This window comes from Patella vulgata, chromosome 8, assembly GCF_932274485.2.
Source record: "Patella vulgata chromosome 8, xgPatVulg1.2, whole genome shotgun sequence".
Classification (NCBI taxonomy): Eukaryota; Metazoa; Mollusca; class Gastropoda; family Patellidae; genus Patella; species Patella vulgata.
In genome coordinates this window covers 26,689,175-26,830,900 of record NC_065886.2, presented here as the reverse complement: position 1 = coordinate 26,830,900, position 141,726 = coordinate 26,689,175, and the positions used below count along the sequence as shown (strand labels likewise).

Below are 141,726 nucleotides of genomic sequence, written 5' to 3'. Positions count from 1 at the left end.
AATTTTTGCAATATCTTCAAAATTTATCCGGTTTACAAGTTATCTAAATGGTTTATTATCAGATGAATAAACATTGAAATGTTAAACTACAGAACAATGAAAGTACCAATAATTACCTTGTAATGACCTGAATGTTATCTGTTTCAAAAGAAAGAATGCATTTCAAACTAGATGTCTGAATAGTTGAGACAATACTCTATTATTATGTCTTGTGTTATTTGTGACCTAAAGTAAAGTTTTTCACTAGAGTATGTTATCTCCATTATCTAGATTGTAGAATCACATCCATACTTACAAGATGGTCCCCTTCAATAATAAAGGACAGTCATTGTTCTGAAGATTGAGCACCATCAGATTCAGGCACATGAATCTCTATCGCGGATAGTTTTTGTTCAAGCCCCTTACAGTTGAAAACCACTCCTCATAATGTCCATATTTTATTTTTTCATCATTGATAAATGTTCAAATGTCACTGTGTAATGTAGAATATAGTCCTGGCTATAAAGTGTACATCCTAATTCTTGTAATCAAAGCACCTCTCCTTATTTACAAAATCCCTTATCTTGTACAAACTGTGTGAGCTTTTTTAGTAGTGTGATTCTGACTTTTACAAATTAACAAGAGCTTGTTTCTGCTTACCAGCAAAATATAGAAAATAATAACTGAAAGGATTAGATAAATGCAAACACACCAGCTTTTAACTGAATAATCAATAAATTAGATGGTTAAACAAATCACTGGTTTGTTATGTCTTATTTCTTAAATGTATACTAGAAAGATTATGTATTAATATTAATTTCTATCATTACAGTACCTCCTGAAATGCCAGAAATAATTGGTTACACTAATGGTTCTGTTGTTGAATTACCCAATACACAAGATTTATTACGTCTCATCTGTGTCGCTAGAAATGGTCGTCCAGCAGCAAGTATCAAATGGTATAGAAATGGTGAACCAGTCCTTCAAAATATCAATTACTTAACAGAAGACAGCGATCAAGACAGTAAATATAGAACAGCTAAAAGTACAATTACGATTAGACCAAGACAGTTTTCAGATGAGAATAATGCTTTCTATACATGTCAAGCTACTAACAGTGCTATTGTAGGAGGACCATTAAAAACAGTTGTTCAAATAAGTATATTGAGTAAGTATAAAGAAATCTGATAGAAAAATTAGTACAAAGAACACAATGTCTCTATACATAATTCAGACAACCAGAAGCAGAGTTATAACTCTATATATATATACTGAGGGTCACAGTGGCTAAGTAGGTAAGACACTGGCTTGCTATCCTGGAGGTCTGGTGTTCGATCCCGGCATTGGCAGAGAAAGTTCATCCAGATTTTCCGGCGGGGTTCCCACTTGTCCATGATGCAGGACGGAGGGCCTGACAAGGACAGCTGTCTAGTCGTTCGGATGGGATATAAAACCGAGGTCCCGTGGACATATTGGCATGCACATTAAAGATCCCTTGACAGTTGGAATTCGATATAAGAGCAGGCCATAGTGCCGCTGTCTGGGCAAAATTTCCCTCATAGCACACTGTATGGCGTATGCCCGCCTTCATTAGCCCAGTTTGGAGCAGAACAGTAGGATGTTAAATCCCATTTCATTTCATTTATATACATCCTTGCTTCTCCATATTGGACTGTCTATAAAAGTAACTGTGCTGAGACTATTATATAGCCTTCCTTTTTGTTCCCGCCTTTTGGAGAACGCTGGGGACTATTAAGATGGGTTTGTCCACTTGACTGTTTTCTCATGTTAAGCAGAGTAATATTAATAAGCAGTTTAGTTGCTTAATGCTTTATAAAAAGACAAATGTGTAATTTATTAATGAGTGTTTTCTATTATTTTTGGATTTACTGTTGAATTGTTTCTTCAATAGAAAGTCTATGTCTTATCTTATTTCTTTCAAACCCAGAATACACAATGTTTCTTCAAGTAGGATTATCCAGTTTGTTTTTATGTGTTACCTGTATGATGTATTGTATTGTGGTCATACGATAGGTGGTATGATAAAGAACTATTTCTTCCTCAAAAAGTCCAGATTTAAAGGGAGATATTTTAATCGTATTAAGAGAGTACATTTTGATTTCATGATAAACTTTCGATAGATGTGTGAAAATATGAAAGCCCCCTTGAAAGTATACTGTTTTAGGAATGAAATGTTTATTTCTAATTCATGGTTAAAGTCAAATTCGAAACAAAAGTTGTTATTTTTGCGTGTACAAGAGAAAAAACATATAGATGTCTCTTTAAAAAAATAATTCTTGGCTTATTAGTATTATTGTTGCAGGCTGTAAAATGGATTGCTTATTGATATAAATAAATAATAAGTATTCATCTATTTTACAGAACCACCAGGAAGTCCAGAAATAACAGGTTATACTAATGGTCAAGTGGTAAAAACAAACGATACTTTACAATTACGCTGTACATCTAGGGGAGGTAATCCTCTAGGTCAAGTTGTGTGGTATAGAAATGATCAACAGATAGATTTCTCCTATGTTAGCGATGGTAATAAGGCTGTCAATGAATATACATTCACTGTCCAATCATCAGATAATAATGCTGTATATAGATGTGATGTTTCGAATGTTGTTACATCCCGACCAATCACAGCTGAATTTAGATTAACAGTACACTGTAAGTGTAAAATACTATTATATTAATGTCAATTATCAGCTCTTAAAAAGATTTGTATCCAGTAATTTCCATCTTAAGTAACAAGGTTTGGTTGTAGGCCAATTTACTGATGTATCGATGCAGGTATAGATGTTTGCATGGGATAGATACATAAAACCTGGGTTCTTAATCTGTTTTGAAATGAACCGGCCAGAATTGGGTCAAATGAGGTCCCAGTAGGAAATAGGGTAATTATAAGCTTCTATTCCCTTTCATCTAACCATATTTCCATCAAAAATTATTTTTGGTACCCGTACGTTGTTTTGAAGAATGTCCTATTCTAATGTATATGAAAACCACACAAATAGGTACACCTTTCGAAACATTTTCCATATTTAATTCACGTACCGGCTTGAAGTTCACATCAGTAATATTCCTGTATTGTTCATCAGTCGATTGAAATTAGGATTTTTCTACTACTGCCAGTATCAGAAAATGCCATAGCCAAAATAAAATTACACTGCTTATGAGGTGTTTTCGATTTTTTTTTAGTTCCACCAAAAGAAGTTACCATTACTGGTGATAAATTGGCTAAAGCTGGTGAAACAGTTACCTTGACTTGTGTATCATCCAATAGTAATCCTGCTGCTGTTATCACATGGTTTGCTAAAGGTCAATCATTACCAGTTGCTTCATCTAATGTTGAAGATTCACCAGAAGGAGGTTTTATAACTCGATCAACAGTAACAGTGTCTCTAACCAATCAAGATCATAATGTTATTTATACATGTCAAGCAACTAATAATGCTCTTGGTCAGACTGTAGCTACAACCATCACATTAAGTGTTTTATGTAAGTATAGGTATTTTTCAGTCCATTAAATGGTACATTCCTTGTCCGTAGAGGTTGATATTAAAATGTTCAATTTATGTGAATTGTAATTATTTGTTTTTAATGGTTATGATGCTGGTGTAGGGTATCTAGAATTATAACCATTGTTATTACTATTATAGATCCACCAGACCCACATATTATAACTGGTTATAGTGCTGGTATAGAATATCTGGAATTATAATCATTATATATTGACCAGACCCACATATTATAACTGGTTATAGTGCTGGTATAGCATATCTAGAATTATAACCATTGTTATTACTATTATAGATCCACCAGACCCACCTATTATAACTGGTTATAGTGCTGGTACACCAGTTATAGCTGGTCAAGTACAGAGAATGAGATGTGTTTCGTCAGGTGGAAATCCTGTAGCTACACTTAAATGGTATAAAGGTTAGTGTTATTATTTATTTATTCATTGTCTATAAGATATTGGTATAGACCAAGAGATAAATGGTATAAAGGCTAGTATTAGTATTTATTTAGTGTCTATAAGATATTGGTTTAAACCAACAAATCAATAGAATAATTAGTGTCATCTGGATTAAGACAGAAGACATCAACCTCACTGTATCATGTCATTGACTATTGTATATTATCTTTGTTTCATTTACAGAATCTAATCTACTAGAAGCTGAGAATAAAGTAACAGGGAATATAGTATCATCACAATTATCTATTATAACAAAGAAAAATGATAATGGTGCTACATATAAATGTACCGCTAGTAATGAAGCTACAAGTTCACCTTTAGATGTCAGTGTTACCATAACTGTTTATTGTAAGTAATTTATTGCACATAAACAGCTAATCATGTTCATGTACTAGATGTTTGAAATTGCATCTGAGGGACAAAATGTCGTTTTAAATCTGGGAATTGTCTCGATGTAGATCATTGGGTCTGTCATCTATGCAAATTTTAAAACCACTTTGGTACTTTTCTTACCACTGCTAAATAACCCTTAATGCAAGCAATTTATTGAAATATAACATAGGTTTGTACTGAACTGACCTAGGGCCTAATTAATAAAATTTTGTAAGAATTCAGAATTTTGATTAGCTGAGAGTTTAAACCTTAACACATATTTTAGTTCTTAGCAAAGCTAATGAAAAACCTGAATTATCTTGCTCTTTTAAGTGCAAATATAGAAATTTTATATTTTGTGGGCATTGAAATTAATTTTAGACATTTTTAAATTGGATCATTTCTTTCACTAGAAAATATCCCAATGTATCATGAATTACACAGGAAATAAAGTAAATTGCTTGTATATTAACAAGTAACTTGTTTTTCTAGTTCCACCATCAACTGTAACTATCGTAGCTCAGCCTAGTGTTATACGTGCTGGAAATACTATGAACTTAACTTGTACCACAGCTTCTAGTAATCCACATGCTGATATTGTCTGGATTAAAAGTGGCCGACGTATAGCTGGCAGAAGTCAAGGTTTAAGAGATGATGAATTTGGTGGAAAGTCTGCGGTTAATGTACTGGAGTTGGTACCAACTTGGTTAGATCATGGAGCTCTGTATGGATGTCGTGCTACTAATACATTAATTAGTCAATCAGTCAATGATGGTATTACATTAAATGTATTATGTAAGTATTTACACGACAATCTTATAATGTTTACTCTTGAAATCAGGATTTTGAAATATTTCCTCTTTTTATCTGTAATTTTTGTACATTCTGAGTTGTTTAGAACCAATAATTCTACAAATTTCATTCTCAAAAACGGTTTGTTTGAAACAATACCTCTGATATAATGATTTCACTCAAGACTTCAGACGTTTTATCAACCACTGGTTAGACAAAGTGATTTGCACTCAATCGAATTTTCATCTTTAACGTCCATCTAATTCAAATTGATTACCCTAATCAGTGAATTTATCAACGCTGATTTCTGAAGCTATTACACCAAATTGCCAAATCACCTCCTGGTGGGGTTTGTCGATTTAATCAGGTGGTCACATGTTTTCTTCATCTATGTCCAGCCACAAGAATTGTTTACAGCTAATCCGCACATTTAACGAACTCGCCAAAGTACTTTGAAATCAACTATACTATCACATGACATCTCCACTAAATTGAAATCGATTTAGCATGTCGATAAAAACGCCTTTCATTTTACTAGTGTCAAGGCAAAAGACTTTGTGTTGAATTTGAGTTATTGATCAGAAGTGAAATTTAAAAAATCTAATCAACGATCTAGAGGCTAAAGTTATCATCCGATTGGTTTGAAATTTAAACACAAAGACAAAGATTCCTATTGTTTTCCGATAGTTACTGTAAGAATTACTGTAACAATTTATCAGTATGTTGTGTTTTGTTTTTATTTCAGTTAAACCAGTGTTTAGTTCTTCATCATTAGAACAAGTTGATATAATAGAAGATCAGAGTAAAAGTTTAAACTATACTGTTAATGCTAACCCTACAGAAGTTACCTATACTTTATATAGAGAGGGTATTAAACTTAATATAGCCAGTGTATCTAGATTTAATCTAGCTCTTGGTGTACTTAATATTACTACCATTAAAAAAGCTGATAAAGGCAACTACAGTATGGAAGCTAAAAACAGTGAAGGAACAACCACTTTAAATTTTACTATTAATGTTAGATGTAAGTAAATAAACTATTTTTTTTTGAAGATACTTTTATCCATAAAATACTTTGGGTCAGCACAGAATAGAGTTTCAAAACAACAGTTATGTATCAAATATCAAATTTTTAAAAAAAAAAAATAAACTAAATTCAGAACATTTTGTTTCCCTTTACATTTTAATTTTTATGGCTCATAAACTCTACACAGGACAGAATTCTCTATCAGATTTCTAAAAATTTAGTTTTTTGGTTTATTGACGTTGATTTTGGAGCCAGCTTAGAATAGTTTGCTGGTGGTGGGAATATTTCGAGGATGATAAACCCCTTTATATATTTGAAATATATTTTTCAGATCCTCCAACCATTACTAGAATAACAGATACAGTAATGGAAGATGAAGGCGGCACAGCATTCTTTGAATGTATAGCTGATGCCAATCCTTTAGTACCAAATATGGTAAGATGGACAAGAGAGAACTTTGATATGTCTAAAACCAAGGTGACGTATGAGAATGGTAAAGGTTATTTAACAGTGTATAATCTAGATAAAGCTGATACCGGGGAGTTTACATGTACTGCTGATAATAGAATTGGAAGTGAAGTAACAAAAACTGCTCAACTTACTGTTAAATGTAAGTATTAATAATAGAAACAGGTTTTACATTGGAACAATACGTACAAATGTCATTGTTATGTCAATAATTGAAGTAAACAACTAGCCGTGTTTATAGATGGCCACTTCCAATGTTCTGTGCATTATTGATAAGACGATTCTCAACACAAGATTGTCAGATTTTCTATGGATGATCTGCAAAGACTTGGCTGATCATTTCCAGAACATTTATTAGCATATAAATGGATCCTATAGCATTAAAATCATTTGTTTAAACATCTCTTGCATCTTTATGTTTCTTAGATAAAAGGAGTGGTGGATAACTTCAAAACAATTCATATTTAATGTTTAAATTCTATTTATATTTAGATGCACCTGAAATAGATAAGTCACGTGAACTTTCTAAAGCAGCTAGTAATAAAGGTTTAACAGGTCAATTAGTATGTAAAGCTGAGGGAGCACCTAAAGTCACATTTCAATGGAAAAAGGTATATAAAGTTTACATCATTGATTCAACAAATAATCTTTGCACTATGGAGAACTAGGATAAAATGTCTTGTGTACCATACAATGAGTTTCAACATTCACTTCGAGGTTCAAAGATACAAATGTGTGGTTATATATTCAGCTTGCTACTTTCTGTGCTAGTTTACCACATCTGATGCGAAAACCTTGAGCTTTGAATATTAAAAGTGTCTTTCTACTGTGATCTTGCTAAGACTTATGTAGTATTGTTCTCTTATATCAACTTATTATTGATGGTATATTTAAAAAAAAACTTATCAGTGATCAAGACTTTATCTATTTTCAGAATGGTGTTGTTTTGGACACATCAAATAATAAATATTCTATCACCACAACAAAAATTGACAATGTTCATTATAAGAATATATTACAAATTAAAGATGTACGTAAGGTAGACTATGGTCCATATCAGTGTATAGCTATCAATGAAAAAGGAACTGATAATTTTGAAATCAAATTGGATGGCACAAGTAAGTATCTGTGTACTTATTAGTAAAGATTATTCAACAAAATTTGAATTTTTTAAGAAAGAAAAACCAGTTGCAAATATGTCACTATCTGATTGTGAAAACAAATGTATAATGTATATGATAAACCCTTGACTCCGGAAGAGTTGAGTTGAGTATATTTATTCAGTTAAAGTTACAACTGTTTTGTATTTCAGGTTCACCAGATGCACCATATGATATAGAGTTTGTTAATGCTACACATAATTCTATAACATTAAAATGGAAGGCAGGATTTGATGGTGGATTACCAACATCATTTCGTGTAAAATATAGACAAGTAGATAGTCGAGGTTTTATTTATGTTGATGTACAACCTCCAGCAGCTACAACATTTACACTTACAGGTACGATCTCTACTTCATCTTGTTAGTTTAAACCAATGTTGTTATTTCAGAATTTTTCTTGTCAGACATTTTTACTGAAAATAAAGGAGCGAGACTCATATCGTTATTTAAGCAGACAGTTTCAGATTACAATTAAAATACATGTGTCAACAAAATATTCAAATTCGTACATATTAAAAATAGGTGTACCTCGCTAATTTTCATATTTAATTCTCGTATGGTATTCAGATTTATGTCAGTAGTATTCCTACAAAATTACGTGTTTTCATAATATGACAGAAATAAACTTGCTGACCTGTACATGCTTCTAATTCACACCCTTAATATTCCCTCAAAATTACCTGCTTTCGTTTATACGACAGCAAATGAAATCATAACGTCCGAAATAAGAATAGTATGTGATGCCACAATGGATTTCTATTTACACCATGTGGGCTTGAATGACAACACAAACTGACCGGAAATAAAACTACTTTATTATAAGAACCACATATGATATTGGCACAGATATGGCAAGGATACAACAATTATCATGTTTGTTATTGGCCTACGTGACCGGTAACATATATTACGCGACATAAATCAACCCTATTAAAAGTTTCGTAGTAAGCAATGCATGATATGCGATGATTTCCGTGTAACATCAAGATCGCAGGAACATGCCACTGTAGATAAGAATTTCTATATGGAGTCTTGAAAGATGTAGTTTTATTACGGAAAATAAGTATGGATATGTACAAAATATTTTGTTTTCGTTCAATGGAAAATGGTGTGTAATGGCAAGTGTGTTGCCAGGTGGGACTATGTAGCATCGTCACATTTTCTTGGTCTAATAGTAGGCAGTAGATAAGAATCGAAGCATTTTGAAAGTTATAATGACTGTCCATTGATTTAGGGTGTTATATACTATTAGGATATGTGACATCTATGACTAGTTTCTATATGCTGCTGGCAATGTCTGACATTGGAGAAATCACAAGGTAATTACCCAGGTTAAGCTTATAATCCTTTTATTGGATTGATAATTAGTCCGACAAAGGAGAAGCAATGACTTTTGTTCAAGATTGGATTAAGTCAGCCAATCAAGGCAAATTAAGTAGGTGCATAGACGGTATCTTGATGTCCGATTGGGCATATTCCTGGTCGAACGTTTGGAAAAGAACATAGGACATGTCCAGAATATACAGGCGAAACAGCATCAATGATTTAAACATAAATTTAGTCTGTGATTAGTCTGAAAATTTGATCAGAATGAGTTTGGCCCATCACTAGTTTAAATGACAAATATTATCTCCATTCTACACTTTATTTTCACTTAGATGAAAGAAGTTTAGTCTATTTAAAGTTGTTGGTTTCCCTCTTTTGATGTGAATTTAGTAGTTAAAATCTTAACAGTTGCTCACGGACAATAAAGAAAAGATACTGTTCTAGACACCTTGCTTATCACTTTACTAAAGTTCAACAAAATCTGATAAATAATTTTTCAAATTAAATTGTGTTCTGTGATAAACAAGATGCTTTGAATAGAATTATATTTACTGGTGCTCATGGGATTTCAATAAGTACAAGTATAGATAAATTTGTAGAATAATTTGTCAAATGTAAATTAAGTAAATTTCCCACAAGAGTGTTTTATATATAATTAATTATTTCAGGACTTGAACTAGGTCATCAATATCAGCTAACTGTATCAGCTTTTAATAGTCTTGGTGAAACATACCAATATAGTAGTATTACTGCTAAAACTTCTAGTAAGTATATTTACATTGGTAGATTATCAACAGATATTAAGTGAAATATGAAATATTTGTCCAAATAATTTGATGTCTGTCGTGTTATGTCTACAGGAATGGACTGATAGCATCGTTTAATTTTAGGCAGATTGTCATTCTGAATTGACATAAATGGCACAATAAATAGGGTCACCTGTCCAACCTCGGGTTTTCTTTCAGTCATCATCCAGTTTCCTCCCACTGCTAAAGATACTTACGGGCAATAACCTAGTTTGGTTTCTGTTGAGTGGATGTTAAACCCCATATGTATCTCTGTCTCTCGCTTTGTCACTCTCTTGTAAGCATATCCAGCCTTATGCATGAGTCGAGTTGCTACTAGTACTATAGCTAAATAAGATTGTTTTGTTTGGTTATGGTATATATTTTATTTCTAGGTGTAGCACCACCAGAAGATATATCAACATCAACATTACAGAATGCTGAAGAAGTACCTATTATTATCATATTAGTTGTATGTATTGTTGGAGTATTTCTACTAACATTAAATGTTGGTCTTATTCTCTTCTTTGTTAGAAGACGAAGAAAGAGATTAGAAGGTTAGTTTATTTATTTATGTATATCTTATACATAAGGTCTGTCATTCAGTTTGGTTTTTATCCCTGGCTTATATGTGACAAGGAGTAGGTTGTCTGCCTAACCACATGGCATGGGTGTTCACTGGGTCCTCCAATTTCTTCTCCTGCACGCAATTGAACTATTGTATATTGTAAGATATAGTTTTTTGAATACTATAAAGGCTGATTTTATAATCCAAGTGTGACAACCAGCATTGACGATTTAACTGTTATCAACAAGTGTTGCCTGGCAAACTATTGTTTGCATTGGCCTTGGGATCAAATAATTTTTTAACCAATTTTGTTTTGGTGGGTGAGTGGTGGGTAGAGTATCATATACAATCTACATTTGTCTTTTATTGTGGCTTGTTGCCTGTTGAAGTAGTATTGTTATACAAGTTATATTGTTATATTTTAGATGGTAGTGATACTACAAGTCATACTAATACATTAGAGTTATATGGTATGAATAAAATAGATAATGTAACCTATCCACCATCAGCTAGTGATGATGTTCGGAGTTGTGGTACATGTGATAAAAACATAGAAGATTTTTATGATGATTATCCTCCTAATTATGATGTAAGTGCTATCATACTTTATTCATTATAACTAGAAATATTCAACGTCTGAGTTCAGGGAGATTGGTTCTAATATAAGGTCTGTTACCTATGCCAATCACATGTTCAATCTTGTATTTGTACGTGACAAAGAAGTAGTGTTGTCTGTCTTACTCAGTGAGATTTCTCCATTTTTCTCCCAATTCTAAATACCATTATTGAAATAAAAAAAATATTAATCCTAAAATGCAGAGGTTGTTAAACCCTATTTTCCTCTCTCCGAATGAATTCTACTAAACACTGAAATAGTCAATTTGTGGAGTACTAGCCAATTATAAAATATTTGAAACAGTGAAAAGTTTCATTCAAATTAGTAGTCTTAAAGATAATGTGTTATATGATACTGTGTTAATATTTTTAGATGGGTCCTGATTATAAGAATGACTATATATCAACAAACCTGGATAATCGAGGCTCTACATATATGAGTCGAGCCCAGGATTATATGAGAGTTAGTCCACGACCTCATACAATGGAGGATGAAGATGATGATGGTCATCCTCAACAGTGGACAGAAGGTAGCTTTATTTCTTTATAACTGCCTTATTAAACATGTTAATATATTGATTCAATAATACTGTTTGTTTATATTGTCATATTTTATTACAGTATAATAGTTATGTTTAATTATTAAACATACATTATGCAAGAGCTAAATCTGTCTATTGTGCAGGTCTTTCTTTAGGCCTGAAATGTTATCTAAATTATTAATTAGACATTAATTAAATTATCCAGACCATAATCAACTCTAGATGGCATCGCTAGCCAATGATCTTTAGTGGATTATGAGCTGATATACTGCATAACTTTCCTTCACGATTTAACGATTAAATGGATAATCGAGACAATGCTATTTATCGTACTGACTTTAGTAATGATGATCGAGGCTAGGTGGAAATTTCAATCGCTTAGTTCTCGGTTCATAGTGGATCAATTTGAATGAAATTTTCAGCAAATTGCCTTTACATTATCTAGTTTTTACCTATTATAGTGAGAACTGCCAACTCGTTATCGAATCTCCCATAATGTATCTTTAAGTTTAATAGCAGATTGACAAATAATGTTTTTGTAAAATATTAAGTCATTATAATTGAGAAATTCAACCTCACCAATTACAAGCGGTATATAACAGCCATAGTTCTATTCAGTATAATACAGGAAATTATTCTTACAGATCCTTATCAGGTAGCATTACCACATAAAGGTAGCATGCAGGATGCTTATTACCGTCCAGGTACAGATACAAGACCAAAGGTAGCTTATTTTACATACAGTACAACCACATTCTAAATTGAACTTTTTTTTATTAAAAATCATAATAGTAGTCTTTGGAGTGAAAAATACATTAATTTATATTGTTGAGGAAATCTTAATCTTGTTACAGTGTTTTAAATATTTTGTGGTTTAGATGTAAAATTACGGCTAATAATTTTACTGTAGTAAGAAGTAGTATATATCTATTAATATATTTACAGAGTGTAACAGATATGTTTGATCGACCAGCCAGCCGTCCTAGTAGTAGATGTGAGCGAACACCTCCCCCTCCTCCAGTACGTACTTCCAGTACCAGACTAGGAGATAACTTACCCCCTCTTCCTGCCAGAAATTATGGTCCTCAGGATCTACCTCCACGCTATGCACCTCCACCAGGTAAATATACATAGTCATAAAGCAGGGAAACAAGTTTGAAGTCTTTGTAAGCTATAGGCAATATGCCTGAATAGATTGCACATAAACATGGTTGCATTGACCATTGCCATGTAGCATTCAGTTACCATGGACAGTCCTTTTATGGATCAAAAATTATATTCTCTATAAAATATTAATATTTTTTCAGATTTTTCTTCTTGTGGTGCATCATACATAAGGTTTCATTGAACGCCTGGTTAAAACATGTTTATTATTGGTGGTCTGAGATTGTTGCCAATGTTGGGTTCTGAACTCAGAATCAGTATTTTAGCTAGAAAAACTCTACTCAATTACAAGTCTCTTTCTAATGTCTTAAATGTTTGATTTTGTATCTTACAGGCACAGTTGATGCATTATCACCAAACATTGTCTCAAATCCTCATTATAATGGCCCACCAACTTTGTCAGATGCCCAGCAAGCAGCACAACGAGTTCATACTGAACCTCGTATGAGGGGTCATTTAGTGTAAATAAAAACTCAACTATGCATAATACAACATTACAAACATATTTATATTGGTGCTAATCCATGTGATACAAGCTGATTCATTCAAAATTACAACATTTTAAATATTAGTTTAAACATAGTAGCTTGAAACTATAGTAAAAGTTGTTATTACAGATAATAAAAGGTTGTGAACGTGATAGTGAACCCTGTATCACACCTATTTAAATCAAACTTGTATTTTTTACTTTATATTTATTTTTGTGTTTCTTTGGTTGTATTGTATTGTGAATAGGAAGAAAACATTGATTGAGGTTAACTTTAGTGATACTGTATGCTCATAGGTACTTTTTTCATGAACTTTTCTTGTCTTGTAATTTTGATTAGTTAGAAAGCAAATTTGGTAGACTAATGAAAATAATCGACAGGCTGATGTAGCAGTGGTTGATGAGCTGGTAATGCTTGTGACAATTGCTTCAGGAATATGCTTTCTGCTAGTGAGTAGAATTTGTATTTTAAAATGCTCAAAAGTTTTGAAATATTGGGTATTTTTTTTAGCATCAGTGTAATATGAGATGTTGTTGGGCACATATCACTAACAAACCCATAACACCTAGCCTCACCCAATTTATATTATCTAGAACTATTGTAGCCATTATAAATTATGGCAAGACATGTAAAAATACTCATTATTTGATTGGAAAATAAATACACAAGCGAGTTGATATTTTTCAGTTAATAATTCTTATAATCAAAATGTTTTTCTCAATCAAATAAAAAGTGTGCACTTGCATTATCAAAGAAAAATGAGCTGGATGTAATTTGGAATTATTGCTCACACTGTTCAAATGAAACAAAAACCAACATGGTAACCACATTACATTTTATACTCATTCATTCAGGAACTTTTGTCTTATTTTTTTCTTAATTTAAATTTTCATAGTACCACATATTTGCAAATAAGTTTTATACTTAAGGCAGGTGCATAAATACTGTTATGTAGTATTTAGTTGTTAAAATAGATTTTGAAACAGTAATAATATCCAACGAATGAATTGTCATATCAGTTATATGTTTAACCCTTATATGGGAATGGTGATGTTTTTGTCACCCATGTTTTACAGGGACAGGTATCTTAATATAGTTTTAAACACACAGAGTGTGGAATTATTATTCCAAAAAATATCATACTTAACACACACAAATTGAAATGGTTAAAACATACTAAACAAAAATATAGCTAATTGTATATTCATGTAATAGATATATTTTACCTGGTAGTTTGGATGTGTGTTCAATTCGATAGTCGATAGTTATTTAGGTAATATATCACTATCTAAAGCTGAGTTAAAACTTTGTTAAATTTGTTGGTTATAGATTACAGTATTGATATTTTTCCCTCACTCTGTCTCAAGTGGTAATAGTTTAGTTGAAGTTGATTTATATTCAATTCTCAGCTAAACTTAGAAGTTAGTGCTTAAAGGTAGTATATAACACATATCTCAATAAATCATCTACTTTAAATATATCATTTAGTATCAATCATTTGGTTGTAATCAATTAAATTTACCAATAATTAATTCCAGATTCAGAACTTTAATGTTAAGCTTTATTAACACCAATTACTTATTGGATTATAACTCTGATTTTGTGCTTGAAATTCCAAGGGGAAAATTTATGAATCCGCAAATGTTTTCAACATTTGCTTGGAATCAAATTTACCAAAAGGATCAATTCCAACTGGTCCTTTCCAATCTTTTAGGAGATGTGGGGTGGGAAGGGATGGATATCAAATATTAACATAAAATTCATGTCCAGGTGGCTAACATCCCACTGGGACATTTGAAATTCCATTCAAATTTGTCCTTTAACTTTGGAGACAAATAAGGCCCATGCCATAGATTTTGATTTCTGTTAGTATGTATTTCTGTCAGTCAAACTATCTGAATCTCCAAAGTGCTAAATCAACATTTCAAAATATTAATTGTGAATATTATATCTGATCATCACTAATTATACATATGTAATATATATATATATAAATATATTGTAATGATTATATACTTTAATGTGTGTTTTCAACAAGTGTATGTATATAGATTTTTTTTTCAATATATATATTTAACAGAAATGTTACAGTATTATTTTCAACATAAAAAAAGATTATTGCATTTTATAGTTTTATATTTAGAATAGAGATAGTTTATTATAGATTGAGAAAATCATGTCTCTGGTGAAAACAGTTCATATATTAATCCTTGACTTATCCAAATATATTTATTATGAACTGTGCCAAAACTGTTGTGTGCCAAATATGTTATTTTATCTCACAAATCTAAAAGATCAAAAAAATTGCAACTTTTTATTTCCAATATTCTAATTTCATGTCATGTTATTAATGTTTCATCTTTTTATGAAAAGAAGCAAAAATATTCTAATGAATTGTAGATTTTGATTTATTACAATAATAGCACTTTACAATTATATTACAATTTATTTATTTATTTCCACCAAACATTTATTTATCATATTCATAAAGAGCAATAATAAAACAATCAATTTGGAATGTGTGTTTTGTTATTTCACAAGGAGCTGACATTTGTGGGTTTATCCCAACATCCATGTTCCTGAAGCAACGACTGCAAGTTTTACAACATCTAGAAGTTGCTAAACTGGTCTGCAATTCCCGAACCTATAGCTACGTTATCTCCCTTTAATGCAGACATGTGAACAATAGTGACCAATTAGATGCTGTGACACAAACACACTCAAATCAACCGCAGAAACCTTAAACATACATTATGCAAGAGCAAAATTTAGGCTTCAGATGTTATAGAAATCATAAATTAGATCTTTATATAAACAACAAGCCCAAAATCAACTCTCTAGACCCACGGATGGCTCGGCTACAGCTCGGATTTAAATAGGATTACACTTATTGATAAATTCAAATATGGCGCACCCTGATGAGAATACGTCAGTTAGATCGAGGCTAATTGATAGAGTGTACTTAGCGAGGCCGCTGTAGAGCGTTTCCGCATGCCATTGAAAACTTTACTTGATAATCGATATATGTAGGTGGAGTTAACGCCTGTCAATCAAACGTTCGGCAAAGGGGAAGGCACATTTCACTACCATTTCTAGTCAAATATTACAACGATGATAACTATGTTCAGAATAAAGTAATTTGACTGAAATTTTCAGTATATTCTTCTTTCATCATCTACTTTTGAACTGTTATAGCAAGAATGGCCAACTCTCTATAAAAATCTCCCATAATGTATCTTTAACTTTGAATGAACCTTGAACTTTGCAACTGGATTATCACAGGTAGATATTTTAGCTAGACTTGGTATTGTACAGAGTTGAAGCGACATCAAGCCTTCTATTGAAGATGTCCATCTTTTAGAACTAGAGCAGTCACCTCTGACATTAAAAAAAAATAATCAAAATCATGCAAATCTTTAATTTTTAATAAAAAAGATAAATACAATGTACATTGTCCGTCAAAATAGCTGTTCATTTATTACACATTTTTAAATAGTTTGTCTATTTATAAAAATTCTCACCTACCCCCCACTTTGAATGGCAATTTCTGTTGACATTTTGGTCTAGAATCAAAGAAAAATGTTCGAATTTACATTATCTATACGATTTGGTTAATATTCATGATATTGAGGATAAAGGATCAGGAATCGAACAGTTAGGTTTGGCGGGAAATCTCCAATAAACATATGGTCACAGCTTAAACCAGATTTAACAATCAACCCCCTTCAATATAGTTATCAGATCATTGTGGGCTGTTTATGGTTATAAAGATTAAGATGATCAGAATGTTCAAAACAAATATCATCGATTATTTAACATTGAAGTCCATGGAGTGAGAATTACAAGTCTTCAACCGTATGTAAGCTAAGAGTTTGTTACCTCCCTTGAATTAAGCCGGTCGAATAGCATAAATTTCTTTTAACTACTGTCTTGGCGTACAGTAAACAGAGGTAACATACAACAACGAAACAAATTAAAATTAAAGTTGCATTCCTACAATAGTATTTATCGGGTGATTAATTATTTCCATTAAAAGTATGGCAATTTTGGTAAAGACGCCCAATCTTAATAGAAAAATACTGGATTCCCTGAAAAACATCCATGGGGCACGCACGCACAGGACAAAAATGAGAGAGAGTCACTAATCGTCAAACCGACGATTAGAGCCGTCTGCTCGATTGGCGTCAAAGGTTGCACGCGCAGATTGTCTGACCTCTTTGCATTAAACTGCGAAAAAAGAGCTGGACAGGGAATAATTCCAGAATTTACTTAGGCTTCGATATTTATGGTAAATGGACACCGATTAAAGACAACATCGTCTTATATTATATGCAATGTATTCTCCCCTGACTTGGCTGGTTTCCGCGACCGCCAAGCCACGTGACAAACATGACTTCTTGAAATAGATTTTTTTAAAGCTTGGGATAGTTCCTCGCTTATAGTATACAATGTTTTGAGAGGGATTTAAAGCAAATTTTCGATAGATTAATTAGTTTGAATATGATTTTAGTCCAAATATACCATCAAATCACAGTTTGTACACGAAAAGGCATCTTGAATGAAAACTGATGTTGGAAAGTCATAAATAATAATTTTTAAATTGAAAATTTAAGGAAATATTAGAAATGGCATTAAGTGGATTGTTAAATACATTTATTTTCTCTCGTAGAAATAAATATGATGTAAACTGGAAACCAGATCTTCTGTTTTTTACAGTTAACAATTTAAAGTATATTTATTGTAAGAAAAGTTATTTATAAATCCAAATATATATAGATAATAGTAGACTAGAGACTGTAATGTATTGAATTTTTGTGGTTTTGTTTCTTTTTAAATCCGAACCCAACACATGATAAAACAAAAGCACAGATGTTGAAACTAGATATAACTAGTTATAATTTTGACACATTTCTTAACACCAGACCGGTTTAAACCCCCATGGAATCTATACATATATTCCTTATGACACAAAAATATGATAATGGTACTCGGTTTGGTCATAGAACTAGAATGGTGCTGAGGATGAGCTGGGCTAACCCTACAACACTAATTCTGCGCCATTGGAGTATCAAACTGAAGGGAATTCGACATCTTGTATTAACCTATCTGGCAGTGTTAGTAAGATATGGAAAGTCTATCTTGGAGAGAAACATTTCAATGAACTGTTTTGGGTGTATGTAGATATTAAGCACAGTTAAATAAACTATTCTAATGACCCCACAACCTCCCCCACATCTGCAATTAATGATCAGAAAGCGATAGAAAAAATACATTGAATCACGCGTTTAAGCTGAGTACAGTGTTTTCAATGATTGCTATGAAATGTTAAAAAGCATAAACATGACCCCTGTGGGCAGGTGCATGAAATTCTAGCACTGTTAATCAGGGGTAGGCGAGGCTCGGATTTCACTGGAGTAAGAATAAGTAAACATGACGGCAGTGAAAGTAACGATAGTTTAACTGTAACAGAAATAAACATATTCTATAACTGATGGCACAGTATTGACAGAATCGTATCAAAATTTACAACAGGTTTTCCAACAAAATACTTTAAGTCTTGGTAAATAGTTTTAGTACCGTGTGTTATAAGGTTTTTAACCTATATACTTATTTATATAAGTGAAATTCTTAAAAATGAGCGTTTTAGTATTTCTGGAGTCTGGAATTTAAAGTATTGAACGAGTTGGCTGCGTCCAATCGGTTAACAAAGGCACAGCAGATATCTCAGGTATGCAAACTCTCTAAATAAATCATAAATGTTATCAAGTGTTCCAGTGCAGTATGGTCTAACTATATCCTGCCTCGTACACGACAGCACTAACTGCTTATAATAACTAAGGCGCCTTGTTTTATGCATTGTTCAGACTAACCCGTTCCAAACTACACATTCACACTGTACAATATTGTAATAACTATAGGCACATCCACAAACAGGATACACTGACCCTAAAACATTTACACACAGGATTAACAACGTATAATTATTAAAGCAAAGCTATATAATTTGACTAAGAGTTGGAAAAGATTTGTTTTGTCCTAGAAAGAAATTCAACAGTGGTTGATTATGTCAGCGATCAATATTTTTTTCTATATCAATTATGCAAATATATCTCGTTGTTCCCGGTAAAATCATCAATGATGGTGATTGTTAATACAGATATCTGGGAGGTCTTTATCTTAATCTTTAACTGAATATTTGATCTGTAAATATTTCAAACGTAAATGAAGTCGAATGAAACAAATAGTTGTTTTTTTATATATATAAAATATTACACTGTAATTACAAAACCATTGATGGAAAGTTTAATGGGGGGTTTTATCCGACGAGAGATGTACATACATAACGGTGTCGTGTTTTTAGTCGAACTCTATTTAATTTGTTTTTGTGGGGTCGGAAAGACCCCGGTGAAACCGTATCTGTCGATTATGAAACATGACATATAATTCTACAAATAAAATTTCTTCGTGTCGATTGATCAATGAATAACCCCTGACAACTAAAATTTATTAAAGGATAAACAGTAACGCCCCTGCCTTGTCAAAACTCTCTCCGGCATTTCGTACGTTAGTTACCATGAACAATAACTTTTTATATACAAATTGTTTCAGCAATACTTTCACGTTTATGTTAGTCTCACTTGACATTTTCTTATTTCTCTTTGATTGTACTAAGAATTTCACTATCAATTTGTTGAAAAGTAATTTTGATATAAGTTGAGTATAATCAGAATAATGACATTTTACTTACCATACTTATAACACTTTGTTATCTATCTTATTATATAGACTATATATATATATAGGTGTTCTTAGTATTATACAATTGTTGGCGAGCATTATGAGATATCAATATTACTTATCTCAAACTGACAGACGCTAAACAACGGTGCCATAGTTATCACGTGAATACTGATACGACAGCTCGTCTTCACCTTGTGATTTTATCGCTAATTTAAAGATAAACCAATAGATATTTAGCTGGCTTCTCAAATATTCCTGACATAACGGCACGGTCTGTTAGAATAAATATTTTTATTTATTTGTTTATCTTTGACTAGCATTTTTTCGTCAAAGATCAGAAATAACTTCTTCAAATACTTACTCAACTATAACATAAATATAAGCTGATGAAGTATTTTGCCAGGGCACAAGAGTTTTGTTACAATAATTCTAACTGTCCTCTTTTGTTTCAATAGAATAAAATTGAACTGGTAAAGAGATGAAGATTATAGGTGAAGTGTTATTAAGTGTTACCAGTACAATCAACTGTCATGTACCCTCGAAGATTACCGAATGTTTTGAAAAATGTATATTCATAAGAAATTGCAAGGGCTTAACCTTAAAATAGACGAACATGGGTCTAAAGCCACATATGTAATTTGAATTATATCAAGTACGTACATTCAATTTTTAAAAAAGATATAATTGTAATTTCTAATCGATTATGTTCGGTGAAATACGTGAAGTGTCCAAATTGAACGTAGGCCGTTTACACCTGCTTAGCCTGCTTAGACACGTTTTTCTTTAATTCTTTTTTTGTCGTTTGTGAATCATCCAAAACTAATTACTTCTGCATTGTCTTGTAGTATATGTTTTCCTTTGTTCATTACAAATGGTACCAATCAAACATAGAGTAGTGATTTCAAAATATTCACTGTGTCTTAAAGGGACTATCCCGATTTGAACAGAGTCTCAAAAATAAAAGTCCGAGTTCGTATGAAATTTAAGCGCCAAAATATAGAGGAATGGTGTATTTACCTTGTCTCAAAATTTCACCTCAAAATATTGAGTTGTTTGGACGTGAACGTCAAAAATGCTTATCCGGACACGTAACCCTTTTAAGATTTCTGGTCAATTTTTTCGTTGGGTGACTTGATAATCTATCCCCGTTCCTTTAGAGGTTTATACAGTGAATGACCCATGTGCCGTACTGGATAACGAAAGGTAAATTTCACCTACACATTGTTTTTATAAAATAAAAGTCTGGTTTTATCCAGACACCGCATAATACAGCTTGGGACACCAGTCTCCATTTGCAGATGAAGACTGACGGGTGTAAATTGTTTGGAAACATATCACAAATGTTGAATTAGTTGCTCGGCCCTTGGGTACGGGATTTTAACACAAAATTAAGCAGTTTTATTCTCCAAAATATTATCGGGATTGGCCCTTTAAATGTTGGATATTAGGATCCCATATTTTCACAAGATACCTACCTCAATATTGATTGAAATGGACCACTATTGAATTCTTATTCGTGTTTTTAATTTCGAATATAGTGGATAATATTAAGTGCGGTGGTGGTTTCAAGAAAGTACAGATGCAGAAGAAGTAGCAGCAGCGATTTTAGAGAGTATGGGTTTAACAATGCATTGGGTTTAAGAAAGTGCGGGGGTTCATCAAGTCTTTAAGAAATACATAGGTTTAGTAAAGTACAGGGGTTGAAGAAAGACCGGGGGGGGGGGGTAAGCAGTTTCTGGGGTTGCATGGGTTTAAGAAGGTGCCTAGTTTAACAAATTGTAGGGGTTTAAGAAGTTGTTGTTGCGACAAGGGTTCAAAACAACCAATTAGTATTGTTTCTATATGTATATTTTTCTAAAATCTTCATATATGTATATTTTTCTAATGTCTTTATTAATGTCACGAATGGCTTATTCATTAACTTCGAACCTCGTCGAAATTCAGAATCATGTATGGTTTATTTACCGAGTTAATACCCCTGTCATTAAGTTATTGTTTATAAACTAGGTTGGGTGGTTAGACAATAAGACTGAACCCCATTATATTACAGAGCCGCTAATTGTTTATTATTTATACCACTATACCACTAATACCCTAGAGTCTGTTGGGGTTCATTTTGAAAAATGAATGAGATTATTCAAAAACACATGACAAAAATGCCATTGAAATTCATTTCTCATCAGTCATGTAATTTTCAACAGGCAGAAGGTTCGGGAAAATTATGTTTAAAACTTCAAATCTAGACAATTTATGAAAAGAAACGCGTGATTTTAGATGTTGGTGTGTGTATGTGCACAACCATCATATTCAAATTATCTACAATTTATCAAAATTAGCTTGTACATCCCTTCAAAACCCTGTTAACCATTTGAACTTATCAAATACATGTTAGCATCGATTCTTTGTATTTTAACGTATCATATATTATTATCTATATTATATCATCTATTTACACAAATAAATAACTTGTGGCTAATAAATGGAGGCTTCATTACTTATTGATTATGACAGCTAAATACAAGAGCGCAGACCGTATGAAAAGAGTGAGATGACTACGTCGTTCCCTTGATAAAAACCTGGTTCTATATCTCGTGCCTCGTTAGATACCATTAAAAGAAGATTGTTAGTGAATTGTAAAAGTGCTATAGCTATTTTCACTGCGATTATAACATCACTAGACAGCTATATTGTCAGAATATATTTGTTGCATGAAAAACTGTTAACTTTATACATCTCTTTTATGAAATCAATCATAAGGATATGTTTTTGCTAAGTAGTTTGTCCTTTCAAACTGTTTTTTTTCATCAGTCTACATTAACGATATGAATAACTTGGCCTACAAAAATATATCAATATGGCACAAAACGAAGGACATGGGCTTATATCCAGTCCCATCATTTTCAATCAATTTTTGGGAGTCTTTAAAGGGACAATAACACTCTTTTGAAAAGGTTTACGTTAGGCTTTTCAAATATATTAGTTGAATTTTTCCAATTTTTTAAATTAGGTGTGTTAAGATGAAATTTGTATCACCAATTAATTGGAATATTGTAAAATAGTACAATTTATTGACCAGAATAAAGATTGGGACATATTATTCAGTTACAACAAGAGTGGTATTGAGAATTTAAGCATATTTTCTAAGAGGAGAGCTAAAGAAGAATTTACCCCATCGCCGGCTAATAAAGAGTTGACGGATTATCCAACAAACTAAGAGAGACCCACAAAAAGTGAAATGAAATGGGGTTTAACGCCCTACTGTCCTACGCAATAAATGACAAAAACATGTAGGTCTATATGCATATTATATACATAAATACTATTACAATATTAAAGAGGTTAATAATATGTATTAAACTTGGGAATACAACAAAATTAGAATCTGGCAAAGGTCTACGTGTAAGTTTTTGTTTAATTTCGAAAGATAATTTATTTTTTGGGTGTCGTCTACGAGGCAGGGTATGCTTAATCTTTCAGGGACATCTTGATGGATCTGTGAGAGGTATGCTATATGACAAGTTCACATCTAACAGTTCTGTCTTCATCAGACATTTGGTTTATTCTGGTGAATGATTTTTTATGTCGCTTGTTGGACAGTTAGTGCTGCATTGTCTAGCCATTAGACTATACCCATGCTACAAGTTGAAAGATGTATTTATGATAACCGATCTACCAATGAGAAGCCACCAGGGACAATCTATAATTTTTACCTTGTTAAAGTACTAAAAGAAAACAGTAGATGTTATAAATATTTAATTAACATGTTGATATAGTCAATAAGAAGTTGTTTAAATTCATACAATAATATCAATACCGTTAAACCCTCTAGATATTTGTACCTTTAATAATATAATATCGATCTCTATAACAATGAGCTTCAAACATTTTATTGTTTTTATATCTGTTTGTGTGTAGCACATCATCGTTATGCATTTTCAATAGCCTGTCTTTATTTTATTTATTTCATCTCAGTTATTTGTTGAATTCATGTTATTCACTCACTCTATGACATCATCGATCTTTATACATTCATTAAATCTATAATAATTCACGACTCAATTAATGTATTCCTAAACAATTAACAATTGTTCCAGAGTTATTTTACACCATCCAAACGACTAGACATACTCTCAATGTTAAACAACAGTTGTTACTGCTGAGAATCAGGCTAAAAAAAATTCAGTTGTGTCGTTTTATTAGGTTTACGGTTTAATATTGATAGCCACGAATTAGATGGCCATCAATATTTTAACGAGATTGGTGGTGACCTTTGCCGATAACTATGAACTAAATTTCAATTTGCCGCGATATGACTGTACATATACATCTTCAAAATCTGCAAAATCTGAGACAAACCTGCAGTTAAAACTCGTCGAGAACATAATGTAACGATAAATTAAAGATGCATTATGGAAGACTTAGATAAAGACAGTTCTCGCTATTATAGTTCAAACAAAGATAATGAAACAGGAATAATATATTGAAAATTTTAGTCAAGTTACTTTATTATTTATTCTGAATGAAGTTTTGATAAGAATAGCGTAGTCTCTTTTTTCATTGCTACCATTGTTACGTTATCCATTTTTAAATATTATTAAATGAAAAGCGTGTTTCAATCCATTAAAAATCACAACCAGTTGATTATGGACTTGTCATGTGAATAAATGTCTAATTAATAATCTGTATAGAGTCCAAAGAGAAAAATGTATTAGCTCTTGTACATGTATAATTGCATCTTGCATGACGTGTTTATTAATGCGCGGGACTAGCGATGGCTCAATAAGTGCATAAGACGTTGGCTCGCTAACCTAGAGGTCCCGTGTTCGATCCCTTTGTCTAAATGGGGAGAAATCTTGTCTCAGAGTTTCTGATTTTATAAAATTCTCGGGTAATCCCCCAGACCTCACGCCAAATGTGACGTTGTCACTACTGGACCCCCCCCCCCCCCCCCGCTGTTCAAAATGCCGTCACGAAATGAAATGGAATAGGGAACACGGGTCCAGGTTTTTTCACTCCTAACGAACAATTACCCGTCCTGCACCACTGACAATATGATACCACTCTGAAAAAACCCCAAAAAACCCGAGGAATATCTCGACCAATAGCCTACTGGGATCGAACCCAGAGGCTACTGGTTAGTGAGCCAGTGTCTTACTTGGTCACTGTGGCTATCCTCGCCATCATGCCAGTCTGTCTAAATCACGTATACATGTAAATCCCTGTTTTGGTTATTTAACACCGTTGCTACCCATGGAGGCTGTGTAGCTTAGTCCTAAAGCAATGACGATTTTCATTAGAGCGAGAGAGAGAGAAATGTGGTTGAACGTCCACTGACACAAATTAGGTTATTTCGGGAATAACATATGGTTAAATTTTATTTCAAAAATTCGTTTGCGCGTAGGGGTCTTTAGCAGTGGGAGGAAACCAGAGGTACCCGAAAAAACCCACGGGGTTGGACAGGCGATCCTACTCCTTATCACGTATAACCAGGGAATCGAAACCACGCCAGCTGACTCAATGACACCCCCCCACTACCTGGATTTTCATTAGCCATTACTCTACTTACCATTGTTCGTGATGATTCAGATGGTAAATTAAACTTGAAACGGGTTTTCTCAAGGAACAGAACCACTGTGATTACATCTCACCATTCTCTGTTAGTAACATTCGGACTGTAATGAACTATAATCACCCTGATGGGTTCAACTTCGAACGGGATTCCTCAATTAGTTATTGCTATTCACTTAGTCAAAATAGGTTGTGACGGTATTATAGGCAATTGTTGCCTGAGCTGTCGCTCATTGGATCCCACTGCGAGGAGTATGATTGGATCCGAACTACACATTTTTATACAATATTGTTGTTTTTAAAGCAGTTTTATTTTCGAAATTCACGTGGACATTATTTCAGCCGAGGAGCTTATTACTGACAGTAGCTGGTAGACAATTATATGGAGTTTAAAGCTTGCCAGAGCCAAAGATGCCATGGATCCCACCGAATCAACCTATACACAGAACCTCCAGCTGTGGTTTGTCCAGTGGGATTCGTATTACTGGATGCTCAATGGTTTTCCCTAAACATCAAATTATTCAGAGAAAACAAACAACCAAATATTATTCCTAGAGCTTTATTATAACAAATTGTAAAATCTCAACAACTGTATAACAGATAATTAAAGAAATAAGTGATATTGTTCCCTAGCCATTACGAAGCTTAACATTTGCCTAAAGTTCCAAGGAAAGGTTTCAATTTCAGTTTCTACCATTAAATTAAATTCAAGAATTACATATAATCTAGCATAGCGGTAAAGTTACCTTTCCCGGCTAGTAAATCGGAATACATGTAGTTACTGTTCCTTACGAAGCGCGGTACCCATCGGGACGCGGTATCGAGCTGTGTTCGGTATATACACCGAGTCAAGGTACTGGTTTCAAACACGATTTGGAATAGTTACTATTCCGGTACACATTGATGCCGGTGGTGCACGGTATGGACTAAGTAACGGTAGGCGTTTCAAATCTAGCCGTTTAACATCCCATACCTGCGAAACGTACGTGCGACCAGCGCTGAATGCCGGGTATCCAAGAGCCTATATCATTGGTCGTTCACAGCCAATCCGAGCGCAAGTAGCGATAGCTCAAGGCGTAAATCAAGTATGGTTGACGACTGAAAGATAAATAATGGAAACAGTTCTTTACTAATACTAATAGCACTAATAGTAATAGACTAACATTAAAGATTCAAGTAAACCCGAATACGAACGTTTTCAGTGTTTCCGATGTGTTACAAATTGTTATAAAGCAAGTCATTTTATGATAAAAAGGGTTTTGAAAAATGATAACAGAATAGTTTTGCTAACAATACTATTTCAGGTTTCGGCTATTAAAGGGACAATAACACTCTTGCTGGCTTGACAGTTCCAGAAAATAAAAAATAGCCTTATTCTAAGTACTAGAAGTTTTAGTGTCCTACCTGTTGTGTAAATTATCCATTAAATCCTATTTTACTTGTCCAGAGGGTTCAAAAATATTTTTAAATCCAAGTCACATTTTAAAAGCTTTACGTCAGGCTTTTCAAATCATTTAGTTGAATTTTTCCAATTTTTTAAATTAGGTGTGTTAAGATGAAATTTGTATCATCAATTAATTGGAATATTGTAAAATAGTACAATTTGTTGACCAGAATAAAGATTGGGACATATTATTCAGTTACAACATGAGTGGTATTGAGCCTTTAATAATATGCTATCACTGAATTGCAGTTTATGGGTTGAATACTTTTTCAAGAAGTTTAAGAGACCATTATTATAAACTGTTTTTCTTCTTCAGTTTCACGCTTCGGTGATGTTTAGGAGTTTAAAGTGATAGGCTACATTGAATCGATCGAACCTGATATTCGACATATGGATGACCAAGATGTATTTAAAATAGACGCCAAACCAAACTCCCAATAAAGGGATATTGCTGCTATGGTATTTTCTTTTATGTTATTCATCTTTATTCCGAACTTTTCAACTTTAGCATCTTCAAGCACTTGAATAACTGAGGTAAATTCACTAATGCGTTCGCCACTCGTCTCAACGCGGGTAGTTATCCCAAACTCAACGGAAATAAAAATATCCGTTTGCCTACAGGAAGCTCCCAATGGTCTCTCCAGCGCTCCGTTTTCCTAAGTTTTCTAGCTAGGCCAACAGCCTCCTAATCGGGCGATTTTTGCGCGAATTGTCACTTTTTAATGGAGAACTTGAAATTTCTGCCCCCACCCCCCACTAAAAAAACCCTTTTCGCCCCAGTAAATATAGCCTGGATTAATCAGTAAATATTTATATTTAAACTCGGTAGGTGGAATTTACACCAAGTTTACACCAATTAATTTGCTACATGTATTTTAATTGCACTGTCGCGAGATATATATGCAGGACTACTGCTAACACTAACCCTAACCCAAGACCTAACCCGTACCCTAATCCTAACCCACAATTCCCGGCATCAATCTTGTACCCAAACCCTGTTTACATCTCGTGACTTTGACGAAATCTGCAGGTGGCCTTAATATTTAAATCTTACTATAAAAAATGGTCTATTACCGTATCACGCCATCCTTTTCCTCTTAGAATGTATAGCTAATAGGATGTTTTTTTACTATGAGAAGATAAAGTGTTTAGTGTCAAGTATATCATTTGTGAAAATGTACATTTATTCTTGAACACCTGATAATTCGACATTCCGCTTGGATAATGACAGTAATATATCTCGTCAATCTAAATAAACCTAGATCTTATTTTCGTTCTGTTTTTTGGTTGGTCACTCTATTAACAACCATCTAAGGGTATGTTATGAGAAAAGGGTCACTGCATAGGCCTACTAATCCCGTTGAACCTTTTTTTTTGTATCAGGTGTTTTTATTGGTAGGTTGATCGGAGATCGTCCTATCACAATCTGGGTATTACTGAACGTATCCATTCTAGAAATAAAGAGTTGCGAACAACCACAAAATAAAACGACACAAAATGTTGGTAAAATTTAATTACACTGCAGTCTCTCAAATGGAAATTTGAAATAATCAATAAGCGAAAAGTGTCGTATGTTGCATTATTCAGTTATAGGTAAAACGTGAGTTCAATGCGCAAATTATCAGTACAGTTTTATTACAAAACTAATATTTTCTTTTTTCTCTGGTTTACCTGTATTTGTTTACGTCATATAGTACAGCCATGAATGAACGAAGTTTAACACGTCTAGAAATAATTATTCTTCTACTTTGTACAGTTGGCATTTTTGGCAACCTTTTTTCTTTCTTTCAACATCCGACATTTCTGTCTTACGCACACGGGTACACTTATTGGCCCCAGGTTGCCTAATTTTAATTTGCACGTGCATTAAGTAATCAAACAACGATAACAAAGGATGTTTACATTTTTCAGGATTTAACTAAACAGCTCGGCACCACTTAGAAGATGTGTAAATGTGGTGCCTTTGTCTTGAACATGTTTTGTTTTATTGTGTTGATGAGTAGAATGGTAAACATATGTAAGATCTAGAGAGAGTATAGGAAAAGGAATTCTCCAGTGTTTATTATATTACAGCTAGTAGTGTAAGATGGTACCTATAGTTCCTGATTATATACATGTAGCAAATCGTTGGTCACCGACTCACCGTTATTTCTTACACTCTTAAAATACAATTATTTGCTATCTTATGTCGAACACAGAAACCGCCAATGAATTCTATATTCCCAAAGCAATGATAACCAGCAGTATCAGCTCATTAACCATTGCTACACTTTTGTTGGTAGGTTCGCTGGCAACACAACAGTGGCGGCGTGAGCCGCCGGTGGTTGGAAGGGCAACGCTGGGGCAAGCTTCAAGGTTAAAGGGACTATCCCGAATTGAACAGCGTCCCAAAAAAAAAAGTCCGAGTACATATGAAATTTAAGCACCAAAATATAAAGGAATGGTGTATTTACCCTGTCTCAAAATTTCAGCTCAAAATATTGAGGCATTTTGACGTGAACGTCAAAACTGCTTATCCGGACACGTAACCCTTTTAAGATTTTGGGTCAATTCTTTCGTCGGGTGACCTGATAATCGATTCCCGTTCCTTTAGAGGTTTATATAGTGAATGCCCCATGTGCTGTACTTGATAAATCTCACCTACACATTATTCTTGTAAAATAAAAGTCTGGTTTTATACAGTCACCGCATAATACAGCTTGGGGCACCGGTCCCCACTTCCAGATTAAAACTGACGGGTTTAAGTTGTTTGAAAACGTATCAAATATATTGAGTTAGTTGCTCGGCCCTAAGGTAGAAGATTTTAAGGGATTTTAACACAAAAGTAACCAGTTTTATTCTCCAAAATATTATCGGGATTGGCCCTTTAAGTGGGCAGAGGTGCCGAAGTATTGAGCCCTTACGAAGTGTATAGGGGAACCTCCCCCAGAATGTTTTCAAAAACAGACTACCGGAAATGCATTCTCGCAGTATTCCAGGCACTGATCGTCGAGATGAATAGATCTGACCAGATACCGCCAGTCGCCTGACCACTAGTGCCCCCAAAAATTTGAAAAATAGACTGCCGAAAAGTGTCAAACGAATATTTTCGCCACGATAATCTGAGAAATAGACTGCCGGAAATGCAGCCCGGTAGTATTTCAGACACTTGTCGTCAAGATACATAGAGCTGACCAGATACCGTTTATCGTCAAATCATTAGCTTATCCGAACAGAGAGGGGTGTCCCAAACGAACGGAGTGTGTGAATCAAATTGAATGAATATTCTTGCCGCGTCGAATCTATGCCCAAAAACTGTGAGGATCGTAAAAAGCACTTCTCAAGTGGTTCACGTGTTGTTGTTTATAGTTACGGCAGGATGGGTTCGGTAAGAAATTTCACTCGGACTCTTGTAAGTCTATGACTTGAGTGGAAATGTGGCAATTAATCATCGTAGTCTCGTAGAAGGTATTGATTACCAAAAAATATATCACAGATATTTTTTTATATTTCTTAAAATTATTGGGTGGTGGGGGCAAACCGAGGGCAGACTAGATTTTTGGCCCCCTTACCCCCCCACCCCCATTGGAGCCGCCACGGCGATACAACCCCGCTCTTCTATTTAACCAAAACTGTTAAGCATCACAACACAAAAATGGGAATCGATTAAGCGTTTCGAAAATTTATAGCTCATTTCATTTCGAGCGGAGAATATCACTCCTGAAATATCGAGTCTTTACAAATGAGTAGATTACCTGAGAAATCCCCCTTCCGCCTTTAACATATATGTACATAATGTACGTCGACGTAGATCCTCGTCAAATTCATGGGTAACTAAAACGACACTATTATATATAAATAGTTAAAGATAATACTTAAAGATCTGACAATGTGATAATGCTTCAGGAATGGGTTGCCTTTTTGAGTTTTTGTCCTTGGCCAAGACGGTTGTTCCCAGACAGCGGTTATATTAAAAAAACTGTTTATTTTACTACACCTTATTCTTAACAATTTATGTTTTCTGAGTTAGTCTTTGATATGGTGGAAGCTAAAGGCAATTCGTCATTGGCTACCTTTACTTTTTGTGCTATTGTTTGAAAATCCATTTGGTGGTTCTCTAGATAGACCGAAGAATCGACCCCGAGTTTCTCAAATTGTTTTGTTTGAAACACCTTGTGTAGCGTTCACAGAACAATAAAACTCCCTACAATTACTAATCACCTTTTTTGAGCTAGTTGTACATAAAGTTATAAACGATTTGCCCAAAATTCTCATTGCCATCAATGTTTTCATTAGAATATCTGGCACCAAATAAAGCATGTATAAATGTTGGAATACTCCGATTGTCGTTCCTGTGGATCTTTTCCGTGTGTAAATATCCAAATTAATGTACAAATATAGATTACCAGTGATGCACTGTATATATTTAACGCCATAATAAGGCAAATCGTTAACATACATAAACCCAAAAGTAAAACAATATGAAATATTTTAATGTTTATGCATTTTTAATCTTATTATATAATTAAGTACATTCGAACATAAAAAACCTACACATGTCTGGTTTTCCATTCATGTAACACTGTAGTGAGTAGTCTAAATCCAAGAAAAACCGTCAAATAAATTTAAAAATAGGAAAACGTTTGTTATTCCATTTACAAACACATATATCTATAGCTTTATATTTGTACAACCTAATAATACATTATATTCGTGGCCTACTAGATTAATTCCATCACTGGCATAACAACAATGTGTTTTACAGTGTTAGGCCGAATTTCACCATCACTTGGTGTCCTGAGAATTTATCATTCGTCTTTACCTCGTTCATCTAACCATTCCATCACGATTCCTTCGTGAGATAAATATTTTATTTCTCTTGCATTGATTTTTCTTTTAAAAAAACCCAAATCTTATATAGCTCAGACAAATGTAATTCGGCTACACTCATGTCTATAGTTAGATTATCAACATTATCATCCGGGTTTGAAATTTAATCATACCGTTAAGATGCTTATCTGAAATTGAGATTAACAACCCGATAATAATGATTTAATACATGCATCAATTTTCACAATTTTTAATTATCTAAAGTGAGCCATTTCCATGTCTTGGAGATACGGGACACGGGGATGGAATTTGAATCGACCAGCTCATTCTCCGTGACAAATTTCAAGCAGACAGTATCAAGATATCTAGATCAAAACGTATGTCCGTGGGGAAAGCAAGACAATAGTTTGTTCTGTTCCCTTTCAACAGGGATTCAGAACAACAGGGGCGTAGAAAAAGACGTAGTGAAATATTTGATGAAATAAAACATGCTTGTATTGCGCGTACTTTTCATTCTTTCAATAAATCTGTCGCCATTTTGTCATTTCAGACAGGCGGCCACCGGCCACATCTGTTTCTTTTCTTTTTTTTTTAATGTCGTCTCTTCTTCAACTTTCAAAACCTAAACTGTCAACTTTTACTTGACGCAAATGTTTACCGTTCAAATAACATAGAACTGCCTTGTTGACATGGAGTTAAAAAGGCAACAGTGAAGAACAAAGGGTGTGATGTCTAATTTCTGGCTGTCCGTATTGTTTTACTTCCAGATCTTCTATTGTGGACGCGCTAGATTCGTCTGTTATGTTATAATATTTGCACAGTGTGCTTTACCAGTACACATCCAGTCAGCCCCTCTAATAAAGATGTGTGTCGTTTCAATCACTTCAGTTGACCTTTGACATTGATTTTTTATTCGAAAATTTGTAAAAACGTGAACCAACAAAAGTTGTGTGTACTCAATTCCAAAAATACGAACGACTTTATCGTTGCAACATGGAGGGCGTTCTTTTTAAACATTGATTGAATCGCCATGTACTCTGGGTTGTATTTTTCTACAACTACGACCGTCTGCAACTTATTGTTAAAATTAGGTCCCAGTGAGTGTTCTAGGACGATATTTACTAGAGTTTTCTGGAGTATATTTCAGTAAAAAATATGTTTTTGCCTATAGGGGTCGTGCCGGACATACGTCTAATGTTTCCGCGTCTCTTGGGATAACCTGACATTTGAAAACAGCAGACGGCAAAAGGTAAGTGATAAATATGATATAGACTTTTACCACCCACTGAACAGTTTTGTGTAAAAAGTTGTGAAATCTTAGACACTAGTCGTGTGTTTCTCTGTTTGCATTGTTGCACTTTCTTTTGTTTTCTTTCCATCTGTGAAATATGTTTATAATTGGTTGATGCCTGCGTAGTCATTATCTAGCTTTATTATCTTTGTTCATCAGCTATCAACATCATTTACTATGCCACACCCATGTTTATCGTTATCGTCATCATCATCATAAACAACAGCGTAATATTGAATATCATAATCTGAACAGCTATTTTTTATCATCGTCGACATCAGTCTGGGTTATGGCAGTTTTGAAAGACTGGAAACTTGGATCATAAACATAATTACTAAAATATCACTAACCTGAAGGCAATGGGCTCGTCCATACTTTATAGGTTATTTCAGTTTAAATTCGGTATATACTGGCACCATGTGGTGGGGGTGGGGGTCGAGGTTATGTCGTTGTAAAGGTATTTGCCACTCGCTTTACAATCCCAATTTGTTGTATTATATTCGTGTACTGTTTTTTTGTGATGGGTGGTTACTATTCGGTACTGATATACAAAAGTACAATATCTGTAGTTCTACAAAGAGCAGATCTGCTCTGCCGATTGCACGACACCCGTCACTATTTACAGCTACATTTAGAGATAGAATGTAGGAAAGGAAATTGTGTGTGCCTATGAAAGAATCTTTAATGTGCACTACCACCTACGGTACCTCGGTTTATCATACCGACCAAAGATTAGACACATGCCCTTACTAGACCTGCAGGTGCTACTCTCTTTGACTAAGGATAACCTGCTTGCTGCAACAGTCCTTTCGACCCACTCACTATCATAAACTAAAATAATAAAATGCACGTATCTTTATGAATACAATATCTTATTTTTACCATTGTTCCTTATTTTTCCAACAGTACTTATTATTATTTTTACCAGTTGTTATATTAGATGCTGTATTACATATAAATAATATATTGTTTTACAAAACTCTAATCAGTACATAATACGTGCGTCAAGACTTGGTAAACTGGGGTTAAGGCAACAAGTATATCGGTTGGGTGTAAAAATTGGCTGGTATTGATACCTCGGTGCTACCATGGAAATAAAGGTGTATTATGGTCTGTAACAGACACATACCGCTGTATATTTATTTATCAGAGATATTCGGTTACCATCTCAAGAAATACTTTTTATACCGATTCTTAAGAGGATACTTAAAGCAGTATACACAGACCTTGGTAAAATATTCCCATTTCGTTATGAGTCTCACATTCAAGACTCAAGATCTATAACAGAATATTATTGATATAAAAACTATCAATCTGTCGTGTTGTTTTCTATAAATGTATTTATTATTATATTATTTATGTGTCATATTTTACTTATATCTATACACGTGCTACTGATTTATACCTATATACATACTGGCGCAAGGTAAATACGATGATATTTCTGTTTGCAATATCGTTCTTCAAGGAGTGGACAACTCTAGAAAAATCAAATGTTAAAACGATGGTGGTGGTGGTGGTGTGGGGAAATCACGCTCAAAAATTTGGTGGTGGTGGAGGAGGGGGCATCAAAACTTGGCCCCATGATACGATGTTACCGTTGTTGTTCCTCTGATACCTTATACCACCTATGTATTTGTTAGATAGTAGGGTCACATTAATAGCAGCTTTTGAATATATTTGACGGTTTAGCCACTCTTACAGTTTAAAGAAATCAAATTGTTATTGTTGTTAAATGACATGCATAATTCTTTCAATTATACACATGCCAATTTATATTCCTTTATAAAAATATAACTTAAAGGATATGGTCCACCTATTTCTACTTTCTAACAATAGACAGATAACGAGCTACTAGAATCAACTTTTAAGACTGTCAACGCATGTCCATTTCAACGACACATTAACGTAATGATTTAACTGACGTAACCAGAATTCGCAATTGTCGGTTGGAAACGGTACCGACACGGCTAACAGATGGTTTCGACATACATAGTAAACACATTTTACCGTTGTACAACAAGTATCGGGGTTTTTAAGTTTAAAAAGTGTTGATCTTTGACAGATAAGATAGAATGCCACATTTGCCCCAGCAACAAATCTAAACATTGAACAATATTTCGGCATGTTTTGATATGTAACAGTAAATAGTTTGTTTAATATAATACTTATGTTTTATATTTATGTAAGCGTTTTACTTACAGTTAAGAAAACAATTTCATTATGTCATTGACATTACATCAGTGGTTTACATTATACAGGAAATCTATTACATCTTTATGCAAATAGTATGAATTGTTATATAATATTTATCATATTAGTCTACTACCTTTGTGTATTGCTATGGCACCAAAGGGGCATCACTCTACGCTTTGATTCATGGCAACAAAATTCTCAAAGATACAATATTCCTGTTATAACTTGATCTTTGCGTATAATATAATCTCAAGATTGGTAACATAAAATCATAACAATACTTTATGAATTTCTACCCTTTTTTAAAGCAAAGAAACCGTCTTCGGCTCGAGCTAATAGAAGAAGGGTGATCTAATCGACATATATTGCACGACATTCTACAAGCCAGATCTGACTTTCTTTACCAGTACTTATATAGCAATCTCAATCTTCCCTACATGACAGGGGCGGATACCCATCCGGTTTTTTTAATGACAATAATTATTACTTCATTTAATAGGAACGCCTCTCGGGATTACCACTTACTATATTATAATTATGTTGCTCTCATAAATTTATTTGTAATTCTGTAAAAACTTGCATTATCCAATTTCAATATTTATTTATCCGCCTTAACAAACAATTCTTGACCGTTGGAACAGTGAGATTTTTGTTTTCGCGTTTAGGGGATTAAGTAAGGCGCAAGTAGGGGTCATTCGGGCGAGGAGAAAACACGAAGGCAGCCATCCAACACATTGGCGTGCACGTAAAAGAGCCCTCAACTGTTGGAATTCGATGAAAAATAGGCTGAAAAGCCGCTGTTCGCTAAAATAGGGAAGTTAAAAACCGGTTTCCGATTATCGAGCATCGGGGTTTTGATTCAGTCAGTTTGGGTGGACCGATTTGAACATATTTAGATACAATTATATTTATAAATATTGTTTTGCAGTACTAATGTATATTTTCATTTTGCCTTGTTGTTCCTTTAACTGGAATTTTTTGACGCATAATATGGAGGTTTGGTTTTTGGAATGTAAATACAATGCATTATACCTTTAATCATATTGTCTATACACCTACTTATAGACCTGTCTACTGACTAGCCACCTTAATACTCAGTCATGAATCTGACCAATTCACCCCCTGGTATGACTATATACTTATTTATACATGCTGAGTGAATTCTTAGCGATAAGAAAAACAAAAACCTTGGAAAGATCTGAAAGAAGCCGAAATAGATTACAGACTAATACAGATATGGCGGACAGTCTATAATTCTATTCTATTTATAATATATTCTGTTAACTACAGAGTTACTAAACTGAACAAGTTCTAAAACATTAAATTAAAATCGGCAATTACATATGAATAATTGAATTGTGAGTGGAGTTTTGAATTTGTGTTTCATGCAATATGCACCCAATGAGGTAACATCAATGTCTGTCCACTGAAACTTTCATATTTAACTCCTCAGAATCATTCTTGTGATCTCTGTGATGATCATATTATGATCTTCATCTAGTTTATGGAGATGAACGTGCCTCTTCTGTATCTTCTTGTATAACGATCCTTTCTGATCTTGGTAGTGATCATATTGTCTCTCATATCCTTTTCTGGTGATTATCATTTCTGATGTTAGTAGTGATCATAATATTCGCTTCCATATCCTTTCTGGTGATGAACATTTCTTATTCTGGTGGTGATCATAATTGTCCTCCATACCCTTTTCTGGGGATGATCATTTCTTTTTCTGTGGTGATCATATTGTCTTCCATACCCTTTTCTGGTAACGATCATTTCTTACCCTGGAGGTGATCATATTGTCTTCCATTTTTTCTTTCTGATTTGTTTCATTTAACTTATTCTTGTGGTAATCACATCCTCGTCCAATATCATTCTTGTGACGATCATAAATTCATTCAACCTTAAATTCGTGTCTTTATCCGATCTGGTGATGGGTTTTTTACTTCTTCATTTTCTAGCTATTTAAGTTCGGTAAAGTTCAACCCATCGGCCATTCGTTTCTCATCCCTTTACGTTCTTCTACTTTTTAGCCTATTTGCTATCGTCAGATTCATATATATCTTTCTTTACAAACAGTTTATTGATGTAAATCAGCTGCTTTATAAAAAATACGATCTGCTATCTGAATGGAGGAAACCCTGTTTTTGTCTTCATTGTCTTCACTGAGTTTTTAAGATGTTAGTATTATTGTTCTACTTGCATCCGCTTTTTTGCAAGTTTATCCCAAATGAATGCAAAGACGTATGCATGTAAATATATTATTGTAGAAATAACATCACAGAAGGCAATCTGCACATAGCATATGTTTACCGGATGTTCCTGCACCATCCCATTTGACTTTCTATTCCATTCTTTTTTTCAAAGAGAAAAGATAGAATTTAGTTACCCGCCCTAATGTTTCTACTTTGTTCAGATTTCTTTCTTCTGTGTATAAATATGTTACGTCTGTCATGGCGTGTGTAAGTCTGAGTCACGGTTCCTCAGGTCACAGGTCAAGAACATCGCGAGCTTTTTTTTATTTACATAGCTTGTCTATGATACCTCTTCTTGTCATCAAACATCAGTATTTAACAAAGGCTCGATACTTCTTAAAACTATCGTTTATCTGTCCATTTTATTATTTGGTCCCGTCAATTCTACCTCTGCATGTGATGTTTTAGGTTTTTTACTGTCTTATATGTGTGGTCAATATTGACTATAACAGTTAGTTGGTGAAGACTTTTGTTAGAATAAACTTCTAAGAGGACTATTGATTCACGTTTTACACAGGAAAATCAATTTTATACTCATTTTTTTATTGAGGAATATAAAGACAATTTAATACAATAGCTTCTGTTAAGGGGGTCATTTTGAAGATACCCATACCATTCTTATTATAGATCTGTTCAGATGTTTAATGGCGGATGTTATGCACGGGGAAGTACTCATGCTCCTGATATGGATATTGTTTTAAAAATGCCCAGATCTCTTAGATTTGGGTAAGAAAAATGTCGATTCAATGAAGTTTAATTGCTGAGTAATTGCTTGCTATCTTTCTACGTTTATAAATTTGTCAGCCGAGAGAGCCAGGATTGATAAATAGTTTGTTTGTATTTCGCTGTCGAAACTAAGTAAACCAACTGACTTCCACTTAATATTTCTGAAGGCGGAAATGAAATCATACAGATCTTGTCCCATCAATACTCAGACTAACACTACACCTGACACCGATTGTATTCTTTATTCCTAGAAATTCACATTCTTAAAAAGAAATGATTGTACTTTATATGCATGGCTACATCGAATTAGTGTGTGTTTTTCACTTCCTTTCCGCTTCCATCAAGAATTTAGAGATTGAAAAATTGGTTCCAGACACACCTGCTAGTCTTCAGAATCATTAAACCCGCCTTGAAGACAATAAATTTCTTTCGTTTTATCTATTCGAGAGAGGCGTGGTGTAGTTTTTCTTGTCGTCTGCTCTTGTAAGTGTAGACTATTTAATTTGTTAACATAAAGACCGAATGATTTGTAACGTCTTTTCCCATATTGCTCTAATTGATTGTCTAGAGTGTAGTTTCTCGTATTGTTTAGCAACCATAATAGATCTATTAGATAGAAACTATTAACACTTCTCTCTACCCTTAAATAATTAATAGGATAATTTATAGGCTAGATTGATTTATATCTTAAAACATAATATACCAACTTAATATAGGATGTGTAATGTTTAGTCACATTGATCGTGTACTAGCGATAAATGATGTAGTCATTAATTTATGGTTATCTTGTTCAGCTATTCTTACTATCGGAAGTACTTGTTTGTGGTAAGTAAACTTAACGCTCTGTTAGTATTATTATAAAAAAGATTTTCTAATGCTGTAATTTTAAATCCCGAATTTGGTAAAAATTTAATTTTATGAACGTTTTGGTGAGTTTAAAATTCTTCTTGTTCGGGTCTGTGAGATCGGGACTTCTGACTTCTTAGAAGTCATCCTTAAAAGCACTCCAAAACATGTCGTTCACTTACGTTTCAAAAGTAAAAAAAATATATATATTTTGATTTTGTGATAGGTTTGTTGGAAATGCAGACTGCTTTCTTTCTTAAAGATGTATTATGTATTATGTAACAGCTAAATCTGTCTATTGTAGGTCTTTCTTTTGGCTTAAAATGTTATATAAATTATTATTTAGACATTTATTAACATGACAAGCCTGTAATCAACTCCCTATGACCAAGATTTAAATGGATTTAAACATCCGCGCCATTTTTATGGATTTAAAAATCCGTGACCGTGAGGTTTAAAAATTTAACGATTAAATGGATAATCGAGGCTAGGTCTTGGTTGTCAAGTACCGTTGCTACGATCTATGCTAAATCTTCAAACTATCATAACTTCTCTCATAATAAAGAAATTTGAACGAAATTTTCAATTTAATATATTCATTTTTCAATATCTATTTTTGAACTAGTATAGCAAGAACGCCCAACTCTTAAATCATACTTAATGCATCTATAGGACACAAAAATGTCGCCAAATTTGCTACTTTCCCGTTTATAGATACGGCAATGTCCGTCAAAGTACTGCTTTGATTAAACTCTATATGTTTCTGTATCAACTAAATACTGTAGATAATGAAAAGGCGATGTTTTTGTTACTTAATTGGATGTGGGATTGTGTGTTTTTTTTATATATCAACAAATCATGATGGCGTAGTATTATAGGACACCTGTAAGAAAACATTTCTATAAGTTGATATCAAACTATTTCTGTAATATTTATCAGTATGTTATAATTAAGAGTCATTAGACATGTTTTGGGAAACACCCTTCTACCATTAAAATAAACTCTTTCGGTTGAATGGTTACTGATAAAGGGAGCAGAAAATAATAAAGCAATACATGCTCAATTTCAATGTTATAGAGGTAAAAATGTTATCCTATAGACATGATAGACATGCACATTCCCTTATTCCCTTGAACCTGTAATGATTTATATGAGAACTTAAGGTAAATTATGTTTGTGTTGATTTGTAATAAGATAATGAAAACAGCTACCGAGAAGAGTGTATTCGCTCAAAGTTATTGGATTAAGAACTCTTTTAAAATATAATATTTGTATATAAAAATTAAAGTGTTGTTTAGAATTTTTTGGAGGATCTATATCATTATAATAATATATAATACTTTTGATTAAACTAACTTGAAATACCATATCAAAATTTCATTTTATATATTTAAAAAATTCGCTTCTGTTGTTTCTAAGTAGTATTGTTCTTTGTTTACTATCCATGCAAAAACCGTTTAATAAAATACTCAAAGTTGCCCACGGTGAAATTTCTGAAGTAGTCTGTGAACTGTTTCTTTGTATTAAGCTAAAATTCAGCTTCTTACAGATCCAACACTATTGATTCAAATAACTAGCAGGAAAACACAAACTTAAAGATAACAATGGGCTTATTGAATACTGAACAAAACCTGATATTATGAACACGAGCTAGCAAGTTTTTTTATTATTGAATTATATAGCTAAATACCAAACTAAACTCGCTCAATATCGACTCTATATTGACAGAATATCGCCTGCCTATCATTTAGCATGTATCTCTCGTTTATCGCTTAACTGCATGTAACGTAATGTGCTTCAAACGACGCTCATCTCCTTGAAATGCCTTTTAATGTTTCCTGGATTTGCCTCCCCCATTACAACCATTAAAGTAAATTATATATTTTTTATACCCCCATAGTTGATATAAAGAATATTTTTTATAGGTATGATCATGGATACCTGTTATGTTAACTGAGAATAAACATGCGAGCGGTTTATATACAGTACTTTCTTTCCCTATTAAAACTTCAGTTTTTTGTGCCTCTGTGATAATAATATTGGTTAAAAGCTACCATTTAAGAATCTTGGAGCTAAGTGTTTTTTTCCAATAGAAAGGTTTTATAAGTATATTAACTTGACGTTAACTAAATGTATTTTGCCATTTCCCATTACAGGATTTCTCGCTGCTAAAAATCTTTGTACTTTTCCTAACCTGTTGGTCTGTAAAAAGGAACTGCGTCAGAGTACGGAAACAGAACTAACCAATCTCCGCTAAAGACGGCCACAAACACTAAAACAATACCCAATCCATGTCGCAACATGGCAAGTTAGCTAACAAAACCGTCAACATTGTCAGCGTATTTTGCACAAGGGAACTATAAAACAATATTGGTGTTCCCAGATTGCACAAGGGAAAACCTCGCAGATTATTTCACGAGCGGCTTGTATCGGTACAATTGTCGTAAGGGACATATCAAGCGACATGTATTAATTATCTCGACAATTCTCTGTTTAATTGGGCGTAGATCTATTTATATAAATAAAGTGTCATGACGGACATATCATTGCTACCAACAATAAAAAGTGACAGAGGCGAATTTGCTATTTCCGTTGACCATTGTTGTAAGCGACACAATTGACTGCAGAAGTGTGTCTCTTAATGACCCTGGGGACTTCTGTCGTCTGCCAGTGACAATTAAGGGACCGTTGTCAGCAATTAAATCAGCTTGCATTTAAAGAAACAAGCAACTCATCTGGACCGAAGATTGGTCGACACTAGTTGATTTATTATAAATAATTTTTCTATCGCGTCAACTATCATCCTGATGTGTTCAAGCCTCTCTGTGATTCAATAGTAATCGCCGCTTATTGATATTTACAAATAGGACTTGTCTTCTTTTTTTTATTCATACGACTTGTCTTTAAAAAGCAAAATGGCGTTCAGCTGTTGTCGAATTTGATTGAATCTTAGGTATTGATATTTAACTTTATATCGTTCCTATAAAACACATATTTACTACAAATATAGTTTTGTGAGAGTTTTATTTGCTTATTATGTTTCTTTTATATTGATTTGAATATATTTCAAGTTGAGTTCCAAACATGGCATATACAAATCACGGCTGTCTGAGGTAACATATGTTCAGTATGAATACTAAATCTTCACAGATTTAAAAATCAGTCTATTGAGCCTGTAACAAAAGTGATCGACTTATACATTTTCCGATGGTGACCTTAAGAAGCTGTTGATATGAGGCTATTGATTTAAGGAATATTAGTGTTTATAATGCTCATAACCTTAATATTTGTGTGTTCATTTCGCTGAATATATTACTGCCATATTAAAGTGTCTTTTATTCGTTTTTAATCGTCTGGTATATATACTTGAAAATGACATTAATTCGTCTTCGTGTGTGATCTTTATAAACCTGCAGAATATTAGAAATGCTCATATTGGACCAGTTAAGGTTGGTTTCACTTTCACTTATATATTTTATTTTCAACTGATGTGGTCTTGGTAATATATTTGCCGATTATAAAATAGTCATTTTATTGCTGATAATATAAACCTGTTTGGGCAAAATTAGTTTTACTCGTTGCTTTGTAAATAAATAGAACAAAACGGGCATATGAGTTAGATGTCCGTCTACTATTGTAAAAACTTCAAATTTGTGCATGCCATAAGGGTTGATTGTGGTTGTCCGGGAAATTTGCAAGACAGACCCTATTGTTCCTATCCCAGTCTCTACTTCTCGGGTGTGCTCCCAAAATCATTATTGTCAATTCCTAAAAATTGCTCCCGTCTTGCATCTGAGAGTAGAGGGGCATGTATTAGCATAATCAACGTGATTTTTAAATCGTAAAATCCTCTGTCACAAAAGGCGCACTAATGTGTGAAAACTATAATACAGGCGTTAATCTGTAGAATCAGTTCACCTTTATAACACTTCTACACAAAATACCATAAAATCATCTATTATAGTTCACAAATCTTTTCATCTAATCACAAGATAGGATACAGAATGGTCGTTATTGTTGGTATGTCTTTTATATCAACTTTATGATAGGAAGAAAACATGGAATGATTGATCTAATCATATTATTAGACACTGAATATCAATCTCTCTATTTCTTAATATATTAAACAGGTGTTTGTGCAGCGAGATAGTGTTCGTTTTCTGCTGGGTTCGTTTTTGTTCGTTTAACTCTCCCTTTTCTTTTATCAAAGAGGTGAATTTATCGCTCCCCCCCCCCCCTCCCAACACGGCAGGGTAATGATTGAAAATTTGTTATAAACAATGGATGTTGCAAGTTAACGCCCACCTCCCGTTTGCCCACGCACTCAAAAGACCGGGTACACCCACACATCGACCCTCCTCCCCCGGCCCTGTGCCACTAACAAAAGAGTCCCAAATAAAACAATACCAGTTCCTTAAGTGGCAACACCAAATCAAAATATCATGGTAATTTCAGAGCTAATTAACATAATAGGTTGTTCTATTCTGATTCGTTTGAAGGTTTCACTAGGGCGGTGTCGTATTATTTATTGTTAGTTTTAGATTATAGCCATTTTCCCCAAATAAAAAAACTCTTTAATTATTCATTCAGAATTTGTGCATAGGGAAAAGTGGCCAGACATGGTATGGGTTTGTGCGGAATCCTATCTCTCCATACAATTCCCACCTGGGTTTCATTTTGAGAGCATTCTGAATCTATCTCACATATTATATGCATATTATAATAACAATATTATATTCATTTATATTGACAAAAATATAATAAAATGTACCTTCAGCATAACAATAACAATATTGTCTGCATATATTAGTTTATATAGATACTGATATATATGTATATGATGTGTATAATAGTTTATATAGATGTTTACTATGCTAACATTGCGGTCATGACATGCTGTAGCATAATAGCATCATATAAATTGGTTCGTCATTTTATGGCCCTAGGACAGCAATTAAGTTGCAGTGAGTGAAGTACTTTAGATTGTCGGTCCACTATAAGCTAAGAATCTATATCATTATGTTTGGGTACTATAGCTTCAGATAGGTGTTATCTTAACCCTTGTCCAAAGCATTGCTCAATTACTCTTTAGCTAAAATATATTGACGGTTTTCAGGCGTTCACTATTTTGTATTTAGACAATTTTCCTACAATCGTCTCTGAAATCCAATCCACTATTAGCGAAATATAGCTTATAGATCCGTGGCTATGTGCATTGAGATGTTTCGTAAGCTTGAAAATATTTGCTATGATTTAAAATCTCAAAAAAACGTAGCTAGACTAGACTCCGACATAATTATTTTCTGTAGGTCAGTTATGATTACGAATTTCTCTTTTCAGAAAAGAAAAAAAAGTAATTGAGATTTAGAGAAACCCATCTCGATCATATTCTAGAAATAATTACTTATGACAGTTTAAAGTCTATGCTATGGTTTTTCTATTAGGTTGAATTATGTTAGGATTATTGTGTGTAATGTTATAACATCTTTCACGCCATGCTTCTGGTTTTCTGCAGGATGTGTGGATTATATAAGATGTATTTATTTAGGTTATATATCCATTTAGAAAAACAAAACATCAGTAATTTTATTAGGTAAAATATTAGATATATTCATTCCATTTTTCAGTTTACTTAAAATGAATGGCATCAAATGTAAAATAGTTCCTTGCTAGACCTTATTCCCACTCCAAAATTATGACCAGAATGACCTCGGGGCTCGTCTCTATCGATATTGACTTTATCATTAACATTAAAAGATACATAAACCTAGACTTCATTAATATCGTACGGGTCAAATTTAGGTTTAATATAACCTTTAACTGTCGACAGATTTGCGTACAATCTGGGTAATTCGAACTTAGCAGCTGTGAGGATTTTTGATAATAAGCTTTGGCCACCGTTAATGACTGGTTCCGATGTCCTGCCGAGTAATTCAACATTCAAATGCATCGAATAATAAAATCATTGTCGGTGGCAATCGCTAAACTTCGGCTGCACTGCATGTCTGGCAGAACGCATTAATTATGCTACTTCATTATCAGTGATATCATCATTAATAATGCTCTACAGCAGACGTAAACGTATCCCATAAAACACCAGAAATTATTTTACCATCCGAAAGAATTAATTTAAATGGCCGACAATATCAATATAATTTAAATTGTCTACCACTTTGTTTAGTAATGAAGACAAGTATTTTCTATGTTAATTTAATTAACGATGAAATATTAAATCATATAAAAAGTCATATGTTAATTGCATCTCCCATTCATATTAAAACTACATCAAATATAATCATTTAGATGAAAGTCTCAGCTGTCCAACATCAAATTTTATCGAGATATTTTGATGTTTGAAAATTAGAAAATAGAGTCCAGAATCAATATTCCCCGTCTGATTTTATAATCATTATCTCTATTTAGGCGATGTACTGATCATACATTATCAAATTTGTAATAAATGGCATTTTCTAGTGTGTAAACTGTGTCTTCAATACTATGTTTAATAAACTTTAAAATTACCATGTCGAATAGATTGTACAATCATTACATTACTACTTCGTTTCGTTTTACTTTCGTTTCGTTTTCAAGTTCTCACATTATCATACAACGGTAAGGACTGTGTCGTTTGAATGCTGTATGGATTTATCGTTGAAACATTTGGTCAAGACTATTCCTATAACTGTTGAAGGATTTTGTTGCTCACAGAAGCAGTGGCGTGATGGTGGGGTGGGTTTCCCGCCTTATTTCTCCTTAACAATGATGCCGCCATCATGCCGGAGGGCTTGACAAACGACAGTGGCCAGTCATTCCCACGGGACGAAAAACCCTGGCATCGTATATACTTTGGTGTGCACGTAAAACAACCCTTGACAGTACAGTGGGGCTTACAGGCAAGACTGTAACAGCAAAACGGGTTCAAATTCGCAAAACTGTGTGGGAGCTCCGCCGCCTGGGTACAATGTCATTTTGTATGTCGTTTCCCGAGACATTTACTGAATCCCAATGGAACAAATTACTTCCCTTTACACCAACTCAAATTTGGCACAATTAATTATGCCATTTTCGAGGTCGAGCCCCGACAACCTCTTTCTTATACACCAGATTACGAAAACACCGAAGACCCTCGACTGTGACAGCTTACGAACACTATTTCCTTCACATGATACTCTCTCTATACAAGTTGTTTTATTCATTTATTTCTCCAGTACTAAAGAATTGTAATAGAACCAAATCAGAGAGTGTAACGTTAGTTAATGATATTGAAGCCATTAACTAGATGTATAGAGCATGTAGTAGATTATAGTACCGTAGTAATAGTACTGTGTTCAATGACTAGTATTATAGTACCTAAATAACTACACAGAGAAAAAAAAATAAAACTAGTTAAACAGACATTTCGCCGACAGTGAAATTATATTCTGAACTCCCGTTCCAACCACAAGTCGAATTAAAGCATAAAAAGCGACGTGCGCAATGCATAGTATGCTTATTAAAGCACACCCTTGTTTGAGTTATCATAAAGCCTGTCATTGAGTCAGCTGGCGTGGTTTCGAATCCCCGGTTGTACGTGACAAGGAGTAGGGTCGCCTGTCCAACCTCGTGGGTTTTCTCCGGGTCCTCCGGTTCTCTCCCACTGCTAAAGACCCCTACGCGCAAGCGAATTATTCAAATAAAATTAAACCATATGTTAGTCCCGAAATGACCTAGTTTGTGTCGAGTGGACGTTAAACCCCATTTCTCTCTCTTTTGTTTGAGTTATGTTATATAAATATGAATAATGGACAACTATAATTTACCCACACATTAATGTGCACGTACCTAAGTCTTTGATATTAGTTATATTCTAGTAATCCAGTCTAAATTGAACATAATATTTCGGTAGATTGGACCTGGAAACCGATGAAATGTCTCTTTAAGGTCGCATGTCGTTTCTATCTGGTGTATTAAATACCTAGAACAACAGTAAGGAAGATACCAAAGCGTCGACTTGATGGTTTCCATTATGTACTATAGAAGAAATATGGTAGTAATTTCTACAGACATTGCTGCTACAAGGAAATATATTGACAGTATATAGACACTAACCATGTATACTATATTATTTGATAAATCGTGATGGTTCAAACTATATACATATTGTACACACAATTATAAAACATGCGGATTCGTCCTATGTAACGAATTTTATTCAAATCTATAGGTCATTGGGTTTGAAAATAATTAAATTGAGCGGCCAAAGGGCTGTGTTGGACGATGATCGTTTGGTTGTTCCTTTGAATGTAGAGTCTTCCTGGATTTGTATAGGGGAACACCCTTGGATACTTCAGGTCCATTAATGTTCGGAGGTGTGTGAACTCGGGATTTTATGGAAAAGCGTTTAGTCCTTACTATGACAAGTTACCATCGCCATTACAAATTACTTCAAAATAAATTTTCGCCAAATGGTTCTCTTCACAATGTACGTGGGGTGATGACATCGAACCATCCAATTGGCTATATTTAATTCGAGAAGGTAGAATTTTATGTGAAACTCGAATCTTTAGATCTTGAAACCTACCTTGTTCAAATCTTGAAATCTCGTTGGTTTTCATTTCAACAGTCTTCGTTTCAAATCATCGTATTTCAAAGAGGAATATTTCACAAAATTTGGTTCATGATAACCCTTTTGAAAAATAAGTAGGCATATCAAATATGTAAACCCATTTTATTGAATATAGAACATTATAAATAAAACTAGGTTACAGCCTTAAGGTGTGTATCGACATGGTAAAACGTGGTTTAGAGGCATATCAGATGGTTGAATCTGTGATCCAGCGAGTGTTTTTCTTATAGTATCATGTCTACTGGATGTACGTCTAACATGGAGATTAATGTATGGCTAACATGGAGATAAATGACACCTTTGTTTGATCTGATGTAGTGTTTTTGTCTGAGTTAAACACCTGGGCCTACTATAGGTATACGTTTGGGCCAATTTTCTTACTTTAACTGTTGGTAGTTGGCGCTCGTAATGCTGCAGAACGCGACCTCGAGACAAGTGTGGTTTCCAACACCCTAAGGCTACACATGTTATCCGCAACAGTCGGTGAAATACAAATAACCTTTAACTTCATGTAATTTGAATATATCTGTTAAATCTTTGAAACTTACAGAGTCCAGGTTTGAATTCTTCCTTAGATTAATGTGTAATTTTATAAAATGCATAACATTTTCTTTTTGAAATATTTACAGAAAACTTTTCAATAAGGCCAAATCAAAGTGTTTACAGGCCCGTAGCTAGCTCAAAACGAAAACGTTGAGGGAGGGCTTCTAATCTGGGCATTATGGGCGCGCCTCCGGGATGAGGCACCCCGCCAATCATATCGTTTTGACGCCTCATTGATCAAGTCGTGGGGACCAAAGCAATCTCGCTCGGCATTATATGCAGCCCGACAATCATATTATATTGTCAATAAGGGCGCCCCTCCGGGATAAGGCACCCCACAGATCACAGATCACTCCGTTTGGGGCGCCCCATCAATCAAGTTGTGGTGTTAATCGTGTGATTCATTATGAGGCGCCTCACCATAATTTGGTGGCCACCTCATATATAACAATATGATTGGCGAGGCGCCCATAAAGCCAATCTCGTCGTGGGCGCCCCTCCCGTATAAGGCACCCAACAACATGATTGGCGAGGCGCCCATAAAGCCAATCTCGTCGTGGGCGCCCAACCAATGTCGTTCGGCTTTCTGGTGCTACCATACCGATATGGGCACGTTGGTCGTTGGCTTCGTATTGCGTCCAGTGGAAAGGGCGTCTTCGGCACCCATTGGATAGCCGATTTTTTTTTCTCCAGTGGGCAAAGGCCTCCAATAAGCGCCTTCGGGCGCCGCCATTGGGGAGCCAATTTTTACTCCAGTTGGCAAAGGCCCCCAATAAGTGCCTTCCTCTTATCTAGAAGCTCAAGTATGATCTAAGGTTATTTATTTCATATGTAGGAACTGATCATTGCCTAATTTACCCTAGCGCAAGTGACGCGATCGTGCCGGGCTTCTACATACCCCAAAATCATGTTGAACTAGATTCAAACGGAACGTCTTGTGCTCAGCATCATGGTAGCGTTCTACAGGCCCGGACAAGGCCGGGATTACCTGTCGGGGCACGGATACCCTGACGGTAATGAGAGCCTCGTACAGAACGAGGACCGACCGGGGCCCTAGAGTGCTAAGGCCCGGACAGGGAGCTTATAGTTTTAATTCACCAATTTTTGCAAAAGAGTGGACTCACAGAATCCGATCGGATCCTAACCCTACTAACGCAGCTAGGTACCCTTATTCACCGGTTTTCTTCTACTTAACGATCAAATAACAGTGTATTTGTTCTTTAAATTATACAAACAATTTATTTTTAAATATTACTCGGCATACCCCCGGGCCCCTCTAGACTCCGGGTCCTCTGGACAAGTGTTCCAGCTTTCCCACTTCTCACGGGCCCTGGTAACTAGCGTTTATTATTTTCGAAATATTTGAAGCCAAGTTTCTATTTTTAGACGGGAGGTTGTTTGGAATAGATGAAATAGCCGAAGTTCGATCATATACATATTGACATAACCTTTTTGCACTTGGAATGCGAAGAAAAGTAGGCTATCAGGACGCTGTCAGGGCAAAATCCTTCCTTTTCACATTGCATACGTACCGACACAATCACTTAACTTTTGAGGAGGCATTGAATCCCAATTCAGTCCATTCCATGTGGGACAGCATGGTTATTGTTGATTTCAATGTGAATAAACACGATTTCATCTATTACTTCAACTGTTCAATCTGGAAGGTGTTGCACATTTTACCTTCCATCCAAGAATAGCAAAAAGCGGAAATATGTAGTTTATTTAAACATCATTATTTATGTTTACATTGCATGTATTAACTGTCGAGGTTGTGGAAGGTACAGGCAGCCATATGGAATAGGAATTTTGAAAACTTTCAAGATTGTGATCTCACACCAACAAAAACAGGAGGGGCAGAAAACAGAAGGAACTTACGACCCCATGAATATTTTATGTGTTAAATTTTGAATTTGTACATTTACAAATTTTGAACTATTCTTCAAAGAATAACCCCGTTCAGCTGTATATTAATTCAGGAACTGAATCAACATGTTTACGCTTGTTATAGCATATGGTATAGAGAAGAAACTCAGAAAATGGTGGATAAAATATGGACTCCATCGCTATCTCACCACATCCTGCATGGCATACGACAGTTGTTTTGACTTAAATATAATATGACATTATCGATATATCCACTCCTCCCAGATATAAGTTGTTATATATCTACCTATCCACAGATTGTTATAATGAATTTATACATACATTGTGTATCGTGGAATGGCGGATGCGGCGAATCTGGAAGGGATCGAAATGCCAACGGGACAAGACTGCTGTTGTTCTGCCGCTTTGGCAACCCTTTAAAGGCCAAGTCTCCTTTAATACATGTATTTAAATGATCTATGATATGTTCATATGTCTGAGAAGGTTTTGCAAGTGGCGTTTTTTAAATCATTATAGTTTCGAAATTCAGCTGAAATTAGGTTACAATTTTCCACTATTTCGGTTGTCTGGAGGTTTTTTAAACTTAATTTTTAGTTTTATAAGTCAAATCTTAGTGGGGTAAAGAACAAACAAATGTTTTATGGTGTCATTAAAAGAATCTGGTAGTGCTGGAATGAGTTGGTTGAAAGTAGGCCACGAGTGTCGTGTTATCGCGTCTGTTCTTTTGTTTGATGTCATGGTATGTATATGAAGATAAATGTCACCATATGGCCTTTGTATAACTTTATATGTATTTAACTGTTAAAATTAGCTTTTTTGTCTTGTTGCTAAAGTGATGGTGGTCTTCCTGATATTAAAAAATGCGGCCAAGCGAATATTCACTGCGGATCAGTGTGATTTACTATAGATCATTGTATTGTCATAACGTCATGTTCGACATAGCATTGAGAAGTACATTGTTTGTGGTGTTTATCATTGGTCAAAGGAGGGTTGGTTCTTGATTTGTCGACAAAGGCGAGTGGGGTAGGGCGATTTCTGGACAAGGGAAGGTTGATTTCTGGCTAAATAAAAGTTGGTTGTCTATTTCTGGCCATGGGAAGATTGGTGGTTGGATATTAGTTAAGGGAAGGTTGCTGGGTGGTAATCGTCTCTTTCTATCTTTGTTTACCTTTATGAAAGTATATTACTAGTCTAATAATTAGAATGAAAAAACATAAATCAAGTGTAAAAGCCAATGAACATTAATTGCATAAAGCATAAGAACACTGCTTAATGGCCAGCTGGAAACTGTTCTAATATTTCTTTGAACACTTGCATTTTGTGCAGAAGGGTTGACATCTATGGCATTCACCAGATTATTGGCATACCAAGACTGGCAGATACTGAGTGGTCATATCAAAATCATTAGCTGTGGTCCCCCTGGACTCCTTCACCCCCTCCAGTCCGTGTTACGCCATATCTATCATCGTTATCTGTTGCAACAACTTGTCCTCCCAGCGGTATCCGCCCACTTGTATCAGTTTAACATTGTCGGTAATCAGCTTATCTGTTGTGACAGAAACATTAGACCAACTAATTAATGAGTCACTGATTTCAACAAGCTGAGCTTCCAAAAATATTCCTTTAACTCTCACCCATTTTCTAGCTAATCTAATAAAAGTTAGCTTATGTAAGAATTTGAACATTTTTGTTTAATGTGTACACGTAAAATATATGAATCTCAACGGTATTGAGCAAAACCTGAGATAACATTGTTTCATCTCTTTATCTTCGCCATCTCCAATACCATTATGTAGTCATTAGTGAAAATATTTAGCTATTTCATATTATTAATACACGGTTTAACAATTGACAAATTACTTCACAAAATCTGGCAGTTCATTTATTTGTAAATAAATCCACATTCGTGATATGTATCGACTAAGAGAAATGTCTGTTCTTGAGACATGTTTTGACTATAAGGGTTATTATTCCAAACATTTTTGTAATTTCTTGACATTGAAACAGTGTCTCATTGTTTATAAAAATAATTAAAATCTGAGTGATAATGAAATGTATGTTGTTAAAACATGTCTTGACTGTAGTTATTATTCTACAAATTTGTCATGACCTTAAAACAATTTGGACTGCTTATAAAATAATTAAAACATCCTTAAACTGTTTCTGGTTATCACATTATCATCTGCCAATAAATAAATATAGCAGAACATTTAATGTGCGCAACACGCGTTTGTGGGTATCTGAAAAATGCTAGGCGGCCAATTCATATTGACCGAGAGGTCAAAGGGCCTGAGGGGTTATTAAATGGACATTGGAGTAATATCGATTGACCATCCAATATTTGTCTCAACCAGTGTTTTATTTCAAGAACTTTTTGTTGCATGGGTCGATTTACAATGTAAAGTAGAAGACTTACTTAAACAATTAAATTGTTAAATTAACATCTTTTTTAATATTTTAAGTTAGTTTTATTTCATTTCTATTCACGATTTTCAAACGCATAAATGATTCAAACGGAAACAAAGTGAAGCAAAACGAAACAGAACATATTTGATTATATACAAGTTAATTATTCTAAGGTAGCCTTAAATCGTTAAATTAACATTGTTTTAAAATACTGTAACTTTTTTCATTTGTATTCCCGATTTAAAAACGCATAAATGATTCAAACGGAAAATAGGTGAACCGAAACGCAACAGTTAGACTATTTCGATTATAATGGCAATGCAAGTTAATCATTCCAGTTGCAGTGCTGAATTAAGACAAAAGTTATCTGAAAATCAATATAAGAACCAAAGGATTTATAGAGGAGTGCCGTGGTCATTACGTAAGGAGAACTGTAATTAAATCTGCCCCAGACAGTTCTAGATGCTGACATGCCACCAGAGAAAGTACCATAAAATTCATTAATTAGTATTTATTTATTTGTCTGTTTGTTTGTGTTAGGTACTATTCCTTTATTAAGGGTCAGTAAATTGTTTATCTTTCTTAGTAACTAGTAATTTAACGAGAGTAATTAATCAACGTAGAATACTATTTACGTGGGATGTATAAATGTCTACGTTATTAAGATAATTATTGTTATTCTCCCCGCGGCTCTTAGGACGGCTTTAATCTTAACAAGCATCGAAGTTCCACCAAGCATTATAGATGGTATCACTAAACGTATCGGAAACCAATCTACTTCAGCGAATAATCCAGTTAAACATTTAAGCGCATTTAATTACACTGTCATTTCGTGATTAAAAACCTGGTACAGGGAACTAATTTTAGTTTTGCATGATTTACTTGTTTTCATTTTCCTCATTCATAATTAAATACTTTAATTTAACTTGAGAAAACTTGGCGCATTTTGTAGTCCCTAGCCACACGGCTTTCTGTCAGTAAGTGCGTTCGACCTAGACTAATAGATCCGCGAAGTTTTTTTTAACAAGACCATAAATATAAAAAGACTCCACATATAATAATAGCTAGTCGCACTCATTATGCATTATTAATAAATAATCATAATTGTATATATGGGTTAATTCATTTATCCGATCCTGTTTGTAAAAGGTGATTACATCTAGCAGACGACGTTTCCAATTACTGGAAAATATAGTGATATACTTTCTTATAGACGTTTTGCATGATGTTTATAATGATGATAATAACCTATGATTATTATTATAAAGAATTAATAATGATGATGATTATTAACGGGATATGATTTATATGTATATTTGTATATTTACTGGTAATAAATAATCGATATGTGGACCCTAAAGACTAGTCGAATATTAGGAACCAGTCGCCGGGAACACGTGTTAAACATCAACTTAATTATTGCTTCAAGCATCGACAAGCCAGTTGCTTATCGCATATGGTACCTCGCTTGTATGGATTTTACCATTTGACGGGGAAACAGACTGGCATTAAATGGGGGATTTCGCCTAAATATCTGAGACATGGTTAAATTAGAGCCATCGCTAATATTGATTTTGAGAGTAGGGGGATAGTTTCCATTAACCGTAATTGTCCGTTCTCCATGAAAGCATATCTGTGAAATTATTTTTCAATCTTTCCTACCTCAGCGCACGAGAATGGTTTCGACTAGGTCATCCCAGACCGATTCGTAAACAAAATTTTTATCACTACTCAATGCTGATTGGCTAATAAAATCCTGGATGGTACCAGGCTTTGTTCTGTACCGAAAAATGGTGAACTAGATTCCAGTGGCACAGTGACTGTTTTGGAATCAACTTTTAACTTATTCATAATGTTTACTAAAGTTTATTTCTGTTTTGTAGGAACATTATTTTAAGACCTGGGAAAAACAGATGAAGCTTTGAGTGAAAATATTTGGTTTCTAACTGCAGAAAGGAGTTTATTTTTAGCACTGCAAAGTCTGAGAAGTTCTTATTTCGGATACCCCAGTCAGTGATGTTCATTTTTGTGCCGTGAGTGGTGTGTTGATATGAATCAACCCTCTTCTTTCAACTACGTTTTAACTATGACTATATTATTTCTTCGAGTAGGAATTAACACATAGAAAAAAACTTGTGCCAACTTCGGAATTCCTAAATTCATTAAAGAACCGAATTTCCGCAAACAGTGAATGTGTTATGAAAAAGTTTGTGGTGCGAGGTGGAAGTCGGTCAAAATTGTGAAATCTTCAAGGATATTGGATACCAAATACTTTTAAACCCAACTTTCCAATGGTAATTGATCCTCGAGCAATTTAAATCAGAATGCAGAGTACTTAATCCGGCGAATTAATTCCAAAATTCAGGAGAGATTGAAGCCCTTAATGATATCATCACCAATCAGCACACAACAGGTAATATAACAAAAAAACCTCTTCGTTTAATTAATCAATTTCTTTCTTCAAAGTCAGCAGGCTGTATAATTGAACACGAAATGGGGTGGAATGACAATAAAGTGTCATCGTAAAAAATTGAACTGCCATGTCAGTTACGCTTGTAGCGAACAATGAATAACTAGAAAAAAGACATTGTCGGTTCTGCTGGGAGACAAATAAACACAGCACACATTTCTGTCGACTTTTGATTATTACTATTGTTACGGCTCTCCATATTAAATTTCAACAAAGTTAAAAGTTGTCCATTGTTAGTCGTCACAAGGGGGCGTTTATATTTAACGGTAAGGGCACATTTAACTCTTTTTACATGAAATAGTAGGTATTTTAATATGTGTTATATATTCCTAACCTTATTTATGTTGGCTGTATGCCATGATTTTGATAATTTGATAAATAGTATTTACTTTTGCTTTACTGGTAATTCCTTAGTCTGGTTTGAATTTCTATAACATTTTTCTGCCCCAGTACATGTAAGTGCTTACATATTTTTGGGGGCATATTTAAGTTTTATTTTCCTTCAACAAAACATCTACAATGTTATGCTTTTGAAATATATTTTTCTAGCAGTTTGTTAGGAATAAATAGCATTGATGTTTTGTGCAATAACCTTAAAGGTTTTGAAAACAGAAATGTTTTTGCAGCTTTTAAATTTTAACTTTGAGGTTGTCGAGAATAAATATTATGGTGTTCTGATGAGTAAGTAATCTTCCAACTTCTTCAGATGGTTCCTCAAAAATACTTTCTGTCTGTATAAGTCAGGATATTTTAAACAAATTTTCAGACAGTGGAATTTTCATAAAAGCACATTAGATAATGTCTGCAATGCTATCCCAATATGAATGGACATATTTTTTGGCGGAGTGGGGGTGGGGGGTGGGGTGGGGGTGTGTGTGATCGGAGTGCTTGGGCTAAATATGATGAGAGTTTAGGTTTAATAAGACAAGCAAACTTAAGTTCAAGCTTAGTTAAAAATTCAGACTGATGTCTGCCTATATATGACCTCAAAGGTTAATGATGTCTTGCTAGATTCCTGACAAAGATGTAGAATGGAATAAAAAAAAATACAACTGTTATTTCTTTTATAAATGATTCTACCCTCTTTTCTTGATATTCCATACTTTAAAGGGTTAAGGTCAGAGGTCATTAGAGGTTAGAAAATATTTTGGTTTCTACCATATATCAAATATTTCTTATGTTTTGATCTTCTTTGTGCTATTGTATCAAAGAAAAGTTGTTTTTTGGTCATTATGATTGATGCACACCTATGCTTAACAGAATGTAGAATTATTCAGTCTCTATAGAAGGATATGCTTACCTTTTCAAGAACATCTTATTTATTTTTAAGTTTACATTGTTTCCATTTCTGTTGTAGTTTTATATTAATACTTTTACACACAGATAATTTGAATGAATTTACCAGGAACTTACATAAACCATTTTATGTCTGTCTGTTCTGAAATGGAGTTTAATTCTGCTTGTTCTATTATAAAATGCAGATTATGTCTGTATGTTCTAAAATGCTGTTAAAACCTGTATGTTCTAAATGCCTGAATGTTTTAAAAAGTGAAAAGTATAAAAACTGGCAATTTTTCTTTTACAATTGTATGCTATTGCTGAATGTATCATACATTGAAGGAGAGAATTTAATGGGTCACTGTCATTTCCATTAATTTGTCTTTAAAAGACAGAATTTAACATTTTTCAAGTAGCTACAGTTGGTCTGACAAGTTTGAGTGAGAGGTTGGTGTAGAACAATGGAATAGAATGAATGTCTCATCAACACAATATTTTTGTCATTTTGAGACTTGCATATGGTAATTTTCATTTTAGTTGTTATGCATGTGAAGGTCGTTTGTGGGATTCGTACTGCCAAGAGTTCTTGTATGTGCACACAAATGAGCACCGGTACACAGGTAGACCTTGGTTTTTTGTTCCTTCCAGATGACTAGGCACAACCCAGTAGACATTACACCTGATCAGTGACAATCAGGCTTGAAAGGTTCCTCCTGGTCCATGCAGAGATTCCAAACCAGAACATTGTAGTGAAGGAGGACAGGGCTCTTTCCACTTGAACTTGTAAGATTTGCCATACTTTATTATGATATATATGTATATTCATATTTTTATAAGAAAAGTCTGTTTTGAAAGTTCAAGGACCTTATTTTAAAAAAGATAGTTTTAAGAGGTTAGCCAGAACATCGCCATATGGCAGTTAGATTAAAGTAGACAGTTTAGTAGACTATATATTATTTATTTTTATTTATCTAATGACTCCATCAAGAATCTGCTAAAATCTCCAATGCTTAAAAGCTTTAACAGGATTTTTGGAAGTTTTCAAATGACAAGTAGAAAAGAACTAAAAAACATTTGTAATTTGATTGTGATCTATCTCTGTCTGAGTGTACAGTATGCTACAAAACCAAACTGAAAATGTTAAAAAAGAGAATATTTCTGGGATATGAAATATGTCTTTGTTTAGTGATGTAAAATGTTAATTGCATGCTGGATATTGGAATAGATGAGGCTAAATAGCACTCCCATTATAATTGTATGTGCATTTATAGATATGACTATGTGATCAGGTTTAGTCCAGCTGTTAGAAAAAAATGGTGGACAGATTCTGAAATCGTTCGAAACATTATGATAGGATCAAACAAGGGAAAGTTTTGATATACAGATACATGTACAGGCAGTATAACATTTTACAGCTTTCATATTAGAATGATAGACCTAGCTTGAAAACTCAAACTTTTGAATTTTAAGTTTGGCTTTTTCTAACCTTTTTATCATGTCATGGTTGTGAATTTACATAAAATGTTTTGCATTAAAATCTAGCAGCTGTCTAATATGGTGGCATTTGTCATTCATAAATTTTACATTGCCCCTTTAAAATCATAGGGTATGAGTGTTTTTTACTCCACCCACCAAGCAAGTCCCTGAAATTATGGATAAACATATTGCTCTTTCTGACTCTTAATGATTTTAAATGTAATCTGAGGCACTTTTATTTCATTGGAACCATCCTTTGATCTGTCAAAGTTTTCATGATAGCCATCAATTATATTGATAAATGACATTTTCTTTCTGATATGAAAATAAACCTGTTGGTACATTACATTCTCCTTGGTAATGAGGGGGAAATTATTTAAATTCATTGTGAACAATGGTGAAATATTACTGGTACTATCAACTTTCAAATGTATTTCTCCTAGAGAAGCTGACATTGAAATGAATAGGTATATTATGAATTTATCAAATAAATGTATGTACCCCAGTATATAAAGCATTATTCACAATGGGCCTCAAGCCCACCATAACGATATAGCGTGCTATTCTGATATAGCGTTCCTTACCCAGTCATAAACTCACTGTGGTAAAATCAATTTACACTGTCAGTGCCTGATGTGTTGGCGGAACTCTTAACAGAAAAGTTGCTATGGTCAAAGTCATGTAGGAAATGTGGTTACTGTCACTACATGTACTGGTACTGACAAAATCAGGGACATGCACAGTTTTAACTTCAAGTGTGGTCCATTTTTGGTCCAGAGTGGATTACAGTTTGACCTGTTTTCACTGACTCTTCATCCCACACATCAACTTGTCAGAATTATCCATCTGGTATTCTAATACCATCAGTAGATAATGGTAGCAGATATAAAAAAAATATGTTCATTGTTCATGCCTATTTGCCAGGACTGTGGCATTCATATTTCTAAATGACAAGTATGTTGGCCTATAGATTCTGAACGGCTCTTCTCATAGGGTTCTGATCACAAGCTGTGATAAGAAAGGGTGTCAAGAGTTACCAAGATAAGCTGTGGTGTAGATGGAACTTGTGATGTGCATGACATCATGGATAAAACTGAGTACATCTCATCATACCTGAATGGTCAGCCTAATCTACAATGGTTGGTCTACTCATTGATTAATATTTTTTTCAACTCCATTCAGAACGTTTTGCATCTCCAGACAAAATATTCTCCATTCTCTCATCCAGAATCGGATAACAGACCTAATATCCTCTCAAGTGACTACTTGGTGAAGGCTCGATTATTTTAACAACCTCTTTCTTACATACATGTAGCAGACGTCATTCCCTGCATATGAAACATAATCAAATAAACAAAATAACACACCAATCACTAGGCAATGGATACTTGATTCATCCATTGCTTGTTAAAGGGACAATAACACTCTTGCTGGCTTGACAGCTCCATTAAATATTATTAGCCTTATTCTAAGTTTTAGATGTTTAAGTGTCCTACCTGTTGTGTAAATTATCCATTACATCCTATTTTACTTGTCCAGAGGGTTCGAAAATATTTTTAAATCCAAGTCACATTTGAAAAGGTTTACGTTAGGCTTTTCAAATCATTTAGTTGAATTTTTCCAATTTTTTAAATTAGGTGTGTTAAGATGAAATTTGTATCATCAATTAACTGGAATACTGTAAAATAGTACAATTTGTTGACCAGAATAAAGATTGGGACACATTATTCAGTTACGACAAGAGTGGTATTGAGCCTTTAATAAGACATTTTACCAAGAGTTGTTCATCCATTGAAAATTTACCACTTCAATGTATTTTATAAAAATTCAGTTATCCCCATGAAGATGTACCATAATATATTTGCAATTAATATTAGTCTTGGATTTCATTTAAAACAATAATTCATAATCTACTTTCGGCCAATTTATTGGTTGAAATTTAAACATAAATATCACTTTAATATTTTAAACATAATATTTTGTAATTTTTCAAAATATTTAATGTTATGTGATTATTCCTGCGTGTGTAGCAGACTTATGAATTTAAAAGGTCCGAGCGACTAAGTCACTGAAATACTGAAGCAGTGCTTCGTAAAAGATTTATAAGAGAGTTTGCACCAATAAAAATGCTATAAAAACATTTATCTGGGATTATAAGTTATAAAGGGGAATAACTATAACTCTTTCAACTCTTTCTTCTTTTATTTTATGAATTTTGTTCATCGCTTATTGAGTATCTGCTTCAAATTAAGCATGGTATCTTTATTTTAGTAGAGTGTGCGATATTTTAGTTACCGCAAGTCATATTGATTCTTATTTTTTCCATATCGTAATCCAAATAGATCGATGGTCTAGTCAAATGTAGCTGCAGAAACCCACAACTTGCAAAGATTGGGGGCACTTTTAGTATCAAGTAGCAGTGGCATATTTAGGAAGTTGGACTGATTCTATAATAGATATCTATGTGGATGTATTATGCCGTCGCCTCTATCCGTCCGTCCGTTCACATTCTGCAGGTCACAAACTTTATCCAATTTTGACAAAACTTAAAATATAGTTTAATATCCCAAAGATCTTGTATTGGCATGTATCGGACCTTAACTTTATGGATTATGGCCCCTGATTGTGCGAAAAAATCACGTTTTTAGCTTGTGGTCACAATTTTTATCTGATTTTGATGAAACTTAAAATGTAGGTTTGTAACCCAAAGATCTCGGTCCCTGTCGCATATCTGACCACAATTTTTTATTTGATTTTTTAAACAGTTCAAATACATCACATAACTTAAACCATAATTACGGTTGAGTTTGAATTTTGTGAAAATCAGACCAAGACTGATTGACAAAATGGCTGCTTCCCTTTACACAAATAGTACATTAAGCATGTAATAATAAGGTTGTGGAACCTCTAGAGGTCACAATTTTGATCCAATTTTCTACGCATGTTAAACAGTCACATTCTGGATTATGGCCCCTGATTCTACAAAAAATCACGTTTTTAGGTTGTTCTCTGTCAATCTCTTACAAAATGTGGGCGTACATGTATCTTGCATGGCAACTACTTGTTCAAATTTATACTCCTCAGAGTTAGTTGTATTTCTTCGATTCATCTAAGGGTTAGCGTGTATCTCGATATTACAGAAATGAAATGGGGTTTAACGTCCTACTGTTCTGCTCCTATACTGGGCTAATGAAGACAGGCATACGCCATACAGTGTGCTATGAGGGGGATGAACTTTCTCGGCCAATGCAGGGATCGAACACCCGACCTGCAGGCTAGCGAGCCAGCGCCTTACCCACCTAGCCACCATGGCTCCCTCTCGATATTACAAAAAGTGTTTGAGGGGTCGAACTATGACAGAAGTACTCTCTTAGATTATTTTGTCGAGAAATCAGAAATGAATAAAAAAAAAACATGAAGAAAATATCAAAGGGACTTGCTAGATCATTGCCACTAGAAAATTTCAATAAGATCTCTGTATGTTGTCTTTGTAATAAAAAGCATCAAGTTAATTGTTTGTAACACTGAAACTCATGTAGAAACAAGTGCCAATGCAGAAGTATTATTTTCAAATATATTTCAATATATACCCAGGTTTATCGCTTGTGACATTTTATTACCCATAAAATACTGGCAGTCATCTCTAGTTTTGGTGTAATATCATAATACCAAGCCAACCATTGCATTCTTCCACATATCTCATGGTGGTATTTTAAATTAATTGAGGTTTAAATCTGTCTGTTAAAATAGTGGCACTACCAATAACTTACCGACATCTCCCTAAATATACATCACTTCAGGTTTTAAAATTTTGATAAATTACCGCGTGTGTGAGAATGTTTTTATACAAGAGACTATAAATCTACACAAAAGTAAAGGGACATTTTGTATATTAACTATTCATTCTTTGTTTTTTTATTTCAATTTTTGGTGTTAGAATTGGCATAGCTCAAATTATTTGAATGAATGCATCATTTTGTTACTGGTATGTCTTTTATCAAGTCAATGTTTATACAGCTACTTTACTACATGTAAATTTCTAACTTTGTTTCTGGATAAAGATGTGCCAATATGGAAATCCATGTGGTTTACAATTTCAATGTACATGTAGATAGTCCACCTGTTTTTTGACATGTTTCATGATGATAGCTACTCAAATCAACATTTAGAATTTCTAAGCTCTTGCCTTAATTAAAGAATGGGTTATTGATTTCTTCAAGGCCACTAGATCCTTAAACATGACATCCCTGAGTTTTGAAATGATCATGTTTTGAGTGAATTAGTAAAAGGTTTTTTATTTTGTTTTCTAAGATAACTGGTCATCATGCATTTACTCTTTAATAAGTGCAATTACTTGTACTAGTTCATAGGATATTAGTGACATCACAATGGTATTATATTTAATTCAGGGTGGGCACTTAAGAATTTAGTTGATTCCAGTTACTGTCATAGCTGTGTATCTATTGTTAGAATACAGAATACAGAAACATAAATAAATGGACCACCTCCTTTAACTTCTTATGGGTGTTAAATAATATTTAACCTTAAGTGAAAGTGCCACTCAAGGATTATAAGTGAAAGTTCTCTTTATAGAAATTTCTCTCCAGTTTATTGTTTATTGTGTAAGAAACTAGAGATGTTTTAAATTTAAGAAACAAGATTAGATTAGGATTAAAATAAATGCAAAATCGCACAATTAGGTTTCCTGACATTGGCACCTTGCTTGTCTGTTGTAATGTAAATTACACCATTACAAAGAACAGATGCTAAGATTTAAACGAATAACACATCAGTTAAAACTTTTAGCGTTGAATCATGCGATCGCATTTCACATTGTCCTTTTTAAATTTATTTATATTGAAAGATTTACCTAACATCTGGCCGCCATATACAATAGCCGGCTGCAGTGTAAATGTTTTTTATCTTTAGTCTCTTATCTCTGTGTGTTTCGAGGTTTTTCTTTTCTCCTTGAAGATTTTCAGAATATTTGAGCATGAATATGTGTTGAAATGGTTAGACCATGATGGGTAAATTAACACTATGCAACCATTTCTGCTGGATGAGATCATCATGTTATTTTGTTAGATGAAGTATATACGTGAAGATTAAGAGATTTTGATTATATTGTGTGGGTTTATATTTACATCATTGATGCCAGGACAATCCCCCAAAATTCTTTACTGAATTTTTTATTTTTAAAGAAACATGATAAAAATAATCATTTTGTTTAAATAGTATATGATGATGTAATAACAAACATGGTGGAAGTTTTGGTCATCTAGCTCTCCTTTAAAAAAATTATTTGGAAGATGTACTGACATAAGGGTTTTACTATCTTTACAAAAATAATGGTTAAAGTTCTGTTCCTTTGAGGTTAATTAGGCCATCTATTGCATCTCATTAACCTATTTTTGTCTGAAAATATATTTCTTATGAACTGGAAAACTCAAATAATAAGAATCTACCTTTAATGGACAAATTCTAAATATAATCTGTTCACTTAATTCTAGGCTGCAGAATGTGGTGATTCTTTAAACCGGTAACTTGATTACCAAAAGTGAAACATATTATTCTGTATTTTTGTGGGATAGGCTGTTTTCAAGATGGTAGAATGTCTAATAATTATGAAGCTAACACAACTCATCAATCTGCCATGTTGAAAATAAGTTATGATTAATAATATTCTAAAGGCTTTCAACTGTATCCCACAAAAAACTGTTTTTAAAATCATCTTTTATTTTTCTCTGTAAAATATCTATATAGAAGAAATATGGTGTCGAGACTGTAATATATATCTGTAATATTATGTTCTAACACTTTACCAGCCAAACCAATATATCTTAGTCAATATGCATGTGTTAGATTGACCACCATAACAATTTTAATCAAATAATGTGATGGAAAAAAGACGTCTACTTCTTCAGGGATGTCAGAGAGAAATTGGAGTAGCAACTGATAAATGTATTTTTACAAAGGGATGTTTTCCATACAGCAGAGGATTAGGAAAGCGAGTGGCTAAAACTGTTCTTCATTAACTAAGAAATAAGTTAATGCTACATGGTCGGTACATTTTTGCGGGGTCATCGCTAAGGTTGATAAAGATCACTTTTATCTTGAGTAGTAATATTTGTATATTTTCTGATACGTCTGTGATTGTCATAGTATGTAGTTTTCAACCAACTGTTTGCATAGCGATGAGCGGTTACCTTTATTATTGATAGCCAACATCTTAATTTCTTTAAAAGCTGCTACAAACCAACTTTTTAGAGATTACCTCGCATTATCTGCAATAGTGATAGGCTTGTTCTTTAAGAGTTCTGCAAATGAATTGAATGTTTCTTCTCTTTCTATCCAATTTGTATGCTGTAAAAAGTCTGCACATGCTGTTCAACCTGATTTATTCTTTCTCTCCACCTTAATTAAATTGGACAATTGAACAAATGAGTAAAATAAAATTATAGATTCAACTGTGAGTGAAATTTTTTACCAGATAAACTGCTTTGATTTGATATATTAATTTATTCTATAATTTCAAAGTTTTTGTTAATTCAAATGTTAGTTAAATTCCTCCTGATTTGAAATTTTATGTTTCCATTGTAAGCTGTGGTTTGTCTATAAATCCTTTTTACTGTCACACAATTTACTTTAAACAATGGAATAATTGTAAGGTATCAAATTCAGTTCATTCCATTGGAATAGCATTATTAATCATTTTAGAGACAATGATTTGTGAATTTGTGGACATGTTCAAATACAGTTGTTGTGCTTGATTGATTTACATGTGGAGTCCTAATCATAATCATACAAAAGTCAAGTTGACAAAGGATATAATGATTTATAATTCTCTATTAAAAATTTTATTTATTATTTCTGCCAGACCTATTTTCTTTATAACTAATTACCCTCCACACTTAAAATAAAACAGTTTTATCAATTTTTACTTTCTCCTTATTGTATAATTGATTCCAGATGATTCTATTGACTGTCCAGTATTCCCTTTATTACTTGCTTTTTGATCGTCTCAATGATCTCCTCGCTTCTTTTACCATGACTTTCTATGGCTTTGTTCAACTCTCTCCATGATCTCTGTTGCTATGCATGATCTTCCTAGTTTTTCATGGTTCCCCTAGATCCTGGTGATCTCTTAATTTGTCCACAATATCACTGACTCTTCATTATTCCTTTTGCATCTTGATTTCCCATTCTTTCCCATGATCCCCATCCTTCACATGATCCTCTTCCTTTCTTATGATTACTTGCATTCCCCATGATTCCCCTCATTCCCCATAGTTCCTGCATTTTGCTCACCTTAGTTTTCCATGATTGTCTCACGCCTTACCAATATTTGTATTTGTAGACTGGTATGAAATCTGGACCTTGTAGCAATGATAATTGTCCAGGTGTTAAAAGTAACAAGTATGTAAGAAAATATGATAGACATAGAACTTGAGATGACCAGGACATCGAAATATCACTTACAATAGTTTCTGACCAAGTTAAATTCCATAGAGATAGTTTGATGGAGTACAGAAGTTGTATATTAGAATCATTCATCTACTGGAAAAAATATCTAAGGTGAACATAAATCAGCCCAAAATACATGATCATATACAATGATTTAAATCTCACTGTTCGACTATATATAATCTGATTGCTGATGTATTCATTTGGTTACTGGTTGTTTTTATATTGAACCTATTTTATAACTAAAAAGAAGTAAGGTACCAAGTCAAACAATGGCGGCACTGACAATGTGTGGGATATCATTATTCCTCATCCCATCTCTACTAGCAATTGTCTAGATTACAAGGATGAAATCCCATGCTTTATTCTTATGTTGAACAGGATTCCACTGATTTACAGCAGGATGATCAAATATTGAAGGATCCTACACAACAAATATTGTGGTAACATCATTATTATATGCTCCTGTCTGCCTGTACACATTTCCTCGCAGACACTCTTAAAGAGATTAAAGTTTTCACCTGATTGACTTTAAGTTAATACTTAATGTTTGATTTCTTGAGATGCAGAATCCTATTGATTCTAATTATTACTTTCAGAGTTATTACCCTGGAAAATTATTCTGGAGACTATAGTTGCTAAAGTTATCATCTGATAACGCAAAGAAGAATCCTATTCAATTTTACTGACTTCCGGTCATTTCATTACATCATGAGTTGTTGTCATTGATAACTGTTTAGTATTTTGGTAATCTTCATGTACTAAAGAACCATACGGCAACAACCTGTACGGACTGCTCAGCTGATTTATGTGTATGGACTTATATGTTTTGTTGCCTCGCAACCTATTTTATATAGAATTTCCATAACAGTAATATCGTGAATTATTAGACGTAGGCTTGCTTTTATCATAATTCGATTTAAATAGGAATTTAATTTCTTGAAATAGCAGTGCCAAATTTTCATATTTTCTCTAATTTAGTATTCATGGGAAAACAGTTATAATACTTAAATTTCTGAAATTTTAGGAAAAAACAATCAGCTTCGATGTTTCAAGAGACTATTAGGAAATACAACTTTTTCTTTGTTTATTGTTTCATTTTATGATCCTAGGAATGTCTACCCACACTACCGTGTGCCAGACGATAAAAACTCGACTCAACAGACCATTTGATAGGTTAATCCCTGACATCAACCAGAATGCAGGTTATTTTACAACTCTTCTGTATCCTGATTTAGTGAAGACAAGTAAAATGAAATTTTGAACATTAAAAAATCTCAACATAATTTTTCCAAGTTAATTGGTAAGGATATTGGTATCATTTAATGCATCAAATTAGCAATTGCTCTAATAGTCTTGAATTGCTGCTGTCCAAGTTCATTAAATTGATAAATGCAATCATCCTCATACATGGATGCACACCCTACATTTCACTTCTAAAGTTTATCAAAAGGAAAGAATACCCCGATGACCTTATCAAATACTATTAGATGCTAGGGTCAGATGTTTATTGGAATGTATGTTAACAATAGGATGCTTGATAATGTTGGTTTATCAACCCAGTCACAATATTTGGAATAGTTTTAAAGCTGTGGTAATTAGAACCAGAAATAAGACTCAGGTTGAACTCAGTTTTTGGATTTGGGCAGACTGTGAATCAGTGTGTTAAGGGTCAATTGATTTGATTGTCAAAATAACTGATGATTTCTGTTATTACGGTATCTAAGTAGTTCTGCATTTCAGAGCTTTTGGATTCTTATAAATTTTGAAAATATAAAGCAGAAATGATTTCAAAGATTAAATTCTATTCTTGATTAACGGGTCAATCTCGATTATATTTTGGAGAATAAAACTGCTTAATTTTGTGTTAAAAGCTCTTAAAATACTCTACCTTAAGGCCAAGCAACTAACTCAATATACGTGACATGTTTTCAAATAACTGAAACCCCTGTCAGTCTTCATCTGGTATTGGAGACCGGTGTCTCAAGCTGTATTAAACAGTGTCTGTGTAAAACCAGACTTTTATTTTATAAAAATAACATGTAGGTGAAATTTACCTTTTGTTATCAAGTACAGTGCGTGGGCCATGCACTGTATAGACCTCTAAAGGTACGGCAATAGATTATCAGGTCACCCAACGAAAAAATTGACCAGAAATCTTAAAAGGATTACATGTCCGGTTAAGCGGTTTTGACGTTCACATCCAAATGACTTAATATTTTGAGCTGGAATTTTGAGACGTCCAAACGACTCAATATTTTGACCTGCAATTTTGAGACAAGGAAAATACTTAAGCGCTTAAATATCGTACACACTCAGACTTTTGTTTCTGAGACTCTGTTAAAATCGGGATGGGCCCTTTAAATTTAAGGGAATATTTCCATCTGAAAGGGTTTTCATTTGTGTACATTAAAAAAAAACCCATAGTGATAGTTATTTACTTTTTTGGGATGTCTTAAATAGTTCTGATAATAAATACTGGTAATACTCAGTAATAAATATTCTAGATCTGAATTGGAGAACTGAACTGATTAATTTTGTGCTTTATGAAAGTCTACAGAGAACATCTAGACTAGAAATACCTTTCTCTCATATTTACAAGACTTTATACACATCTTAAGATGTTTGCTATCCTACTGTGGAGATTGATCACAGAATATAAGGATCAATTTCTAAATTTTTTACCGAGACCTAATGTCTGACCAGATTTTTACTCAGATGATGCTATATTTTATAAATTATAACTGAAAGAAAATTTTTATGTTATAGATAATTTTTGCATTATTGGCATACAAAATCTTTTGTGGAAATCAGGATATTGAAGGAATGAGTAATGACATATATAAAGGCACCATTGTCTTTAAAGCCATTGTTTTCCATTTAAACAATTTTTATGCGCAGCTTTTTGTCAAAGTAAGAATCAGCGATCGTGCGTTAATTATAGATTCATCGAGTTCTTTATCACTTCATTGAATGATGTTCGGTTATCCCCAGTTCGATCATAATGTACCTTAACTCTAACGTTAGATCGACTTGATAAGAAAATTTATTTTCACGTTCATGGTTGTTTATCATTCCCAATAGAAAACGGGCAGGAAATTGAAAAAGTATTGAATGAAATCTTATCAGGATCGAATTAAAACAAATTAAAAGGTGGACTAGATGAACATGGATTTCATTAACGGATGAAGAATCTCACAAAACACCTTGCTTGATGTTTGGATGGAAATTTACATAACAATTACAATAATTTTTATGTTTTTGGATGAAGCAGACCAAAAACTCCTACAAGCATATATATGCCTTTTTAATCCAGTCATGCTAGAATTACGAAAATAAATGTATTCCTTTTTATTTAGCCATGAAATAAAGCATGGTTACTGAAGTGGAAAGTGGCAAATCAATAATTAGAAGTGAAAAAGCATCTATTAAAGCTCGACTATCCCATTGGGAACCAAGATAATGTTAGAAAAAACTATTAACTCCAAGTTCCTATGTCAATGTAGAGCTGTGAGGAAAAGACTTGGCGCTACTCGCATAGTCACAATGCCCAAATCAAACAATCAGTCTATTGAAAAGTAATATAAGGCTAATCTAATAGTATCGGAAAAGAAGTGTAAAATGAAGACCGCTTTATCACTGATCCTAATTATGGAGTGTAAAAAGACAGCCTCCAAGCCTCTAACGATTTATTATCAATTCTAAGTACCATTGGCTTAGATAAAAAATGTTTCAAACTGTAATAAGATCTGTCGTGGAGCAAGTCAAAAACTTGATAACAACTGTAACTGGTTCCATTTGTTCACAAAGTTTTATCTATGGAATATTTATTGTTAAACCATGAATTAACTTGTTCTATATTTATTTGTAATGTTGCGATTTTTATGCTTGATGGATTGATTTTAAATTGTTGGTTAGATATTGTCTTAAGATTGACTATTTGATAATGATGAAATTACATCCGACATACATGTATACATTGATTACATTATGAACTCTGGTAGTATTCCTGTAATGGGCACATGTTAATTAGTACAAAATATGAAATGGCTATCTGCTATCAGGACAACATGTGAACTAGAGGTATCATCTGGGGGTTTAATTTAATGATATGAAAAGCTGTTGACAGTTTTTGACATGTTCATGGAGATTTGTATCAAATTAGTCAAATGTTTCTAGACATTAGACCATAATGCACTGTAAAGCTGCATAAAAAACTAACATTGGAATGTACCAATTATGAAAACAGGTGAATTTTTTGACAACATTTGCTCTAAAAAATAATATGGGTTATTGTTCTTGATGTTGAATTTATTTGATCTAAATATTCGTACATATACGATGCATTTCTGATTGTTAATACAGATCTTTCCACTGTTTTATTATGAAAAGTCGCTATTTTCGTTCTTCCTAAGTTCTGATAAATCTATCAGCTTTTTTACATCTGGATCACATGGACGCTGAAAGTCATTTCTTGATTTTTATTCTGCAAGATTTCTACTAAATCCACATGTATCCTATTTGATTATCCATTGGAGAGGTAATTTATTATATTTTATGAGTTTTGATTAGTAATTTATTTCTGTGATTGCTGTAGACACATCTCAATTGATATTTTGTGAATAATCTCTAACCATTTCTGTTGAATAAAGAGGGGCGACCATATTATAGTGGCTTACGATGTGATTCCTATAGCTATCTTATTTACAATCATTATTATTGAATTTGTGTCTTATAGCCCATCTCCTTATGTCTATTTCTGAAATCGTGAGATTTTCGATTCTGTGTTAAGTCTCTGTTAAATCTATTTGGTAATGTGATAAATAGCTTCAGTGTGCAGTTGTTAACAGAAATATGTGCATTGATGTGCAGTAGACTGGTGACTTAAATCATTGCACAATAAATTAACTCTAGCTTCAGTGTTGAATAAAGTATATGGAAAAAACATGGTTTTATCAACTGGTGGATGGGGTTAGTGTCAATATGAACATGTATATAAACATTTTGACAGACGCAATGGTGATTTGAATTGCGGATGTGGAATTTTATGAGAACATATTGACTTTGAGAGTTTTATGGTCCATGTACAAATTGCCTTGGCATGATCAAATTTAAAACTTTTTGTCTTGGTTAATATTAAGATGACATTTTCAATATGTTTAATAAAACAAATGCGTTTATTTGAGGTAAACCATTTTTTTGGGGAAATCAGATTTAACATAGTTCGTTCATAAACAGACCTCAATTCGTCTATCCCGTCTGTTCCCCATCCGCAGTCAGTTCATATTAAGTTTAGATCCGGTAAATTTTCCATTTAAAGGCAGTCCAAGCCGGCCGGTCCATTGTCAATGCTTCAAGCTGTGCTGATAAAGACATTCAAAGATAGATGTATTACAGTTGCCTCGTGTTTCATCATGCCTCCAAAGAGAAGTGCCCGAAGGACTGTCCATTGGAAAGTAGCCACTGCTACTTCCCATTGATCCACAAGCCCCAGCTCCTCTGAAGGCCAGCCAGATCGGGCCCGAATTGCTGAGTCTCCTATGTCTGTCCCTGGACCCTGTAGATTTCCAGACTCTGCCTCAGTAGATGATGCAGAGCAGCAGAAGTTCCTGAGGAAAACCAAGACTCACATCCATCTCACCTCTGTGCAAGAAGAATGCATGGTGGAAAGGCTCAAGGCCAATAAAGTCCTCGATAACAAAAAACTTGACACCTATAAGGACATGAGGACAATTTTCTTCCTAAGGACTGCTCTTGATGATCGACCATGTTGGATCGAAGTACTGCAATTCCGTACATAGTATGGCCATCTCGTTTTAATGTCTAATTGCAGGACTGAGAAAATTTCTTGTTCTACTGTTGTGATATTTTGTTTGTTGTGATATTCTTTCTTCTGTTGTGATATTGTTTTGTTGTGATATTCTTTCTTCTGTTGTGATATTCTTCTTCTGTTGCTATGTTGTGATATTCTTCTTCAGTTGTGATATTCTTTCTTTCACAGAAAACATGTTAATGTATTAGCATATTACGAAGATGCTTTACTTCCATCAATTTGTGACACTTATCTTTCATATTTCCAGTAGTTTGAACATTTTTCCCCAACCTGTAAGCTTTGTTGAATTTGTTGTCTGTAGTGTTTTTCTCTCTTAACGCTTTGCTTTAAAAATTAAATGGCATCACTTTTCAGAAAGGGAAAAAAAGAACTTTCTATCAAAATGTCAATCTGAAATGTGAAATCTGTTGAAGTTTTTATGTATATTTCACCTGTGTAAAGTTTCCTATAAATATATTTAAAACATCTTATCTTTTATAGCCAGAACAGTTGTCAAATAGAGTTTAAAGATTTTCCTGGAGAAGATTGTAATATTAGTTCATAGCTCTTTTTACAGTTATTGAGGCTATTGTGCATAATACTTATAAATACTTTTAAAGGTACTAAAAACATTATGTGACCGACCGTGGCTAATTGAGACACACAAGTTCAAAAATCAAAACATAGCTATACTAACATTAACTTGTGTATCTAAAGACTTTTAAATTAGTATTTGATATGCATTTATCGTCAAAATGGCCATGGTATTTAGCGTTAAAATTCATATGAACATGATACATCATGATATTTATTTTCAGAAAATTACTAAACAATTAAAGCAAGTCTCCATAACAACAAAAAACTTGCATTTCTGATATTTTTGTTTTATTTTGAGAGTTGATGGAATGAAAATAAATTCTTTTGTGAAAATGAATATGCTGGAAAAAGAAATTGTTTTACATTTCATGTCATGTCTCATAAGGGGTCTCCACAGAATGTATCTTATTTAGACAGAGCTTTTCACTGTATAGAAAGGGACATCTTTTCCATATTCACATGAAAGCCCTTCTTAAATGAAAATGGCGGAGAAAAACTGAAAGCCTAAAACATATAAAATGGAAGTTTGAATTCTACGTATGAAAGTTGAAATGTTGTGTATTTTAAGATTAAAGAATTTTGAATTATATGTTGCTTATATAGTTCAGTCTATTTCGATATGTTTTAAGATCTTAGAAAATTTTCAATAATTGTTCGAGAAATACCAAAAAATGAGAACATTTCACTTGACCCATCGCTGAAACTGAATATCTCATAATGAAACCAATGACCAATGTTAGATCAAGGACATATTGTTTGAAATGCCAAGGAAAATATTTACTGATTCAATTGTAAGAAGTAATGAAAACTTTCAGACGGTTCTAAAATACATAAAAATCTTGATGAGATGGAAGCAAGGTCCTGAAAATCTAGTTTGGTGTTGGTATGGGAATAAAACAGTTCCATTGAGTCTCAGACTAGTAGGGAATGGTTTATGTAGTCGCCTAATTTACTTGTGGTGGTCTTCGGTTCTCCTGTTAGTTTTTATGTGTGTACTGCTTCCTTTTTGATGGCGTCTGCGTCAATCAGTTCTGGTGATTTTTCCTAATATTTGCTCCGGCCATCAATACTGACTTTTAATGGATTGACACTGATGATTTAGAATATCACTTTCTTATTGATTTTCAAGATCCAGATCTTGTCAAAAATCTCTGCCATGATATTTTGTCCGCACTTTCAAGTCATTATGTTTGCAAGTACCACTTTGGTTTGTGGGCTATTTTTGTTGCACTGATGAAAGCGTGGCATTAATGTTTCAAAAGTTAGAATAACTACACCATACCCTAACATTTATGAATAATAATGAATTTTCAGCACAAATGAGTGTTGGTCTAGGGCTTATCATTGATCTAAATGTATACAATTCCAAATATATTTAAAGCAAATTATACTTCAGATTAAAGTTTGCTCGCATGAAATGTAATAGATTTATCCAGTTAGTTAGAATAATTGCTAAAATAAAATTGGTGATAATATTTATTAGACATTAAAGTTATCAAATTAAAGGCAAACCAGAGAGATAAACTAGGTCAGTTCAGGACTAACATATCTATTTATATTTATTGAGTGCAGGGTTTTTTAACAGTGAAAACCCATGAGGTTATAGGAAGTCGACTTTACTCCAGTCACATAAAAACATGGGATCTAAACCACAACGCTTGCATTGATGACAGAGCTTATGACCTTAATTAAGACCACTCAGACACCCACGTACCTCAAAATTAAAGAGACAAAATATTGTCTCTTGCAGATTAAAGAGACAACCCATTGGGCCAGGACTAAGTATCAAACCACTTTGTTCCAAGTCTTATGATGGCAATTAAACTACCTCTGTTGAGTTAATTAAAAACTTGTAGTATCATATACTATAATCTACTTAAAAAGTAATTTTGCACAGTTTCTTCAGTACAAATATAACCTCAGAATATGCTAAGTATACATGTATTTGATTACATGGAGTTTATTTGTTGTCTCGGTTATTTAATTGCATGTTAACTTATCTGTAGTCAATTTCACGATCTCCTACCCCACAATGAGTCAGACATGAGAGAGTATTTCTTACAATTAATATATTAAAAATCTAGGCTAAGAACCAACAGATGTGATAATTTGCTGTAAATAACTTTTATACCAGGATATACAGTTTATGTAACACCAGAATTTGAAGCATGATATTTTATTTCACAATATCAAAATTGATTTTAGTCATATTGTCATTTCAATTTGAATGGAAGACATGGTGAAAAGTAAGGACAGACACCATTCCAAAAGACACATAAGACACAAAAAAGTCATTAGCATTTGTGGATGTCCGTTTTGAGGCAAATTTGTGTCCGGCAACTGCAAAGTAATAATGGTTTTAGCTGTGAAATTACGTGACCTACAAATTTGTGAGTGGTTTGCAGAGAGTGTCAAGATGCTCTTTCCAATCAAAGCATGTTTTTCTAGGTGGTTTAATGCTTGATTTTCGGTAATTAGTTATAAGGTTATTTTCAATAAGATCTTTTTTAAGATAAATTACATTTATTTTCTTGGTGAGAGTAATAAAGTCACTTCAAGAATATGTAAACAAAACATTTTATTATACCGCCCTATTGAAAAAATGTTTTAACATAGTATTTTTGATAAAACTTTACAATAATGCAAATCTCTAACCATAAATTTTTGTTGAAACTCAATGTAGAATAGATAACCAGCAGAGAATTGTATGGAAACCAGGAATCAGATAATTCAGTTCTATCACAATGATATTAATGCTCATCTCCTGTAACTTTTCTTCAGAGGATGCAAGCATTGTATTAATATGATAAAAATTATGTAGGTTTATGATTTATAAATATATTGGGAATATGAAGACGGTAGCACTGATATAAACTATTTCAGAAAATAGAGGATGTCAATATTCCACGTTTATTGCACACCACTGCAGGATGTGAAACTTTTAGATCAGATCTACCATGTTGAAAAGAGAAAGGAAATGACATTTTGTAGAAAATATTTTATCTTTTGTTTATTCTACTACAGTCTTTAAAAGACATCAGTCACAATTACTTTACTTTTCAACATGGCAATGAATGTAAATATTGAGATAAAGAATTGCTCCTTATGGTATATTTAATGTTGAGCTGTAATCAAGAAAGTTGTGTTTTCCACCCAGAAAAACATGACATTACAATTCAACGCAGTCTTACTGAGTTGCTATACGCTTAATTTAGTTGTTATTTTTGATAAAATGGGTGGATTTGTGATTGTCCGTGGAGGACGCCATGTTCATATCCTTGATTAAAAGTGAAGCCAGGCCACATTGGTATCATGACTTCATGTATCACTGTGATAGGAAATATGTCACTTTGCTTCTGATAAATTACCACCCCCGGGAGCCATTTTGGTATTGAACTTTCATACTTTGGCCTTATGGGGTGTAGAGGTTCTTATTATATTTATTTGGTGTACAGTGATCAGTTTTCTGTTATGTGGACATGCTGGGTAGCATCTTGCTAGGATATTTAATTATAGTAAACATGCTCTGTTGACGTTTTCAATTGTGAGAATGATTCACAAGAAATGTCAAAACTTGTAAAAACAATAAGAAGAATTTATAGTATTTGAATGTTAACATTTGAACTTCGGTTAGTAACTCAAAATTTTTTAGAATACACATATATTTGAAATGGTTTCAGAATGTATTCGTTATTAGTTAATTAGTTGTGACCAGGTGGGAATCATTGATGCTCAAATCCTGCTAGTTTTCTTTTACAGTGATTAGTTCGCTTTGCCAGTAGTTGTATATCTAATTTTTTTATCTTAAAAGATCCCGAAGAATGAAAATGTGATCTGTTTGTAATATTAAACTCCATAGACCAACAACAGATCTGGTACATATTCAATCACAGGACATTGTTGGAAATTATTATTTATAAGACAATAGGTGGAAACACACTTTTATAAGTAAAATGGTAATCCTAATAATAAGTAAAAAAGAAAACAAAATTTATAAATAGCAGATACAAAACCACATTAAAGGTTTATTATTAAAATAATAAACAGTTGCAGATGTTTAAAAACACTTTAGATGGGAGTTGGATAAAGAAAATGAAAAACAAAATACTGATAAATCAGGTTTAAAGAATTCTTGGCTGTTATATATACAGATACAATTCAGAGGAGAACAGTAGGACGTTAAACTCCATTTCATTTCATTTCTCTTATGTATTCTTTTCTAAATGGTGTCCTGGTATGCTGTGAAAAAAACCTAAATCTGATAAATACAAAAGATGAAATTTTCTAGTTAAGTTAATTTGGTTATGTTATACTAGAATGAATTTTCATACCATGTTAATCAAAATCGCCACAAAATAACCAATGTGTTCCAATAGACTGAAACGCTTATTATTCAAAATAGTATTGGAATGTTTCACTCCCTGATGAAGCTAAATAAACTTTAGCTATATTATCATAACATCTCATACTTCAACAAAGTTTTCAATTCGCACATCAATGTATGAAAAAAATAAACATATTTGGCTTTAACTATATAGGTTCACCAAATTAATATTTGTAAGCCCCCCTAATGTGTAGATTGCCTTAGTTAAAAAATTATCCAATTTATCTAAACGTAGTGAAATAAAAAAAATGAGTGGCCCATATGTATTTATTTGCCCTGAAGAAATCATGTTTCAATATTGCGTCTGAGATAAGCTATTTTTTTTACTTATTCAATATTAAATACACATGTTCATATGTAATCGTACAAGTCTTGGAACTCACCATTTTGTGTTCACGGGGCAAAGATAGATTGATACGCAATGAATCAACTATTATTCACCATAGATGTTTAAGACAGGTGATACGTCTCTATACCTTAACATAACATAGTCAGGATAAAAAGACATGGTAGAAAGGGGAAGATTTTAAGCCATGACAGAAGTGGAGATTACTAAATTTAGGATAGTATACCAAACGGGCACATGGTGTGGATATCAAATAAACTGATAAATATCTTTGCCTTCCTGAAGTTAACATGTAGAGGCACATTTAACTTGATGGTTTATAACGAAATGAAAGAGATCCACGGATTTCACCGCTTCTTCTGTAATAACATCAACCCCATTTTTATACAAATTTCTCATTATTTCAGAATCAGGGATGGAGAATGCCAAAAAAGCAGGAAGTTGTGTTGTAGGCCAAAAGCTGGTAATAGTTATAACACTCATGTCGATAGTCTTTATTTCTCGAGGTAAGATACAGCTTAACGCATCCATCTGTTACAAAAGATCTAAACTTCACTCGCTTTGTTTAGATTAACGTTGTACTTACTGATGATTGAACAACACCAAACTACTAAAACTAATAGCCTGCTTTCATCACCTTACCAGTTACAATAATACTGAATATCCCACTTCCAACACCAGTTTCATAAAATAAACTAGCCCTTTCCTGTCATTACTAACATAACATGGCTGACACACTTCAAATAATGAAAAACTCATCATATTTATTTTTATCATATCCCAGTTATACAATAAACAAAAGCCGTTTGTTAATAAAGACTCGCTATGAAGATATACTCTGCTATCTTGGCACTTTTGTCTGATGTGCAATGTATTTTCGGCAACCATGAATAGAACAAGAGCTGAAATCATTAAATAGATATCTTCTAAAGTTGCTTCTTGTTCCAGAATTTGCATCAGTTTTCAGTAACAGTATAATTACATGCCGTATCACAAATCAAAAATAATGTTTCTGAAACAATGAAAGAAGTCAGTCTTATTCTCAATGGAGAGAGAAATGGGGTTCAACGTACACTTAGGCACAAACAAGGTCATTTTGGGACTAACATATGGTTCAATTTTATTTCAATAATTCGCTTGCAACCAGGGACCTTAAGCAGTGGGAGGAAACCGGTGGACCGGGAGGTTCGACAGGTGACCCTACTCTTCGTCACGTACAAGCTAGAAATCGAAACCATGCTACTTGACTCAATGACAGACCTTATGATCTAAAGTACAAACATTAAACTATTCTTCCACCCAAACTCCCCAGATGAATAAAAATCAATAGCTACAAAGTTAAATTTTATGTGAACTGGAAATAGAAGAAAAATCAAGTCACGCAACAGTTTTCTGGTCAAATTTAGAATTTAAACGTCAATGCAAATAAAAAAGGCCAATAAACGAAATTATGTTCATTGATATTTTGAAAGATATTCAACATTTTCTGTTTAATTGTGATACATATCTTTTAAAATCATGATTATTTTCTTCTGAGACTTTATATTTGTATTGAATTACAATGAACTGTGTTTGGCCTTGTTTATTGATTAATATCCCATTAAGAATTTTAAGTCTAGACTCTATTCTGAAATGAAAAAAGTGAAAATGATTGGAAAAAACACCCGATGAAAAAAAGATGCACAATTAAAGAACTTTACAATTATTTGGAGATTTTTCTCAATTCCATGGAGGATCCATTATTTCTTCCCTAGAGAAAGAATTGTGTCGAAAAGCTAGCCTTTTCTTTTCAGTAGCTGAGTTTTAAAAAATCACATTTAATTGATAGGAAAATGTCAATGGTGAAAATAGACTCATCGTTGTAGATGTGTTAAGTTGAACCTGTAGGCTTTCGCTAACTATAAGCGGTGTGGTAAATGATAGGTTTCTCTGTATAGGGTCAATAAAAGCCATAGTTTCCCAACCAGACACCGATATAATGCTTTTCTAACAACAGACCCGACTCCACCATTTCGGTTCAGTAGGTCTGTAAGTATTATCGGAAAGTTAGTAAACATTCATGTTGCGTTTTGAACACTCATTGCAGTTGGCCAAAAATAGCAAAAATTGCATCGGCAACATGTTTTTTTGACGGGCTGTGAAGGAAAATGTTTTCTATCACAGGTTATTGGTTTAACGATCTTGGTGAATCCAGCTAGCCAGTCGGCCATCTGTTTATCAACAATTAAACCAGCTTCATCCTCCGCTAATCATGGGCGGAATTTGCCAAAAATCAGTATACCCTTAATTAGCCAATTATTTCCAGCCAATCGTAAGAATATATCTTTTTACAATAACACAACTATCATTTCTTTTTAACTTGACCATTTCTCACCTGCCAAGGTGGCAGAAGATTTCAACGAAAGAAAATATCATCGTAGATAAATATATTTCCACATGTGTCTACAGGTTCATTTGATGAATTGTCAGAATTTAACAAATATTTGGCTCTAATTTGCAACTCAATTTTTGTGTTGGTATTTGATGGCTACAAGATTTACCAGACATATTACTGTGTTCCTAGTCAAATTGGCATTGGCAGCTTTCTTAAGAGTTGTTATTTTCTTTTTTTCCTCTTCTAATTTTTAGACATTTATTTGAAAGATATGTTAATATGTGTATCTTATACATGTCAAAATATAAGTTTTTTATTTTAAATTAATTATGAAATAAAAAGGTTCTTTATTTAGTTAGTGATGATAAACAGATCAACTAAATAAGTTAAGAGAAATAACATCGCAAAAAGATAATCATAATCTGTATACAAGTTTAGGCATAATTTCTCTTTAATGTACATTTAAGCTTCGTCCATGTCCATGATAAATTTGTATGAATGAAAAACTGTTATACTTGAAGAAAGACACAGGAATAATTTTTCTATAAAGTATTTCTATTTTAATTCTGTAAATGATTCATATTTACTCTAGTTTTAGCAAAGATCTGATCCCTGTCTTGTACCATACAATTATTGCAATCAATAGGATTATCTGTCGTCACTAATCTTATTTGCTGGTATGGTAATATAACTAATAATATTCTACAGAATTCTATCATCATAATATTATTTCTAATCACAGAGATATCCAGCCATTCATAATCAACTCAAATGTCAAGCAAACCCCGAGTAGAAATTAGCAAGATCAATTGCTTTTAGTTAATAATTAACAACCAAATGAAGCTGGCAAAAAATAATTGAAATATTAAATTATCATGACTCATATTTTAATGGTACCAAGATTGAATACAGCTGAGTCCAGTTAAACAATAGTGTTTCGAGTGGTTTTATTTGCATGGAATGATTCCTCTTTAAAGTCTCTATCATAAAGTCTTGACCAACCAGTCACTAATGACTGTATTGTACTAAAAGACTTCTATTTTTCTTCTCATAAGCTACTCAACTCATCATGGAGTGTAATAACATGCAATAACTTTCTTAGGAGTGCATTAAGAGTGGCTTTTTATAATCTCTTGTGGATTTAGTACCCACTAAACCCTCAGAACTCTTCCTCAGTTTTTTCTCCAAGTCAAGGCAATTTGTTGTGTCGAATGTGTTTTGGTTAATTGATATCATGTGAGTCACAAAGCCAGTCAGTCCTTTTATTATTATCAACATGTAAAAGACATTTTCCAATATGGTAACATCATATCAGCTGACTTAAACACAAAAACTTAACCCATATCTCCCCACATCACCGAGCATTGATGCATAAAAAAATATACCTTCAATTACTTTTGCAGGCAATGCCACACAGAATTTTATAGTTGAACCACAAAATACTTCAGCAATCCAGGGCAGTACTACAATATTAAAGTGTACAGTGTCTGATCGCAATGGCCAAGTACAGTGGACTAAGGATAAGTTCGCCCTGGGCACTGATCGTAATTTAGAATGGTATCCACGTTATTCAATGATAGGTACTGATGCTCCAGTTGGCAGACCATATGCAATAGGTAAGTCTGGTTATATTTTAAAAAAATGAGAAATGGTACTAGATATTTGATAATATCTGTAAATAGTTTTACATTGTGATTAACACAGCTATTGCAGTGTCGAACCAATACAAACAATTGGATTTTTAGTCTCTTATATTGCAAAAAAAGTTCTATATAAAACACCTTATGATTTAATAATGTAAAGGTTAATTTTGCCAGGGTAGTGTCATTCTAGCCAAAAGATTTGGTTTAGGACCATGCTTTTAATTCCATCCAAACAACTATTTTCTTTGCTATGATTTATACCAAGATGATGTGGCTTCACTCTACTCTAATTTTAATACAAATTTACAAACAAAACAGATTGGTTCATCTTGATACTAAACTTATCAATAATAACTGAATACGTAAATCACAATGTTTTGGCAGACATGAGGTATATATACACCTCATGACTAAAAACAGATAACAAACACTATGACTAATTTAAAATATTTTAAGTAGCGACAGAATACTACTGCCACAGTAGGTACCGCCTTCTATCATTCTATCAAAATACAAACCATATGTATGAAAAATACATACATATATTCATAAAAATACAAACCAAGTTATCAGGTGATAAGAAAAGCTTTTATCTCAAGTGCAGACCATATCATTGAGTTAGATTAGCACTCAGGGGGTATATGTTCTGACCGCAGGTTGGTCCCTCCAACCTTTTCATACAGCCACTTAGATAGTAAAGCACTTGAATCCGAGGTTAGTGGTTGTATGTTTTGACAGGAAAACTGTAATTTTTATTGCGTCTGCTCGTTGGGTGCATCAATGAATGTAGTGGGTTGAACAGCCAATTTGATAAAAGTATGTACTTACTGGTAAAATGCACCTTTGCAAACCTCCACAAGTGAACTAAGAATAATAATAAGGAATTTCTACTGACCCATTCAGTCTATAGAAGCAGTGTTCAGATAAACAAATTCCATGATATTACTTTTATGCCTTTGTAAGTGGGAAGATGCTGAAAATGTATTTTGACAGTATTCAATATGGCAGCAAACTGGATTTTGTGCATTATATTTTTGGGGGTGTTAGAAGGCAGATTATTAATCTTGATTTACATAATAACTCAATAAAATATTAATTGAAGGTCCATTTTATTAAGATTGTATATTTGTGGCATCAGGTTATATGTAACTCATTCTCCCATTTTAAATGAAACATCATTTTTATTTCATCGGATATACAAAAACAGAAAGAACCTAAGGAGAAAACTGACACAGTGGACTTTACTTAAATATCACTGACAATTTGAAACTCTTATCTTAATGTACAGAAGCTCTGTTTGGCATTTGCTAGGATTTAAACTCAAGATCTCTCCTAATACCATTTAATGCCATGCTAGGTATTGCATGATAAACCACACTTACAATACTACATCAACATATATAATGAATGATTGAATAAAATGTCTACTTAATACATCTCTGCGTTATTTATAGATAATGAATGCTTTTGTAAGATGGAACTATTAACATTACTAAGACTGTAAAACAACTTTATGTTCCATTTTAGTGATCAATGAACTCATTTGTATGGGGTTTCTTGTCTGTTTGTTTTGGCCGAAATGAATCTTATACTGCATTCTCATGAATTTCCCTAAACTTTTTTTATCAAAAGTTTTAAAGTGTGCATAATAATTTTTGTTCACAAAGTTCACATTGCCAATAAAGTTTGATAAATTCAGTTAGCAGTCTCTGTTACAGTGTTGTTCTACATTTTTGTTGGGATAGTTTTTTGGTCAAGTGATCATTTACAGGAATTGTCTGAGTTATTCTGGAGAATAGAATTTAACTGCTTTCACATTGTATTAATTCCTGAATATCCAGGAAATAATTCCACAATGAACCCAATTTTAATCTGAACCTTACTGTTGAATTGTGGGGAAATAGACTTTTTGAAACATTGTTTTCTGAACTAACCAATGTGAACACAACCTGAATGACACATTCTTTATTACAAATTGCTCTGGTTTGTTTAATTTATCAAACTAAATCAGCCATTCTTTAAAACATATCTTGATTCCCAAAAAAGGCGTTTCTCCAGAAACTTATGGTACTTTAAAAGCATATCTCCATATATCAAGCTTCCAAAATAACACTTGAAGTACAAAAGCTCTGAGTTACCCCAGAAATCTTTTAGATTGTATTGCTCCATAACCTGAAATAGGCGATGTCATATCAAAAGAGAGTAATTTGGGCTATGGACCCATTGCTAATTCTGAGTCAGCCGGGATTGATTCATATTGAAACTGATAGGTGGATTGCTATCAAGCATTTGTATTCAATTATAACACTTTCTAACTTTTGTTGAACATGGTTTATTAGTCATCAGTAGATAAAGTTTATGATGTGATAAAATAATGCAATGAAATATTGAATTTGATTATGCGAATGATGTCAGTATATCTTATATGCAAGTAACTTATCAAAAACATGTGGCCAAGTAACAAATATAAATTGAATCCCAGGATGCAATAATTTGAAGGAGAGTTTGATTATTGATACAAACCAGACGGCACAACACTGGTACTGACCTCTAGTGTTAGTTTGTGAAACCCAGTCCTGCAAGCCAAAAAACACATATATATCTTTATACATAAATACGACGGCACTGTTCATGGATTATCATGCTGTGATGGCAGACTGATTCGTGTGAAAATTCAAAAAGACTGTGGTCTGTCTGAAAATAATATGTAGGCTAATGATATATGTAAAATATGAGTATGAGAGTTATGTAAAGTTATTGAAATACACTAATTTGTCTGAAGCTGAGTTTTATTAAGGTTTTTTTTTTTTACCAGGCATTCACAGCTTGTTCTGATATAACATAGCAAGTAATATAATATACTGATAATTAATGGATCTTACTAAATACAGGTGTAACATTATACATGTAGACTGCAGTTTTACTGAACTATTGTATTTTTATATGCCCACATGGAAATGTGGTTGTATATTGCTGTTGCCCCTGTCCCTCCGCCTGTCCGTCTGTCCACAATTTCTTGTGAACACTCTACAGACTACATTTATCATCTGATTGTTTTGAAACTGATATATGTTGTTTGCATTAGTGAGATAAAGAAGCCTATTTAATTTCAATAACTTCCGTTAATTACTTCAGGAGTTATGGCCCTTGTTTCACTTTGTTGCACCTTGTGAAGGTTCTAATGACAATAGTTATCAACCGTTCTGTATGGAATTTATATGCATCGTTTAAATTAGTAAAACAAAGAAGCCTATTGAATTTCAGCAATTTCCGTTTATTACATCTAGAGTTACGACCCTTGGTTTACTTTGTTGAATCTTGTGAACGATCTAATGACAACAGTTATCATCTGTTCTGTATGAAATTTATATGCATCATTTAAATTAGTGGAACGAAGAAGCCTATTGAATTTCAGCAATTTCTGTTAATAATGCAGTGAGTTATGGCCCTTGTTTCACTTTGTTGTACATTGTGACTGCTCTAACGACAAAAGTTATCAACCGATCTGTATGAAATTTATATGCATCATTTAAATTAGTAAAACGAACAAGCCTATTGAGTTTCAGCAAATTTCTGTTAATTACATCTAGAGTTATGGCCCTTGTTTCACTTTGTTGAATCTTGTGAACACTCGAACGACAAAAGTTATTACCCAATCTGTATGAAATTCATATGCATCATTTAAATTAGTGATATGAAGAAGCCTATTGAATTTCAGCAATTTCCGTCAATTACTTCTAGAGTTATGGCCCTTGTTTTACTTTGTTGAACCTTGTGAACGTTCGAACGACAAAAATTATCATCCGATCTGAATGAAATTTATATGCATTATTTGAATTAGTAAAACGAAAAAGCCTGTTGAATTTCAACAATTTCTGTAGATTACTTCCAGAGTTACAGCCCTTGTTTTAGTTTTTAGAACCTTGTGAACCCTCAAACGACGAAAATTATAATTTCATCTGTATGAAATTGTCTATTAATTGACCCTAATTACTACAAAAGAATAAATATGCGACAACCCTTGTCGACCGCCCGGACGATTTAGCTGCTGTGAGCATAAGTTTTGTTGCCTGGCAACCTATCTTTAATACATTTAGCAATGGTATATTTTCCGTAGACTTATAAGTTGGGGTTTACATTATGTGATAAAGGAATTCTGAAAATCAGTATTTACAGAATTAGTGTTTGTTTCATCCAAACCTTGTGATTGATCTACAGATCTAAGTTTTTGAGATTTTTTTATTAATGCTTGCTGACCTTGTTTGACTGATAATATGAAATCAAGCTATAGAATTAAGAGTAATGCATCAATTATTTGCAGAGTTATAGCAGAGACTTTTGTCAAACTAGCTTGGACTATTTTACTAATTGTAGAGATAAAGTCTTCAGTCACATACTGACTGACTGACTTATTACCCTTCTCATCAAAACCTTATTATTGCCCTCTGGTCAGAGATTTTGTGATTTTTATTGTGAATTTGTTGGCATTTTTGACTACTTATAGGATGGACCCTATTGAACTTCAGGGTTGACTGTCAATTATTTATGGAATTGTTGCCCTTGTCATTGAAACCTTGTAGTCAATGCCAATGTTTTTTCAAAGTTCAAACTTGCTCAGATTCTGGAGACATTAAAACTTTGACAACTTTCATAACCATCCTGGACAATTACCCACAGGCAAAAACCTCAAAAGTGCTAACGCCTCTTTAATTTACTCAGTAATCATCAAATTTAAAACAAAAATATTATATTTTTAAGCAATTAGTGAAACTATCTAGCAATACAAATTGTTAATCATGAATGTTTTAAGTGGGAGCGTAATCATGTCATGGTGAGATCATCTTCAAATAGTCAAGATATTTCTCTTTTACAAATTTATTATGCAATCCAGCTGTGTGAGTGGGCTGATCATGAGTGTGTGAAGATGTCAGATTTAATTAGCGTTTCATTTACAATGATGATACTGGAATAAAATATTACAAATTTCCACAAATAGAAAATAGTTTATTTTGTACTGAAATCCTTTATAACAGCATGCTTTGAAGATATATTTCACTTTTTATTTATTTAGAGGATATGGTCATAGATATAATGTAAAGCAGTTATTGATTAAAAAAATATTCACTCACTTCAAATTGATTTTGTATATTTAACCTATAAATCAGTGTTTCATATCTATTTTTGTTATCTTTGTTTATTTAACAGAAATAGCAGTTTTTCAAATGATAATAATCAAACCGAAATAAAATATTTTATGTTCTTAAATGAAAATAATCTTTTAGATGGTCATTTATTTTCTAGTATAGATGTAACGGGTACTGTCTACAGGGAAGAGTATGCTTTATCTTCTCAGAACACCTGATGCCACTCTACTTTGGGGGTATTTTGGATTATATTGATATTTAAGAAGTCATTCTAGCGTTTCATTTTATGGACATAATCATTAAGAAAAATAGAGACAAAATAAAGGCTGGGTGCCGTAAGTAGAACCCTGTTAAATTTATCATGGCGTAGGTGGTTCAGTTGAACCAGGGCCCACAAAAAGTGAGCCCACAATACACAACAAAGAAATTATTATGGATCTTTGCGATTAGAGAATGCAAATAAAAGTGATTTAATTTTCAGGATAACTGAAATTTTGTTAAGATATTTGTTAAGGCCTGGTTAAGATATTTTGAGGCCCTAATTTTTCTAAATTTTGTATTATCCTTCATTATGTCTAAAGCTTAGACATAATAAAGGATAATGCAAAATTTAGAAAAGTTAACTTTGTAATTCTTGGTTCTGAAATGACCTAAGTTTTATTTGTTACCTTCCTTCATCAAAACCTGGTTTTATTATGTAATGCAATAGGCATTAGAGAAACGGATTTTATTTTGATAAGTGGATGAATTTTAGTAGAATTACAAAATTATTGTATTATTCCTGCAGTTTCAAAGACCAAGTTTATTGTTCAAAGAGGTTAGATAGCAATCAGACATCTGGTAAAATTGGGAGCAGATTTTGGTGCATTGAGCAGGGCAGCGTGTCCTTTCTAACGTAAACAGGCAACACGGTCAGATTTCATAAAAACTTGAGTCTGGTTTGCGTGTAACTGTGTAACGTTAAACTGATTGTCTGTGTAGTACATATACATGGTGATAGCCAGATCTAAATACCTACTACATATGGTGGATTCAACAGGCTAAAATACAAAATAATGACACTTTATGCAGATTATTCTGACTACTTCTTTCAACAATAGCTAAAAGAATGGTGCATGTGCCTACATGTATGAATGCAGAAATGTATATGCAATCTGTTGTTTGAAATGTATGTAACTGGAGAGATGGCAGAGATCTTAAGGCAGTTTGTATTTAAGGAATACTGTGGAAAGGTCACCTGAAATTGAATCTTTCAACAGAAAGGTTATTTGATTCAGGGGTGCATTTCCCAAATTAAAAACCTGCAGTGGAAAGAAGAAATCAAAATTTCAAAACAAAATGTATAGTCCATTGGAAAGTGTTTAGAAATGTAACATCTGATGTGTTGCGACTGTTCCAATAGAAAGGTGGTAATATGGGAAACGTAATTGTTTCTATCTTAAGTCCACAAATAGAATGATTGACATTATATGTACCAGATTAATTAAATTCTGTCTATGGTTGGCATCACACACGCCTGACTTTAGTGCAAGGTCATCTGGACTGTCTTGTGAAGCGAGATTCTTCCTTGTACTACCACAGTAATCATACAACAAATCCCCTGCATGGTCATCGAGTTTCAGTCAGATATAGAATCACTGGGTCTGCTACAAAACATTTCATAATAATAATGAAAAAATGTGGTCTACACTGATGTGATTATTGATTAACAATGGACTCAGTTGGTGAGCCAATTATATAGCATTAACCTATTAATCAAGGGTTGGCTGCTTTGTTGTTGGAACTATCCAATTTAGATACCAGATGACTCATTAAAACACTCTTTGATGGATAGTGGTCTGTTTTTGACAGTCCGAGGGGGGCTAAGCACATTAACATGGGTCAAATGGACATGTTTGGTGATCTGGATCAAGAAAGGTACTATTTTTATCAAGATCGCACCAAAATACGCAGTTCGTGATTAATTGCCAGATACCACAGATTATCAAGATAGTTATTAAATATACTGATCAAATATGATTAACCTCATGACAGCATGAATTATTACTCGCAATAACATTGGGAATATATGGATACTGATGGAAACCTCCGACTGGACACCCCAGCCCCCCCCCCCCCCAGTTTCTGATTTTAAGGAAAGTATTAATTAATCAAATTAGTATTAAATTAAAATACAAATAACAGCCTTAAAATAATGAAATCAAAAAATAATTTTTCTGAAAATCTGAGATAAACTGGGTGAGATTTCCTGATAAATCCTTTAAATGAGGAAATAAATGGAATGGTTGTATAAAATACAAATCCACGGAATAGCAGACTTCTTGAATCGTTAGTTTTCATGTTAATGTTTTTTCATTCTTTTCAATTAATCATTTAAATGAAAATTTCTGTCCTTATCAAAGAATATCAAAGTGAAACCTCTGACAACCATTAATCTTAATGCATGTACAATTGTTGGGTACAATTAGATTACACTCAGTCCACCGTATCTGTACTTCTGCTTCCTATCTTTGCAGAAGTGAACTAGATCTATTGTCTATGGCGAGTTCCTGTATAAAATTTGGCCAGAAAAACCCTTAGAATCGCAGACTTAAAGAGTTAATAGAAGTTGACATTCATTTGAATTATGGAAACTCGATTATCTAAAAGCTCCCAAAGCATTTTCTCAATTCCGTCACATATATATTGGCCGGTAAACCGTGTCAGTATCTAGCCAACAGAAATCGGGAAAACGACAGATGCGAGACAATTGACCACAAAATCTGAAAGATTCATTTTTGTTACAAGCCCAGGGCTATTTGCCTTGGATACTTTGTCAACCCTTGGGAACAAAATCAATCTGAATGAAAACATGACTGATGCGGCCATTTAAGAGTTTTATTAAGTGAAGATTTGCCATGGTCAATTTGATATGCATTAAGAGCGTCAGTGAGGATGTTCTTGATCCACAAGTAGTAGAACTCTAGCTGGAACTTGATTTGTACAAATAAAATACTGAGATCTGTTAGTTTGGTATTGAGAGAATTTTAATGTTTCACTATAGAATAGAATTAGAACATTAAATTCACTTTAGTGAATTCTATTTGCTAACAGAAATCAGTTAGTGACGATTCCCCCCCCCCCCCACAAAAAAAAAGTTTTGTTATTGGTCTATTGCCAAAAACTCCCAAATTACCTAACAATACATTTATTTATATACCAATGCTTTTAATACCTTCTTAATTCAATGAGTTTATTATTAGTGTTGTAACTACTAAAATATCTCTTCAGTGGGTGTTTAAATTAACTCCACAAAATTAGATCATTCAGGGATTAACATATTTATGATAAATCTTTACATCATTGTTCTAACAGTAAGAAATGAAAAATTAAAAGAATAGATAGCAGACAGTTTTCCTTATTTTGTATAATTATGGAATCTTAACAGATTTCTCATTTTAATCCCCACCACACCTCCTGCTTATGAAAAAATACTTTGACATGAATTTTATTTGATAATGCATGCTAAGATTCCCAGACAGACAAATCTCCTCCTTTAAAATTACAATAATTGTTGTCAGTTGAGATTATACAATACTTCAAATACCAACCATATTAAGACTAATGAACACTGATAGTATTTGATGCTCATACAGTCTATCAATGATCCACCATGTTTTAAATTGAATAACCATCTGTTCAATTATTGGGTTTTTTTGGAGACCAAAGTTATATGGGATATATGACACACCTTACATAACTTTTCCAAGATATTTTCCATGCTCCATATCATAGGTCTTACTGGAATATGCTTGTGACATGTCGCCAAAACTCTGTATGTATTTATTTTGAAAGTGTACAAAATTTCCAAAATGGTTGCAAATTTCCAAAATGGCTGCTACATGTTTGGAACTGCAGTGGTTGGGCTTCATTATCAATTTAGACAAGCACGAATGTATTACTGCTTAATGATGTTTTAATAATGAGAACAAAACTCACACGTTCCATGAATTCTTACTACATAAAAGATATTTTTAAATGTGAAACTGTCAAATGAAATATGGTCAAATCACCATCTGAAAACAGGAGATTCTGAAGCGAGTGCATGATAATATTCTCAAAGCCAATTTGTATATGATTATTTATTTTATAAAGAAGCACAAATAAATGGGATATGGTCAAAACAAACGTAAGCCACCTATGATATTCTCTAAATTATTTTGATGGGCCATTTTTAAACCATTGAATCCAAACCCAGAGATTAGCTATCATTGATATTTTGAATTAAATGTTAAATATTGAATTTGAATACATATTAGCGTGGATTAATTCATGAAATAAATCTGATATAGTCAGAAAATACTAATGGCGATCAGTCAAGTTTTCATTGCATTCTGTAGCTGGCTTTGATTCCATCTCCACCACATCCATGCACTTAATAATAAAGAACTTGTATATTGTAAAAAAAAACCTGGTATAAATGCTAGGATAACTGTCAGGAGGGGAACTAATTATTGAGGATTAAAGATGGATTCTTATGTTTCCTGTAACATAAGTAATTGATTTATATTATCATCAGTGCCAAGCAGATGGATTAATATACAAATATAAACTCTTCCTAATAAATATAAATAACAAAACAAGGCAGAGTACGTGTCTCAAATAGCGGGGCAAAAAACAACGACTTAAATACAGCCAAGTTGATATTTACAGATGATAATTAAAACTCAAGATACACAACCTTGGCAAATCACCACTACTTTGATTCCATTAAAAACTAAATAAAACACATAAACTGTACATATCTATGTACTGGTATATGTTTGGTCCATTTCATTGTATATGATTTTCAATAGATAGTGGGGGTAGGGAGCACACATAAAATGGGAAATTATACAAGACCAATATGTATTATGTCAGCTATCGTAAGGTTAGCATGTCATATCGTCATCTGGCATTTTGAATATACAATATTAGGATTTAGTGGCTCAAAGTTGATTATTCATTCCCTTTCTCCACCATCCCCACCATCCCCACCCCTACTGAAAAATCTGTTGGGTGAATAAGTGATGATTCATGCCCTTTGATTTCCTAACAATACATTTATAAGGGCGTGATTGTTTAGCACTGATGTATTTTCAGGGATCAATGATTTTGTATGGTCAATAAGTAAATCATATTTATCTTCTTTTAATTACAGGTGAATATAATCTACAAATTATAGATGTCCAGCTGGAAGATGACGCCATCTATCAGTGTCAAGTTGGTGCAACAGATATGGTCAAAGGTATCCGCAGTCAGACGGCAAAATTAAATGTTCTGTGTATGTATAATTTACTTACTTTACAACGACAAACACACTTCTCTTGAAAAAATATTTTCATCTAATTTATTGTCATTTTAGTTAAAACAGCTGCAAGAATCAGGTCAGTTCATCCTGACCTCGTATAAAGAATGTGCCAAAAAAAGAAAAGGGTTCTCTTCTTATTTTGTCTTTAATTTGTTAAATGTGCATTGTTAAAATTTAAAATGCCTCGGTCTTAAAATATAAAATCACAAAGAACTATTATAAAAATTGCTTTAAGTATTTGATTTCCTGAAATTTGAACTGTATATAGTAAAAACTTGAAGAGAGTTGTCTATGAAATCTTAACGATTAAATTAGATTGAATTACATTTGAAGATTGAGTCATTAACTCTTAATTCTATGTATGAGAGATAAAAAGGATGTAAAGATAAAGAGAAAACTCATTAATATTTCATTCAGAGATTTTTTTCAAATAAATTTTAAGTGGATTAGTATAGAAAGTAAAGTGGTAATATTCTTGTGTTGTAATCATATTAAGGAAATAAAACTAGAGCCATCTGGTAGGAAATCTGAGAGGTACTTATAACCAAAAATCCATTGATACAATCCTATTCTAATATAACAATATTGAAAAGCCACATAATAAAGCTAAAGGAGTGAATTTGTTGGTTTGTTACGCCATGCTAGAGTTTTAATACTCTGATTAGGCAGGTGAATTTCTTCTATATGGTTGGACTTCATCACTTGCATGATAGTCAGTGGACTGGTCAGATTATCAAAAGGAATTTTTAGTCCTGTTCTTGGCAGATATTGAACTTTTGAAATCTAATGCTGTCTGCATTTTGTAATATCAGTTGAGCAGACAACACTTTATCACAAAACTGATTGCTTTCGGGTATCCTCTCACGTGTGGTTGAAGTGATATTCCTCTACATAGCTTCTTTAAGATGCAAAAATAATTAACAATTTCTTTTCATGTTCGACTTCATCTTTTTGCATGCTTTGATGCTTTTGTCTTGAAAATATTGAATAATTGAAGAGAAATCCTTAGACTGTTAGTTGTACAATTTTTTTGTAATGGTTGTATTATTATTACAACAGTGTGATTAGTCGAGAGAGGGATATTCAATGATTGTTTGATTAGAGAATTTCACTTCACATGAATCAATAGAATTTTCATCTTTCAAGATAAAATAGACATAACCCATTAGAATTAAAGATAAAGTTAGCTATCTGTTGGTCTTTATTGTCAATATCACTTAGAATTAATGATACCTGTTTCCGTACAACTGTAATTTAGAGTTTGAAATATGATGTATGATGTTTTTATCCATACTATATTTAAATCAGATTGGCATAAGCATTAGGCCTGTAATTGGCCAGATGATTTTTATTTGATAACGGTGTATGCTAAAATTGAAATTATCCCCATTATCTTCATAAAGATATGATTAAAGAACGAAAAGAATACGTTTTACGAAATTAATCTGAATTTTACAACGAACCATTAAAAGCGAAATTGAGAATTAGACATGCATCAGTGTTCAAACATCAAATCATAATTGCTGTTAAATATTTAGCATTATGATTTTTTTATAGTTTATCAAAAAGTATAACAATTATATTTTTATATAGACATTTTAAATAGATTTTTGGACCAGCAACTGGCCCCAAGTGTTTACTCATCTCCTTGTTGTTTTTCTTGGGGACGACAATCTTCAAAAAAAATGTAAGGCTCTGCCAATTCAACACCGACATAAAACTTGGCATAAATAGTCAAAGCAGAGAGACAGAAGGCGCTATCATGAAAGAACTTTGCGTCTACCAGTTTTGCCACCTCTCTAAATGCTGATTGTTCAGTGGCAACTCCCTTTCCATCCATCAACACATTACGGATCATGAATATAAAGCTGCCTTTCGTCAGTAGTTTGGTTGGAGGATGGTATTTCAGCAGCAGGAACACTATGTCCGGATCCCAAAATGGTTCTTCTGAGCGAAATCGTTCTTGACAGTCCATTTTCGGTTTCTTTTTAATACATTTTCACAATTTCGTACTGCTTAAATTCTCACTACATCAAATCTTAAAGAGATGAATATGTTGAATATGATTATTACAAAGCAAAAATGAAATGAAATGTGGTTTAACGTCCTACTGTTATTATTACAAAGCAGATCATACGTCATCAAGCTAAATGTTGCAGTTTAACGGCGGTGGGCTGCTTCCTGAAATTTTATAAAAATCAGTTATTTGCCGTATTTTGTACAAAACTTTTTAAAGTCGCAGGGGGCGGGCCTTTTTCTGAGGGTAGGCCAATGAGTTTGGTACCTATAATCTTGTATTGATCCAGCCCCCCACCCTATCTTTGATATGACAATTCAAAGACTGCTGCAAATACATTATGTTCGGTTGCTGGTCCATGCTGGTGGTTGTTTCTGTTGCTATAGTACTGAAGGTTGAAGGATATGCTGTGCTCTCCAAAATTTGATTGAAGATGATCAGTTAATTCTGTAATACAGATGTTTCTTGTTGTCACTAATTGCCTCTATCAATCTATCCACAATTAAAATCGTGGACATGACTCTTTCTCTCTACACTTGTATGAATGAATGTAGTAATGATATATAACATATAGGTCTTATATTATAAATTATTCTTTATTTCTTCAGTGCCTCCTGAACCTCCTACTATTGATGGTGGACCTAAAATAGAAATTGTTAAAGGTAGACCTACAAATATATCGTGTAGAGCGTTAAATGGTAAACCTGCTGCTGATGTCACATGGTATAGAGAAGACAGACGCATTAGAAAGTCAGTATTTTCCAGAAGTATACCGAAGGAAGATGGAAAACGAGTGGACACTATCGGTATTGTCACCATGAATGCTACATTAGATGATGCAGGCAAGACGATTAAATGCTTGGTTCAAAATGAGGCCATGACCGAGCCTTATATAGTTTCGGCTACAATAGATGTTCAGTGTAAGTAAAAAAATAAATCCTTCCAAAATATGCATGTAACTGTTTTAAATAGAAGGAGGTTGAATAACCATATGGTCTAAGGTATGCACTATATGTCATAAGACCTGTTGTCTATGCAAGTCATGAGTTCAATTCAGGGTTTGTAGGTAAAGGGTCATCTGTAAATTATTGAAATCACAAGATTAATGTCAAGTAGATGTTAAACTCTCTCTCTCTCTCTCTCTCTCTCTCTCTCATTGGGGACAAACCATCATTAATTAAAGCAGTGTTTTTTTTTTAAAATCAATCAATGTTGAGAGATGCTTTGTTTCTGCTATCACCAACATGACAAATGACACATCATATTTTTTATGGCAGTGAACCATATGCTCCAACCCCTCGAGACTGTCACGCACTGTCGCTTGATTTATAGTAATTTATTTTGTCAACTGGTCTTTGAATTCATCAACCACAGTCATGTCATTTATTGCTTCTTGATTAAAAGTAATTCCGTTAATCGCCCAAGTTTCTCTGCAGGGTTGAAATTAATTTGAGTTTTTTTTTTAATGTTCATTTATTCACTCTGTTAATGTTGTTTTAATTTGAAAAACTTTTCACTCGTTGTGGGTTTTTTTTAAAAATTTATTTTTGATGCTAATTAAATCCCACTTCAATATTTCACGCTTTTGCTTGTAAGATGTGAAACATGAAATGTGATCATAATTTATTTAAATGAATGAATAAATTATAATCATTGTCCAATTCTTGATGTTTTTGACTTAATTGCCTATAGTTATTGCTGTAATTAATATAAATAAAAATATAAAGTAATACGAAATAGGTTGAAATAATTAATTTCATTATTTTCTTTCTTCAGATGTACCAGAAGTACACATGAGTATAAATAAATCTGAAACTATCAAAGAATATGATTTTTTAAGAATAACATGTAGCGGACGTGCTAATCCTGCGAGTATATCCTGGAAGTAAGTTATATATTTAATTCCTGTGTTTATTGGAAGTGTATTTTATAAACATTTTCATGAATATTATAGTAATAATAATGTCATTTAGTGTATGGTGTACATTATCAGGCTGTATTTCTGTCTTGTATTTGACTGTATGCTTTTTGGGATGTCTTGCTTATCACTTACCATGCTGTATAGAAAATTGTAGGTTCCGATTATGGGGGTGGGGGGTGGGGCACGGTTGTGCACTACAGTTTCTGTGTTGTTGTCCTATCCTATAGTCGGTCTGTTGGCCTGTCTGTGCGCTGTTACTAGTAATAATCTTCTTGCAATTGATATACATTGTTCACATTTATACAACGAAAAAGGCCATTTAATTTCAACAATTTCCATTGATTACTTCTAGAGTTATGGCCCATGCTCACTTGTAACCAAAACAAAGTCTGACTGGTACAATTTGGGTATTAGCAACAACAGTTATCATCTATCTACTTTTAAATTTGTATGTATTGTTTAGATTGGTGAAACAAAGAATCTTATTGAATTTCAGCAATTTTTATCAATTACCGCTAGAGTTATAGCCCCTGCTCACTTTGTAGAAATCCTTTATGATTAGTTAAAATTGTAATGACTGCTCAGGATAAAGTGTAGTACCAATTTATCTATGAGTCAAGGTTATCATCATGATATGATTGACTAAAGGAGATTACAAGATGACATTAAGATGGAAGACAGTTGCTCTATCATATAGGAATCATTGGGAGAAGTAAATAGTCAGAACGTTAAATATTTGTTATATGTACTGTATTGGACAGAAACAAGACAAATAATATCTCCATACCACTACATTTTACACTATTGATTCTGTCATACACTGTACAAAACCATTCACAATTTGATATTTTGTTCCCAAAGTCGGAAAAATAGGGAATTGCTAGTTTTTTCAGGTTTTTAGCTCCATTTAGTTTCATTTTAAGAAAATGCTGAGTGGTAAGAAGAGTTTTCTACTTTTCTGTGGAGAAACTGATTTAACTTTTTATTAGCGATTATGAGGTTTTATTGATATTTCTATTTGTAATTTTACAGATGGTATAAAAACGAACAAGAAATATTGGATGAAACTCGTAATGTTCTCGACATTCCAAAAATCACCCGAACTTATCATGAAGACACTATATCATGTGAAGCTACAAATGAAGTAGGCTCAACTAGAAAACATCATAAATTAGATGTTCATTGTAAGTTATTTTGTAATATTTAGTCCATTTTACTTTGTACATTGAACAAAATATGTAAACAATGTTTTGTTAATAAAGAGTAGACTAATATTGTATTTGCTTGGATATCCACGATTCTCCAATAGGCACCTATTTAAGAAAAAAGATTAATTTAAAAGGGAGAAATAGTATTATTTACATTGTAATAAAAAGATGTTAGGCTAGATAATCTCTTAACATTGAGTACAAACTAAAAATATTTTAAATCCACTATCTTCATCTCATCAGTGTTAACCGTAGGCAAACATTAAACTTTTCAAATCATATTAGAGTTGTTTTTAGTTGACAGATTTGAATATGTTTTACTATATCCTCTTGTAGTCATTTGAAATGTTAAAAAATAGGTTGGAAATGTGATCATGTAACATGTAAATAAAGTGAGAAATCTTTAACCCTATAGAACTTGAACCGCCCCAAACTATGGATCCTTAGAATGCGCCAAACTGTCTGAGTCACATGAACAGCTGTGGTGCGCCAGATATACAAGAATGAGAGGGCTATACTGGTATTAAGCGTGGTTTAATGGTCGAAAGTGAGACAATAAGTAATATATTGATACTGCACGAGACGTTGGCCGAGTGTTGTTTCAATATATTACGCAATGTCTCAACTTAAAATACAGACACTATCCTGCACATGCTTTTCAATGAAATACCTCACGCGAGTCCAATATTTCATCTAGTATAGATAATGTACGATTGGCAAGTTGCCCGTACATTATTGGAAATAATGGTACACCAACATCAAAGGATGACGTCACATCTGTATTTTAACTGCCAGTATGTCACTTTGCTCTAGGATAACTTATCTTCAAGGAACTGGGGTAGTCATTGGTTACATGCACCAATTACTATAGGGTTAATTAACATTCCACTGATCAATTCTTTTCAATATTTCAGTTGGTCCAAAATTCATTGGTTCACCTAAACATGCTACAGTTGACCTTGGTGATGATGTATCACTACACTGTCAAGCAGACGGTAATCCTACGCCTAGTATAATATGGACAAAGAAAGGTTCTAATCATGTACTGGGCAGTACACCAATATATAAAATACAATCAGTTAAGAAAAAAGACATGAGTATTTATATATGTACAGCTACAGTCATGGGTTTCAGTGAAATCAGTCGGGAAATATATCTACTTCAAAATGGTAAGTTGTCATTGATTAAAATCACAGACTACTTTATTTCTGGAGAGCAGCAAATTGATTTGGCATGATTTTTGATTTAAGATAGTTATTTAATGTTGAACTTATTAGTTTAAAGCTTGTATTATGCCCCTGCCTGAAAGTACATGTAATACTTGTGTCCTTCAGTCAGCTCAGATGTAAAACAATCAAAATTTTGTTACATATATTCTTTTATTCAGTTTTCCTCCATTGAGATTATTATAAATTTTTAAACATTTATTTTAATATGATTTAATGATAATTATATCAACTATGTTACTGACCAAACTTTGTTTTGTTTAGGTCCACCTCGTATAATGAGTGAAGTTCAACAATATGCTAGTAAAGGTGATACAGCTCGTGTTGAATGTTTAACATATTCTGCACCTCTACCACAAAATATCGTCTGGTTGAGAAATGGTCAACCAATAAACTACGCCTCATCCGGAAGATACTCAGCTAAAGAAGAAGATTTACCATTTGGAAGAAAGAGTACGCTACAAATATTGAATATTCATGAAGATGATTTTGGTGATTTTAACTGTAGTGTATCTAATAGTTACGGTCAAGATATAGCTACAATAAAACTTATAGAAAAAGGTATGTATAGTATTATTTATACATGGGTTTATTCTATGGTTCTGTAGGGGTGTTCAAGGCAGTTCTAGGAGATCAGTCATAGAATGTCCTGGATTTAAATCTGCTTTCGTCAGGTTAAAGTGCAATGTGTAATAAGGGTATTAACAGAATGAATATAAAAACATTAATTATTTTGTGTAAAGTTTGTATATATTTCAATAATTCCATGGTGGTGTAGATTATATTCGTTTCAGTGTTTCGACCATTAATGTATGTTGGTATAGTTCATTATATATTCCAATGGTTCCACCTTCCCCCTTTGCCATATATAAATTTAATCTATTATATATCATATATTTTGTTGTTTCCAACATGCAAAATATTTGTGGTGTAGTTTATTATATATTTCAGTGGTTCCAATATTGTCATATATAATTAGTGGTGTAGTTTATTATATATTATATATTTCAGTGGTTCCACCGTTACCATATATAATTGGTGGTGTAGTTGGTGGTATAACAGTTATATTTGTTATAGTATTAGTCTGTGTATTATATAATAGATATAAATCAGCTGATACTAATAGTGTACTGGGTAAGCTATAGTTTATTAATATTAAACCATCTATAAATTACCACACTCAGTTGCTGCTGTCCTGGCATAATTCTAATCTAGGAATATAAATTTTGATTTATAATGAAAACTTTCATTGTAAAATTAGTCTGGAGATTAAAGGGGGACAACTCCTGAAATATATTGGATTGAAAGGAAATCCTTTCCAGTTATAGAACTAACTAGGAATTTTAATATCATTGTAATTCCAGGCATGTTATTTTACAGTTAAAGATGTATACAGACAAATTATGTTACAGTTAGCTTTAATCAGTGAAAAATGTTTGAAGTCAATTTTCATCTATTTTAGGTTCCTATACAGATACAGATAGCAGTACTGAAAATAAAAAACGTGAAAAATCTGATTCACCATCTACTTTAATGGATCAATGGAGACAAGATTATAATAAAGATTTTTACCGATATTCAGCTGATTATGATGAATTAAATTATGGCAAAGTAAGTCATTGCTTTTGCTCTATTTTAATCTAGACTGGAACAATTATATTATTCCATGTATGCCATACCATACGAAGGAGATAATAGACAACATGGGAGATCATCTGCCTTTTGTTTGAGGTTGAACGTCCACTCAACAGAAACAAATTTTTGGACTAGCATTTGGTATTTCAACAATTCAATGCATGTACATGCATTTGACAGTGGAGGAAAACTGAAGATCCCAGAAAAAACTCTTGAGCTTATTTGATTGAACTTCTGACACTTGCATAGATGACAGACCTTGTGATCTACAAGGCACATGCATTAATCATTCACCTGTCCTTCTGAAATAGAAGATAAATAATTTGAATCTCTGATTATTTTTATCTTGTAGGAAAATAAAGGCAATAATAATTCGTATGGGTTTATAGAACCATATCCTTTAAATACATACAGAGAACGACAACCTGGTGAGGAGGAATATCTTAGTGCTAATGATGTTATTGAACCTGTAGATAGGTAGGATATATATACTTATATTATTGATTTATACATTTCACCCATTTATACAACCACCAGTTCTTCAGCATTTAGATTTATTTTATTATAGAACACATGATCTGCTTTAGTAAAGCATAGGTACAGGGAATAATTTTAATAAAAATATGATTTACGTTGAGTGTACTGAACTGTAGACACTGACTACGGACAGGGAAGCTAAGTGGAGACTTGTGGCTAGCCCTGGATCCATTCACTAGAGTTTGTTTGACTATAAATGTTGGTGTATTTCATCATGTCAGGGTATTTATCTTCTGTATTTCTAGTTGGTTGTTATATGCATTTCTCCTGCAGTTGCTATTAGGAATTGATATTCCCATCACCATTTATCTGTCTAGTTGTAATAAGATACCATGACAGTGAACTATATTGGATCTAGAAGACAAAAAAAACATGTTAGCCATAAAATAAATAGATATCAATGCCTTTATATCATACATTGTAATTGAAATATTTGTATAATTTCAGATATGATACATTACATGGTTATAGTAGTTTTAGGAGTACACCGGTTCCTAATTCCCAGTTACCCCCAGCTAGTATCAGTGGCAGTAAACTAGCTACAAATGTGTAGATAAAGAAATATTAATTTATATTAATTTTAATTTTTAAAAAACATCAAGATTCATCTGATTGAATGTAATTTTCAACAAAAATATTCAACAGTTTGATGGACCTGCAAAAATATACTTAATGGACAACATATTCGCTCAACATCGTGCAATCATTTTCAAATAAGAAGCGAAAGATTTGAAGAAAAAAGAATCATATTAAGTATTCGTCCATTTTATTTCATATCTAGTCAAAGAATTGAAGTGTTTTGTGTTAAACATCGACTCGAAGAAATCCATTATTCCACCAACAGACTTCTGTTAGTTACGGTACATTTGTACGTCTGCTAGTCAAATCGTTAAGGCAACAAAAATGGCAGAAGGAAGAAACATGGAAGTGGTCACATGTACAGTTGTACAGTTATAAAGTGATCACATTTTTAGTGTGATTGTGGTTGTGCTATTTTTATTGTCATATAGAAAATGGCAGATGTGAATATTCTATTTATAGAGATGGTGACAATGACAACTTGAAAGTGCTTAATTAATTATTATTTATAAGACTTGCCGTGCGAGACAAAAAAATTTATTTTCACAATTTAAATAAATTCAAGGTACCATTTCATCCATTTTTTTAAAAAAAGAAAAAAAAAATCAAGAAAAAAAGATGAATGAACAGTGAATATGGATGCAAATGATTAAAGCTCAAATTAATGGAAGGTCAAGGTTCGCAAAATACTCAAAGAGCTTTATTACATTTAAGAACAAAGATTTCTGTGTGACAATGTGTGATAAGGATTTCACACAATTCCAATGCAATAAATTTAATCATTGTGTGTGTTTGAATTGTAAATAAACTTCCATGTTTTTTTATATAAAAAAATAATCAATTCTGAAGTTGACCTGTGCAAAATCCTCATTTTTGAAGGGAAACTTGTATGAATTTGAATAGCTGAGAAGACTTTTAGATAGTTATTGTACATAGCAATTGTTTATTTTTTCAATATAATTTATAAATGTAGCAATATTTAGATATAAGCTGGCTTAATATAATAACATGTTACAGAATGAAGTGTGTTAAATTCCTGCCACTGTGGATTTGTGTGGCCATTATTATTATTATGATTGTATTAATATAACTACATGTATAATCATTATCATGGTTTATTTTTGGAATAACAAATGTATCAGACTTGTTCAATAATTTAAATTTTAAGTGACCATTGATCTAAGGACATCTTATTTACATACTCAGAAGAATGGTATAATTGAACTACTAGAAGAAATTGTAGCACATGTTGATATTGTAGTCTATAAAAATTTAATTAGCTGCAATCTGTATTATCCATGCCCCTTAACGGACAAATTTATGATCTCTGTTTGAGTAAAAATATGAACTTTGAGAGCAAGATATTGAAATGTGGTAGCATATTGTGGTCATCCTCATCAGTTGCCTCGCTAGAGGCTAATATAATTATGGATACTAGAAGCCAAACAAATTTTATTTTGTTCATACACTGCGATGTTGAGAAAATTGCCTCTACTGTGTTTAAACTTGCATCCGTTTCTATCTTTAAATTGAACACTGATTTAGTTAATTTGATAGTGAACAAGTCTGATATATTTTTATATGCTATTTATTTTACTGCAGTGCACTGTTTCACACAATACATGCCTAACTAAATAATATCACCCATTGTTCTTCCTCTCACAAACACATTATATATTTACAGTGAATATAATAGATGATAATATATTATGTTTTTGTACATGATGTGAGAATATCACTCTTCATTAAAATAATCAACTTATATATTATATACAGTATTCTTATCACCACCATAATACTGTCAAATAAAATAATAAAACATTAATACATTTTGTTTTATATATTGTCAATGGCCACTCCGAGTTCCATTTTTTTTGGTCAACTTTTCAATTTCATTTTATAATCATATATATTTCTCCACCCTCAAAGAGATAAAATATCCTTTGGTATTTTTATACGCCTACATTTTCATGTGAAAGTAGTCCCGACGTCCCTCCACAATTTTTGTGGACACTCTACAGGTCACAATTTTTATCCGATTTTGATGAAACTTGAAATATAGGTCTATCTCCCAAAGATCTTGGTCCCTTTTGATATTGGCATGTATCGGACCATAACTTCATAGATTATGGCGCCTTATTGTACAAAAAATCATGTTTTTAGCTTGTGGTGCCTCTTGAGGTAACAATTTTTATCCGATTTGAAAAATCATTTGAATATATCTCCGCTACACCCTAATGATGGTTGAGCTAGAATTTCATGAAAATGGGACCAAATGGCCGGCCCTTGTATGCAAATAGTGTAAATAAATGGTATATCAAGGTTGTGGAGGCCACAATTTTGATCCGATTTTGATGAAACTTTAAATTTATGTTTATATCACGAAGATCTTGGTTCCATTAGTTAATTGCGCATATCCGAGCGTAACTCCTGGATTATCGCCCCTGAGCCCGCTAGAAGTCACAATTTGTATTCAATTTTAAAAAAACGTTTAAATATATGACCGTTACACATCAATGAAGCTTGAGTTCAAAATTTGTAAAAAATTGACCCAAACTGCCACTCCTTGTATGCAAATAGTGTAAAATTATGTAATACCAAGGTTGTGGAACCTCTAGAAGTCACAATGTTTATCCGCTTTTGAAGAAACTTACAAGATATCTTTATATCCCAAATATCTCAGCCCATTTCGATATTCGCGCATTTCTTGGATTATGGCCCCTAATTGTATGAAAAATCTCTTTTTCTTTTAATTTGTTCTCTATCCATCTCTTGCAAAATGTGGGCGTATCTTGCCTGGCAACCGCTGGTAGCAGTAATTTTTATTACATTTTTAATTTCAAGATAATTTACTTCCATTCATCTTTTAAAAGACCTAACTTTTTCTCGCCAGTGGTCCTTTGAGGAACTATGGAAGTAGAAATAATTTGAAAATCCAATAATTTAATATCATCAAACAGACTCCAGCAAAATGAGATGGTGTTTAATGTCTTTCTGTTAGGCATCAACTGGGCAAATGAAGAGGCCCAAATTCCATGCAGTGTTCTATGAGGGAAATACATTGCCTGGACACCCTTAAACCATACCAAGGTTGTGGAACCTCTAGAGGACACAATTTTTAATGGTTTTGATGAAGCTTTAAACATATGTCGATATGCCAAAGGTCTGGGTTCCTTTCAATATCTGCACGTATCGGACCTTAAATTTCTGGATCATGTCCCGATTGTACGAAAAATCTTTTTTTTTAGCTTGTTCTCTATCCATCTCTTGCAAAATATGGATATATCCTGCATGACAACCGCTTGTTTTACTAATTACTAAATTTAATTTGACAAAAATAGTTGAATTGAGTGTGTTCAAATTAAATCTTATGCAAAATTTTAGAAAACTGGCAAATCTCTGCTGAGACACACAGTCATAAATGAAAAGTTTTAATGGTTTTTGAGAAGTTCCTCCAGTAAAGGGGGGTTGGAGGGCTGAATGGTTAGCACGTGCGCGCTGTACCATAAAGTCTGTCATTGAGTCAACTGGTGTAGTTTTGATTCCCCGGTTGTACGTGACAAGGAGTAGGGTCCCCTGTCCAACCTCGTGGGTTTTCTCCGAGTCCTTCGGTTTCCTCCCACTGCTAAAGACCCCTACGCGCAAGCGAATTATTGAAATAAAATTAACCATGTGTTAGTCTCGAAATGACCTAGTTTGTGTCAAGTGGACATTAAAACCCATTTCTCTCTCTCTCTCCTCCAGTAAAGGTGCCTGAAGTTCTAATTATTTGGGGGTCCAGTTTTTTTTTAATGAATTACTGTACGTTCATTTTATTGGTAAATGTGATTGATATCTTCTTTCAAACTTCCTCATACAAAAACAAAACAAGGTGAATTGTGTTTCATGCTTTTATTAGCACCTACAATATAACAAATTTATTATTATGAAATATTGTACATATCATAATACTATACAATAACAGTTTAATACTAGCTGTTTATCAATTTTATAACATAATTCATAGATATAACTTCCATATTAACTTTATCTGGATAAATATATATGCCCCAATATTCAATTCTTTAGTTTGCATTCTATCAAAGCTTGTTGCTTCAAAACTATAGATGAATTGCTGTTTAACATAAAGGAAGTTGGCAGCCATAATATTTTTAAATGCCACTAAATGCCACTTAAAGATTACATAATATTTTTGTTTATGATGGTAATTTATGTGTGCAGTGATCCAGTGTGAAAAAAGTGTTTAACCTGAAATTAGGCTCTGATATTTAAAGGAAATATAATATAATTTTCCTACCAATGTGATAAATATTGAAAAGCTGTTTTTACCATTTTAATCCTTGTTTTTAAAAAATTACATGATGGTGATCACAAGCTGATGCCTAAACTAAAGCCTACTATAGTAACTAAGAGAAATGGATTGTAAAACTGTGTGGGTGCAGTAATTTAACTTAATAAAATTTCTTATAGATATTTTGTAAGAATGCAAGTGATAAACAATAAGCAATTTTTTTGGTATTTTAGCAGATGCTAATGGAATGATAATTAGTCAATTGTTGTTCACCACTGACTTTTTATTCATGTTTTCTTTTAAGAACAATGTTGGATTTAGCAGTTTATGATGCTTATGGAATGATAATTAGTTAATTGATGTTCACAATTGACTGTTATTCATGTTTTCTTTCAAGAACAATGTTGCATCATTTTTAGACCTCTATAGTAATCTTAAGAGTGCATAGCTTCATTTTATTTAAAGACTGAGTAAAAAGAATTTACCACTTTCTATTGCGATGTCACCATTTAATATCATTCATCAAAAATTAATCACTAATATAATTTACATGGATGTATATTCCAAATTTATCAATAAATTATGTTTAATATTATTCAGCGCTTATTCAACTAACATGGATGTATATTCTAAATGCATTGATGAATTATGTTTAAAAATTGACACACAGCCACATCAGTCACATTTTTCAGTTCGAAAAAAAAAAAAGAAAGCATTACATAACAAATATATAGCCTTGTAGAAATTTATATACAATTATTATCAATCACCCTGACCAAGGTACTTATATATCCAATATAATATATAAAAATATACATAAAAATGTTTTTTATGTGTCGTTGCGTAAAAGAAAGGTGCTATCTACTGGTCATTCAAAAAATATTTCTACTCGATATGGATTTCATTTCTACAAGTATGTGAGAAATTTAAAAATAGATCTACATTTTAAGGGTATACTTATAATAACAAGCAAACTACCCAGATAAGCGACATTAAAATATTCTATGATCATCATCAGAATATTGTTCATAAGTATAAAATGTTTACATCTTCTATCATCTCAATTCTATTTCACAAACATCAATCATTCTGTATATATCCAACTTACATGCTATTATAGCTGTGATAGGTGTTGTACATAATGCAGATTGTGCTAACTCTTTTTCAAACACCTGCTACTACTTTTAAAGTGGGTATGCTAGTTAATTTGTCTTTTTTTTTTTAAATATATAATTATAGCTCATTAGGACTGATGGTACTATATTCTATATTAAAATAACTTCATTTTGCGTATCTCCAAATAATTTGCCAACATAATCACAAAGACAAGAATTACCTTAAAGTGATATTCCCCCTTGCTGCCCAAAGTTTGACTCTTTAATTTGCAAACCCTTACCATAAAATTATAAAAATAACATTTCCCTTTCTTTACTGAAAAAATATCATGTTTCTTTCACATGGCGACCTTTTGTGCAAAATAAAAATTTGAACTGATGCAAAGAAAGCATTCTTTCTGTTACATACAAGACATTTCTACATATTGTACATCTATCTACATTTCATAAATGAGACAAAGTGAAAACATCTGTTGATGTTTAAAACGATGATATTAACAATACAAACAATTAGGTATAAACCTGATAATATGATAAAATGAGGTTAAATATAAAATAATGGGTTAGATGATAACAATAAAATAAGCAAGGCACATGTTAGTCAATAGTTAACAATATATAGGAAATACCTTTATAAATGACACAACTATTCATTTGATACTTGCTCCCAAACAACATTATACATGGCTACTCATATTCGATCAGTGATAAGAAAATTCTGTTCAATAACTTTAAGTAAACCTATAACAAGATTAATTATTCTATTGAATCTATTGATTAGATTAGAACCCCCTAAATTATAATTACCGTAAAAAAGGGAAATATTCTAGTTTTAATTATATCAATCATTTGTATATAAAAAAAGATAAAAATATCATAATAGAAACAATTATGGTAAAAAAAAAATCTATTTAGCTAAAAATACTACTGTGTTTTAGGAAAATATTACCCGGTAAGTAATATCAAGTGTTTTTTAAAAAAAAAAAATAATTAAAAGAAGCAATAATAAAGTATGAAACTTAAAATGAAGAAACTGAGCAATTTAATAATTAAAAATAATATAGAAAGGAATATTTATCACAATTAGTCAGCTGTATAAACTAGGAGTGACAACACACCTATTACACATTTCTTCTGTAAAACTCAATATAAGATTATCCATTTATATTTATTTACCACTTAATAATGAGCAAAAAAACAATTTCTACATGGAATAAATATAATTGTATAATGACCTATTTATCGTGTTGACCTATTTATCGTGTTAACATTGAGGGGCTGTGCCTGCACATATCACATATACACACTCTGTTGCCATAGAGTACTGTCAGGTAAAAATGGATTTAGAGTAATGTTGTGGCAGTATAACTTCAGTGTGAATGCAAATCTTTTTGTTTCATGTAATCAAAGTGTTTGGGGTTGGGGGGATTGCCTTTTGCCTGGTAAAACTGAATGACCAATGTAAACTAATTAAAACACAGGTGTGTAAAATATCAGCAATATCCCAGTAGATGTCATCAACACTGATAATCTGGTTGTCTCCCTTTATTAATCTGGCAACCTATCAGAGTGAACAAAACATTCAAGTTATGCTGGAATACAACAATAAGAGGATTTGTTATTCATGAGTTAAAGAGTAGTATATTAATGTTGTATTTGTAGATTGTAGTATATAAATATATTGCTACACTCCTAGTATAACAGCTGAGTTGAACACTTTATAAACATGAGCATTGTAATGAAAATATTTACAGAAATAAATGTTGATAATATTTACTTATAATGGAGAGAGGTTATGAATTAAAATTGACCAATATAACAGTAAAGTATTCTAGAGAAGTAGTAATAAACAATAAAACAATGTTTTAAGTACAATTATTAATAATATGTTCATAATAAATAATTATAGCTGTGTTTACACCTAATCAAAGCTCAATTGGTATTGCCACATTTTTGGCACACAAGGCTGTATTTAGCATTAAGCTTGTTTCACTGCAATATTGACCAATACATAACTCTTGTTGTACACAAAATATATAAAGAAATGTTAATATTAAGATCTAGAATAAATTTGTTCAATCTTTTACCATATTTACACTGTCTGGACCTGAAATTGTGCAACTCAATTCTCACTGTGAATAATTTGTCCTTTTATGACAACAAACATTTTCTTGAATTTGATGAAACACACATCCTTATATGGAAAAGACACATTCAAATACTACTCTCGATATACAACTTAGATCTTCTACTACCTTTATGATATTCATAAGGTTGGGCCACGTCCAGCGTGATCTCAACTTAGTCGAGTAGTCTGATTCCAGATTTAGTACCGTTTACTTGATATACATGTATTGATAGTGTAAATAGGAACAAAACTAGCCTGTATCCCAGCACATGTATTTACTGGCTAGGTTAATCATATTATCCACATTACCATATAACCAGCAAAACAAAACCATGCCATGAAAATGTTTGGCACGATACTTATGAATGTTATCATGAAAGGTTCATGGCATGAATTTGATCATGGCTAGTTCAGGACTAGTTGTATTATCACTGAACGCTTCTCTTTGCTCAAATACAAAAGAATAGAGACTGTTTGTCACAAGATATGGTGGATGCATTATGAGATTCTACTATAAATATATATATATATACATACACATGTAAACAAATAATCTTTGCAATATATATGACATTGCCAAGGACAATTAAATCAACTACAACCACAAATTTCAATGTGCGATGACATGTATTTCATCTTTGTAATAACTGTCATCCATAGAATTGTGTTTTGTTAAATCAATCAATTTTTACCATTAATTTATAAGTGTTTCAATTATTGTTTATTACACTGTACATAATTCAAATGAGATTAAAAGTATCCATCTTTAACTCAGAACAACTTTATTAGCAACAGGTTTCAGTGATTTCCTGGCATTGTGTAAATGTTCCGTGTTCTGTAAAATAAAATATTTGTTATTCATGTGATCAGGTTTATATAAAAAAGAAAAAGAAAAAAAAGAGCCACGGTGGCTGAGTGGTTAAGATGCTGGCTCGCTAGCCTGGACGCTGCGTGTTCGATTCCTGCATTGGCAGAGAAAGTCCATCGTGATTTTCCAACAAGGTTTTCCCTTGTCAGTGGTGCAGGAAAGAGGGCCTGACAGGGACAGCTGTCTTGTCGTTCGGATGGGATGAAAAACCGAGGTCCCGTGTACACATTGGTGTGCACCTAAAAGATCCCTTGGCAGTTGGAATTTGATATAAGAGTAATAGTGCCACTGCCCGAGCAAATTTTCCCTCATAGCACACTGTATGGCATATGCCCGTCTTCATTAGACCAGTCGGAGCAGAAAAGTAGGATGTTAAACTCCATTTCATTTCATTTCATTTAAATAAAAAATATAGGTTGCCAGGCAATGGATGACATACCCCCAATTGCTAAGTCATTAAGATTATTTTATTGGTAACAAAAGCATTTACAAGACATTAATATTTTATTAACTCAGGAAGTAATTATCAAAGATAGGTTGCCAGGCAACAAATCATACGCCCACAGCAGCTAAATCGTCCGAGCGGTCGACAAGGGTTGTTGACTATTTATTCCTTTGTAGGTAATTGGGGGTCTTTACAAGACAGTTCCATACAAATCAGATTATAAATTTTGTCGTTTTGAGGGTTTACAAGGTTCTACAAATTCAAACAAGGGTCTCAACTCTGGAAGTATTCTACAGAAATTGTTGAAATTTGACAGGCTTTTTCGTTTTACTAATTTAAATAATGCATATAAATTTCATACATATCGGATGATAACTTTCATCAATCGAGCATTAACAAGGTTTAACAAAATGAAACAAGGGCAATAACTCTAGAAGTAGGCTTCTTCGTTTCAGTAATCTAAATAATGCAAATAAATTTCAGAAAGATCGGATGATAACTTTTGACGTTAGAGCGTTCACAAGGATCAATAAAGTGAAACAAGGGCCATAACTCTAGACGTAATAAACGGAAATTGCTGACATTCAATAGGCTTCTTCATCTCACTAATGTAAACAACATATATCAATTTTAAAACAATTGGATGATAACTTTTGGCGTTAGAGCGTTCACAAGAAATTGTGGACGACGGACGGGGGCGACGGCAATATACGTCCACATTTCAATGTGGGCGTATAAAAATCGTTAAAGTTTGATAGGCTTCACCTTTTTGCTCACATACACAACGCACAAAAATTTTAATTGATAGTAGAGCATCAATAAGACTTTTCAAAGTGATAAACCGCAGTAAAGAAATGATCAAATATTGGTAAAATCAATTGGATCCTTCTTCTCATAAATGCTGAAAATGAATAGGCCCCTCATCAATCAGATGATAACTGTAGACTCATAGAGCATGCATAAGATAATAAATTTAGCCTTTTGAGTGTCTACTAGATATTTCAATTGATCATGGGCCATAACTCTGGTAGTAAGTATCATAAATTGATGTATCGTGACCGGAAACACTGTGTATAATGTTAGGGTGACCCATGTACTCACAGAAATACAGTCCACCGCTGATAGTTCGAGACTACCACTGAAGCGTGCACATTCGCCGTGCCGAGACCAACTTTCTGACAGTATGATACTATAAATAGCCATGGCACGTGCAATTCTCTACAAATCTATCAACTATTACAGCCGTAAAAAATTTATTGTTGACGATTTTGAATAGCAGTAAAATTAAGCTTCTTGGTTATTACAGCAGATTTAGAAATTACGTTCGTTTCATTTTTTAAATCGCTTTATCGTTAACTGTACCGTTAAGAGCGGCATCTTTTGGTTTAGTACAAATAATATCTCTGAATCACTCGGGTTAGACAGGAACATGATACTAGCAGTAGTTTCATTTTACTTTTACAAGCTTCTTAAAACGATTGTTGAGCTACCTAACATGCTTATTTCTAAATTCAATTTCTTGTTCTAGCTTTCTGTTATGTTTCGTAAAAAAGTAGTCTTGATTATCCCGACCTGTCAATCAGACGTAGAATGGTCGATAGACTGGTTAAGCGAGACTAATTTCAAAACAAGGGCACGTAACCTATCTTTTACTCAAAAGTGTCTGGATGTTATGGACGACTCTTGGAACCAGTTTTCAGTCTATTATTTATACATGATTAATGGTCATAGCTTATTAAGTACAACATGATCGTTTATTTAGTGACTATAATTGTGTGAAACTGATTTGAGGCTTGGCATATATATAAATATTGTGGCGTAATTGTCGAGATATATGGAGATATTTATTTATGGTGGGTCACCCTAATAATGTATAAATTTCCAGTCAATTGGATGATAGCTTTAGTCTCTTGAGCATTCACAAGATTTTTAAAATTGATCAAGGGCCATAATCATAACATCCTTAGAGTGTACATATGTGGATGTGAGATGGATAAATGGCTCTGACGACAATATACAACCAAATTTCTATGTGGCCGTATAAAAGAAAAAAACACAATATTATGCATTCAATCTGATAAAAAAGCTGAAATCTAGTTAATCAATGTGTGTCTGGTGAACAAAACAATTGATAAGGTGTCTTGAATGTGTTAATAGATGTAATACTTACTTCATTTACTTTAGGTAATTTTCTTTCTGCTGGCTTCCAGATTGGATCTTTTTGATTTCTTAACTCTACTTCCTCTTCAAATGTACGTTCAGGTTTAGGTGGTGGCACTGATGGTCGTGATGGTGATATTCTGGAACTTGTGGGTTGTATATCTTCTATGAAAACACAATCACAGATTTTAAAAACAGTTTGACATAAAGGAATGGAGTCTAACAGCTTGTCCACACTGTAATAAGACTATTTGAGACTAACATTTGGTTAATATTTTCAAGGGAGAAGAATTTTACCACAACAGTAGCATTTTAGCCTAATACTTATTAAATTTCAATTTTCAACAATTGTTTTACATATACACTAATATGTTTAAAACTGCCACCCCCCTCTACTCTTTGAGTCCAGTGCCCTAACCAATCGACTACTGAATCCATCAAACCCAAAAGATTTATTCTGAATATACCTTATAGAATGTTAAGCTGTTCAAGTTTGTATTTGACTGACCACATGTATTGTATATTTGCTCAAAATCACATTATTCTGAAATTCATGATCGTTTACCACAAGTGTACAAGCTTGTTATAAATATTAGCCCGAAACGCGTTTTGGTGAAGATTATACTGATTTAAATTCACACAGTGTTGATCTAGTTTGTTCCTGGGGGATTATCTTTACTAATCTATTCTACACGGACTGGTTCCTGCTCTCCCTCAGATGCATCACTGAGATCCAAACCGGACCACATTGTTACAGGGGAATCTTCCGCCCTCCTACTTTTTCGAGTGTGGGGGTTTCATCGTCTCTTTGTCTTGGAATATTGATACAACTTACCATAAATATGATTTTCTTTAGGCGTTAAATCATTATTACATGTTATATTATCATTATGATCTCCTGCTATCATTGGCCACCTATAATACATAATCAGATAATGTAATTTATTTTATGATCAGTAGTGGAATACCGCGTTTTAGCCAGTGTTATTCCACTGGCTAGCAGTAGTCCATGTTGTTTTTACCTAAAATGATTGTAAAATCATAAAATAAATAGAACATTTGTCGTTTTGTCGTGAATAACATATTTTATTTCATCTCTAAGCAAGAAAACGTTTATATTTTCACTCATGCTACGCATTCGTGAAAATATAAGTTTTCGTGCTTCTCGATGAAATAAAATATGTTATTCACGACAAAACGACAAATATCCTCTATATACTTTGGTTAGTTTTATTTAGCATGCTTTGTAGACACTAGCTTGTTACAAATAGACATTTATAATTATTATTATTAATCTGCATTATCTTCGTTTGGTCCCGAAATGATTGTCATTTTCCCAATCTTGATAAAGAATACATTGTTTAGTGGCATTTTGTAAATAAATCAGAAAAACATGACACAATTATATGGAATACAAGTTACTTAGATGTTTATTTCTAGCAACAGTTCAACAAGGGTTCTCTCATCTTTATGAACAATGTAATTGGACTAATTAACCTGTTATTGAATAATTAATTTATTTATAATAGATATTTATACTTAAAAAATAATAAAAATACCTTTCTCTTAACCGCTTGAAAAATCTGTCTGAAATAATAGATAGAGGAGAATTCATTTAAATCAATCAAAATGCAAAGATAATCCACAAAAACAATTTTGATTTGTTCTAATAAACAATGTCACCACGTTTTTTAAAATATTCCATCAAAAACTCTGTCCTGTAATGCATGAACAAGAGAGATAACTCTAAAATATATACTCAAAAGTTTGATAACATTCCACCATCAACTTGGTCATGTATCTCATTCAACAGTAAAAAAAGAATTTGAAAGCTAACACCGCAAAATACATTCAAAATTTATAGTCTGAAATTTAAAATTCCTGATACCCCAATCAACAATCCCACCAAGTTCCCTACAGCGTTCATTAAGCTTTAACAATTTTGAATGTAAATGAGCAGATAACTCTGCAACTGGTGATTCAAAAATATTGATTTTTGATAGGGTTCTTCCTTATGACTTAATGTACAATCCCTACAAATCTAGGGAAAAAAATCTGTAAAGAAATTGTGGATGGACAGCAAATACAAGAGATGGCATCCTTACACACTGACATGATGACTACGAACAGTCATCAGCCAAACAGTTTGTATTTAAAGAGTTATTTAATCTTTCGTCAATTTAGTAATAACTTTTAGTCTATCATTAATTTTTCCAGCCCATAAGAAATATCATACATTTAGTTTTCAAGTAGCAACATATGACCAATTTAACCTGAGAGAACATGTCTTTATACAAGAAAGAGATAAAACACAATAATAGCTGGCATAAATACCTTTCTTCTTAAATGTCTTTGTTTTTCTATTTTTTCTGATACAAACTATAATAACTACAATAATAATTAGTAGTAGTACAGCAGCACAAACACCAATACCTATATACATAGCTGTATCACTTGACATACCAGCATTAACTACTGATGAATTTAATTCTACAAAATATAACAAAATATACTTTACATATAAGACATAACCTTGGAAGAGAACAATATTTACTAGTGTGTGTGTGTGTGTGTGTGTGTGTGTGTATAGCAGGGAATTAACTATATGGTGTGTGATTGTTGGTATATCTGGGCTGTTTCGAGCTTAAATATACTTTCTGTACTGACTTGTTCGTAGGGAATTGTCCCTGTTGCTCACTCAGTAGATGTGTATGGATTCAATGCCTGGGGCTGTGGGTTTTATTTGGGACAGGATCATTCTGTCACATGTTCATAAGTGAAGTAGGGTAGGCTCCACTATACCCTGGGTTAATCCATTGGGTAATCACGTATTCAAAAACAGTTTACAAACTGGTCTTGGTCGCATTGTTTACGTTCACAACAACATGCCGAGATCAACCTGGCACACTATAAGCCAACACATTTGTTTTGTCGAAAGAAATGGGTCGCTGTCCACAGTAAACTAATTACTAAGAATAGACTATACTTTCAATTAATATTACTTGTCGAAGGCTCGGATTAGCTTTATAAACCATGAAATCATGTGATTTCATTGCAGACATCAAGGCCAGACAATTTGAATATGTGTCCCCCACCCACTTGGTGGGTACTATACACCATGTAAATTGTAAACAGTAAAACACAAGGTCACAACACTGTTGACAACAGTGACTTTTTTTACGTTTGCTTTTTTCACACCATATCTATCAGAAAAAAATGAGTGTACTATACAGGAAAATTGAGTAACATTTATGTTGTTTTAATAGCTTGTAAAAGTGAATGCCATCTATTAAATTTTAATTCAATTATATTTGAAACATGATCCCTAGCTTGGAATAAAGTTGGCCATATATTGAACATTATATTTAGAGAAAGATTTGGTGTGTTGACTAAACCAGATCTGGGTAACAGTCTGGCAGCCATAACAGGCAGCCGCCATGGCAGATAGTTCTTATGAAAGTTTAGCAATAGCGAGCAGTCATTTATAGAAAGTCACATACCAAGTTTCATCAAAATCGGATGAAAAATGTCCTAATTAAATGTAAACATATAAATATACTATTGAGCCTTGTGAAAAAGAGTACAGCTAAATAAAGACTTACACTGTAGAATTAAAAGGTTGTTAGGAGAAGCAGATCTGATATGTGTGATTGGTTTATGCTATTAAACAAGCCTATGTTAAGGCTTGTCATAATAAAAAGAAGAGAATAATTGAAAATATTTAACTAAACTTACTTTCAGTTGTAACATTAATAGCTTCTGTAAAATCACTTTGACCATATACATTTTTAGACACAACACGGAACGAATACACTGTTAATTCTCTTAAACCTTTTACTTCTGCAGAAACAGTTAACCCTTCCCCAGGATCACTGTAAGTTTGATTATAAAATGTCCAGTTTCCGTACAAATTTTTATACCCCACTTTAAATATTTGTTTGACACCACCATCAAAAGCTGATGTCCAGTGTAGTGTAAGTGTTTCTGCTGTAACATCTGTTGCTCTAAGACTTTTTGGAGCTGTTGGAGGTCCTAAAAAAAAAGTTTTCCAAATTTTTTAAATTCCATAATTAAATGACTTACTTATCAACTTACTTATAAATAAGAACCATGATATGTTATAATCTCTGAATATCAAAACTATTTTTTGCCATGAAAAATGCTGAAGCAAATAACAACAATTCGTGTTAAGCCTCCTCAGTAGAAAATCATGTGAAAGTTTGATGGCCACAGGATCAAAGCTGTGGTAGTTCAATTTTGCGTGAGATGGGCTGTTTTCACGAAAAATGCAATATATGCCCTTTGATTCTGGACCTCTCAAAGTCATAAGACAAACGTTGGTGTACTATGTAAGATCTATTCACCACTAATGGGTTCGGTCAATGCATCTAGGAGCGACACTGAAAATTGAAAACCAGCGGCTGCCAGGCAGGATACGCCCACATTTTCGAGAGATGAATAGAGAACAAGCTAAAAATAAAGTGATTTTTCCTACAATCAAGGGCCATAATTCAGGAAATTACAATTCGATATGCGCGAAGATTGAAAGGAACCGAGATCTTTGGGTTATAAACTTACATTTCAAGTTTCAACAAAATCAGATAAAAATTGTGACCTCTATAGGGTCCACAACCTTGATACACCATATTTTTACGCTATTTGAGAACGAACGGCTGCCATTTTGTCTGTCAGTTTTGGGCCGATTTTCACGAAATTCAAACTTGGCCATCCTTTGGGTGTAACGGTGATATAATAATACGTTTTTTTAAATCGGATAAAAATTATGACCTCTATAGGATCCACAAGCTAACCAGCGGCTGCCAGGCAGGATACGCCCACATTTTCGAGAGATGGATAGAGAACAAGCTAACAAGAAAGTGATTTTTCCTACAATCAAGGGCCATAATTCAGGAAATTCCAATTCGATATGCGCAAATATCGAACGGAATTGAACGAACGGCAGCCATTTTGTCTGTCAATTTTGGGCCAATTTTCACGAAATTCGAACTCAGTCCTCCTTAGGGTGTAACGTGACATAATAGAACGTTTTTTTAAATCGGATAAAAATTATGACTTCTATAGGGTCCACAAGCTAAAAACGTGATTTTTCTTACAATCAGGGGCCATAATTCAGGAAGTTACGGTCCGATATGCACAAATATCGAAAGGAACCGAGATCTTTGGGTTATAAACTTACATTTCAAGTTTCAACAAAATCGGATAAAAATTGTGACCCCTATAGGGTCCACAACCTTGATATACCATATTCTTACGCTATTTGGGAACGATTTTCACAAAATTCGAACTCAGTCATCCTTAGGGTGTAACGGTGATATAATAGAACGGTTTTTTAAATCGGATAAAAATTATGACTTCTATAGGGTCCACAAGCTAAAAACGTGATTTTTCGTACAATCAGGGGCCATAATTCAGGAAGTTATTGTCCGATATTCTCGAATATCAAAAGGAACCAAGATCTTTGGGTTATAAACTTACATTTCAAGTTTCAACAAAATCGGAACAAAATTGTGACCTCTATAGGGTCCACAAGCTAAAAACGTGATTTTTCGTACAAACAGGGGCCATAATCCATGAAGTTTCGATTCGATACATGCCAATATCGAAAGCAGCCGAGATCTTTTGGGGATACACCTATATTTCAAGTTTCGTCGAAATCGGATAAGAATTGTGACCTGTAGTGTGTCCACAAACAAATTGTGGACGGACGGACAGGGACGACGACAATATACATGTACCTCCACATGAAAATGTGGGCGTATAAAAATCTGTTTATGGGTTGCCATAACAACAAAAATACCATGTGAACAACTTGATCATAGGTCTGACATACCATGCACGTTTGGTCCAGATTGAAACGGCAGTGTCGGGGATATGCGCCGGACAAACAAGACCACACAATGGCATCTCAACAATAATGGTTAACTTTTGACTTTACGCTGTTTAACCAATATTTAATTTCTAATTTTAGAGTAGAAAAATACAATTCTACCTACCTCTCTCCTTGAAATGAAAAGTGATATTAACACTGCCAGCTGTATTATCATTATTAAATTCAACATTATAATAACCCAAATCACTGATAGAAATGTTTGTTTTTGTCAACTTAAACACAGTTATATAGGGCCGAGTATTGTCATTATTGGTCTGAATATCAAACGCTGTACTTGGAAGAGATATACCATTATGGTATATAGTTTTTATCACAGGTTCAGGATAGGCTACCACTCTTAATATAATATCCACACTGTCTCCAACATTTGGTGCAAATTCATCTTTAAAATAACTTTCCTCATCAATCTGAGGACTACCTGTAATTTAAATTCATAAATTTGTATTATCATATATTTCTTTTAACACAATAATAAACAACTTATTGTAATTTAAGCAAACCATCCTCTTCACAATTGGGCATTATGGTGAGAAAAGCCATGTAAATCATTATGAGAGACTGGGTGAAAAATTAATCGGTCAAAAAATAACTCTATACTTACATAGTACTGTAAGGTAGAAATCTTGAACTGTCTTAGAACCGTAATTGTTAGAAACACGTCCACTATACATTCCCATATCATTACAGTTGATATCTATTATACGTAATGTACTAGTAAATAAATATTTCTTAGAACCTGCAGCTATGACTATTATCGGTCCCTCCCACAACATTTTTATATTGTTTTTATTTATAGGTTGACCGTTGTTTTTCCATGTAACATCAGGTTTAGGGTTACTGTCTAATTTGAGACTTATATTCACATGAGATTTCTCTGGTGCAGTAACATTCCGGATACTACCAAATGCAATACTTGCAGCTGCAATACTTGCAGATTCAATAACAGGTCCATCTGTTAGAAATAAAACCTATATAAATAATTCAATCATAAGGTGGAAAGAAATGAAATATGAAGTTTAACATCCAAATTTTCTACACCAAGCAGGCTAATAAAGACGGCCGACACGAGTCTGTGTGCTAAGAGGGAAATTTACCTGGACACCAGTGTTTCCGTCTACTCTTTATCAAATTCCAAGTGTCAAATAAAGTGGTTTTGGACTGTAATTGGTGGAGATTTACCTGTGGTGGCCCGTGTTTCAATAGAATCGGAAATGAATAAAGAAGACGTAATGACATTACTTTAAATGTGGATCATAATTAACACACAAAGAAATGTACAACACAATCGACATATTCACAACTGCAGATTGTACAGAATACAATAGACATATTCACAGCATCAAGTTATGTTGAATATTATAGTTTTGTTGCAACCAAGCTCTTTGTTGTCAGTATACTTTATATTACTGTATTTGTATGTTTGAATTATTTATGAATTTATTGTGAAAGGTGTACATTATAATACTGACATCCTGACATCATTCATGGTAGGTATGTCATGTGACAGATGAAATTGGCAACTTCATCAATGTTTCAAACATTTATTATATTAACAATAAAATCAGCAAACATTAATGTTTTCTTGTGATTTGAACAATTTAGATTAGCCCCACCCCCCCCTTTAAACCAATCATACTTACAAAGAACATTCAGGATAAAATTTTCACTTGATGTACCATAATCATTACTAGCTGTACACGTGTAGGTACCATCATTAGTTCGTTCAATATTCACCATATTCAATATATTACCAGTAGATATAACATCTCCATCTTGCTTTTTCCATTCATATTTACATTCTGGTTTACAATCGGAAGTACAAGATACACTTACATTCTCATTGACTGGTGCTGATACTCCTTCTGGTTTTATATTAATTTTTTCAGGGCTAACTGTTCAAAATAAAACATTAATATATTACAATATAAATCTAGTATTATCAAAATTCTACTTGGTTCATGGCATTTAAAGTAGCTAAGTCTCTAACTCAATATCATCCAAAATCTTCAACATTGAAAACACGATTTATTTGTCAAATTAAATCAACATTCATGTTGTGATCTTGCCGGAAAAAGATGGGCTTTTGATATCCAATATTTAAGACAAAATAGACATTTTACCATTGGTACACGAATCGTGTACCATAATGCGCTTCAGTCCCAGTTGAATCAAGAGACTCAAGGGACGAGGCTAGACACATTGCACCAAATCAAGCGGCGTATGTAGACTGGAATAACCAGAGGCTAGAAATTTGCACTCGCTTGAGACAGCTGGCTTATTTCGCCGAACATAACTGATTTGAAATTGGAGTAAAAACGGAAACCATTGAATGTAAATCAGTTTATATACATTCATATTACAGTATTATATGCGTTGCGACCCACTTTTGTCAATTTCTAGGTCCCAAATGTTAGCGATTTAGCTCCTTTAAAAGACAGTCTTCTACAACACTGCACAGATACCGAACTATGGTGCAGAGGTAAAAAGCCCACTTTTCAAATGGAAATTTGTTTCACTACAATAGGATTGCTTCTCAGGATTAATATTGTTTATGATATTGCTGTTATATTGTCCTCCCCAATTTATTTGTCAATTCTATATAAACTTACAATATTCTAAGTCTACACTTTCCCCATGACTTCCAGGATGAAGGACGCTTATCATAATAGAAACATAATTTAAAGTAATTTCATTTTAATATCTTGCTTTGGGATATGGGAGTAACTGGATGGCTTGGATAACCCAGTTATGGGATACAGACCATCCTGTGATGATAAAACCTCCTTCAACACACAGAATTTCTGAGCTACATTAACTTTACCTTACATTATCTTACCAGTACCAAACCAGCGGCTGCCAGGCAGTATATGCCCACATTTTCGAGAGATGGATAGAAAACAAGCTAAAACGAAAGTGATTTTTCCTACAATCAAGGGCCATAATTCAGGAAATTACAATTCGATAAGCGCTAATATCGAAAGGAACCAAGATCTTTGGGTTATAAACTTACATTTCAGGTTTCAACAAAATTGGACAAAATCTATAGGGTCCACAACCTTGATATACGATATTTTTACGCAATTTGAGAACGAGGGGCTGCCATTTTGTCTGTCAGTTTTGGGCCGATTTTCACGAAATTCGAAATCAGTTGTACTTAGGGTGTAACAGTGATATAATAATACGTTTTTTTAAATCGGATAAAAATTATGACCTCTATATGGTCCACAAGCTAAAAACGCAATTTTTCGTACAATCAGGGGCCATAATTCAGTAAGTTACGGTCCGATATGCGTGAATATCAAAAGGAACCAAGATCTTTGGGTTTATAAACTTACATTTCAAGTTTCAACAAAATCGGATAAAAATTGTGACCTCTATAGGGTCCACAACCTTGATATACGATATTTTTACACTACTTGAGAACGAAGGGCGGCCATTTTATCTGTCAGTTTTGGGCCGATTTTCACAGAATTTGAACTCAGTCGTCCTTAGGGTGTAACAGTGATATATTAACATGGTTTTTTAAATCGGATAAAAATTATGACCTCTATAGGGTCCACAAGCCAAAAAACGCATTTTTGCGTACTATCAGGGGCAATACTTCAGGAAGTTACAGTCCGATATGCGCAAATATCGAAAGGAACTTTTTACATTTTAAGTTTCAACAAAATCGGATAAAAATTGTGACCTCTATAGGGTCCACAACCTTGATATACCATATTTTTACGGTATTTGAGAACGAACGGCGGCCATTTTGTCTGTCAGTTTTGGGCCGATTTTCACGAAATTCGAATTCAACCATCCTTAGGGTTTAACGGTAACATAATACAACGTTTTTTTAAATCGGATAAAAATTATGACCTCTATAGGGTCCACAAGCTAAAAACGCTATTTTTCGTACAATAAGGGGCCATCATAATTGAATTATTAATTCATGAAGTTACGGTCCGATATGCGCGAATATCGAAAGGAACCGCCAAGATCTTTGTGTTATAAACGTACATTTCAAGTTTCAACAAAATCGGATAAAAATTGTGACCTCTATAGGGTCCACAACCTTGATATACCATATTTTTACACTATTTGAGAACGAACGGCGGCCATTTTGTTTGTCAGTTTTGGGCCGATTTTCACGAAATTCGAACTCAGCCGTCCTTAGGGTTTAACGGTGATATAATAATACGTTTTTTTAAATTGGATAAAAATTATGACCTCTATAGGGTCCACAAGCTAAAAACGCGATTTTTCGTACAATCAGGGGCCATAATTCAGTAAGTTACGGTCCGATATGCGCGAATATCGAAAGGAACCAAGATCTTTAGTGTTATAAACTTACATTTCAAGTTTCAACAAAATCGGATAAAAATTGTGACCTCTTCAGTGTTCACAAGCTAAAAACGTGATTTTCGTACAATCAGGGGCCATAATCCATGAAGTTACAGTCCGATACATGCCAATATCGAAAGGAACCGAGATCTTAGGGTAATAAACCTATATTTCAAGTTTCATTGAAATCAGATAAAAATTATGACCTGTAGACTGTTCACAAACAATTGTGGACGGACGTCCGGATGGACGGACGGACGGGCGGACAGGGGTGACGACAATATACGTCCACATGAAAATGTGGACGTATAAAAACATGTACATCTAAGTAGACTGAAATATTGGGCTCAAATGTCTTTATTAAAGGATTTGATACCAAGCTAGTACTTATCAGGTGGTTATTTCCAATAAAAGTATGGCAAATTTGGTATAAATGGCAAGTAGAGATGCCCCATCTACTAGAAAAATACCAAATTCCCTGAAAAACACCCATGAGGAAAATACTGGGAAAAATTGTCAGGGTATCACTAACTGGCAACCTGACAGCTTATTGTCTGCCAGCTTGACTTACAGTAGCAAGCAGTTGTTATTTCTTGAATGAACAGTTAGGTGGTTTTGGGAACATTGGTGGGTTTGACTCTGCAATTAAATGGCGGAAAAAGAAGTTGACAGAAAATAATACAAGAATTTACTTAAGACTTCAATATGTATGGCAAATGGACGGTAACTGAAAATGGGCCCTCCCTCAATCAAGTTACATGACAAACATGGCTTCTAAAACAGATTATTTTCTCGTGAATACAATGTTTTGAGAGGGAATTAAGGCAAACTTTTGACAGATTAAGTTGTTTAAATATGCTTTTACTCAAAATATATCATCAAATCACCCACTTTGTAAGCGGGAAGGTATCTTAAAGCAAAGAATCTATTATTATAAACAATAAACTTACATTTAACATTTATATTAATACCATCACTAATTTCTGATTGCAAATCATATTCTTCATAAGCCTTGCATCTAATTATGTCCCCCTGATTACTTTTATCAATTGGTAAAATAAATAAATGTCCAGTCTCTGGTAAAATCTGGTTGTTTTTTTCCCAGACGTATTTCATGGTTAAGCCATGATCTTTTGGTAAAGTGGTTGATGTTGCAGAACAGTTAAACTCGCTTTCTTCAAAAGCAATAAATGGTGTTATTGCTATTATATTTGGTTTACTGGGTCGATCTGAAATATAATTAAAATAACAGTTATTACACAACTGTACTTTCAGTTCAGGCACATTTGACATATTTCTTTACAGCTAAATCTGGCTTTCAAATAAAAATAATATTAGAAGCATTTATAGTATGCGAACAATTACATGTAAATACACACATACTATTATATGCAAAATCTGATAACAAAATGCGCAAACCAGCGGCTGCCAGGCAAGATACGTCCACATTTTGCAAGAGATGGATAGAGAACAAGCTAAATAAAAAGTGATTTTTTGTACCATCAAGGGCCATAATTCAGGAAGTTACGATCCGATATGTGCGAATATCGACAGGAACCAAGATTTTTCGGATATAAATATATCTTTCAAGTTTCATCAAAATCGGATCAAAATTGTGGCCACAACCTTGATATACCATATATATACACTATTTGCATACGAGGGGCGGCCATTTTGTCTGGCAGTTTTGGTCCGATTTTCACGAAGTTCAAACTCAACCATCATTAAAGTGTAACGTTTTGTTAAAATAAGATAAAAATTGTGACCTCTAGAGGGAGCACAAGCTAAAAACACGATTTTTCGTACAATCAAGGGCCAGAATTCATGAAGTTACAATCCGATATGCGCGAATATCGTAATTTAAATCTTAATATGGCTTGGTTTTGATTTGACCCAAGTTACCATTTAGTGAGATCTAGTAACATGTATGGCAATGTTTGTGGCATATAATTTCATGTCAAATGATATTATATCAGAATATCAAGTATTATATGAGTACTTACCAAGAACTATTAGTTTTTGTTCGCAAATACCATATTGACATGTATACAATCCACCATCTTGTTTGACAATATTATCAAGAATAAATGAAAAAATCTGAGATTGAAAGATGGCATTTCTAGTTCGATTCATGTATACTGATTCACGTGGCTGTGATGAAGTAAGTTTTCCTCCTGATGAGAGTATAAGGAAAACAACATTTCCAGTCGGATGGTTCAAATTCATGAGATCATTAGATGGAATTCTGGAGACATTAAAACGTAATGTAGCTGATGTTGAAATCCTACTTTTTACAGCCGTCTGACCACATACTTGACCTGAAAAAGTAAAAAACATCATTTAATTGTACAATTAAATTTGTTATCAATAAACTTGTATATGGGTCACTTTCTCCATCTTGAATTGTGAACCAGCGGCTGCCAGGCAGTATACGCCCACATTTTCGAGAGATGGATAGAAAACCAGCTAAACGAAAGTGATTTTTCCTACAATCAAGGGCCATAATTCAGGAAATTACAATTCGATATGCGCAAATATCGAAAGGAACCAAGATCTTTGAGTTATAAACTTACATTTCAAGTTTCAACAAAATCGGATAAAAATTGTGACCTCTATAGGGTCCACAACCTTGATATACCATATTTTTACGCTATTTGAGAACAAGGGACTGCCATTTTGTAGATCAGTTTTGGGCCAATTTTCACGAAATTCGATCTCAGTCGTCCTTAGGGTGTAACGGTGATATAATAATACGTTTTTTTAAATCGGATAAAAATTATGACCTCTATAGGGTCCACAAGCCAAAAAACCCGTTTTTACGTACAATCAGGGGCCATAATTCAGGAAGTTACGGTCCGATGTGCGCGAATATCGAAAGGAACAGAGATCTTTGTGTTATAAACTAACATTGCAAGTTTCAACAAAATCGGATAAAAATTGTGACCTCTATAGGGTCCACAACCTTGATATACCATATTTTTACGCTATTTGAGAACGAAGGGCGGCCATTTTGTCTGTCAGTTTTGGGCCGATTTTCACGAAATTCGAACTCAGCCGTCCTTAGGGTGTAACGGTGATATATTAACACATTTTTTTAAATCGGATAAAAATTATGACCTCTATAAGGTCCACAAGCCAAACATACGCCCACAGCAGCAAAATCGTCCGGGCAGTCAACAAGTGTTGTTGCATATTTTTACTTTTTTCGGTAATGAAACATTTATAATACACTAAAATCTGATTAAGAGTAATTACCAGAAAACCATTATAATTTGTTTGGTTTTTATAAAGTTCTGCCCCATTCTAATGCTTAGTATACAAAACTTTTAATATCATGGATTTAGCTGTTCAAGTCATAAAAATTTACTTGTTTGTATCAAGATCTTAAACTCTGTGTATCAATCTGAAGTCAATCGGATGATAACTTTAACCTCTAGAGCGTCACAAGATTTTTCAAAGTGATCAAGGGCCATAACTTTGGCAGTAGTTATTGGAAATCTTTGAAAATCAATAGGATTCTTCGCCTCATGGCCTCAAACACTGTGTATAAATTTAAAGTCAATCAGATATTAACTTTAGCCTCTAGAGCATCCACAAGATTTTTTGAAGTGATCAAGGGCCATAACTCTAGCAGTAATTATCAAAAATCACTGAAAATAAATAGACGTCTTCGTCTCATGACCTTAAACACTATGTATAAATTTAAAGTCAATCGGATATTAACTTTAGACTCTAGAGTGTCCACAAGATTTTTCAAAGTGATCAAGGGCCATAACTATGGCAGTAATTATCGTAAATTGCTGAAAATCAATAGGCTTCTTAGTCTCATGACCTTAAGCACTGTGTATAAATTTAAAGTCAATAGGATATTAGCTTTGGCCTCTAGAGCGTCCACAAGATTTTTTGAAGTGATCAAGGGCCATAACTCTGGCAGTTATTATCGAAAATCGCTGAAAATGAATAGACTTCTTCGTCTCATGACCTTAAACACTGTGTATAAATTTAAAGTCAATCGGATATTAACTTTAGCATCTAGAGCATCCACAAGATTTTTCAAAGGGATCAAGGGCCATAACTCTGGCAGTAATTATCGTAAATTTCTGAAAATCAATAGGCTTCTTCGTCTCATGACCTTAAGCATTGTGTATAAATTTAAAGTCAATCGGATATTAACTTTGGCCTCTAGAGCGTCCACAAGATTTTTTGAAGTGATCAAGTTCCATAACTCTGGCAGTAATCATCGAATATCGCTGAAAATGTATAGACTTCTTCGTCTTATGACCTTAAACACTGTGTATAAATATAAAGTTAATCGGATATTAACTTTAGCCTCTAGAGCGTCCACAAGATTTTTTGAAGTGATCAAGGGCCATAACTCTGGCAGTAATTATCGGAAATTGCTGAAAATCAATAGGCTTCTACGTCTCATGACCTTAAACACTGTGTATAAATTTAAAGTCAATCGGATATTAACTTTAGCCTCTAGAGCGTCCACAAGATTTTTTGAAGTGATCAAGGGCCATAACTCTAGAAGTAATTATCAGAAATCACTGAAAATCAATATGCCTATATATATGCCTACATATATGATAGGGAATTGTTTTTATCTTGGAAAACTACTGCCATTTAAATAATATTATTAAACATGTATTATGCAAGAGCAAAATCTGCTTATTACAAGTCTTTCTTTAGGCCTGAAATGTTATCTAAATTATCAATTAATTAACTTATCCAGACCATAATCAACTCTAGATGTCAAGGCTAGCCTTCGATGTTGGCTGGATTAGATTCCTATATGCCGCTTAACGACCATTGATAATTAAATCAAAAGAGTGGATAATCGAGACTATGTTGTTTATATTAATGATTTTAGTAATGATGACCGAGACTATGCGAAAATTTCACCCGCTTCGTTCTCGGCTAGTGGATCAATTTGACTGAAATTTTCAGCAAATTACCTTTACACTATCTAGTTTTTAACTATTATAGCGAGAACTGCCATATCTTTATCTTATCTCCCATAATGTATCTTTAAATAAGAAATTAATTTGATCAAGAAAAGAATGCATTTATTTTAACCCCTTTCAGGTCATATTAATTTCTTGTTATTCATTACATTACTTGTTAAACATACATTATGCAAGAGCAAAATCTGATTATTGCAAGTCTTAATTTAGGCTTCAGATGTTATAGAAATTATAAATTAGATCTTTATTTAAACAACAAGCCAAAAATCAACTCTGTAGACCCATGGATGGCTCGGCTACAGCTCAGATTTAAATAGGATTGCACTTATTAATTAATTCAAATATGGCGCATCCTGATGAGAATACGTCAGTTAGATCGAGGCTAAATGATAGAGTGTACTTAGCGAGGCTGCTCAGTGCTGTACAGCGTTTCCGCATGTCATTGAAAACTTTACTTGATAATCGAGATATGTAGGTGTCAATCAAACGATCGGCCAAGGTGAAGGCACATTTCACTACCATTTCTAGTCAAATATTACAACGATGATAACTAGGTTCAGAATTTTCAATATATTTTTCTTTCATCATCTACTTTTAAACTGTTATAGCCAGAATGGCCAATTCTCTATAAAAATCTCCCATAATGTATCTTTAAAGTACATGTTATTGTATGAGAATGGCTTTAAACAATGTTAAGAATTTCTATAAAAATCAATGAAATGCACTTTCTTTGAAGTTTGGTCTGTCTGTAAAGGAAGTAGAAGGAATAATATTTCCTCTATGTTCTACATACAACAATAGTAATAACTATCTAGTAGACAATATCATTAAGGGATTGTCATTACAGCATGAGGAGGGTTGTTAAATCTCAAGTATTCAATTTCCGATTGTCATTTTGAGTTTATCAAGGACAACTACTTGCCTCACTCATCACCTTTGATTTAAAGAAATGAAGTCATACGAGTATCTAGGCCTTTTAAAAGGTGTGGCCGCTGTGGCATATTTGTTCATTTGGCAGGCATTAAACAAGAGCTGGTTAAGGGAGTAAGCCACTGTTCAAATATATATATATATTGAGAAGCAATGAACATGTTGGAAGTAAAGTGGTGGAGACAAAATGCAGTTGATATGAGATTTTTGGCATATACTGACTCAAAAAAAATCAACACCAACCCACAGAGACCACAACAACTCACAAGATTTTCAAATTGTACATCTGAATTGTAATCTTGATGGCTTGGAGTCAAATTGGTTTCAGCAGTGATGAACCTACACTTATGTTGAAATCGCACAGTAGCACTAGCAGTAATGTGGGAAGCATACATGTGTCTTTGGTGTCAAAATGTTGCTTATAACCTCTACTTCACTTGTAATCCAAGGAGAGGATTATCGATATCTTGTTTTAGCATGTACTAATAGAAACTCATCGTTTTTTGGCATTTCTATGGATACCAGACAAACCACAGTCTATAGCCAAAAATTGTTCCGTGGCTTTTCTGGAATAGCTATTAGCATTGTTCATGCCAAATTTGATGAAAATCCATGCAGGCATAACTGAGAAAATGCAACTTTTGTTGTCATCAGCACCTTTTTTATCATGCTGTTGTCATCAGCACCCTTTATTATCATGCTTTTGGGCTAAGTATGGAACATAGCTGGTTTATTAAAATTGGCATTTTTTTGATTTGATGATTAACCAAAAATGTCATATCTTATAGTGCTAGCTTTAAAATGTGCATACTGCTCAACGCCCTTAAAGGGTAATCTTACTTGAACAAGTTTTAGAATTTAACTTCAATGGACATATTCTTAAATAGATTGTTAATACTTTTTAAATCCACCTTGTATTGAAATAAAATCTCTCAGTATAATAATCACTGGGTACACTGGTATATTATGTTTGATATATACATATATTATCATAAGTAGATGATTCATATATGTAGCTGTGTGGTGTTTTAAATATCACAATAGCTGACCTATAATTCTTTCATGTTGAATTGCCTTCAATAATTTTTTACAATGAAATCGAATACTGCGTAGAAAATGATGTCCTTGATTAATGAATCTAAATGATCTTACAGTATCAAACTTTTATAGGGTGGGTCTATTCATTTTCTTAAATTTTCTCTTATCATTTTGGCTGATAGACAGTAACATTTCTCTGTACTCTTCTTTGATTTTTGAAAATCATAGGTTCTGCTATGTGCACACCAAAGTTTTATAGGGTGGGTCTATTTATTATCTCTTATCATTTTGGCTGATAGACAGTAACATTTCTATATACTCTTCTTTCATTTTTGACAGTCATAGGTTCTTTTATGTGCACACCAATGTGTACCTTGTGTACTGAGTTTTTTTTTGTCCTATCCAATTGACTAGGCACACATCCCTGGCACCAAATAGGACTAAAATTCAAGGTGGATTACATGTATATCCCTATAACAGAGTTTTAGAAAGAGTAAGAATATCCTGCCTAAGGCATGATACACATCACAACATTTAGCTAATGTATGTACATGTAGGCCAAGATTTAGAACAGCATTAAACATATAAACCTAAATTTAGTAATTACCATATTAGTTAGGAAATCCTGAATACCAAATATATAGCTATATCCTGAAAAGCGTATATCTTAAGATAACGTATGCAATTTATATACTCAATTTTGTTTCCAAACTGAAAGATATATTCTTCAGTTTGACCGTAATTAAAAATTATGTTTTAGTAATCAAATGCAATATGTGTAATCATACTAATTACAGCCATAAATAAATTCAGAAACAGAAGTCTAACTTAACAACAAGTAAATCTGAGACCTGGTTTTACGTTTGATGATTGGAAAAACATACAAAAATACAAAAATAAACTAAACACAGTTGGTTATCTACAGAAATATTTTATCACATAGGCTACATGTACATTACGTGCTTCAAATAAATAAAAGTTTTTAAAAAATGAAAAGACTTCGCATTATCTTATTTCTATATTCTGTGTAGACCATAATTTGTAGAATGATTATAATACGTTTTTCCTGGTTATCTGGTGAAATTCTTATCATCAATATGTCACGCAAAACACAGACAGAATTCAATAAATCATTGGTACATACATATCTTGTTACTTTTTTGAAACGGTGGTTTTAATTTGTAAAGATTTTCTATAATACTTTCGACAATAAAATCCATCGTACATGTAAATCACCCTGATCATACAAATATTCACCATGTAACCATCTTCAGTCTAATACAAATATTTGGATATTTTCTCTGGGACATTATGGATTATTGTTATGACAATTGGTATTACATAGACATAAATCAACATTTGTTCAGTCTAATCTGGACTGTAACCTATAAAGTACATAAAGGTTAAAGGAGTGTGCTATTGCAGATTACATGTATAGAAGGTTAAATGAGTGTGCTAATGTGGACTGGAAAAAAACATTTAATGGGTGCCTTACTGGACACAAATTTTTTGGGTTGTCTAGATCGTTCGCTTTTTTGACCGCTATTGTCATGGTTACAGCCAAAGAAGCATCATATATATATTTGGTTGGTCTTGGTGGTCCACTTTTTTGTCACTTCCGTCTTCATTAGCCCAGTTCGGGGGGAAAACAGTAGGACGTTAAACCCCATTTCATTTCATTTTATTTTGTTTTTTGTCACTTTTTCCATAACCTACAAAGGTTCAGAGGTTTTTGAGACATTTCACACTTATTCTGACCTTGACACACCTTATATAATCTATATATATATTTGTGACTGTCATTTGTCTGTCTGTCTTTCTGTCTGTCTGTCTGTTCGGTGTTGGCAGCTACACTACGTCTGTCCCGAGTCTGAAATTTGGGGTATAGGGGTAGCTCGGACCGGGGAGTAACATAGGCCAGGTGGCGTTAGTCTACCACTTCCGGTTTCGGAGTTATGACCACCGAGCGAAGCCGGTCTGTTCGGGGTTGGCGGCTACACTAGGTCTGCCCCGAGTCTGAAATTTGGGGTATAAGGGTAGCTCCGACCGGGGAGTAACATAGGCCAGGTGGCGTTAGTCTACCACTACCGGTTCCGGAGTTATGACCCCCGAGCGAAGTCTGTCTGTTCGGGGTTGGCGGCTACATCTGCCCCAAGTCTGAAATTTGGGGTATAGGGGTAGCTCGGACCGGGGAGTAACATAGGCCAGGTGGCGTTAGTCTACCACTTCCGGTTTCGTAGTTATGACCCCTGAGCGAAGCCGGTCTGTTCGGGGTTGGCCGCTACACAAGGTCTGCCCCGACTCTGAAATTTGGGATTTAGGAATAGCTCGGACAGGGGAGTAACATAGGCCAGGTGGCGTTAGTCTACCACTTCCGGTTTCGGAGTTATGACCCCCGAGCAAAGCCGGTCTGTTCGGGGTTGGCGGCTACATCTGCCCCGAGTCTGAAATTTGGGGTATAGGGGTAGCTCGGACCGGGGAGTAACATAGGCCAGGTGGCGTTAGTCTACCACTTCCGGTTTCGGAGTTATGACCCCCGAGCAAAGCCGGTCTGTTTGGGGTTGGCCGCTACAAAAGGTCTGCCCCGACTCTGAAATTTGGGGTATAGGAATAGCTCGGACCAGGGAGTAACATAGGCCAGGTGGCGTTAGTCTGCCACTTCCGGTTTCGGAGTTATGACCCCCGAGCGAAGTCTGTCTGTTCGGGGTTGGCGGCTACACTAGGTCTGCCCTAAGTCTGAAATTTGGGGTATAGGGGTAGCTCCGACCGGGGAGTAACATAGTCCAGGTGGCGTTAGTCTACCACTTCCGGTTTCGGAGTTATGACCCCCGAGCGAAGTCTGTTCGGGGTTGGCGGCTACATCTGCCCCGAATCTGAAATTTGGGGTATAGGGGTAGCTTGGACCGGGGAGTAACATAGGCCAGGTGGCGTTAGTCTACCACTTCCGGTTTCGGAGTTATGACCCCCGGGGGAAGCCGGGTATCCTGCTAGTAATTAATATACACTATACATGTTTGAAAGCTGGATCATCAACCTTTCTTAAGATACCACTCAAACCATTCTACGACTATTTTATCATGTAAAAATCAACAGACCCCCCCCCCCCCCCCTCCTACGTAGACTTCAGCCCTCAAAATAGCTGTACCAAAATCATAAGCAGCGGTTGCGAGGTAAGATACGTCCACAATTTACAAGAGATGGATAGATAACACACTAAAAAAAACAACACGATTTTTCGTACAATCTGAGACTATAATTTTTATAATCCATGGAGTTATGGTCTGAAATGCGCGAATATCAAAATGGGACTGAGATAGTTGGGATATGCATGTAAACATATATGTTAAGTTTCATCAAAATCAGACAAAAATTGTGACCTTTAGAGGGTCCACAACCTTCGTATTACATACTTTTACACAATTTGCATACAAGGAGTGGCCATTTTGTTGTGCAATTTTGTTTTGATTTTCCCACGGTGATATATTTAAATTTTTTTAAAATTAGATAAAAATTGTGACAATATACGTCCATATGAAAATGTGGGCATACATGTACATGTAATTTCCATTTGTGAAAAAGAGCACTAAAAGAAATGCCACAGCTTGATACAAATTTCTCCCCAGTATCATGCTTTTATTAGGATATAAATGTTTGTACATTAAATTGATCAAGAACATTCATTTGTACAATATGTGACCCTTCATACAAGGATAATTTAAATTAAAATATATAGTATTTACTTCCTTACTTCAAAGTCAATGGCCTACTGTACTTATAATAACATAAAATATAATAGAGCATACTAAGCTTACATACACACACATGCGTAGTAACAAATTGACATCAAGTATTTACTGCCCACCCCTCTCATAATGGCTCTTCAGCACAAGCATATCTGTAAACCCTAGTCTCTAAAGATCAGGTCTACATGTATATTGTCTTTGTTTTAACTAAAACAAATATTTGCCTGGACAAAATAGCAGCCATACAGTATATGGTAACTGCTTATATGGTTGTCTGTATGGCTTATGTTGAAATCCTCGATACTGTTTTGGACTGATAGGTTCAATAACATGTAGTATCAGGTATTCTGTTTCTCTCAATTTGTTCTAAAATCATAAAATACAGATGTGACAACATCCTTTGATGTTGGCGTACCATATTTCCAATAATGGTACGGGCAACTTGCCAATCGTACATTATCTATACTAGATAAAATATTGGACTCGCATGACGTTTTTCACTGAAAAGCATGTGCGGGATAGTGTCTGTATTTTAAGTTGTTTAATGGTCTTTAGCTAAAGACATTGCGTAATATATTGAAACAACACTCGACTAACGCCTCGTGCAGTATCAATATATCACTTAATGTCTCGCTCTCGACCATTAACCCATACATAAAAACCAGCATACATGTACATTGTAATGTAAGAGATATGGTCCTATGACTATGTTCAATACTGTTCGAGAAGGATTTTATGCCTATAATATTACTGGTAACCTATTTTATTACTTCCAAATTCCATTACTATTACAAGGCCAATACAAAAGAGTAATAAATGAGGTAGGCCCATGTTGTTGATTACCTATATATCACTCTTCCAAATTAACAAGTATGGTACTAAGAATAGAAAATCATCAACTCAATGAGTTTCAACAGAACTAAAGTCAGCAGGTGTGAGTCTGATAACTGATACCATATAGATGTACAATATATATCCACAAACTGTATGTTTACTTATTAAAAACAAACAGGAAAGTGATATCTTCTAATTCTAAAGTGTATTTTTTACTCTACACTGCCAAAAGCTTTTTTTACAAACTTGGTTCTGAACTTCAATCCAGCTGTTTGTCAGACTGGCAGACAGTTAAACTTGATATACAAGCATTGAGAAAGCTAACAGTACACACCAACACTAATGAAAGTGCATACATTTACATGTTTAAATTTTCTGAATTCTAGATATTTGATTGCATAATGTGTAATGATATTTTGCTGATAATTTTGTACAAAAATTGACTCTTTTGAACTGCCTGCATTTGAAGGAGGAATCCTATTTTAAGTTGTATTAGAAGTTTATTATGTCTATGATATAATGTGAACTGGGTGGAGAATGCTTGATCTTATCAAATCAGTAGGTTAAAATTTCTCTTCCTATCATTCATATACACTTGCTATACATGTTTCGTAAGTGGTTCATATTTACAAGATATCCATTAGAGCGACTAGACACATTTTCCTTTCAAAAATAATAATGAAAGTAATGACGCGTGATGCACATTTTTAGCTAAAACCTAAAATTTCGCACGGCTTAATCCACATGTACATGTAGGTACTCGGATTGATTATTCAACATTAAAATTAAGAAAACAAAATCAAAATACAAATGCTAGCATCCTTGGTATCTCCAGTGATACCGTTCCGTTCTACTCCACTAAGCCCTGGGTCCATTCACGGGGAGACACATAATTAAATTATCCACCTTTATTGACTAATGGAGTGGGTGAAGGGAAGTTAACTCGCATTTTATTGCAACTAAGATTATTGTAAGACATGTATGTAAACTGTTTTTTGATTGGTTCGTAGAATCAACCTACATGTACAATCAAGGGCAGATCATTTGTATTAGTGAAAACCCTGTGAATGGACCCAGGGCTTGCTGGGAATATCAAGGATGCAACGCTAGGTGATATCCTGGCTTGGATTCAATTGGATTTTATACAGGCCTATCAACAAAATGGCGACAAGTTCATTACATAACAAAGAACACTGAATGATGAAATTTCAATTCCACATATCTTTGTAAATACTGAACAGCTTTGCACCATTTTTGGACTGATATTCCTATTAGCCATTCATCTTTAACAATGTTGCAGTTCCTAGTCTGCAAAACTGCTTACATGTAGATTCTACTATTGGTGTGAACATTTCTGGTGTTTATTATTTTATAACTCTCAGTAAACAGTTCATATTATCACAGAAAATGTCATGTGGTATTATACACTGATGAAGGATAAAGAGTTTGGGCCTATAATACCTAGAATGGTAACCTATAATATATGAAACTTTAAATTACAATAGCACACGAAAGTTTGGTACAGAAATGCTTTGAGTTGGCCCACATGTATTTATCTACTAGTTAATAATATTATCTAGACAGTTGAATTTGGTTAAAGCATAAAGTTGTTCTACTGCACCAAAATTCCACAAAAAGTTCATTTCATGCAGTTACTTTCCTAGATATTCATTGATAAATTATCATAAATATCTGACAAATTTTCATTGAAGATGGGTCAGACAAATTTTCATTGAAGTTGGGTCAGATCCTGTAATGTTATGATGAAAGCTTATGACAAAATTATGAGTAGTTATTGGTTTTAACCATTTAAAATATGATTGTCTGACGGAATTAGAACTCTTATTGTAGAACATGTGGTAATATTGAAAGAATAAACAAAACAAAATTTTAATCTATTTTTAATTAGATTGATCATAAAGTCACTTTTATGTATATTTTGAAATATTGTACATTATTAAGCAGAACAAGTAAACAATCAAGGTTAAATGTATTTTTCAATAGAAATCTGTTGGTCAAGTTAAAAATATGTAATCTTTGTAGTTTGATATGTAAATTCAAAGTTTGTTGAGTAAAACATGCTCTTAGTGTGAAATATTTTTAGCAAAGATGAGCGTTGCATGAAATTTTTAAGCACATGTGGAGTATATTCTTATGGATAGTACATGTGTCATAGAATTACTTTTAAAATAGTTGACCAAGAAGAGCAGAATATTCTGAATTGAATATATTCTAATACATTGTACCATACAAAACTACATGTAGCACGTGGAAGTACTGTACATGCCTATCTCTGTAGGTAGAACATCTCTGTTCAGAATCGTAAAGTAAAGGAGGACCACACCACACGGAAACAAAACCGATAAGATAAACCTGCGGACAAGACACAAACTACATAGACATTGCAAGCAATAAAATAGAATACTGGTAGTAAAATGTAGATTGTTTATTTGTTTGAATGTAACCATGTAGATATTGATGTAGCGACTAACCATGTACCAGCTGGTTAATTTTATTCAAATCTACATGCCAATTACACTTTGAAGGTGCTTTCCCAGATTGTACATTAAACATCAAAAGTGAATAATGGTATATTTTTTTGTTGGGGGAGGGGGGGATCAAATTATTGAGCCATCATCGAAAAGGATAGTTTGCATTTCTTCGAAAAGGTATCACAGAGCTTCACAGATTGCTGTTTTAATAAGGGTTTCTATAGGAACTTAAATTACATTGTACTTACATACAATATCATCAATAAAATCAATACCCTTTTTGTTGTTTATAATTTGTTATCAAGGTTCAGGTTTTGTTTGGGTGACACCAGCTGCATGACTTGCTGCCAAAAAGAGTCTTGATGCTCATAAATGAGGTTTATTTAAAGTTTAATGATTAAAAAAATATAAAAAAAAAATTATAACCCAAACCACCCATAATGCATATCAGACACAGAGCAATAATTTACTGAAACATTTCTATCCCATACAATTACAACATGTTTCTGATAAAATAACTACTAATTTTCTAAGATAGAATATGCTGCATATTATGTCACTGATTAGTAGGCTATGGTACTCTTTCAGTCTTAAAACAATACAGACCTGACCTGGCAATAATCTTATCACACTTAATAATAAAAAAAACCCCAATAAATTATTGGCAGACTCAGAAATCTATTTTCTACACGAATACATGTTATATGTGTATATGGTTGCACTGAAAATTTATAGCTTGGATATTTAGACCTAAGAAGAAATTTGATTTTAGCTTCATCTTATCACTGAGATAGTGAAATATCAAATTTAATATGGTACGGTAACTGTGTGTTTTATACTACAGTTGACATGGCAGACAAACTTCTTGTGCAAAGGATAATTGCTAAAACAACTGGCGAATAAAATTACTAATGCAATCAAAGAATTATTTCTTAAATCAAGTGTTAAGCTTATTGCTTTTACTAACTGTATCATGCTTGATAATCAAAGTTATGATTGCAGGTAGTATTCACAAACATTTAAAGGGGCCCTCTCTGATAGGAGATATCTTAGGAATAAAACTGCTTTAATTCTGTGGTATAGCTATAAGGCCTACTCTAACTTTATAATTTGTCCCACACATACATGTAGTTCTAATACCCAACTAGTATGTTGAAAGAGTAGAATTAATTGTTGTTAGAATTAGAAGTATAGATTATATTGTTATATTTTGGCATTTCAATGATTGGCATACTTCAACCCACTTTTATCAAAGTATAGTAGGCCTACGCCCTTTTGAGGGTTCATATCTATTCTATGTTGGACACTGACTTTTTGTGCAATCCGCAAAACTAGATAGTTCCTTGTCAGACCCCCCCATCCTGCCACTGACAATGGTCGACAATGTGGAACTACATGTACGGTACTCTGGAAAATACTGGGGAACATTGGAATTGAACCCTAGACCTCCTAGTTAGTGAGCCATGTATAAACGCTGAGTTACCATGTCTCCTCTCCTCTCAAGGGGGGTTGGATGGACGAATGGTTAGCATGTGCACGTTGTATCAAAAGGTCTGTCATTGAGTCAACTGGCGTGGTTTTGATTCCCTGGTTGTATGTGACAAAGAGCAGGGTCGCCTGTCCAACCTCGTGGGTTTTCTCTGGGTCCTCGACTGGTTCCCACCCACCTCCCCGCCCACTGCTAAAGACCCTTAGGCCCTACGTACACGCAAGTCAATTATTGAAATAAAATTGAACCATGTGTTACTCCCGAAATGACCTAGTTTGTGTCGAGTGGCGGTTAAACCCTAGTTCTCTCTCTCTCTGTCTCTCCTCAAAATACACATACGGGTTGGCATTGGATTAAACTATTATTTCCCCAAAATATAAATATAGATAGACCAGCACTTTTATTAAATTATTACAAAGTTAACTCTGTAATCTATTGTTATTCATGTTAAAATTATAGACATACTATATATACGTCTATAATAATGTTGTGCTACCTGTCATGTGCAGCTAAAAATAGACTACAAGTCCTGAAGTAACAGTGTTATAACAGTAAACTCTCAAAATAACAGTAGCCTAAGTATTACCAACCCATACACAGCGCCAACAGATAAAAAATCCACAAAATCCTATCTTCTTTCATCTTCGTCTTATTTATGCGTGTCATCTAGTTTTTGTATACATAGTTGAACGGTTGAAATATATCCATTATGACATAACTATTCCTCTGAAAACTTTCCAAACTTTATGCACGGAGTGGCTCGAATATAAACAGTCTCGACCAACCAGTTTCAAATAGAGTCAATATCCGGTAGAGCAGCAGCTAGCTAGCCGTTATAAACCAGACGTAAGATATCAATATGATATCAGTAGCTCTTTATTAATCAAGACTACTGCGGTAAAGGGAGGAAACCTGTTGCTGTAAACTGAAAAAAATAATGGAAATAAAATATTTTCCTAACCTCCCGCAGACGCTTTCTACCGAGATTGATAATCATAATATTACACGGTATCCAGACAACTCATCCCAAGGGCGCAGTTGATACATATTAATACTTCTCGCAGTTTGATTAGACCTAAGCCACTCAAACTACAAAGAGGGAGTATTCAAAACTGAAATACCATCATAGGTGGAAGTGGACGTAAAACTCCAGAAACGAACGAACGATCTACATTGTGTTTAAGTCTAAACAAATTGTTTTGTTTTTATCAGGGTGTATGATGGCCTAGAAAAAAAACCTCATCTCTCATCCCGCCATAAAAAAAAACAAGCACATCAATATATCTCAACATTTTTAGCTACGTTCCCGTACCAAATAATGAAGGTTGTTCCTTCTTGATAATCAATGACCTAGTAGTATGGCAGGTGACTTAAAATTCATACGCCATACAGTATGCTACGAGGGATTTTTTTGCCCAGGCAACGACGCTACGACAAGTTACTATTATTTCAAATTCCAATGTCAAGTGTTCTTTTTCGTGCACGCCAATGTGTACACGGAACCTCGAGTTTTCGCCCTATAAGAACGATTAGACACTGTTCCTTGCCTGGCCCCACGCCGGAGGAATAGTTAAACACTTACAACTTTCAAATGGAACACAAAAGCGTTGTTAAACAATTAAAGCAGGCAACTGATTTTCACTCGAAGGGACCTTTTTGATATTACCACAAAGTATAGTCTAACGAAATTATCTAGATCTGAAGTTCCTCATTATAGCGCTGTTGATTTTGTGTGAGATATGATATAATTAGAAGAAAGATGATATTTTACATTTTGTGTATATATTTTATACATTATGATAATGGTGATGGAATAATCTACCATGGTATGATTTATGGGTGCTCTCAGCAATTCTAATACATTTGTATCAGTAATAGTCCCGAAATGACCTATATATATATATATATATAGTTTGTGTCGAGTGGACGTTTAACCCCATTTCTCTCTCTCTCTCTCTGTATCAGTAATCTACGGTGGCCCATATACGACTTTTAAATATTTTTGAGTTTTGTTTTTTAGTTTTAGGTTTGTTTTTTTAGTTCTCACCTTGGTGAAAACGTTTTCACCTAGGTGATAAGTTATCACCTAGGTGAAAACGTTTCCACCAAGGTGAAAAGGTTATCACCGAGTGAAAAGGTTATCACCGAGGTGATAAGTTATCACCTAGGTGAAAACGTTTCCACCGAGGTGATAACCTTTTCACCTAGGTGAGAACTAAAAAAACAAACCTAAAACTAAAAAACAAAACCCAAAACTAAAAAATATTTAAAAGTCGTATATGGGCCACCGTAGTAATCTCCAATTACTTCTTCAAAATAAAATAATGTCCGCCATAATATAGTTAATTTAGTAACGATGAGATGCCACGAGTCCGATCAGACATCATTAATAAAGTAACTAGCCATAACATAACTTTTTTAAGAGGCATATAGGCGCTTTGGGCGACTTTTTCAGTCAGTAAAAAGTAATTTTCGAATGCAATAATATCTTGGTTGTTCAAATTATTGCATTCTGTACGCGACAAGGAATGGGGCCGTCCGTTTTCCTCACAAACACCTATTACACGCCAGCGAATTATAGAAGGAAAAAGGTGTACAATTTTTTAGCCCGAAATTACATAGTGGACGTGAAACTTTCTAACCCTAACCATTTGTTTTATTAAGATTTATTGATGTGAAAATCTTTATAGTAAATACGTACTGGAATTATCCATGCAATAATTTAATGCCGGAAAACATCAAAATACACAGAAGAGTGCATGACTGCCCTATGATGTATTTTTGAAAGGGCTTAATTTCAGAATAGATAGACAAAATGTTTGAAAAAGAAATTGATTCAACATTTATAAATTTATCCGATACAGGCATGCTGTATTATCGACCCCTTCTTGGTCCTGATGCTAGCTAAAACTTGGTTATATTTTTCCTGGAATCTTATTATATACAGTATGCACTTTAATACTCCATATCAATGTATATTGATAACTATAATATAGGTTTATATCATTTATGTATCTTGCTTTTGGGAAGCCGATTTATGTAAGCTTTTGGCTTGTTTCGTATCCTGTGAATAAAATATTGTTTAAAAAAAAATCAAAAAAAATCTATTAATACGGGAACTTTCCAGCATAGAGTACCCCGTAGACAGAACAAATGAAATAATATGGGTTTTAACATCCTACTCTTCTGCACCGTAGACACAAGATAACAGTGGGTCGGCATGCACTCCGGATTAAGACGCAACACAAGGGGAGTCTGGCGCACTTAAATAAATTGGGGCCTATGACCACCCATGTCCACCAACCCACTCCTCTCAACAAAATGTTACATTTTTTTTTATTGAACTTCATTTATATATAGAATATTATTATTTTTTGTTTGAATGCACAACGTCGATTAAATAGAAAAGCACTATCTGAAATCAAAATATGATATAAATGACATACAAATACAATCTTTACAATTGGAAGTACAGCAGATGAAAGTGGATATCGTACTTTTTCATGAAAAATTATACATAATTCAGCTTGATATGGCCTGAACGGTTTTAAGGAAAATGTATGTATTCCTAACCAGTGGTCTCAATACAAGGAGTCTACAAATAATTTATTATTTGAAAACTAGTCACATGAAATTATAAATTGATTAATATGAAAAAATAAATCGACATATGGGAGTTGTTTCCCTTTAACCCCAGAGATTGTTTTACTACGGGTTAGCAAATCAATAAAAAAGATATTCCGTAATGAAAATTTCTGAAGAGGGCTATTTAAAAATAACAAAATTGTGGGTCAAGAAGGTCTTTAACAACAATGCCAATTTTATTTCAGCTGCGATTTTTGTTTTAATACATTTGAAGCACAATGTAAATCCATAAACACAGAATGTAACTAAGAATGAAATAACTTGTTTCTGTCAATTTCGATATTTTTTTTAAAATTTTCTGCTCCAGATGTTAACAGTAACACGGGATGTTCGATTACAAAAATTATACATGTCACGAGAAATTTTAACAAATTAGTTTTAGAATATTAGTCAATTATAATTGCATTACGGGGTATTTGAAAAATGCTGTAATTGTTGAATATGTATCAATGTGGTGAGTTACTTGAATTTCAGTGCTAATTGTATTATACGTTTGTATCTCGATAACAGTCCATAAGATGCATTGTAAACATGACACAGTGAAGTAGAAAAATGGAGCGGTGGGGGGGGGGGGGGCGCACAATGCTGAAATATGCACAAACATGAATTAATTTCTGTAAAATAAAAATTTCTGTAACATAAATTTTTATAATTATTTTATTACTAGTTCTGCAAAACAAATTTGTCAGGGTCATAACATCAGATTTATTTATTTGTTTTATTGTGAATATACATCTTATTCGTTTGTGCGTTCTTTTAAAGGGACAATAACACTCTTGCTGGCTTGACAGCTCCAGAAAATAAAAAATAGCCTTATTCTAAGTACTAGATGTGTTAGTGTCCTACCTGTTGTGTAAATTATCCATTAAATCATATTTTACTTGTCCAGAGGGTTCGAAAATATTTTTAAATCCAAGTCACATTTGAACAGCTTTACGTCAGGCTTTTCAAATCATTTAGTTGAATTTTTCCAATTTTTTAAATTAGGTTTGTTAAGATGAAATTTGTATCATCAATGAATTGGAATATTGTAAAATAGTACAATTTGTTGACCAGAATAAAGATTGGGACATATTATTCAGTTACAACAAGAGTGGCATTGAGCCTTTAACTTGTGACATTATTACAAAATTCAGGAGCGAGTCATCATTTAAATCTACTCCACTTGCCCATATCCATTGCGGAACTTTGCAAACGTGTATCTTCTTCGAGGTTTAGGCAAAAGACAGATAATCATGGATTTTTGCCTTTTTATGTTACGACTGCAACTAGAAAATTGCTCAGATAACCCTAAACCTGTTGGATGTTTCCCGC

General features: G+C 33.5%; 3 protein-coding genes across 7 annotated transcripts in view; 2 read left to right on the top strand and 1 right to left on the bottom strand.

Moving 5' to 3' along the window:
• Positions 1–15,791, top strand: part of LOC126829254 (nephrin) — a 21,262-nt gene extending 5,471 nt beyond the window's left edge. The window contains exons 4-21 of the mRNA XM_050559007.2: positions 812–1,147; positions 2,362–2,652; positions 3,184–3,483; positions 3,799–3,924; positions 4,148–4,312; positions 4,829–5,131; positions 5,874–6,152; positions 6,487–6,765; positions 7,116–7,234; positions 7,558–7,741; positions 7,936–8,124; positions 9,780–9,875; positions 10,292–10,453; positions 10,890–11,053; positions 11,453–11,609; positions 12,266–12,345; positions 12,567–12,741; positions 13,120–15,791. Coding sequence (XP_050414964.2) covers positions 812–1,147; positions 2,362–2,652; positions 3,184–3,483; positions 3,799–3,924; positions 4,148–4,312; positions 4,829–5,131; positions 5,874–6,152; positions 6,487–6,765; positions 7,116–7,234; positions 7,558–7,741; positions 7,936–8,124; positions 9,780–9,875; positions 10,292–10,453; positions 10,890–11,053; positions 11,453–11,609; positions 12,266–12,345; positions 12,567–12,741; positions 13,120–13,250 — 3,536 coding nt within the window. The 3' untranslated portion in view covers positions 13,251–15,791. The remainder of the gene's footprint in view (positions 1–811; positions 1,148–2,361; positions 2,653–3,183; positions 3,484–3,798; positions 3,925–4,147; positions 4,313–4,828; positions 5,132–5,873; positions 6,153–6,486; positions 6,766–7,115; positions 7,235–7,557; positions 7,742–7,935; positions 8,125–9,779; positions 9,876–10,291; positions 10,454–10,889; positions 11,054–11,452; positions 11,610–12,265; positions 12,346–12,566; positions 12,742–13,119) is intronic.
• A 17,025-nt stretch (positions 15,792–32,816) lies between these two features.
• Positions 32,817–101,855, top strand: LOC126829260 (kin of IRRE-like protein 1). 5 transcript variants are annotated; one of them, XM_050559017.2, is made up of 14 exons: positions 32,817–33,084; positions 54,474–55,003; positions 76,825–76,923; positions 80,195–80,407; positions 90,758–90,880; positions 93,533–93,844; positions 94,701–94,809; positions 95,878–96,029; positions 96,968–97,222; positions 97,544–97,840; positions 98,291–98,413; positions 98,742–98,890; positions 99,267–99,391; positions 99,899–101,855. In XM_050559017.2, exons 3-14 carry the CDS (start codon positions 76,833–76,835, stop codon positions 100,002–100,004), a joined length of 2,055 nt encoding a protein of 684 aa, XP_050414974.1. In that variant the 5' UTR covers positions 32,817–33,084; positions 54,474–55,003; positions 76,825–76,832; the 3' UTR covers positions 100,005–101,855. The 5 variants fall into 5 exon arrangements, with proteins under 5 accessions (XP_050414974.1, XP_050414975.1, XP_050414977.1 ...); XM_050559018.2 differs by lacking the exon at positions 32,817–33,084 and adding an exon at positions 42,464–42,598; XM_050559020.2 differs by lacking the exons at positions 32,817–33,084; positions 54,474–55,003 and adding an exon at positions 55,313–55,326.
• Positions 101,856–103,906: 2,051 nt separating this feature from the next.
• Positions 103,907–137,538, bottom strand: LOC126829262 (hemicentin-1). The gene is made up of 12 exons (XM_050559021.2): positions 137,358–137,538; positions 123,278–123,592; positions 122,225–122,503; positions 118,589–118,840; positions 117,550–117,900; positions 117,052–117,366; positions 114,773–115,069; positions 113,372–113,527; positions 112,597–112,624; positions 111,873–111,952; positions 111,048–111,202; positions 103,907–108,399 (listed from the first exon to the last, which is right to left on the bottom strand). The coding sequence occupies exons 1-12, from the start codon at positions 137,431–137,433 to the stop codon at positions 108,331–108,333; spliced, it is 2,373 nt and encodes a 790-aa protein (XP_050414978.2). The 5' UTR covers positions 137,434–137,538; the 3' UTR covers positions 103,907–108,330.
• Positions 137,539–141,726: the final 4,188 nt, after the last annotated feature.

What these genes read in the sequence shown, in the direction of transcription:
- LOC126829260 (XM_050559016.2), top strand. An exon ending in AATAAAACTTATAGAAAAAG is followed by an intron (nt 97,841 to 98,290) that starts GTATGTATAGTA and finishes TATATATTTCAG; the next exon opens with TGGTTCCACCGTTACCATAT. An exon ending in GTTATTGAACCTGTAGATAG is followed by an intron (nt 99,392 to 99,898) that starts GTAGGATATATA and finishes GTATAATTTCAG; the next exon opens with ATATGATACATTACATGGTT.
- LOC126829262 (XM_050559021.2), bottom strand. Translation starts at nt 137,433, where the DNA reads ATGACACGCATAAATAAGACGAAGATGAAAGAAGATAGGATTTTGTGG. An exon ending in TTCAAGCGGTTAAGAGAAAG is followed by an intron (nt 111,953 to 112,596) that starts GTATTTTTATTA and finishes TATGTATTATAG; the next exon opens with GTGGCCAATGATAGCAGGAG. An exon ending in AATTACCTAAAGTAAATGAA is followed by an intron (nt 108,400 to 111,047) that starts GTAAGTATTACA and finishes TTTATTTTACAG; the next exon opens with AACACGGAACATTTACACAA.